Source organism: Lissotriton vulgaris, unplaced genomic scaffold, assembly GCF_964263255.1.
Source record: "Lissotriton vulgaris unplaced genomic scaffold, aLisVul1.2 SCAFFOLD_523, whole genome shotgun sequence".
Taxonomy (NCBI): Eukaryota; Metazoa; Chordata; class Amphibia; order Caudata; family Salamandridae; genus Lissotriton; species Lissotriton vulgaris.
Genome location: NW_028244325.1, coordinates 34,035 through 178,213, shown reverse-complemented (window position 1 = coordinate 178,213; position 144,179 = coordinate 34,035).

Here is a 144,179-nt window from a genome sequence, read left to right as displayed (position 1 = left end):
CATACCTTTACAACGCATTCATTACAACGCAAATGCCTGTACAACGCATGCCATTACAACGCATGCTATTACAATGCGTACAATAACACCGCATGCCATTACAATGCATTGTAAGGTAAGTAGTGACTGTCGTGGATGAGCTGCAGAGGAGGTCAGACAGGGGTCAGGTAGCAGCACTGATCTTGCTCGACCTTTCTGCCGCCTTTGATACGGTCAACCGTGAGACCCTGCTGAGAAGGCAGAGCGAGGTCGGGGTGAAAGGCTGTGCCTTACAATGGTTTCGATCCTTTTTGCAGGATAGACAGCAGGCGGTGTACCTTCCCCTTTCCAATCTGCCTTCTCCAACGTGTTGCATGGGGTACCTCAGGGCTCGGCAATTAGCCCTATTTTATTCAATATGTATCTAAAACCTTTGATTGCTGTCATCAAGGCATATGCTATTGACATCATAAATTATGCCGATAACATGCAGCTTATCCTCTCCTTTGAGGGAGAGGATTCGATATCAGTGGAGGCGTTTCACAACTGTCTGCAGGACACGGCCCTCTGGCTGCAGGATAACTCTTTACAATTTAAAGCAGGAAAGACAGAGGTGATCTTTGTGCTGCAAACAAGATCTTACATCTTCCCTGCAACTTCTGGCCTCCGGGATCTTCACCTGCAGTGCGGCCGGCAACAACTGTCCATAACCTTCACCGACCCCATTGTGAAGAGATCACTAGTGGACTGTAATCTAGCAAGGTCCCGCATGAATATTCAGCATGGATTATGAAAAGTTTACAGATCTTTGGACTAATAGACACTGTTAAGTTGATATGTAAGTCATGAACGTGACAAAATAGGGGTAATCCCGAACTCCAAAGTTAAGGTCCTGCCATGTCTCTGCTAGAGTTTAGTTCATTTGGAATTTCATGTTTGTCTTTGCTACTAATATCGTGGTCGATGAGGGCAGTGGGGAGTGGAACCGATCCCAATCAACATTCCTTGTTCAAGACTCTTCCAAGTATCAATCTTAAGTAGACATCCTCTGCTGGGTTGTCTGATACTGAGTTGAGAAAGCCGGCTTGATCTGCATCTGGTGCATAAATAGGGGAAACATCCATTACAAAGTAGTCATTACAATGGTGGTGACATTCTTTTGACTAGTTTATATGGAATATATGACGTTACCGCACAAACAATTACAACGCATACCTTTACAACGCATTCATTACAACGCAAATGCCTGTACAAGGCATGCCATTACAACGCATGCTATTTCAAAGCGTACAATAACACTGCATGCCATTACAATGCATTGTAAGGTAAGTAATGAAGATGTTTTAGTTTTAGGGTGGGTATGGGTTTTGGGGTACATGGAAATAGTATTTTTACCCCTACATTATCCAACACTTTTCCTACTGTTACACTCACTGGAATGGGAATTGTCATTTTTACCCCTACACTTTCCAACACTTAACCTACTGTTGCCGTAAAAGGAATAGACGTTGTAATGATATGCATTGTAATGGTATGCGTTGTAATGGTAGTTTAAAAAAAGGCGTTGTAATAGCATGCATTGTAAAATTATGCAATGTAATAGTAGTTGCTATGTAAAAACTGCATTACAAAAGCATGCGTTGTAATTGTTTGCATTGTAACGTCATATATTCCATAAATACTAGCCAAAAGAATATCACTTCCATCCAACCGTCCTTATAAAAAGACATATCTTCCATCCTTCTCGGTCCGACTATACTTTTCATAGGATGAAGGGCCCCGCAGCTTTCACCTATAATAGGGCTCCCTCGCTAAGAAGGATACTTTTGCAGAATACCTATCCTCTCTAGCATTTTTCAGTCAAGCACCCCCTCTCCCATGTCAGGTGGGTTTCTTGTTGTAGGGCTTTTTGTACTCTCTTTCACTGAAATAGTTAAGTTTTTTTATGTCGCTGGTTCACACTATTCAAACCAACAGTGTTCAATGTCAGGGCCATATATCTATCTATTAGCATAATAGCTTCAAATAGACTATTTGGACAGATGAAAGTACCAGCCTCTCTCCTTTCTTCCATACAATCGCCATCTAAGAACCAAAACAAGGCATCAATTGCAGCAAGAGTCTCCCCGCAGAATAGAAAAAGGAACTTTCCCCTATTCAACACAAAAATGTAACTAATCATCAACAACTAGCAGAGGATAACAATATCCAACGGGAGTCCCCGCTTGTCTTTCACTTCTCAATCATGGCTTCAGTTGTTTGAGTGAGGTACTTATAATGCCAGTTACATCAGCATTACATTTTTAACTTGCCATGTTCATCACATGAGTCTATGGTGCTAGCTCAGAGTAGTTCCTTTGTCACACTAGGGGTGACCATGTATAGTTCAGTGTCTGTTCTCAGGTGGCTACGCATAATTGATTTGAAGCTCACTGGATCTAAGTCTGGGTCAATTTGCTCCCCTGTTATCGCTGGCCACAAGGCACACTATACTTAGTGATAACTTAGGGTGGGTCGCGCTCGCGGAGTTGCACTCCACGGAATTGCACGGGGTTACTGGAAAACTGTGAAATTCTGCAGAGTTCCGCGCCCTAGCAGAGTAACTGCACCCACTGCATGTATACTATAAATAAGACCCCCTATCCTTACCTGGGGATATCCATGGTGCCGCAAGTGTCTCCTAGCTGCTTCCTCATCCTGGCTCCTGCTCTCACACTCCGCTGATAGAAGAATGCCGCAGAACAACTGACTGAGGCCTGGGCCCACGCTGCTCCGCACTCGTAATGCGGGAGACTCAGCCAGTTTAGTGCAGCAGTGAAACCTAACTCGGAAAGAACTGCAGTGTGCATTTCGTACGACATGCGCACTGCAGTTCAAGTCCAAGGCTCGCTGAACAACCAACACCAGTCTCCACTATCTAATGTGCTGATCAGCACCTGACTGCAATTACACCCCAGTTCACACCTCAGTGAGAGCATCCCCACTCCTCAACCTTTAGTCCAAGCCAGGCGGCATATTTACAATGCCCCTGCGGCACTTTTACGCTGCTGGTGCGTTACTTTTGTGATGATCCGGAGGAGCATTTTGCCAGCTCATATTTACAAGGCCACATAAACCAACACTGTATGAGTGTTCAAGGCCTCGTAAATATGAAGTGAGGAAATGCCTTACTATGCGTGGAAGGGCAGCCCATGGGTGGTGCTGTGGGTGTTCCCCTACTTTTAGAGGCAACCGAAGAACATTCAGTAAACCATTGACACAGAACCCATGTTTTATTGGGGTTCCTGCAGAACTGAGAAACCCTCATTGTTCCCCTAGGATTTCAAAGGCATGGGCACACTCAAACGCATACTTTGAATCAGTAAAAAGGGTTCCAGTTTTGTGGTTAGCTCATACACAAGCACTCAGTAGGAGTGTCAGGATAATCATTACTGCTACTTGAGCCTTGAGTCTACCTGCTGTAAACATTGACCTGGTCTGTCAGTGTGATCAACACGGGGTTGAGTTTGATGTGCAGTAATGAGGATCAATCATGCAGCTATCCATAGAGGTTTGGTGGAAACAGTACAGCTGTCTAAACCCAAGTTACCATTCCAAAATGGTGGGAGAGGCTGAATGCAACAATATCTTTAGGTCTCGTAGCGATACAGCGCGTCAGCGCTGTACTCGCAGAGATCTTTTGTCACGGACTGTGCTTCCCAGGAGACAGCTTCGGCCACGCGCATTGCCTCTTCAAGGAGGCGATTTCCGCTGGCCACGTGCTCGCGAACGCGCTCAGCTGCTGTCTCCTGGGAAGCAGCAACACCACACTCGCATGCGCAGAAACAGCGACAGACACACACACGAGCGCTCATGCACGCACGCACCCACACATACAGAGAACCCACCCCCGCCGTCGCATACACACACACACACACACGAGCACCGAGCATCCCCTAACCACCCCTCCGCCGTCGCACACACAGACACACACGGACACACACACACGCACACATACAGGCATCCCCCCCTTCCCCGCTCACCGGTCAACGGCCCTCCGGACTTGTGCAGCCTCCGACCGCGGGGCTCTCCCTCGGTGCTTCTCCAGGCACTCCGTGGGCGCGGGCTTCACAAAACGGAAGTCCCGCCCCACGATAGGTTTCGTTTTGTCAGTCCCGCCCCACGATAGGTTTCGTTTTGTCCTTTTGTTTGTAGAATCGTAGGGTTGTGACTGAATGAACACTCCAGTGTTTTGGTTGTATAGCCACATCTATCCTAGTTGAATTTTCAAAGTTTCTTTCCTGCTTGTTTTTTTAATGGCGCCGTCTTCTCCGCAGTACAGCCACAGTGCCCCGCTTCTGCTGTTCTGCTGGACAGGGGTGAAGGCTTTTTTTCTCTTGAGTTTGTAAAGCGTAATAAAGTTATCTGTTTATTTATTGTTCGAACAGCCAACAAATTGCAGTAAGTATTATACTTGTGTTTTATGTTTGGTAACTCGACAGGAGTCGCAAAATGACGGACAACATGCACACGTGTGTGTTGGTACACTGTGCCCCCTGGTGTGGTGAGGTGACGCGCTCCCCCTGCACACTTCAAAGTGTCGCAGGACGTGTGATCGTCCACCGAGCTGCTGATGGATGGGTGTTTATGGCGGGCCAGTAAGTCTGCTCGGCCGCTCTGCATGGCTGGGCCCATTTCCTGCCAGTGTCATTACGTGCGACCACATCTATCCAGTTGATGCACTCAGGTGCTCATAAATAAGAAGTCTGACACCGCTGTACTTATTTTACATTGCAACACGGAGGCGGGAGGGGGGCCAGGATGGGGATCAACTCTCAAATTTCAAAGTGACAAACCCTTCGCTTGCCTTCTGGAGTAATATTTTGGAAATACTGGAATGAACTTTATAAATGTATAACTTAAGAGTTATTGTATCAACGATGCACCCTAAAGTTGATTTTCACCGCCCTTGTCGTTTTCCACAAATACTGCTCTCGTAGCCCTGCGCAGCCTGTTTTCAAGATTATTTTCAGACTCAGGCCCATCACTCTTGCTGGCCACTATTAAAAGTGTGCATGGTTTACATTTTGTAATCTGAAGGCGGTTCATTGTTTGAGTTGTCAGGACCGTAACATCAGCACGTGATAGGCTGGAGGTGGTACACAGCCATGGGATGGAGAGTGGAGGTCTGGGCCTAGACCAGAGGTCAACATGTGCATGAGATTGTAGGTAACAGGAAGAGCAAAAGGTGAATGAAGGCCGATATGGGCAAAGAAAAATGGACTCCAGACTGTGGATGAGACCACAAGCAAACTAGGAATGAGACTGACAGAGAGGATATTCATTGTTAGTGTTGGATTGTGAGGAACATTTGGGTTCAAGTAGCACTCGATTAAGTTGGTGAGTGATATGTGAATGGGCGTGAGAGATGAGGGAGGACATTATGGAATAGATTTGTGACTTGAGAGAGAAATACAAAAAATGAACATGAGTGGTCAGATGTCCAAGATTGTGTTTCGGAACCAGACTAGCCTGTGTGCCATTTTCCCAGTTGGCCTGCTTTGTAATTGTGACTGGATTTATATAGCGCCTATATAGGCGTTTAAGCGGTTTAGGGAAAGTAGCACGCTACTTCTGAACCCAGGAATATTAGTTATTGCAATTAGTTATGTGCTCTCAATAAAGAATTGCGTGAATTTACTTGTTACTTTGTGATATTTTAATACCAGGGAGGTGTGATCGTTAGTGGGGGCTGTGTGGTTTCAGGTGAATGGTTAGTGAGATGGAAAGGCTAGCGAAGTTTAGGTAATATTATATTACAGGGATAGGGTTTTAAAGAGGAGTATCCGCCAGTTGCAGAATTACATTAAGAAGGATTAAGGCTGGTATGACAAATGGAAGGTATGCATAAGATGTAAAGTAAAAAGAGGATCACTGACACTGACTCTCACTCACACTGCCTCTCACTCACACTGATTCTCTCACTATCACTGACAGACTCTCCCACTCTCGCACTCACTGTCACTAACACTCTCACTGACTGACTCTCCCACTCACTAACTCACTCACTGTCCAGACTCACTGACCGACTCACCCACTCTCTCTCACTCACTGACTCACTCACTGACTGACTCGCCCACTCATTCTCACTCACTGACTCACTCACTCTCAACACATATTGCAGTACAAATGCAATAGGTGTCACATTTGCGAAAGTTATAAGTATTGGCATTGTCATACACAATGCCAATAACTCAAACTTAAATGCTGCGAGACCTATTGCATTGTAAATGCTTGTTTTTTTTATGATCTAGACATGGAAAGGTACTCAGGTTTACACATTGACAACAGCATGAGGTTCTCCAGTAGTGAGGGCATGCAAACACAGCTATACCCCTACCTCAAAAGCAAAATAAGGGGAACAATTAGAAGTGTGCATTATAAACCAATACGTAGGCCTTCCTCACTTGCATTGCAACCTAAAGGTTGTAGCAGGGACAGATGCCAATGCACTATTCAAAGAAAGAATGATGTGCTTCGGTCGACCAAGGCAGAGGCTGCGGGGCATCTTTTTTTAATCACAAAATCTTTCAATGGTTTATTATGCTAGTCACAGCTATACCGGTACCTCAAAAGCAAGATTCAAAGTATGCGCTTGGGTGTGCCCATGCCTTTGAAATCCTGGGGGAACAATGAGGGTTTCTCAGTTCTGCAGGAACCCCAATAAAACATGGGTTCTGTGTCAATGGTTTACTGAATGTTCTTCGGTTGCCTCTGAAAGTAGGGGAACACCCACAGCACCACCCATGGGCTGCCCTTCCACGCATAGTAAGGCATTTCCTCACTTCATATTTACGAGGCCTTGAACACTCATACAGTGTTGGTTTATGTGGCCTTGTAAATATGAGCTGGCAAACTGCTGCTCCGGATCATCACAAAAGTAACGCACCAGCAGCGTAAAAGTGCCGCAGGGGCATTGTAAATATGCCGCCTGGCTTGGACTAAGGGTTGAGGAGTGGGGATGCTCTCACTGAGGTGTGAACTGGGGTGTAATTGCAGTCAGGTGCTGATAGTGGAGACTGGTGTTGGCTGTTCAGCGAGCCTTGGACTTGAACTGCAGTGCGCATGTCGTACGAAATGCACACTGCAGTTCTTTCTGAGTTAGGTTTCACTGCTGCACTAAACTGGCTGAGTCTCCCGCATTACGAGTGCGGAGCAGCGTGGGCCCAGGCCTCAGTCAGTTGTTCTGCGGCATTCTTCTATCAGCGGAGTGTGAGAGCAGGAGCCAGGATGAGGAAGCAGCTAGGAGACACTTGCGGCCACCATGGATAACCCCAGGTAAGGATAGGGGGTCTTATTTATAGTATACATGCAGTGGGTGCAGTTACTCTGCTAGGGCGCGGAACTCTGCAGAATTTCACAGTTTTCCAGTAACCCCGTGCAATTCCGTGGAGTGCAACTCCGCGAGCGCGACCCACCCTAAGTTATCACTAAGCATAGCCTTAGAGCCACTGCCTACAGTAACTCGCCATCCCCAAGAGAGTTTATACATGTAAGACAGTAGGATGTTTAGGCAGTTTACAGACAACCTCAATGCCTCTATGCAATGAAAATGGCATAACCGGAAAATCAAACACTGGGTAAGCAAAATGCAATTTCTCTGGAAGTTTGATGCCCTCATATGTCTGAATAATTGTGTAGTGTCACTCAACAAAACATCAATATATTGCACCAGTGCGGCTCCACCAGTGAAGACCAAAGTGTCTGAATCTGTCCTAACTGATACAAATGCAAATGCAAATAGATACAGGGTGACTATAGACACTTCAGAAAGTCAAGTCCTGGTTCTTTGGGACCAAAAATGAAGACAAAGAGACTTGAAGGATGAAAAAAAATGTGGGACACAGATCAAAAGCAGATAACCAGGTGATGTTAGGTGGGATAAATGATAAAATCGAGGGTAGCGGTGTTGGACATAACAGTTAAATGTGGTAATACATCAGTATGAAATGCATGCAAGTCTTGCAGAAATCAATATGTATCTTTACCAACCTTTTTGATAGGCAGCATAGGGGTTTTACAGATGCTCACAGAGTATACCAAATCCTTTTGCCCTAACATGTCACCAATAATGGGAACTATTTTTTCTTCCGCCTCAGGATGCAATGGGTTTTGTGGTGTGCAAGGACGTTTGCTTATTGGATACAACCCACTTACTTGCTGTGCCCACAAGAAATGTCAACAGTTTTTACCTGAGCAAGCTTTTCTTTAATTAATATCTTAATTGTCAATATGCAGATGCAGCAACATCAGAGAACGTCCCTCTGACCTCTTGTGGGAAAGGGTAGCATGAGCAAGAACAGGAGGTCATAGCTACATCAAGGCAGACAAAAGAATGTACTATTCTCTACAGTGTCATGGGCAATATGTACTGATCGGCCCTTTGGCTGCTGACCCATTGCGTGGACGATGTCTCCGGCTGAAACTATGAGAGAAAGTAAGGAATTACCAGGAAAAATGGGTGAAGAGTCAATGATGTTCTCAATAATTGCTCATTGCTGCGGGTAGCATCAGGGGACACCTGGTATTTCTCCCCATGGTTACCGGTATCCGCTATGTTGAAAACCATGGCACTTATAAAGAGGTCCTCCGTGAAAGAGGCTCTCAAACAGAAGAAAAGTGCTTTCAACGTTTGTGTACGCTGTGAACATCTATTTGTTTACAAACATTTGTCAACTCTCTACCAGTCGATATTTAATTTATACGAGAAGTAGAATTCGTCGGGGGCACATGGGAGTTGTAGTTTTCTTCACTTTGTCAGTCTCTGGCCGTAGCTCCTGCTATAGGAAGAGAAAGTACAATTACAGCTGTTTTCCTAGAAGTTCGATTTTCCGTCCATTACATAATCCTGCAGCCAACTTCAGTAGTGACGTATTCCTTTTCTCTCCAGTTGGCCAAAACCTATCCATTTCCCATGGGCTGTGGGGGGATCAAGACAAACATCTTAGCAAACTTCCTCCGCGAGAGGGATTATTGGCAAAGCTGACTGCATTTGTTCAGCAACATGAGTTTAATGAAAAGCAAAAATACAGATTTTGAAATCCAGTGTTTGCCAGCTGTGCAGACGAGCTTGTGTTGTCTTCCAGGTCTGTGACTTTGCTTTCCAAAACCGGGGTACGGTGGGTGTTCACAAGGCAAGTAGTTATCCAGCAGGGCTCGAGTCGGTGGTACATGTGGGTGGACGGCGTCCCCCCACTCTTTTCACAGGGTGGACGCCGTCCACCTGTCAAGAAACTGGGCCCCACATAAATAAGCTGAACGTGTCCCGCTGTAATTTTCAGACACCGGGACACGTTGAGCATGTGACGTCATGGGGTCATTTGCATATTGTCAGTCCCCCCAGGACTTGTTTCCTGTTATCCAGGGACATCAGTCACCAAAACACCAGTAGTTGCAGAAGTCATTATGCTCTCTTTCACCCCAGTGACATCAGTGGATTCACCCTTCGTCCCAACAGCATTTTACCTGCTGCTGAGAGGGTAGTAGCAGGAAAAGAAAGGGAAACCACTGATAATATTGTAATACTGATCCTTACAGACAAGAGTACCACAGGCTGTTCTATGGTTACCAAAGTCCAATCTATGGATAATAGCCTACTACTGGATACCTGTAATTAATGTCTGTACAGTTACCAAGCTATTACGCCCACATTAATTGGGAAAATATAGTTTTGTGATCTGCATGGTACACGTCCTTTGCAGCAGACACATTAACCCTCTGCTCTACCTTAGATGAATCAAAACCAGCACTAGACTAAACTCCTATCTCTCTCCAGCAGGTACATTAATCACCAAAGTTATCTAGACACTTTTATTACTGCGTGAAAACTACTGGATATCCAAGGAACTCGGCAGCGGGTGCTCTTTAAAGTGCTTCCAAACTGGCCCCCACCTTGTAGCCTCCAGTCCCACTTTGAACTCAGGTGAATCCACACTGCAGGTTCAGTGCTGTCTCAAAAGAAGCAGCCTACCTTCCAAATGAGTAGGACATCTGAGTTTGTTTTTTGTGTAGGCAACTTTCTATTAATCAAGTCCCTTCCCCACTAACTCACGCTCCTGTGTTGAGTTATCACTTTTAGTAGGAATTAACACCACTGGGATAGACCCAAAATAATCGCATATATTTTTTTTTTTTTTGTTGCTTAAATGAGTTTCTCTTTTAAGTGATAGCGCTTATGTGTGGCCCTGAGTACCTTTATAGCACCCACACAATCCTCTGTTTATGTTTATTGCTAAAACCTTACAGATCGTAAAGATTTTAAAAAAGACTAGTCTTAATTCCAAATTATGATTTGAGAAAAACAAGGACCCCCTGGACACTGGTGTCAATGAACTCCTAGGGCAGGGATAATTCCAAATGATAACAATGCAGATGAAATTATAATAGATATGCATTATGGGATAACTAAATTATAATGACTCTGGGGCGTGACCTCCAACACTTGGGGTCGCCCTGTAGCCCCCTTACGAATGGGCTGGGGTGTCTGCACCTAAACCTATGTTTGTGAACGACTCCCGGACGCTCTGCCGCTCGGGTTTCTGAAGCGTTTCCAAGGCGAGATAAAAAGTACTTTAAAATAGCCCTGGCGGCCTTGTCAGATGTAAGTGGGCCCTCGAAAGGCCGGCGCATATCTCCCTTCCCACGGAGCTCGGCGGCTGAGGTTTGCAGCCTCAGAAAATGACAGGAGCTGAAACCTTGCCTTTACTGCGCCAGGCACCTTCACACTTCCGCGTCTGATCTCAAAATCAGGATGAAGCTGACGGACGTGAGGTCATGGCCACGCCCGGGGCCGTCCACAATGGCCCCCTCTCTCCGTGACACGCAGACGGTGCATTCCCTGCGCATTCCTGCGGCCCACACCACGCTGCGGAACAATGGAGGGCCTTTTTCATTGCCCCTGCCTCGTCTCTGTGAACAGAACTCTGTTGACAACCGAGCCTCTTCTCACTGCCCAGGAATTCCAAAAATGGCGCCTTCTGAGGACAAGGCTGTGGCTTTTGGTGGACTTTTTAAAGGCACTTGTTTTTAGAACTGCGGTTAGATGCTTTTATTTGTTGCAAGGGAAAGGGTGAACACGAATGCCGACCACAGACCGTTTTATATCCGCGTTGTGCTTTGCTAAAGCGCACATCAGTAGTGAAGGGACCTGCATAACGATGGTGACCAGATGGATCCATGACACCAGGATTGAAGCGCTCCAGTCCTGGATTTTCATTTAACAAAGAGGAGCATGTTGGGCGCTGTAGTCTTGTTTCCTTTCTGTTGATGCTAACCTGAAAACCATTTGAACAAGCATTCGCTAAGGTCCCACCTTATTGACCGTTGGCTTTGCCAATGCTTTTTTCCAATGTGGTGCAGCACCTGCTAAAACAAATTAAGAAGATACAATTACACAACGAATGCAGAACACTACTCATCATGATGCTCCTGGCACGTCATTCCATAGAAGCACGCATCCGTGCTGACGCATGAACCCGCCTATTGAAATACTAGGGCGCCACTGTATTTTTAAATTTTTTTATTTACCAATCCAAAACAGCTGATGCCACCCAGAACAGTAAATAAACAACGTAGTAAAACTATTTTAGATTTGTGGACCACATAAAGGAAGCAACGGAGGAGGGGGTGTGGCCGAAATAAATAATATTTAAAAAAAAACTCTGTGGCATGTGGAGGAAGCAGCAAAGAGTGCGTGGGTTGTGGCTGACTTTTAAAGGTTTAAGCATCATATGATGGGGAGAGTAAGTGGAGAGGAGGGCGTGACAAGGAGCATGAATGAGAGAGTGACTATGTGGTAGAATAGCAGCGATAAACACATACACTCTCATTGATTGCTGAAAGAAAAAATAGTTTCCTAAATATATGAGCACTTAAAGGATACAAGTCGTCCATTCAAAAGATGGTAAAGAGGATGTGATCCAGACGAGGGGTACGCACAGGAAGAGGAAGGAAAGCCACTGAATAAGAGCAAGTAAAGGAGAGTGACAAGAAAGCCAACCAATAGTAGGCAGTGGGATGGCTCTAAGCATTTAGTGGCGGCTCCTCCTGTGAGGCGGAGGAGCATCACCCCACTACTTTTAGCAGCGGAAATGAAGGAAAAATAAAATGATAATAACAGGGACGGGACTTTTTGATGGAACGTGTCAGTTTCCTGTTGACCAATTTCTCTGCAACTTTGGCTACGAAGGGGAGGAGCGAGATGGGCCGGTAGTTCCAGAGGTAAGTGGGGGTTCGCTGTGGGCTTCTTGAGCTGGAGCATGACTTCTGCACGCTTCCAGTCGTCTGGAAAGGTGCCAGATTTGAAGGTGGTGGTGATGGTGCGTTGCAGTTCAGGTGCGATGGCGGCCGCAGCTCTGTGGTAGGTCTGAGGAGGGCAGGGGTCATGGGGGCCGCTGAGTGGATGCCATTCATGGTGGAGGCAGTGTCTTCGGTCGTGATGGGTGTCTAGTTGGAGATGGTTGGTTGGCTGGTGTCCTTGGGGAGTGGCTAAGGTGTCTGTAGGATGGTCGATGAAGTAGTCATTGATGGTTTTGAACTTGAGGTGGAAGTAAGTTCGTAGCTTGTCGCCGAGATCTTGGGACAGGGTAATTTCTGTGGCTTCGCTGTACGGGTTGATGAATTCCTGAATTACGGTGAAGAGTTCCTTGGAGTTGGTGGAGTTGGCGAGAATTTTGTTGTAGCTGAAGTTCCTTTTGGAGGCTCTGATTTGGTTGTGGTAGCCTTCATGGCGACCTTGTAGGCGGAGTAGTTTCCGGTTTTCTAGGTGGTTTTACAGCTCTTCTTCAGGTGTCTGCAGGTGCGCCTGGCATCTTGGAGGGCGGTGGTGAACCAGGCGGCTATCCTGGGGTGCTGTTTGTCAGGGTTGCGTAGCGGGATGAGCTCGTCTGCGCAGTGTGATACCTGCTGTGCAGCTAACAATCATTTGCTGAGTACAATGCTTTTTTGTAGATAATCTGCACGCTGCACAAACCCACGGAGCATTTTGCACACGGAGCCTTACCAAGAAAGACAGCGCTTGTGTCAGGAGACCGAGCAGGCAACCAGAGACCATCACCCACGCCGAGTTACCGCCACCAGTCGCGCCGCCGCCTTGGGACTACGTTTCCCATCGGGCTCAGCGGCGGCGCGTTCCCCGACGCTGCAGAAGCGACGGGAGGGGCTTTAGAAAAGCATCAGCCCTCGGTGGAGCGGGCGGGAGACGCTGCACAAACCCACGGAGCATTTTGCACACGGAGCCTTACCAAGAAAGACAGCGCTTGTGTCAGGAGACCGAGCAGGCAACCAGAGACCATCACCCACGCCGAGTTACCGCCACCAGTCGCGCCGCCGCCTTGGGACTACGTTTCCCATCGGGCTCAGCGGCGGCGCGTTCCCCGACGCTGCAGAAGCGACGGGAGGGGCTTTAGAAAAGCATCAGCCCTCGGTGGAGCGGGCGGGAGACGCTGCACAAACCCACGGAGCATTTTGCACACGGAGCCTTACCAAGAAAGACAGCGCTTGTGTCAGGAGACCGAGCAGGCAACCAGAGACCATCACCCACGCCGAGTTACCGCCACCAGTCGCGCCGCCGCCTTGGGACTACGTTTCCCATCGGGCTCAGCGGCGGCGCGTTCCCCGACGCTGCAGAAGCGACGGGAGGGGCTTTAGAAAAGCATCAGCCCTCGGTGGAGCGGGCGGGAGACGCTGCACAAACCCACGGAGCATTTTGCACACGGAGCCTTACCAAGAAAGACAGCGCTTGTGTCAGGAGACCGAGCAGGCAACCAGAGACCATCACCCACGCCGAGTTACCGCCACCAGTCGCGCCGCCGCCTTGGGACTACGTTTCCCATCGGGCTCAGCGGCGGCGCGTTCCCCGACGCTGCAGAAGCGACGGGAGGGGCTTTAGAAAAGCATCAGCCCTCGGTGGAGCGGGCGGGAGACGCTGCACAAACCCACGGAGCATTTTGCACACGGAGCCTTACCAAGAAAGACAGCGCTTGTGTCAGGAGACCGAGCAGGCAACCAGAGACCATCACCCACGCCGAGTTACCGCCACCAGTCGCGCCGCCGCCTTGGGACTACGTTTCCCATCGGGCTCAGCGGCGGCGCGTTCCCCGACGCTGCAGAAGCGACGGGAGGGGCTTTAGAAAAGCATCAGCCCTCAGCGTCGCGGGACGCGAGCGGGACGCCCGGGGCTAAGCCCGGGCAAAGGGCGGGCCCTCTGAGGCCCTCCGAGGCGCGACAAGGCCAGGCTAGGCCACCCCTCTGAAGACGACCACGCGGAATCGAGGCACGGCTGTTTGATTACTTCACTTGGGAGCGAAAACGGTCACCAATGTAGGGGTAAGTCAGCTATCTCCAGTTGGCCATCCTCTACTTCATTGCTTTCTAAGACCAGCAAGCCTCTAGACCACAGTTTGACTATTACATTCATAAATTTAAAACATGGTCAAAAGACAGGTCCCACAACCGGGAGAGGCCGTGAATACTCTCGACTCATATTTAGTCCAAGTGGTAACCAGCATAAACAGCAAGAGAAGACAATCTCTGGGCCTAAGCCAATCACCAGTGCTGCCTACAGATAGCCCGCCCACCAGTACAAACATGTCCGATTCTTTGATAGGTAACAACCAGTCAATTGCTGTAGACTCTGGATCTAACTTTATGATAAATCAAATCGAAGCCATCGAAAACTCGACTCTTGCCAAGGCTGGTGCTGACTTGATAGACCTAGCTGACGATGCCTCTACCGAGACAAGCATTCAAACAGATGTCATAGATGAGGCCCCTCAGCCCCAGTCCCCCCCCAATCGTGCCGTCAGAGCATGCAGGAAAGTAGCAGCTAAGAGAGGGGGGAAACATCAGGGGAGGAATAAGCCAGCCACCCCACCCCCTAGAAGGAGGGGTAACCCTATAGACTATGAAGTTGACCTCGAGTCCAGGCGCATATCTGATGACGATCTATTTAATAGGATCGAGGAAATGATAGATATCAAGATCAAAACTATCATAAAGCCCTTGATCGGGAAGGTGGACAAACTAACTGCCGAAGTTAAGAAACTGGGAGGGGTCCACGGTACTTTGGCTAAGGAACTAGAGAACCTTTCAACCCTCGTCGCAGACCTAATATCCACGGACGAGGATGTTCCCGCCATGGACAGAAGTACGCAGCCTACTCAACCAGACCTGCCACACCCACCTCCATCCTTAACATCAATAGCTTCGAACCAGAGTGTGGCATCCGGGGGTCCTCATGTCACCATCAATGACGCAACGGCGGTACCTAATCAAGAGGTTAGACCGGTCCAGTTTTTAGCGGAAGCGTTACCACTAGTCCTGGTACTGGCCAATGTTCCAGCTTTGTCACAAGACAAAACAGAGTCCGATCAAGATCTCAAGGATAAAGCCCTACATTGGCTCTCAAACAACATCTACATGGCGCAGGAAGGGTTGGACAAACTGGCAGGCGTCATAGTTTCGACCAGGAGGGTACCTTGGATTGGCAATAAGCCAAAAAAGTTTCAGGGAGACTGCGTTATCATAAATTTTTCCAACGCAGATGTTCTTCCTGAAATCCTGATTAATCTTTTCCCGCCTCAACGGCGCAATGGATCCATAGTCCCGTTAACACTCAGATTTTTCAACAACGAGATCCAATCCTCTACCTTAGCCAATGTTAACAGGCCAGCTAAGCACAGGAGCAACAGCAGCTGGGGAGGGGTAAAGGGCCATGGACTCACTAGCGACCGGTTTCCCCCTGCACCGCAGCAATTGCCAGGAAGAATCATCTATCCCTATGAGAGGTTTATCCCCCCGGCTCACCCACACGGGTTTGGACCTAACGGGTGGTTGAACAGCGAACCAGGTTACGAACTTAGTGCTCGAGGCATTAGGCCATCACGATGGCTGAGAATGGAGCCGGCCATGGGCCACCCATTCACCCCACACCATCAGTGGAATCAAGCTCACGCCGCCCAGATTCACCCAGCCACTCCTTCTGCCTGGGGCTTTACTACAGGAAATAGGTTTGGCCCTTTATCTGACCTTAACACCTGTGATTGACTTACATCAAGATTCAATCCACTCAATCTTGGACCATCCAATTTAAACTCACACAAAGAGGGTCAAAATATCAATGTCCCACAAAGCTCTTATAGGCCTAATGCAGTCACAGATTCATATATACCTACCACCCGTGGTCAGCAAATACTCGCCCTCGGGTCAGACGCTGCCCCAGATACGGGTACTATCAGCGAGTCAAGACAGGTTCTTCGCCAAGCGAACTCTAATGGTGCCACTTTAGCTCAAGTCTTTGAGGAAGGCAACGCTGAGAGTGACAGTGAACCCATGACTATCAGGGAGTCATGTAGGATTGTAAGTTGGAACGTAGCGGGCCTGAGTACCAAACGCAAGGACCCAGTATGGCGCAGATTCATCTCCAAGCACCATATCGTTGCACTGCAAGAAACTTGGGATACTGCCAGTAATTTCTGGTGGGATGGATACACTAGCTTTGCAACTCCAGCAGTGCCTAGTAACATGGGTAGAGCCAAAGGCGGCCTGGTGCTCTTATTCTCCGTGGATTTAAAAGGAAGTTATAGACAGATCAGGTCCGAATCTGACAACATACTGATTGTCGAAAGGTATATTAATAAATCTAGTAGGACCTTATATGTCAACTTCTATAACTCAAGTAATAGTGCATATAATGGTCGAAACATTGCTAACTTAGATAGCATTTTAAATTCAGTCTCACAGAATATCTCCTTTGTATTTGATTTAGTTTTACTAGGTGATTTTAACATTCATTTATGTAATTTAACTTGTAAGGGAATAGCAATATGTGATGACGAGGATGCTGCCTTGGATGCCCCCCACTTCGAACACACCATAGAGGGTCAGGAGCTTGAAGACCTACTGGCTAATTATAACCTTTACGAGCCTAATTTCGGCGCCAGAACGCCCACTTTCAACGGCAGTCAGAATGGTTCCGTTATAGACTACATTTTTGTTTCCCTTGGTATTCTACCCCTCATTATAGCATATAGGACGGTGGAAACTCATTTCAGTGACCACAATCCAGTGCTCCTCGAAGTGGCGTGGGGCAGTAAAATGGGCATTGCTCCATCTTCCGTAAACCTAGCCTCCTCTTTGAGGCCTATAGACCAAGATAGAAGAATAAAATGGACAAAGGTAATCCCGGAAGACTTCTATAAAAAATGTTTCCCCAAAATCAAAAAGCAGACCGAACTATGTCAGAACCCCGATACCCAAGGGAATTTATTGGTCTCTGCTTTTGAGGAAATCTGTGTACAGGTCTCGAGAGATCTTAAAGCTAAACCTCTTCCAGTAACCCAAGTTCATAAGCGTTGGTTCGACGCTGCATGTTCGAAGGCACATAGAGACCTCCTGGCGGCTCTTAAAATTGCCCCAAGACCAAAAGAGGAGATTGTGAGGCTGAGAAAAATCTACAAGTCAGCAGTAAAGAGCCGTAAAGACGCCATTAAGCGCGAAACATGGGAGGAACTCCTCGCAGCCTCGGTGCTTAAGGACAGCAGAAGATTCTGGGCAATTATCAAGCATCCTCTCTTTATGGAAGATGACAACTTACCGATGGACTGCGTGATCACTGAAGAAAAATGGCTATCCTTCTTCAAAAACGTGTATGGGGACAATGCAGCCGTTGAGGACAATAATAGACATTTACCTTCTTATGGGATGGTTAACCCTATTGTTTTTAATCCCCAAGAAGTAGAAAATGCACTTATGGACACAACCAAACATAAGGCCCCGGGCCCGGACGGAGTCCCGGCCGACTTCTTTATGTTCTCTCCCAAAATGTGGTCAAGAGTGTTATCTAATGTGTTTAATGCAGTTAACTCCAGCACAGCACCCGCCTCATGGGCCAGTTCCATTATTGTCCCCATTTATAAAAACAAAGGCCAGAGGGACGATCCAGCTTTTTATAGGCCCATATCTTTGTTGGACTCTACTGTAAAGATTCTGGGGAAAGTTCTTCTAGTGAGATTGAGGGAGAACGTTGAGGGTTGTGGCGGGCTGTGTGACTTACAATATGGCTTTAGAGAGTGCAAAGGCACGATTGAGCAATGCATTAATTTGTATTTGCTCATCTCTAAGTATACAATGGCTAAGGAGGGCTCAGTTTTTCTGGCCTTTATGGATCTTTCGTCGGCCTTCGACCTCGTCAACAGGTCCAAATTATGGCCAATCCTGTTAGATATGGGAATTGACGAAGCCCTAGTCATGTACATGGCCTCGCTACACCAGGAGCTGTTCGCCGCTGTTAGAGTGTCCAACAACGGTAGGTGTACTTCCTCATTTAAATCCCTCAAAGGAGTACGCCAAGGCTGTATTCTGGCCCCTACGCTTTTCACCATTTACATTAACGGCCTTGGGGCACATTTGAGAGGTAGGGGCACAGATGTTCCACGTGCAGGAGACACCCATATTCCGGCACTCCTGTACGCGGACGATGCCGTGCTGATAGCCCGCACGGGTGTTGGCCTGCAGATTCTCCTTGACGCCTTTGGCTCCTTTATGGAAAATCTGGACCTAAAGGTTAACGCCTCTAAATCCCATACCATGGTTATGGGAACAGAGGGCGCAAAGAGAAGACACAAATCATTTTTTTGCAGGGGGACCGCCGTGTCCGAGGTAACCACATTTCCATATCTGGGAGTGCTGTTCGATCAAAAATGCACTTGGGGTCCACAGATCAAAGCAAAGAGGTTGGCAGTAACTAGATCTTCCTCCGCTATAGTGGGTTTTGCCGGGAAATTGGGTGCCAGACCCATGGAAGCGCTGTTGAAGTTATATAAAAGTAAGCCTGTTGCCATCGCATCTTATGGATCCCCTCTGTGGGGTTATGTAAATCTTGACCCCATTCAGAGAGCAGAAAACAGATTTATACGATCTCTTCTCTCTGTCCCCCAATCAACCCCTACCTATTCTATCCATAAGGAGGTTGGTTTGCCATATGTATCGGACCTATTGAGCGCCGCACCCCTGATTTTGTGGCTGAAAATATGGCTAAACGCCGATTTACCTCTGAACCATAAAATTCTGAGGGATGTCCTATCCTTGGACAACCAGAGTAAAATTCCCTGGGTGGCCTATCTACGTAAATCATTTTCAGATCTGGGTCGCCCAGAACTTTATTGTTCCCCGGAGAAAATCACGACCAGCGATATAGCTCAAACTAAAAAAGCCGTTTTAGAAAAGAAGGAAGCAAGCCGTGAGGCAGTCGAGCTTCAGAAGCCTGCAGTTAGGGCTCATTACCTACTGCTGAGCGATTTTCAATTGGCCCCATACCTACGTTTTGTAACTATTCCCTATCACAGGTTTTTATTAACCAAGCTAAGGTTTAACCTCATTCACTTTCACCTAGGTTCTTTTAAGGGATGGCAGAAGCCAGAACTAGCCGCCCCTTGCAGCTGCGACAACTTCTCTGTGCAGGACACCATGCATTTCATTATGTTCTGTAGTTTATATCATGAGCAGAGAAAGAAGCACTTACTTCCATTGCTAAAAAACGCTGGGTTCACACAGGTGAGACCCGCGTTGCTCTATCTACAGCTTATGGCTAATCCTTGTATTGCATTTGGTCTTGCAAATTTTTTGGTCGCGGCAGCTAGGGCGAAAGTTGCTGGTCAATCTTCGCCCTAAAAGTTTATTAATTGTATGAAATTACAGTATAGGCATGGCTTTTACATATATATATACCTTTTTATCTAAGTGTAAATAGTATTTTAAACGTGTATTGATATAATGTATACTTTTTAACGTGTTGTTCTAATGTTTCTTTTTTCTCTTTGTATGACTTTAATAAGTCGAATAAAGATATTCTGACTGACTGACTGACTACTAAGCTTATGGCTTTTCTTTGGTTTCTTGAGTCACTTGGTATAATATGTTCAGAGCGACTACATATACTATGCCCACTCCAGTCTGTGCAACAGTAAGGAAAGTACTTCACTAGAACCCCATTAAATTAAAAGATCTTCTATAACACTAGTAATTTAGAAGGAATATAAAACTCTTAATGTGAACATTTATAATTAACCCCCACATTTATAACGATATCTATCTATCTATCCATCTACCTATCTATCTATCTATCTATCTATCTATCTATCTATCTATCTATCTATCTATCTATCTATCCCTATATATATATTAAACATTTTTTTAAATTTTTTATTATTGCATCATCACAGTGTAATTTCTTTATAGTCACTTTGGTAGACAATATTATATCAATACATATATAGTATCACACCCTTACGCGTCCTCATCCAAGTCATTCTTATCTTCTGGGGGGGGCACAGATGTCTCCTCTGTGCGTGTTCCACTTTCCCCACACCCTAGCCCACTTACAGGGGCATTTCCTATTTACAAACATGGCTTTCTCCGCCACCATGGCCATATTCGTGTCTCTATACCACTGTATTATCGTTGGCACTAGTCCCGCTCCCCACTTCTGTGCTATGTTTCGTTTGACTATTGTCATGCCAGTCGTGGCCCATAGGCGTTCTGCGTGGGTGAGGTCTGTCGGGCCCCATATATTAAGAAGGCAGCACTGGGGCGCAAGTGAAACCTGTCGCCCGGTGACTTATACGATTGTGCCTACTATTTTCTCCCAGTAAGACATTAGTTTAGGGCAGTCCCACAAGGTGTGATAGAAGGTGCCTATGTCTCCGCAGAGGCGCAGGCAGCTTGGGTCAGTAGCTGTCCCCATCGTGTGAACTGAACCAGACACAGTCTAGAAGAGATAGCCACCTCTTTAGGCGAGGCAAGCGCCTCACGCCAGTCAGGGTCGTCCATATCTCCAACTTTGGACTGCAAAAGTTCCCTGAGTCTGAGGAGTCGGTCCAGTCAGTTGTTAATCATTTTTTTATATGTCGGTGAAGTCGCTTTTTTATGCAGATAATCGGTAAGTAGTTGGTCCTCTAGTGGGGAGGCTTCCGGAAGCGTTGTGGCTGCAGGAAGGGCTGTTGCAATTGCATGTTTGATTTGGAGATACCGGAATCTTTCACCTGAACCATAGAGTACTGCTCTTGCAAGTGAGTGTAGTTGACTACTTTTCCAGTCTGCCAGAGATCCCCCCAGCTGGGATATATCAAGTAGATCCCATCTGTGGAACCCTTTACTATTGTCTAGTGTTCCAAGTTTGCGTGCGTCCCACAAGGGTGTGTGTTTTGTGAGTTTTTCAGTCCAGCCCAGGTGTCTGTTCACTGTGTGCCAGACACGGACGGTGTGCACCGCTGGGCCAATAAGGTGACGGGCTTTCTGAGTGTTGTAAAGTGCTTTATTGAAACCGCCCTTTCCCAAAGTCATTCTGTCAAGGTGATAAGCTGGAACTGAGTCTGGCACGTGAAGCCACTGATTAATGACCGTAAGCTGCGAAGCCCAATAGTAGGCCTTGATATACGGGAGGGCTATCCCGCCGTCATACCAACTTCTCACCATTTTTGTTGCTGCAACTCTCGCTGGCTTTCTGTCGCAGAGGAGAGCTGCCACCTGTGAGTTTACCTCTCTGAAATATGAGTCTGGGACTGGATAAGGGGTGTTGTGTAGGGCATACAGAAATCTGGGCAAGGCCATCATTTTTAAGAGAGCCACTCTACCTAAAAGGGAGAGTGGTAGTGTCTTTCAATGCCGAATATGGGGTTTAAGTCATTGCAGAAGGGGTTGTAAATTAAGTGTTAGGAATGTGTCACAGTCAGAGTTATATATATTCCAAGATACTTGAAACTGTCCGTGACTATTTGGATCGCACAGCCTCTTGGGAGACGTTAGGGCGGACCATGTAATATGTAAAACACAGACATCCTAGTTGATGGCATTTCGGGAGACGGAGCCTTACACAGCGCATATATTAAGTAGCGCATGCAGCAATCTAGTAGGTGAGGTAATATATAATAACACATCGTTCACATATAAAGAAATACGATCTTCCCATTCCTCCCTCCATCTTAACCCACGAACCACTGGGTCCCATCGTATCCACGCGACCAGCGGTACAAGTACTAGCGCAAACAATAGGGGTGACAATGGGCAGCCCTGCCTCGTACCTTTGCCCAGGGTTAATTCTCTCAATATGTGACCATTAGCAACTACATGTGCCACCGGCTCAGTATAGAGAAGAACTACTATCCGTACCCCAGGTGGTGAAGGACCGCTGATAGGAAGGCCCACTCCACCGAGTCAAAAGCCATTTGCGCGTCCAAGGAAAGCACCGCAGTCAGTGTCTTCCTTGATAGTGTGTTTACGACCTAATACGCCCTGGCGGCGTCTAAGATTCAGGGCGTTTTTCTGCCGGGCATAAAGCCAGATTGATCCGAGTGTACCAATGTGCAGAGATGTGGAGCCAGTCTGAGACGCCAGCTTTTTGGCTAATATTTTCCCTTCGGCATTAATTAAGGAGATTGGGCGATATGCCGTACATTCTCTGCCGGTTTTCCAGGCTTATGGATGGCCACAATAGTGGGCAGCCTTTGATCTCTAGGGAGTGTCCCTATATCGCGACTGGTTTCGAATCTTTTCAGCAAATATGGGGTGATCTTTCCCGCCGTGTGTTTATATAGTTCTATTGTGATCCCGTTGGGACCCGTGGCCTTGCCTGATTGTATATTTGGAAATGGCCCTTTTAAGTTCATCTACTGTGATATCTGCTTCTAGATTGTTGGCGTCCTGTTGGCGTCCTGCAAGGCATCTGGATATCATGAAGGAATGCAAGCGCGTCTTGTACTGTGGTGTTATTTGTGGAGGTGTAGACTTGCTCCTAGTGTTGTGCCAGTGTATCGACTATGTGTTGTAGGTCCGTTGTGAGTGTACCGTTGTTAGTTCTAATCTGTGCTATCCATCTACGCACCCGCCAGGCCAGAAGTTTACCTGCTTTTTCTCCGGACTCATAGACCTGATGCTGGACCGCCTGCAAATGAAACTGGGCGGTAGCCCAAAAATGTTCTATGTAGTCTTGTGTTTTAATGCATAGGGCATGCGTAGTCTCGTCAGTGGGGGCGGCTGCATGTTGGGATACCAGGTGGTGCACTTCCTGCTCCAAGGTCTCTATGTCTTTCCTTTTTTCCCGTTTGTGCCCCTCAATAATGGAGATCGCTAGGCCTCTTAGTATTGGTTTGTAAGCTTCCCACAGCGCCAGAGAAGAGGAAACTGATGCTTAATTCGCCCCCATCCTCCTAAGATCATTCATGTCCGTTAATAATAATAATAATAATAGAACATTTGTAAAGCGCATGGCTGCACAACTGTGTATCCCCGCCCTGACTGCCAACAAAACTCACAGAGGAAAAGGAACGGAAAAAGATCAGAAAGAATTATTAGGGGAAGAGGTGGGTTTTTAGTTTGGCTCTAAAAAGAGTCTCCGAAGGTTCCATTCTTAAATGAACGGGGAGGGCATTCCAGTGTTTTACTGCAAGGTAGCGAAAAGAGCGGCCGCCTATTTTCGCTCTGTGGACACGGGGAAGTTTGAATTGTGTCATTCCCGAGGATCTAAGGTCTCTGGTCGGGCGATGGATAGTCAGAAGATTTCTTAGATAGGTGGGTCCTTTGTTATGGGCAATCTTGTGGGTGTAGCAGAGGCTTTTAAATCTGATTCTTTCCCTAACAGGGAGCCAATGCAGTTTGGACAAGGCCGCTTTGGAAGATGTTCTTCTGGGAAGACCCAGTACCATGCGAGCGGCAGCATTTTGAATGCATTGAAGCTGGTGCAGATGTTTTTGGTTCAAACCTAATAGGAGAACATTTCCGTAGTCCAAATGGGGTGTTATGAGCGCATGTACGATGGTTTTTCTCGCTTTAGTAGGGATGAGATCGATGATTTTTCGTAGCATTCTTAGCGTTCCGATGCATTTGCCTATTATTTTGTTGACTTGGGATTTTCCTGAAAGATCTGAGTCGATCATAATCCCTAGATTTTTGACCTTTTCTACAGGGCGAGGGAAATCGCCCAGTGTTGTAGGCCACCAAGCCTGGGACCATATTGAGGTTTTATTCCCTACCACCAACACCTCTGTTTTATCTCCATTCAGACGGAGGCAGTTGTTATCCATCCACATGGCGACAGCAGCCATGCATTCAGAGAAATTGGAGGCAGATTTCTCGCTGTCTGGAGTGAGCTTAAACATAAGCTGGGTGTCGTCAGCGTAGCTAACAATGCCCACCCCAATGTTCTCTACGACTTGGGCCAGGGGCTCCATATAGATATTGAACAATGTGGGGCTCAAACTAGAGCCCTGAGGAACCCCATAGCTCACGTCGCGAGAGGATGATTTAAAGGGTGGGCAATGTATCTGGAAAGATCTTTTGGTGAGAAAAGACTTGAACCACGCCAGTGCATGGTCTTTCACTCCAATGTCAGAGAGTCAGGACAGCAGCGTGGCATGTAGTACAGTATCAAAAGCTGCGCTTAAGTCTAGCATGACCAACGCTGCTGTCTCACCTTCGTCCACCATCTTGCGGATGCATTCCGTGGAATATAAAACCGCTGATTCAGTGGAATAATTAGGTCTAAAACCTGATTGTGTGGGGTGAAGTACGTTTTCTGTTTCTAAAAAAGCCATTAGTTGTTTGTTGACTATTTTTTCTATAATCTTGGCACATTGTGGCAAGAGGGAGATAGGCCTAAGGTTTTGAAATTGGGTGACCGGAATGTTGGTTTTTTTTTTTAGAGGAATGACTTGTGCTCTTTTCCAAGCCTCAGGAACATAGCATTCTTTAAAAGAGAGGATTATCATCTGTCTTATTTGATCCATAAGAGCATATTCCATGATGTCTTTGCTTTTTCCAAGAGGACACACATCATTAGGGGAACCTGAATGGATACTATTAATAATGCTGGTCAGGTTTTCTTTGTCGGGTATGGTAAATTGGGTGAAGATGGTTTTTTGAATGGGGAACGTTTCCTTTCCTGATGTAGAGGGTTTGGGAAAAGTAGCGTGAATTTTCTCAACTTTTTTGACAAAGAAATCAGCTATTTGTTCGCATAAGTCGTTTGAATATGTGTCCTGGGTATCCAAACTTGAAGTATCTGTAAGCTCCTTATAGATCCGGAATAGTTTTTTCGTAGGATTGATAGCTTCTTCAATTCTGATCTGATAGAAGGAACTTTTTTCCTCTCTTATCATTTTCTGGTATGATTTTAGTTCCAGTTTATAGGTTTCCTTAAGTTCAGTAGAATAGTTTTTTCTCCACTTTCGTTCTATCGCTTTGCAGCGAGCCTTAGCAATTTTTAGTGTTTCTGAGTACCAAGGTTCAGATTTTGTTCTCCTGACTGGGGGCTTGGAGGTCCACGGGGCGATTTTGTCTAATGCCCTACTCAACCATAGTTCATAATTATTCCAGGTGTTTTGTAAGGACTGTTCTGTGGGTGGAGGGTGTTTCTTCAATTCGCAGATCAAGCGTTCGGGGGTGTAATTTTTCCAATTACGACGCTTAGTGTACAGAGGTTTGTTAACAACATTCTTAGTCTTATTAGTAGGTATGTTGAAAGTAATTATGTGGTGGTCAGACCAGATTATTGGGACCGGGGGATGCATTTCGATTCCTTCCCAGGTGGCAAAAACAGGGTCAAGAAGGTGACCATGTTGATGTGTGGGGAAGGTTGAGAGCAAAGTTATTCCCAGCGCATGTAGAGCTGTCTTGAGTAATTGGGCTTCTTTAGCATTAATGTCTTCGAAGTGAAGATTAAGGTCACCTAAAATCATAAAGTTGTTATGTTTTATCGCTAGTTGAGTGGCTGTTTCTATGAGCTGGTTGCAGAAAGGGGTTGCATTGCCAGGGGGGGGCGATAAATAAGGAGACCAGTGATGGTCATTGACGGAGTCAATTTTATAGAAAATGTTCCGCTTTCACTATTGATGATGACTTTATTAGTGAGGGTGCATTCCAATTCCTCTTTGAAAATCAGTGCAAGTCCACCACCACGTTGTTTGGGTCTGTCGATTCTTAGTAGGCTGTAATTCAAAGGTACTGTCTCTAATATATCGGGGGAAGAGGATTCCTCTAACCATGTTTCAGTAAGAAACAGCACATCGAAGTCTCGTCTCTGCAGTAGTTCTCGTAATTCCAATTTATGTTTTACCATGGATCTACAATTTAATAACATCATTTTTAAATTGGGTGTGGGGGAATTGCAGTTCGGAACAGTGGCAAATGGGTGATTACATATAGTACATTGTAGCGGGAGCATGTTAGGGTCAACGGAGTGCCTACAGGATTTAATAGGGGTCTTACCCAGTTCTAATAGGGTTGCGCTTGAATAGTGGATTCTCTGTTGATCCTCCGCCATGTAGGTTACCAGAACTATGTCATTGGGTCCAGGATGTCCTGCCCCGTGCCCCGGTCGATCGCGGACGGGTGCAGACGGGCAGGACTCTGGCTTGACTCCGGCGCGCGATCGGCGCGCCCGCAATGCGCGTCCGCTGCGCGGAGCCATAGACGTATGCTTTTATGCGCTCGGTAGCGTGACGTGCAGCGCGAGCCCTCAGTAAGATGGCCGCTGCCTGACTCTCGAACTTGCTTAGTCCTGCCTGATACCGGTCATAGAATCGACCGCGCCCCCAGGGCAGGCAAGTATAATGTCTCTCGGTGGATTTAAGTAAAAATTGTTTTAGTATATAATCTATGCAGGAGAGGCTGTTATGCGCTCCAGAGTGAAATGTATATTGCCTCATCATCGGGTTTTGAAGCCTCCATATATCGAGTAAGCCATGTGCCTCCAGAATATCAGTTAGTGGGACACTGGTACGTTGTTGCAGTCGGCTAGGTGTGCGGTCTAGTACGTAATTCGCAGTCATATTAAAGTCCCCTCTTATTAGCAGATCTTCGTCTGGTAGGGTGAGGAGGAATTTGCTCAGATCTTGGAAAGCGGGGCAGTGCAGAGCCGGAGGGATGTTAACAGATAATACATTGAACATTCAATCCCCCCATTGAATCAATAAGGCCGTGAATTGTCCTTGGTCATCCTTAGAGGTACGGTGTACAATAAGGGGAAATTGCTTTATCACTAAAATCCCTACGCCCCGGGAACCCGTGGTGAATGGACCATTAATTGGAACCCCCACCAGTCAAGGGCCTTACTTGTGGAGCCCATCAGATGTGTTTCCTGGAGTTATACAACCGCCGGGGAGTTGCACTTTATATACTGGAGTACTAGCCCTCGCTTGATCTTGTCACCTAGACCATTAACATTCCAGGAGATGAGTGATAGTGTTGGTGTTTTGGTGTGTGGCGTCATTGGATCAGATGAAGACATTGGGTATATAAATCCACGTGATATATCGGACAGCCAAGGACATTGTGAACCTATTACTACAGTGACTGTACATTAACATCTGCAAATCAATAACTATCAAAACGTCAACAAACAAAACTTTCTCGTGATACGTATCAACATTCCTTGCAACTAGAACATGCATCCCGCCTCCCCGGCTCATTCTGAATATCTTTATACACAGCTTATTAGACTTTACGTCTACATTGGGGTAATTGTGGGATTATTTCCTGTAGATTCAAATAAAAATCCCTAACCACCCACCCCCATACCTCTATACAATTCAACCCCCCTCCCTGAATCCCTGCCTAGTATTATAAAACTTCCCACCACCCCAAAAGCAGAGTGCTTACAAACCCTAGAATCAAACCCATTAAACGTATGGTTGCGCGATGTTAGCGCCCAGTAGTCTCTTCCTCCTGGGCCCACAGCAACACTAAGTTATATTGAGGGACATTGATAGTTCTGAAAGTTCTACTGTCCAGTGACATGCCACCATTGCTACTTTGAGTAGGCATAGAGCCCGTTGATTACTTTAAGCTTGGTTGTGAAGAACATCATGTACTTAAAGCCCTTGTCTCGGAGAGCTTGTTTAATGCCTTCCTAGGAACGTCGTTCTCGTTGCACCTACACTGTGAAGTCAGGAAAAAAACGGATTGTTGCATTGTCATACTGAAGGTCTACAGTGACTCTAGCTGCTGGTAAGATCGTGTCTCGGTCACAAAAGTTCAGGATGCGTGCTATAATGGTGCGAGGTGGTGCTCCAGGCTTTGGTTGTGAGATCGGGGCTCTGTGTGCTCTTTCAATAGAGAATAATGGGGAGAGTCTCTTGGGCTTTAGATGATGCATAATAAGTTATTTGAGGAAGAGGTCCATATTGGGCCCCTCCGCCCATTCCGGCACCCCTTCCGCCCGTATGTTGTTGCGGCGGGCTCTTCCTTCCTGATTATCCAAGTGGAGTCCCTTTTCTTTATGGTGATGGATTCATTGTTTGATCTTTTCTTCCAATTTACGTTTCGTAGTCTGCAGCTCTACGATATTACCCTCCGTATCGATTTTAGTCTCCAGGTTGGTGCCGACTGCTTGTATCGCTGCTATGATTGCTCCAAGAGATGGTTCCTCTGCGGGTGCGGTTTCTTCATTTGTTCCCGAAAGCTGTTGAGGAACCTCATATTTGTCCATCTTGTTGAGTTGGACGGATGTTGCAGTGCCTTTAGGTTTGTCATGGTGTCGTGTAGGCCTCCACCCAAGCACTTTGAGGCCAACAGGGAGAGTCTCAATATTTTGGACCCTTGGCTAGTGGTACCTCGGGAGTTATTGTGGTCAGGGGGTTTCGCTTTATTTCAATGCACTGTGCACATTGACGATGGCTGTAGGTGAGGCCTTGTATCAGTTCAAACTCTCCCAAAGCACCGTTTGGCACCCACTGGGTCGCGCTTGAATCAGTTCCCCTCCCACTGCAGCTTCGTGTTCTGACTCTAAATGCAATTGATGCTCTTGCGTAGTATGGCAGTAGTGGCACAAAGTAACAGTCGCTATGCATAAAGGATTGACTAGAGGCCGGATTTTGTTGCCTCTGGTCTATAAGGTCTTCCCTTGCGGACTTGCCCCGCGTTTGTTCTTGGCATATTGGATCTACTTGCAGTAGCAGGGCCCGGGCAGCGCTGGAGAGGAGGGGGAGAAGGAGAGAGGACGCACATGTGAGATTTTCCTTTAAGAGCGTTTTTACCTGCATTAAACTCAGCATCCAGATCTCTCCTGTTAATTTCACTGGTGCCAGTACTCAGATGACCATTCCCCAGTGTCCATCGATATATGTCACCCGCTGCATAGCCACTCTGCGGCTATGGCGTCCCCTGAAATGTCTCTAACCTTCAGACGCCACAGGCAGATCTCAGCAGTTAGGAAGTGTGGCTCACTGGTTAGAGGCGGCAGACCCGAGAGCAGAGGACGGCCCGGGACCAGGGTTCGATTCCCGGCGCGGCAGGTTTCTGGACCAGGGTCAGCGGACTCGATAATTCTCTCGCCTCGGTGCCCACTCTGATCAGCGATCACACTCGGCAACTCTGGGCATTAGCTTGCCTCATCTTCACTAACGGCCCCACCAGACCGCCGGGGATGCCTGGTCTCACCCTGGAGATACCCATTAAGGGACCATCTCTCAGGGAAGCCAGGAAGGGTTTCGCAGCGGTCGAAGCGCCTTGGGACCCTACGGGTAAGTAGTGCGCTATATAAAGGCCTAGACATACATACATACATACTTCTATCTTTTGCTCACACAGTCCTCCTGGGTCTCACCTCGAGGGAGGGTCTCGGTCGCTGCAGCCGGGCGGCGCTCTCAGAGGGGCTGTCAGTTCACGTCACAGCTGTCATATGGGGAGGCCCTCAGCCGAGGCTCTCTCGTAGATGCAGTCCCGGCCTTTGGTGCTCGCCGCAGGCCTTCAGATTACGGGACTCCGCCCACCTCCGCCAGGGCCAGCCCACCGCACTCGGCTTCAGTACCGCTTTGTTATCTCGGCTGTCGCGGTCAGCGGGAGCCTGAACTATGATTCCTCACCGACTCCTCGGTTTCTGGGGCTGTATGCTTTGTGTTACTGTCCTCAAGATGCCGGGTTGTTGGCGGATTTAAAAGGTTACGCCGCAGGCCCAGATGAAGCTACGCCGCCATTGTTAAATAATTATTACTTTATTAACGTCCCACTCTATACCCCTACATATCTAGCAACAGCCTCGGATTGGTAACGAGGGCACTCGGGCAATGCCCGAGGGGCCGGTGTCTGAGTTCCTGATGTGGGCTGCTTTTTTGAGCAGTCTGGGGATGATTTGGGCAGTCTCCCTATTTTCGGAATATAGCCAGCGGCCTAGTGGGTAGCTGAGTGGCCTTTCTGCAGGCAGATGGGCGCTCATTATCACCCCCCCCACCAACACCGTCCCCCACCCCAGGTTTAGCAACAGGAAGAGGTGTCACACTCCCTATGTCTCGCTGGCCGGCCCATTATTGTGTGCACATACTGAGCGGGGCAGGGGGCCTCAGTAGAAGTGGCCTCACTTGTTTTCAGGTGTGTTTCACTAATGTAAACGAATGCGTGCATTTTTTTAAGCCCCCCACTCCTTCTTTTTAATGCAATTACGCTGAAGCAGTGATTTGAGGAAAGGCATTATGTAAATGGGGGCCGATTTTTTTGTGTGTGCCCGGGCCGATTTTCAATCCCAATCCGACCCTGTCTAGCAACCCGCAACTAAATTATGACTAAACGAAATCAATACTACGTAGTGTACATCATTATTTATCAATTCAATAATTAATAATAAATAAATCATTGATAATTTATTTTACACTTAATTAACTTCCCACCCTATATCCCTAAAAACACAACAGCCCACACCTAACATATAACGTTATTAAACAATGTACATAGTTAATAATCAATGGAATAATAAATAACACAACTAATTGTTAATTCATTTTCATCTAATTGACTTCCCACACCTAACATGGAACTAACAAATAAAGTTATTAAACAATGTACATAGTTAATAATGGAATAATAAATAACACAGTTAATTGTTAATTACTTTTCATCTAATGGACTTCCCACCCTATACTCCTACAAACCAAGCAGCCTCTACCTTTAATAAATAAAGTTAGTACTTAATTTGCATAATTAATAATCAATTAAATAATACATTAATAATTAATTATTAAATAATGATTACCTAATTAACTGCCCACCCTATACTTCTACAAACCGGACAACCTGCTGCAGCACTATAATGTACTTTTAGCAATTAAATTAAAGATTATAAATCATTTATAATTACAACCTATATTTTAAAAGTTATATAAACAATAATGATACATCAAATTAGTATATGAACTAAAAGACATTAAGATACTTAAAAAACAATATTTTTACAACTATATGATTAAAAACTTTATTAACAACAACACTATTCTTAACAACGATATTACTTAAAATTGAGATTCTTGAACACAATATTTCTGTATCACAATATTTTTTGTCTCAAAACATTTTTTCCCCAACATTTCTGGATCCCGATATTTACAACTTGATATTTTGTCCACATACCCTTCTACTGAGAGCACCTAACCTCAGTTCAATGAAGAGTGTATGGAGAGGTACTCCATACATGTATCATGTTACTTGCCTGAGTTAACGGAGACATCTAGCCAGCAACGCCGACCCTCAGTACCTCATATCAATGATACTGTGTCCCTCCACAGGCATTTATTTTTTGCGGGCTCAGCGCTGTTATGTGGGGTGCACATCACTGCTCTCAGGGCATCCCTCAGGTGTCAGTCCCAGTTATCTTGCGTATCGAGTCCACTACAGCGCTCCGTCTTCAGGTGCTTCCTCTCAGAGCTGCTCTTTTGTCCCAGAGCACTCTGCCAGCATCCGTCCTGGGGCTCTCAGGGGCCTTATTCACATCTGCTCTACCGTGATTGTTCAGCCTGAGGTTCTCCATCCCCATGGCGGGTCCACGGGCTGTCGGCCTATATCTAAATCAGGCCCTTAGTTCCAATTTGAATATTCAAGCTTTCCAAAAGGCTCTAAAAATATAACCTATTGAAACTCCACCTGAAGATCGAAGAGTAATGTTCTCCTTTCGTTCTTGTGTTGTTTTTGCTAGTTCCTTGTGTTCTTGTACTTGGCTAGGTCAGTGCTATATGAGAGGAATTTTGGACAAACTGTTAAATAAGGAGGCAAATGTTTAATGCGAACCGCAAGCGCCTAGACACCTATGGGTAGTAGTGCGCTATATAAACTGGCATAACATAACAAGTATCTGTACAAAACAATGACACTCAGTGGGCTATGTGTCTTAAAATGTTTCTTGCCGCTCTAAAAAGCCTCGCATGTATCGTGCAAACTCTTATACACTGAAATTCATAATTGCAGTTAAAGTTTGCTAGGTCCTTGCACCGAGAAAGTGTACTTTTGTTGAGTCTGGCTGATTATGATGCAGTGAAAGTGTGCACAGCTGGGTGTAGAAGTAGAGCTCGCCCTGCCATGCCACAGTAGACTATAATATCGGAAACCATAAAGCCATAGGCCCACATGCATCATCCCGGGATTTTGCGAGTTCTAAAGTGCGAAAAATAGCGATTCGCATTTGAGAATTCGCAAAACGGGATGCATGATTATTTTCGGTAAATGTATGCGATTCTGTAAAAATCACAATTTTTACCGAATCGCATAAATTACCGAAATACAATTTGCGAATTCGCTATTCCCATTGGTTCCTATGGGCCAAAAGGCCCATAGGAAGCAATGGGAAGGCATTAGCAAATTGCGATTTTCACTTAGAAAATCGCAATTTGTTAATGCATTTCATGGGTGCAGGGGGGGGGGGTCCAAAGGACCACCCCATGCACCCCTGAAATGTATTTTTCGCATCATGTTTCACACACACATGTCCTAAGGACATGTGTGTCCGTAACATGAATGTTGAAAAAAATGCATTTTCAGCGTTTTAAACACTTTTTGCAAATTTACAGAGTGGTTCAAACACTCGGTAAATTTGACCCCCTAATTGCGATTTCGCAATTTTAAAAGTAATCATGCATTGCTTTAAGGAAATCGCAAATTTGCGATTTCTTAAAAGCAATCGCAATTTTAGAAATCGCAAAAATGTTGCGATTTCTAAAATTGCATGATGCATCCAAAAAAGCATTTTTGGAATCGCAAACGGCCGATTTTAAGGAATCGCACTGTTTGCGACTCCAAAAATGCTTGATGCATGTGGGCCTAAGTATCCAATTTCTCAGGAACCTTCCACAGAGGTGTGATTCTGTCCATTATGCATTGCCAGCTACTAAGGCAGAAGCAGTTGAAATATAAGATTCACCCTCTGCCAAATGGCACATTTGAATGTACGATATTGTGACCTGTGTCAATATACAACGATAGCGTAATGCTGAGCACTGAGCTTCTTTTGGGAGCTAGCTTGGAAATGTATATAGTCAGCAGTCATAGCTTCCCTTCAGCCTCTGAGATCCCTGTGATCACAATAACAACTTATCACTGCCCAAGGTCCTGCATCTTTGAGGGTCATATTTGTGTGTATGGAATGTGATTGCTATAGGTGAGGTGCTAGAACTCACCACCTGCTTTTAAGACCCTAGTATGGTTACATTATATGAGGAGGGTGGCAGGTAAAGGAGAAGAGAGGAGAGTGTGGAGACAGGAGTGATCCAGTAATGTTAATGTTAATGTTATGGACATTTATATAGCACACGGCTGCCCCAGCCAAGGGGCGTCCCGGCGCTGCGAGCAGACAAAATGCAGAGAGAGAGTAGCACAGATAGATGACAGATTATTGGAAAAGATGGGTTTTGACAGCCTTCCTAAAGGCTAAGAGGTCTTGGATCCCCCGTATGGCTTCGGGCAAACTGTTCCATAGCTTGGCAGCCAGGAAACTGAAGGATCGGCCGCCGACTCTGGCCAGTCTAGTGCAAGGAATGGTCGCAAGGTGTTGTCCCTCTGAGCGGAGCGATCTGTGGTAAATAAAATTACCTGGTACTTAATTTCTATGCGGTAAAGTTCAATAAAATAGCTCAATCAAAATAAGAGACACAGAGTCCGTGGCATCTGAGTTTTAAGGGGTTTTATTCCATAAAATGGAATTGGTTCGAACCAGGTAGCATGAAGGGGATCATGGACATGTACAATGATTTATTAACAGTACACAGTATATATAGTCAACGTATTACAGTGGTGATGGGTGCAGAAGGCGTAACAGCTGAAAGAAACAAGATAAGAAACATGTGCGTAACAATACGTAATCAGAAGGCGTGCACAAGGGTGTACACGGAGGTGGGTGCCAGAAAACGTCACATAGAAGAAAAAACATTTCAACATTTCATTCATAGAAGTGACGCAAGTGGGTGGATCCCTAGAAGAATCCTGCAGTGTCAGCAGAAATATATGGCAGAGATGCGCGCGCAGCAGCATGACGTGTGGCTGACGTGGGACTGGAGGGTGAAGGGGACTTGACATTTAGCGCTAGGATTAGAGACAGAAGTCTGGTGGGTCAGATCGACTTGTTCCTAAATCATATCTGGTATCTTGTGTTTGGAGAACTGTATTATCTAGAAGGAAAGGTCTCTCGGGCAGAGGCTATTCTATACTGACTGCTAATGCGTGCATATGTGACTACGTGTAATGCGAGGGGCCATGGGCCTACCATGGTAACAGGAGCTATGAATTATTTACATGGAGACAGAAAGGCCGGGCCCTTTACTCTGCAGCTGGGGGGATGTTTACCTAAACTACTAGACAAGCATGTATTTTCGAGGAGCGGAGCAGATAACTTGAAGGCTGAATACAGTTTTGGCAGGCAGTCAGGCAGAGCCGGGCACCACTTGCCGCGCAGGAAGTAAGTCAAAGTTCAGGGATGCAGATGCAGGTCCAGGCTGCAGTTTTCAGAGGCAGAAATCAGGAAAAGGCTCGATGGCAGGCCTTCGCCAGAGCCATGAAAACATGAAAGTGCACCATGTAAAGACGGTGGCACGGCATACTTAGGAACTGAATTATTGATCCATTCATGGCGGATCTGAAAGGGGACATGTTAACGTTGGACGCAAATGTATTTGCGTCTTCATAGCGGGTTGTGGAGGGAACTTACATGCACTTGAAGCACATACATGTAGCCGTTGGGGTACGTAGTAGGGGACACAATTGAGCATAAAAATTCATATTACCTCATTCCCTCCTTGTCCCCTACGGACCCTTCATGATATATCAATCTTCATTAATCCATCTATTTGTTCATATAACATCATTTGCTCTTCCTTTTTCTGACGGGAATTTGAACTTGAACTTGAATGGGGAATACATGATGTGGCGCACAAGCCGCATATCGCCGGCCCACATTGTAGACATATGCAACAACTGAATACTATGAGAAGGGCTATTGCTATGAAGGATAGGACTTTCCATCCCCAGGCTGATAACGTGCTCCAGAACCAACCGGACCAAGTCCAGGTGCCTGGATTCTGGAGTATCTGACTTGCAATCTGGTGAAGACGGGTAATGGCTTTATATACTGAAGGTGCGTTTTGTGGAATTAAAATACAGCAACTCGATCCGATGACTCTACAAGCTCCGCCCCTATCGGCCAAGATAACGTCAAGAACAAGACGATTTTGAAGAACAACAAGTCTCATAGCAGACTGTTCCTCTGTTAAGTTGCCTAGGGCGGAAGTAGTTTCATTCACTACTGCTTCAAGGGTTCTGGTCAATCTACGTATCAGTTTACTATTCGATACAGTGCCTAGATAGGGGAAGAAACCTTTATTGAAGTCTGTGTATTGCTCCCATGCCGTTTCAGTATAGTCGACAATCGGGAGTTCTCTCTTGTGTTTAGTATGTACTAGGTGGGAGTTCCTATGATAGTCAGGAGGAGCTAGGAAAACAGGTGGTAGAAGGAATGCAATGTAACAAGTGCCATCCCAATCTAGAGGTAAACGTATGTATGCTGTATGGCCACAAACAAAGTAAGAATGACGGGAAGCTTTGAATGTAGACTTGCCTTTATCACTGAATTCGACTACAGTAGTACCTTCGCTGTGACCTAGGTGCACTGAACCATTCTTTCTGACACATAGTTCACCCTTAACTGGTAATACTGACATAGAGGGTAAGTCTGGCTTGGTTTCGGACTCGACATTCAGAATCATGAGGTTAAGTGTAAAATTACCTAATCCATATACTTCGTTTTCTAGATCTGTCCCTGTCCTTTTGGGAAGACCCTCCTTGTCAGGGAAACATACTTTGTGCAGAACAGTGTTCAGATTTCCCCATACCCAATTGCCTTGGTAAACTATGGAATCAGAATCTAAGGAATTTATTAAACTAAACCATGCACCACAGGAACCATTGTGTGTGAACGGGTACGGAAAGAGGGGCAGAACTCCCTTGTATTTCTGATAGGGGGGGAGTCGGCCACATATCCAACAATTGGTAGCATTGCTGGTCTGATGGGAATGGTGTAACATACTGATGAATGTATTGTTGCGCAGCGCAAGTCTGTATGACAATTCATGCGGGGGCAATTCACTGAAAGTGTGCTCGACAGTGACATTTGAAGAAGAATGTACACGCTTGAAAATAGGATAGTACATGTTTAACAGTATACTTGCAGCAATAATCATGAGGCTCAGAAAAAACATAATCAATAATGTCACTATACAGTGACTGCGGAGAGTTTTACAATATTCATGTTTCTTGAGCTGTTTCTGTCTATCTCTCTCTCTATTGGGGTCTAACGGGTACATGTCAGAATCAGGTTTAACCGATTCACCTAGGGGAGGACTTAAACAATTAAACTGTCTGACTTGCTAGACCTTAGTTTTGATTTATACTCTTGTTGAGGAGTTTTCTCTATCAGGGGAAGTTTAGAGTCACTGAAATCTGGGCAGTCCTTAGAGGGGGAGGGCTGAGAGTCTGTAACTGGAAGCAGTCCATGGAATAACTTGACGTGGCTGGAGTGGAGCCACCCTTTGCGGCCCTCGACCTTGATAGCAGTCCTCGTAGTTAGCAGGACAAGTTTTGGCTCCTGCCAGCGGGGCTCCAGCGGACTCCTCCGATCAAAGTTCCTGACGAGAACAAGGTCCCCCGGAATGATCCCATGTGGCTTTACATCGGTGTTGTCGGGAAAGGCTGCAGCAACCTGTGAACGACATGATTGTAGTGCAGACATCAAGGAAGCAAGGTAATCTGTCAGCATATTACTATCAACATCTGTGATTTTTCTAGGCAGAGGCGTCCCCCACATATTCGGTGGCCTGCCAAAGACCACCTCATACGGGGATAGCCCTGTTCTCGAGTGCGCTACCATCCTCATATAGAAGAGGGCAACGGGTAAGGCTACTATCCAGTCTACGCCCTTTTCTTTACAAATCTTGGCGAGGCGAATTTTCAGAGTCTGATTATGACGTTCCACGAGACCTGCTGCCTCGGGATGTCGGACACAGTGAAACTTCCATTGATAGCCGAGCAGGAGTGATACCTGTTTCATTAACACGGACGAGAATCGCTGACCGTTATCTGAGGACATGACACGGGGCAAACCGTACCGTGGGAAAAATTCACGTACCAGCTGCTTGGCAGTGGTCGGAGCAGTGTAATCTGGGACTGGATATGCTTCTGTCCAACGGGAAAGTGCACAGACAACTACGAGGACATATTTGAATCCTCGACAACGTTCCATCTGGATATAATCCATCTGGAGGACTTCAAAAGGGTGATCGGGAACATGAAATCCACCTTGCTCTACAGGAATGCCTTTACCTGGGTTGAACTGACAACAGATCATGCAAGTACGCACTTTCTGTTTTGCTGCTGCTCGTAAATGTTTATTGAACCAAAGGTTTTGAATACTGTCTAACATGGCTTTTTCTCCTAAATGTGCAGGACTATGTGCTGTGGTAATAATAACTTGAACCATAGAGTCGGGGAGAAACCATGTGGCTTTTCCCTTCGTCATCCATCCCTGTTCTGTCTGGATCCCTCCTAGTTCAGTCCATTTCTTGATTTCGTCTGGTGTAGCATGTGTCTGTATGTCAATTACGTCTAAGGCGGGATCCCTGACTGTCATGCAATGAGTTGGTGTCGGGACTATTGTCTTTGTCAAGTCAGTTGTGTGAGTCTGTGCTGTAAGCTTGGCTGTTCGGTCTGCCAGGTCATTACCCTGGGAAATGGTGTCAGTAACTTTAATATGTGCTTTACACTTCATGATGGCTATGGCTGTAGGCAGATGTATTGCTTCTAACAGAGCTTGAATGAGAGGACCGTGCTGGATCTTGGCACCATGTGAAGTTAAAAAACCTCTTTCTTGCCAGAGGACTCCAAAGTCATGTACAACTCCGAATGCATAACGGGAATCCGTGTATATGTTAACTTTCTTATTTTTGGCTTGAATACAGGCTTGGGTCAGAGCGATGAGCTCTGCTGCTTGAGCTGACAGGGTGTCAATACGATGTGTTTCTATGACATCAGTTTCTGTTGTTACTGCATACGCAGCCACTAACTCTCCTGTACTTGTTCTCATACATGAACCATCCACATAAAGTGTCAGGTCTGAATCTGGTAATGCGGTGCCTGTCAAGTCTTGTCTGGGTTTCGTCGTAATGGTAACAACTTCAACACAATCATGTGCCAAAGGGTCTGTCATATTTAATGGCAAAAGTGTAGCTGGATTCAATGTATTACAGCGTCTGATTTCTATATGTGGCTGAAACAATGTCAGTTCATAACCTGTCAGTCGTGCTATAGTCAAGTGCTGAGTCTGTGTTCGGTTTAAAAGAACTTCCACGGAATGTGGAACTTGTACTGTCAATTGGTGTCCTAACACTAGAGAATCACTTTGTCTGATTGCTAGAGCTGTTGCTGCTACTGATTTCAAGCACGCAGGCAAAGCCTGGGCTACTGGATCTAATGTACTAGAAAAATAGGCACACGGTTTGTGTGAACCTGCTTGGTCTTGAGTGAGGACCGACAATGCAGTACCTTCACGTTCTGTGACAAAAAGTGTAAAAGGTTTGCTGTAACATGGTGTCGCTAAAACAGGTGCTTGACATAAGGCTTTCTTCAAGTCGTCAAAAGCTTGTGTATGTTCCTGAGTCCAAGGGAGGACAGTCGATGACGCTGCCTCCTGTGTTGTCAACTGTATAAGTGGCTTGGCTAGAAATGCATACTGAGGGATCCATTGTCTGCAGTAAGAAGTGAGGCCTATAAAGGCCCGTACCTCCTTTTGTGTTCTGGGCTGTGACATATTTACAATTAACTGGATACGGTCGGGTGTTAGCTGTCTCCCCCATTTGGACAGCAAGTGCCCAAGGTATACCACTTGCTGAACACAGAATTGTAACTTCGAAGGGGACACCTTGTGTCCCATATCAGCCAGGAAATGTAAGACTGTCAGTGATGCATGTTCACATTCGTGTTCACTTCGAGCGGTGATCAATAGATCATCGACGTACTGGAGTAGGGCAGTGTTGTCAGGCATGTGAATACTGTCAAGTTGTCTTTTCAATGCTTGGCTATAGATGCTGGGGCTTTCTGTGAATCCTTGAGGTGCGCGTGCAAATTTGAAGCTTCGACCATTTAAACAGAATCCGAACAGATATTGGCTATCCGGATCAATGGGGACGCTAAAAAAGGCGTTCTTGAGATCAATTACAGTAAAGAACGTGGCTTCTGGATCAATAGCTGTCAATAATGAGGAGATATCTGGAACCACAGGATACTGTGGCACAATACATCTATTCAATTCGCGCAAATCGATCACTAATCGATAAACTGGTGGTGCACTTGGATCAGTGCGTTTAAGAATCGGAATGATAGGGGAATTACAGATATTGGAGTCGGTCTCTACAACCACTCCTTGGGCAATGAGCTCGTCAATGATTTTCAGTAAAGCCACTACAGCATCTGGGGGTAACTTGTATTGTCGGATTCGGGGTAAAACAACTCCTTGCTTGAGTGTAACTCGATATGGTGTAATGTGCATACAACCTACATCTGTGGGGCCTTGTGCCCATAACTGTGCAGGAACATTCTGTAACCTGGGATCAATATCCCTCAACACATAGTGACCTTTAAAGTCACGTAAAAATAGTCGTACTCCCTCCGGAGAACAACATATGACTGCTCCTAGAGCCTTCAGTGTCTTGATACCTAACAAGTTTTCTGGACATGATTTCGTAAGCAATAAGTCTGTAGTTCGTGATAACGGACCAACTGCTAGAGGAACAGGTTTCGATACTTCATTAATAATAGGTTTTCCTGAAAAACCAAGGGAAACATTCTGTGAGCCTGAGAGGGGTGCCCCTGGAACCTCGTCATGACTGATAGTCGTGCGACTTGCCCCTGTGTCAATTAAAAACTTTCTATCTTTCCCTAATACCTGACTATGTACATAAGGACTATAAACAAATTTACGGGGGGTCAAGGGGAAATAATTTAAAGACCTGTCTACTCACGCCCCTTCCATCTAAGTGCACAAATACAGGAAAGAAGACCAGGTCTATGGTGGTGTGTTATGATGTGCGGTAAAGAAGGTCACATGGATGCATGTATCACAATAATTGAGTCGCACTGGGCTGTTACATTTCCCTTCAGACCACCCTCGTGGCGGATTATCATCATGTGGGAATTAGCATTCGCTCCAAATGCCGCCCAACCGACAACTGACGGTGCGGAAAAGGAAAGCGACGCATTAAGCCACAGTGTTGCTCAATGGGTAATGCTGAATGGGTGCAGTGCTATAATGATAGTGCTAACTAAGATTAACTACCCAAACTCAAGATAAATTAATAAAGACAAGAGTGGGTGCCAAGATTAAAAACACGCCTCGCAGTCAAAAAGTAAAACTACATTGCGGCGCTGTGCAGAGTGGTCAACTAGTTTCAGCTACATGGAAAACTATTCCAGCTTTCGTCAGGACCTAATGAATACTAAGCTACTGCAACAAATTTATACTAAATATGTGAAATTACAATCAAATGTTTGCATCAAAATAACATGAAGTGTACTTGGAGGGATCAGTATCTGCCAGGAACTTGGAGCCCCAATGTCCACTGGAGACAGGAAGGTAGTCTTCTGCCTATTAACAAAATACAGAAAGTACACACCGTACATTAAAGTGTACATATAAAACCACATAGCCTCACAGACACCACACAAACACAACACACATGCGGAGACAATTTGCGTTCCACATATCAATGAACATACTAGCTCAATGAACATACTAGCTCAATCACACGGAGGCATTTCCTCCTAGTGATACTCACCCAGCTTTGTGTGGGTGACGACCTCACCTCGCCCGGCAACCGCTCGGGAAGAAGAGGCCCCGCTCTGATGTGTAGGAAAAAGAAGGCACAGTAAACGCACAGAGCTTCTGTACCTCGCCACATTGTGCTACACATCTACCCCAAAGAACGTGTGGTAGACACCAAACTGCCCCTCCATATATATACCTCAGAAACACGGCACATACCCGTAGCTCAGAAATGACAGTTAGCTCTGGTCAAGTAGTAAATATGGCCACTTGCAGGCCTCTTGGTCACTTAGTGCAGCAGTCTATAAAGCACAGCATAATTGTAAACATGTGCCAGAAAATCAAAGGGATACCATGTCATATTAAACAGAATGGACCCTAATCTATTATTTATATTGCAAGAGCTAAGAGATTAGACACCTTAATATCCTTTACTTACATTGGGATTCAGATGTACATATCAGGCTCAAAGCGGCGCTGTAATGCAGTAATAAAGTACAATAAACAGCGCGTCCGCTGGCTTACCTATCCGTCGGTGCCCCATGTTAAATTCGAGCGGAAGGGAAGGTACCGGCGCGGTCATCCACCTGATTTATATATCCGGGTGGTTAAGCTCTGCCGCCTATCACGGTGTTAGGGACTTGGATACTATTGCACGCCCCTCCTTCACAAACGTTGCGCACTAGGAAGCTGTCATGCCGAAGATTACCGTCGCGGCAAAAACACGATGCTAATCCTTAGCGCATGCGTGCATGCAACCTACTTCATGCAGCAGTGTCTGAGTCATACGCATGCTCTATAGCGTCTAATGTAAAAATGGGCAACCAAGGCAGGAGCTGTCATTGATACCAAAAGGCGGAGGCTGATAATGGAAAAGTCACATGTTTTATGTGAAATCATGACGGCCCTAGTCAGAACTCCCCCGATGGACCTTATTCACAGGTCCATCGGGGGAGTTCTGACTAGGGCCGTCATGATTTCACATAAAACATGTGACTTTTCCATTATCAGCCTCCGCCTTTTGGTATCAATGACAGCTCCTGCCTTGGTTGCCCATTTTTACATTAGACGCTATAGAGCATGCGTATGACTCAGACACTGCTGCATGAAGTAGGTTGCATGCACGCATGCGCTAAGGATTAGCATCGTGTTTTTGCCGCGACGGTAATCTTCGGCATGACAGCTTCCTAGTGCGCAACGTTTGTGAAGGAGGGGCGTGCAATAGTATCCAAGTCCCTAACACCGTGATAGGCGGCAGAGCTTAACCACCCGGATATATAAATCAGGTGGATGACCGCGCCGGTACCTTCCCTTCCGCTCGAATTTAACATGGGGCACCGACGGATAGGTAAGCCAGCGGACGCGCTGTTTATTGTACTTTATTACTGCATTACAGCGCCGCTTTGAGCCTGATATGTACATCTGAATCCCAATGTAAGTAAAGGATATTAAGGTGTCTAATCTCTTAGCTCTTGCAATATAAATAATAGATTAGGGTCCATTCTGTTTAATATGACATGGTATCCCTTTGATTTTCTGGCACATGTTTACAATTATGCTGTGCTTTATAGACTGCTGCACTAAGTGACCAAGAGGCCTGCAAGTGGCCATATTTACTACTTGACCAGAGCTAACTGTCCTTTCTGAGCTACGGGTATGTGCCGTGTTTCTGAGGTATATATATGGAGGGGCAGTTTGGTGTCTACCACACGTTCTTTGGGGTAGATGTGTAGCACAATGTGGCGAGGTACAGAAGCTCTGTGCGTTTACTGTGCCTTCTTTTTCCTACACATCAGAGCGGGGCCTCTTCTTCCCGAGCGGTTGCCGGGCGAGGTGAGGTCGTCACCCACACAAAGCTGGGTGAGTATCACTAGGAGGAAATGCCTCCGTGTGATTGAGCTAGTATGTTCATTGAGCTAGTATGTTCATTGATATGTGGAACGCAAATTGTCTCCGCATGTGTGTTGTGTTTGTGTGGTGTCTGTGAGGCTATGTGGTTTTATATGTACACTTTAATGTACGGTGTGTACTTTCTGTATTTTGTTAATAGGCAGAAGACTACCTTCCTGTCTCCAGTGGACATTGGGGCTCCAAGTTCCTGGCAGATACTGATCCCTCCAAGTACACTTCATGTTATTTTGATGCAAACATTTGATTGTAATTTCACATATTTAGTATAAATTTGTTGCAGTAGCTTAGTATTCATTAGGTCCTGACGAAAGCTGGAATAGTTTTCCATGTAGCTGAAACTAGTTGACCACTCTGCACAGCGCCGCAATGTAGTTTTACTTTTTGACTGCGAGGCGTGTTTTTAATCTTGGCACCCACTCTTGTCTTTATTAATTTATCTTGAGTTTGGGTAGTTAATCTTAGTTAGCACTATCATTATAGCACTGCACCCATTCAGCATTACCCATTGAGCAACACTGTGGCTTAATGCGTCGCTTTCCTTTTCCGCACCGTCAGTTGTCGGTTGGGCGGCATTTGGAGCGAATGCTAATTCCCACATGATGATAATCCGCCACGAGGGTGGTCTGAAGGGAAATGTAACAGCCCAGTGCGACTCAATTATTGTGATACATGCATCCATGTGACCTTCTTTACCGCACATCATAACACACCACCATAGACCTGGTCTTCTTTCCTGTATTTGTGCACTTACATGGAAGGGGCGTGAGTAGACAGGTCTTTAAATTATTTCCCCTTGACCCCCCGTAAATTTGTTTATAGTATTTAGAGCAGCTGTTTGGCTGCGGGTCTATCTGTTCTGGTTGTAAACTCAGATTTTTGTTTACACGAATTGCTCTCGCCAATCAAATTGTGTTTGACTCATTCTGTCCTCAATATTCTGCCTTAGTCTTGCGGACAATAAAATGTATGCAGCAGAATAGGAGACGTCTCACTACGTGGCCCTGTCTCCTACTTAGCACTATTTTAAGAAGGCTCGAGCTCCTTCATTTGGTACAATGGAGACGTAACAATCATTGACATATTCCTATTGGGACTCTGGTTGTATTGCCCATAGTAATGTGTTGAGGTGGTTCTGTTAGCTCCACCTTACACGGCGGGCGTTACTTGGGATTAGCTTAATTGCGGTCATCTATTCGACTATCTCTTACAATTGAATGCAGACATGTTCTCTCTGTGTGCGTTATTTTTATACGTACATACTGGGCACTTCCCATATGTATACCAGCATATTTCTTTTCCTCCTCCTTATTCACAGGTCCATCGGGGGAGTTCTGACTAGGGCCGTGATGATTTCACATAAAACATGTGACTTTTCCATTATCAGCCTCCGCCTTTTGGTATCAATGACAGCTCCTGCCTTGGTTGCCCATTTTTACATTAGACGCTATAGAGCATGCGTATGACTCAGACACTGCTGCATGAAGTAGGTTGCATGCACGCATGCGCTAAGGATTAGCATTGTGTTTTTGCCGCGACGGTAATCTTTGGCATGACAGCTTCCTAGTGCGCAACGTTTGTGAAGGAGGGGCGTGCAATAGTATCCAAGTCCCTAACACCGTGATAGGCGGCAGAGCTTAACCATCCGGATATATAAATCAGGTGGATGACCGCGCCGGTACCTTCCCTTCCGCTCGAATTTAACATGGGGCACCGACGGATAGGTAAGCCAGCGGACGCGCTGTTTATTGTACTTTATTACTGCATTACAGCGCCGCTTTGAGCCTGATATGTACATCTGAATCCCAATGTAAGTAAAGGATATTAAGGTGTCTAATCTCTTAGCTCTTGCAATATAAATAATAGATTAGGGTCCATTCTGTTTAATATGACATGGTATCCCTTTGATTTTCTGGCACATGTTTACAATTATGCTGTGCTTTATAGACTGCTGCACTAAGTGACCAAGAGGCCTGCAAGTGGCCATATTTACTACTTGACCAGAGCTAACTGTCATTTCTGAGCTACTGGTATGTGCCGTGTTTCTGAGGTATATATATGGAGGGGCAGTTTGGTGTCTACCACACGTTCTTTGGGGTAGATGTGTAGCACAATGTGGCGAGGTACAGAAGCTCTGTGCGTTTACTGTGCCTTCTTTTTCCTACACATCAGAGCGGGGCCTCTTCTTCCCGAGCCGTTGCCGGGCGAGGTGAGGTCGTCACCCACACAAAGCTGGGTGAGTATCACTAGGAGGAAATGCCTCCGTGTGATTGAGCTAGTATGTTCATTGAGCTAGTATGTTCATTGATAGGTGGAACGCAAATTGTCTCCGCATGTGTGTTGTGTTTGTGTGGTGTCTGTGAGGCTATGTGGTTTTATATGTACACTTTAATGTACGGTGTGTACTTTCTGTATTTTGTTAATAGGCAGAAGACTACCTTCCTGTCTCCAGTGGACATTGGGGCTCCAAGTTCCTGGCAGATACTGATCCCTCCAAGTACACTTCATGTTATTTTGATGCAAACATTTGATTGTAATTTCACATATTTAGTATAAATTTGTTGCAGTAGCTTAGTATTCATTAGGTCCTGACGAAAGCTGGAATAGTTTTCCATGTAGCTGAAACTAGTTGACCACTCTGCACAGCGCCGCAATGTAGTTTTACTTTTTGACTGCGAGGCGTGTTTTTAATCTTGGCACCCACTCTTGTCTTTATTAATTTATCTTGAGTTTGGGTAGTTAATCTTAGTTAGCACTATCATTATAGCACTGCACCCATTCAGCATTACCCATTGAGCAACACTGTGGCTTAATGCGTCGCTTTCCTTTTCCGCACCGTCAGTTGTCGGTTGGGCGGCATTTGGAGCGAATGCTAATTCCCACATGATGATAATCCGCCACGAGGGTGGTCTGAAGGGAAATGTAACAGCCCAGTGCGACTCAATTATTGTGATACATGCATCCATGTGACCTTCTTTACCGCACATCATAACACACCACCATAGACCTGGTCTTCTTTCCTGTATTTATGTACATAAGGACCCTCTTGATCTACAGGAATCTCAATGAGAGGCAAGCCTACTTCCCTCTCTAGGCTGTTTCATGTGTATCGCTGATACTCTGGATAATCAGTTTGTGCATATTGGTACATCTGCTGAGTTGCATGTTGTGTTGCGGCAATTGGCTGTGGCTGGGGTACCGCTACGGTCTGTACTGTCTGTTGTGGAGCATGCATAGGCTGTACATTCTGTGGTACGTGTTGCTGGACCTGGTCCTGTCTAGGAGGACGCGGTCTCTCTTTAGTTTTGCCTGTGGCTATATTGTATTTCAAAACAGTGCATTCATTTATATAATGGCCTGGCTGTTTGCAGTAGTTGCATGTCCCTTTAACGGGAACTGCTGAATTATTGGACTGTGTCATGCCCTTTTTCTGACTGTCAGCTGGAACTGACTGAGCAACTAACATTTTCATTTTCGTGTCTTTCATACGTCTTTGTTCGTGATCATGTTCTTCCCTAATTCTGTTCTGGTGGTACTGTAACATTTGTAACACTTGGGAAGGCGTATTTGCTTGCCATGTGCTCTCGACTTTCAATACACGGTTCTTAACTTGAGGCAGGGAATTCTCAACTAGTTTTGTTACAAAAAGATGTGGGTATGACTCGCTACTTGGTTTTAGGCCACTATTAATAATAAAACATTTCTCAAATCTGGAATAAAAATCACTAGTGTCTTCATCGGGTTTCTGTTTGCAGGCTGAGATTGCATCCCAGTCTTCCTTTTTAGTTGACAATAAACGTGGCAAAACCTGTACTAACAATCCTGGTAATGCTTTTGTTTTGTCCCCAAGCCCTAGACCTGTGGTTCGAGTCGTTTCTTCATTCTCTAATGCAGCCCAATCAATCTTTTGCTCTCCCACCTCCCAATCTTTTTCTTTGAGTTTCTGGTAAATACCGGCAGGCAGTAATACTTTCAATATTTTCATAATGTCGGGATAGGTATAGTCTCCCATAAGTAACATGTCTTTTATTTCACGGTGAAAACCTGCTGGATCTTTATCATGACTAGGTACTATTTTCTTCATTTCCAATAATTCCATTTTAGATAACGGTGTGTATACGAATACACGTCTAAGGGTGTCATCGGCATTCTGGACTGGATGTACTTCTCGTAAGGGATTCTGTCTATCGAAGTAAAACATTTCCTTTCTGGGGGTGGGGCTGAAACAAACTGTGGATTCAAGAAAGCACTATATCTGTGTCGTTGTTCAAGAATTACTTTAATTAATTCGGTACCTAGACCTCTCCATTTATTCATGAGTAGTTCTATTAGTACATCAGCTAAGGGACCTGGATCAGAACGTTGGCTTTTATACAACAAAAGAAGATGTTGTATCATGTACATACCAGCTAGTCGCTGTTCGTCTGGGGACAGATTCAAAAAGGTTTGCGCTACTGTGTCATCATTATACATACTAGAATTGTCAGCCCATTGTACTGCTGATCTGGCTAATTCTTGTTCATCCATAGAATTGAGTACATGGTACCCCATTCGATGTTGAAGTACTTTATCGGTAGCCTGGAATAGATGTTCAGGCGTTTTCGGATTCGACATAGCAGAATGGAAAATTCGCTTGCCTTCTGGACGTATCCCTTTATTAAAAGGTCTACCCTTACCTACATAGGCTAGCATGTCTCGACTTGCTAGTTGCGAAGTCTCTATTGTTTTCTCTGTTTCATCCTCTTCCTGGGAGGAGGCTAGATCGTCTGATTCGAGAGGCTCATCGGTTTCTCGACGAGCATGTATATCTATGATTTCTTTACGGATCTTTCTAACCATAGTATGTATACTTTTCTCTCTATCATGTTTACCCTCAGCCATGTTCTGACTCCATCTGTTCAATCTATCCATCTCACTTTGTGGAAATCCTGCCTGATCTTGTTCTCTTATCAAACAATTAACCAAAAATCGCATAATTAAACCTTTGTTCTCAACTTTCTGACGTGACATGGCGTCACCAACACTCTCGGGTCCTTCTCCTGTTCTAATAAAGTGATACATTTTGTCTAGATGTTCTGGCATTTCTGGTAACATTATCAGATAATCTGTAACTCGTCTTAAGCGTAAGGACGCTAACAACATGGGTCCTGATGTACCAGGCACATTGTCATACCTACAATCTGTAAGCTGTTGTCTAAGCTGTTCTGCTGTGGCACCCTTAGGTGTCCGTGCCATTGCGAAATCTCTCATTGTCACTCGATGTAACTGCGGCGGGGTTCGAAAACCTCCTGATGCGCCTCCTGAGCCGGAGGCTTGACCATAACCTGTCGGTAACTGGGTTGGGACCTGAACTATGCCAGTCCCAAAAGGATTAAGCGGATTAATAGGGGGTGCAGGAAGCTGTGTAGGATTCGGGACAGGAGCCGGGGCAGGAGGAATCTGCTGTTGCGGACCCGGGGGCTGCTGATTATGGGGTACAGGTACAGGTACATGTGGGACGGGTACACGAGCAAGTGCATTAGTATAAGCTGGAGCTACATCATCCAAATAGGAAGAAAGGAAAATCTCTGCAGCGGTCTTGTGACGTAATTTAGTCGGAACCAATGGTGAGGGCAGATCTTTCGGTACTTCCGGGGTCGCCTTAGGCAGGCCCTCGGCCCGAACTGGATACATGCCATTATTAAGCGTACTTCGTTGTCGGTCTACTTGTTCTGCTCGAACTCGTATTCCTTCCTCGACTAGATCGTTTTCTCGAGTCTTTTCTGAGTCTTCTCTATGTTTCTCTGCTTTTCTGAATTCTTTTTCTGTGCGTCTATGTGATTCTTTGCGCCATAATTCTATGGCATCTTTCTGTGACTGTCTGGCTTTCTTTTTCCATAACGCTTCCTCTACTCTCATGATGCACTCGGCATCCCATGTTCCTGAAACAGGCCATCTATATTTCTCGTCTAAGTGCTTGGTGTAATCGACCCACAAGTCTAAGTACAGTATGGCATCTAAGCCATGCTTGTGGTACATAAAGTGCCCTGGAGTGTCCCTAGGTGGAACAGGCACTGCTTCTTCTAGAATCCCTTTTCTAGTTCCTATCTGTCGTAACTTACTAAACAGCGGCATTTTCGGACTTAATACTCGACACTTTATACTTACTCGAACTTGAACACAGTGATTACAATATACACAGTAATGCGGATCAAACAATCACTCATACCACGACATTAAAACACATTTAAACATTTCGAACAGAAAACCACATATTAACTAGTAACATTTACTTGATGTACTGCTAAACAGCACAGATACACTGCTAAACAGTGCAGACCGGGTCTGTGTACCCAAACTCGTCTTGACCGGGGCAAACTAATGCACCCGTCTAGATGCGTCCCCAGCAACGGTACTCACCGGGAAGCACGGAATCGGAAGGCCTCGGAAAACTCGACACTGGACTGGACCCTGGACTGGACTCGGCTCGCGACGTAGATACTTTGGTACTTCGGAACTGGTGGGCCTCAAGACACCTCGGACCTTGCACTCTCGGCTGGACTCGGGTCGGGATCCTCCGCACTCCTCACCGCCTCGTCTGGGTTTCGATCGCAGTCTCAGTCACCTCCGTTGGCCTGAGGGAGATACAGGAAATCCTGCGGATGCGCATGAGTGTCCGTCCGGCTGTGGCAGGGGACTAGGCCTGCAACGAACCGCCGGCGCGTAAGGTGGGGGAGGGTCCCATCTGGGGTGCCAATTTATGTGGTAAATAAAATTACCTGGTACTTAATTTCTATGCGGTAAAGTTCAATAAAATAGCTCAATCAAAATAAGAGACACAGAGTCCGTGGCATCTGAGTTTTAAGGGGTTTTATTCCATAAAATGGAATTGGTACGAACCAGGTAGCATGAAGGGGATCATGGACATGTACAATGATTTATTAACAGTACACAGTATATATAGTCAACGTATTACAGTGGTGATGGGTGCAGAAGGCGTAACAGCTGAAAGAAACAAGATAAGAAACATGTGCGTAACAATACGTAATCAGAAGGCGTGCACAAGGGTGTACACGGAGATGGGTGCCAGAAAACGTCACATAGAAGAAAAAACATTTCAACATTTCATTCATAGAAGTGACGCAAGTGGGTGGATACCTAGAAGAATCCTGCAGTGTCAGCAGAAATATATGGCAGAGATGCGCGCGCAGCAGCATGAAGTGTGGCTAACGTGGGACTGGAGGGTGAAGGGGACTTGACATTTAGCGCTAGGATTAGAGACAGAAGTCTGGTGGGTCAGATCGACTTGTTCCTAAATCATATCTGGTATCTTGTGTTTGGAGAACTGTATTATCTAGAAGGAAAGGTCTCTCGGGCAGAGGCTATTCTATACTGACTGCTAATGCGTGCATATGTGACTACGTGTAATGCGAGGGGCCATGGGCCTACCATGGTAACAGGAGCTATGAATTATTTACATGGAGACAGAAAGGCCGGGCCCTTTACTCTGCAGCTGGGGGGATGTTTACCTAAACTACTGGACAAGAATGTATTTTCGAGGAGCGGAGCAGATAACTTGAAGGCTGAATACAGTTTTGGCAGGCAGTCAGGCAGAGCCGGGCACCACTTGCCGCGCAGGAAGTAAGTCAAAGTTCAGGGATGCAGATGCAGGTCCAGGCTGCAGTTTTCAGAGGCAGAAATCAGGAAAAGGCTCGATGGCAGGCCTTCGCCAGAGCCATGAAAACATGAAAGTGCACCATGTAAAGACGGTGGCACGGCATACTTAGGAACTGAATTATTGATCCATTCATGGCGGATCTGAAAGGGGACATGTTAACGTTGGACGCAAATGTATTTGCGTCTTCATAGCGGGTTGTGGAGGGAACTTACATGCACTTGAAGCACATACATGTAGCCGTTGGGGTACGTAGTAGGGGACACAATTGAGCATAAAAATTCATATTACCTCAGATCTTCTAGGGGTGTACTCAGACAGGAGGGGGCTCAGCAAGGGGGGAGAGGCGGTTTTAAGGATTTTAAAGGCTAAACATAGAGCCTTGAACTGGATCCTTTTGCCCACCGGGAGCCAGTGCAGTTTTTTTAAGGCTCCAGAAACGGAAGAATGGCGAGGGAGGCCAACCAGAGCCCTGGCTGCCGCATTCTGGACTCTCTGCAATCTGGTGGTTTCAGCCAGGTTCGCTCCCAATAGGAGAGAGCTGGCAAAGTCCAGTCTAGAAAGGATCGTCGCCTGAACAATGAGCTGGCGGGTGCGGCAGTCAAAGAACTTCAGAATGGGCCTGATGTTACGTAAAATGCCAAAGCACGTGGCGGCCACTTTCTTGGTGTGGATGGTAAACTTTAAAGCCGAGTCGACCCATACTCCCAGATTTTTGACGCAGTCTTTTGGCTTGGGGGGTGGACCTAAGATGTCAGGCCACCAGTTGTCTCCCCAGGATGCGGTGTTTTTCCCCAGGAGCAGAATCTCAGTTTTTCCGGCGTTTAATTGGAGAAAATTCGCCGTCATCCAGTTGGTGATGTCAGTGAGTGTCTGTTTAAAGTGATGGGCTTCCAGACCACTGTTGTTATTCAGAGCCACCAACAACTGGGTATCGTCTGCATAGGATACCAGTGCCATTCCATTCCTTCTAGCCACCTCAGCTAAGGGGCGAACATAGACATTGAACAGGGTAGGGCTAAGGGACGAGCCCTGCGGCACTCCCTGACCAATGCTATGCTCCTTCGAGATGTAAGGAGGGGTGGAGACTCTAAAGGACCTGTTAGATAGGAAGTCTCTGAACCATCCCAAGGCTGCCTCTGTAACTCCAATTTCCTCCAATCTCGTCAAGAGGACCTCGTGTGACACCGTATCGAAGGCAGCACTGAGGTCCAACAGGACCAGTGCTGCTGTACCGCCGGTGTCAAGAATGGAACGGAGGTCTTCCGAGACACTGAGCAATGCTGTCTCGGTACTGTGACCAGCTCTAAACCCGTGTTGGGAGTCATCCAGAATGTTGTTGGTAAGGAGGAAATTGGACAGGATATTGTTGACGTGTGCCTCGACGACTTTGGCGGGCCAGGGGAGCAAGGAGATAGGCCTGAAGTTCTCCGGAAGTGAGGGGTCTAAGGTAGGTTTTTTTAAAATGGGGGACACCCAGGCCTGCTTCCATTTGGAAGGAACACTGGCGGTGGAGAGTGACAGATTGATAATGTCACGGATGTGTTCTGTGATGAGTTCGTGGGCTTCACAGAAAGTGTCCGGTTTTAAGGGGTCTGCCGGAGATCCGGATTTAATCTTTCTGCAGATTTTTAAGAAACTCTCTCGGTCAAGTGTAGGAAGGGAGGTGAGAGAAGGCCTGGTAGGATCAAAAGTGACCGGTGACAGTGGGCATCTGGGGAAGGTGTCATATATCTTCTTGATTTTATCTGTGAAGAAATTAGCCATGTGATTGCAGAGGTCGGGCGAGGTGGTAGTAGTGTTAACGGATTTTTTTGCAGTGAGGTCTTTCAGAATTTTAAATACAGATTTTGAAGTATTGGAGCTATTGTTGATTTCGCTGGCATAGTATGCCGCTCTTGTTCTGCAGACCTTACGGTGATAGGTTTTTTGGAGCAGGACATAATCTTGTTTAAGGTTGGCGTCATAGTTTTTCCTCCAGCACCTCTCTGCCTTTTTACATTCCTTTTTCAAGGGATATGTTGATAAGACTGGGAGGATGAAGAACGTAGAAAGAACCGATGAAGATACCGTAACATTCAGGATCAGATGGATGGAAGAGGAGCTAAAGATGGCAATGAAGGCGGAAGAGAGACAGGATGCAAGGATAGAAGCGTTGCATGAGAAACAGGATACATTAAAAATTGTTGCCGTAAGTACCAGGAGTATGAGGTAGTGTCAAGGAATGCTACCGGATGCATGAAAACCTGAATTAAGTTGCATGATGGAAAAGGTAATTTAAGAATAGAAAGGTAGTTTGTACCAGAAGATAAATGCATGTTGGACATTTACACTTCTTAATGGCACGGAGTTTCATGCAAAGAGCTTTAGCATGCTTACTCCATCTAAATATGTCATTTTTTGACTTCATGAATATCTGTGAGTTGTTTGCAGAGAAACAATTGTTTAGATTCCCAGCTAATAAAATGCACAAATATTCTAGTTATTCTGTAGTCCATTCAAAATTACCTTAGATCGAAATCGGACATGAGAGTGGTGGAAGAGAGAATAATTTCTTAAGAATTCAGTTAGTCAAATGTTCACCCTAAGATGGTACTGAGATCGAATATTAGTCAGTTGAGTCAAGCACTGCAATCTTAGTACATATCACTTAGGTGGGGCCATGTGTTGTGGATGCTAAAGAGATCTTTCTATTAGGCACCATCAAAGACTACTTTGAGCAACAAGATTCAGAAATGGCGAGGCAAGATGGCCGCTGTAGCTCTGTAGAGGACAGTCGCTAGTTCCTCTCTCTCCCTCCCTAGATGGAATTGGGTCGGTGAATACGGTGAATACGGTGGACACAGAGATACGGGGATGTGGCTGATGGTTGGCGTGTTATCCCGCTTCACAGCAGGCTTTCGTTGGACAATAATCTCTGCTAACAGAGGGGCAGCTGTTCTTGGTTATTGGAGGAAAGTAACACGCAAGATGTCCCAGAGAAGCAGAACAGACAAGGACAAGGTTAACTTATCGGCGCCGATCAAACCCCAGGTAGTAAAGGAGGGCGCGATTCCAAAGCACTGCAATCTTAGTACATATCACTTAGGTGGGGCCATGTGTTGTGGATGCTAAAGAGATCTTTCTATTAGGCACCATCAAAGACTACTTTGAGCAACAAGATTCAGAAATGGGTCATTAGGTTTACTACATTTAACTTGTTTAATTGCTGTTTTTGACTTTAGATATATCATTACATTACTACCTACGTAGATTACTATACCGAACCCTACTGTGTCTTTGTGCACTTGCTTGGAAATTACCTGGGAGGTCTTTCTGCCCATTTATTGGTTGGTAGTTTAGTAGTCCTGTTTGTCAGTGAGACCGGCCTTTAATTAGGGCATTCTACATGAGTCCAACAACTCCACTTCAAGGTACTTCATTTGCCTACAGTGACTTATTTGTTGTATGAGAGGCTTGGTGTTATGTCTTGCTTATGTATTCATGCATCTCACCCGTTACCTTGGGTCCAGTGTGAGTGCTTTGCGTTGAATGTTGGTGGGTGATGATGGATGGAATGCTTGGGTGCCTGTGTGGTGAGGTGTGATAGTTGGAGTATGGGCTGAGCAGCAGGCAGGCTGCCTATGGTGGGGCTGCTGTACATGGATCTATCAAGCTGCAACTAATCTTAATAATAAATCAACTAACACTACACTCGGATGTTAGACTTTGAATTCAACACTAGGTTTTTGTGTAGCATAAAGAATTGAAGCTTTGTTGGTTTCCAATGCTGGTGGGAACTTAAAAGGATAAAAAACAATTGCCTCAAATACACCAAAAATGTGCGGACCATTATCAAAAATTTAGATGAGAGATTTTTGATTGATTACTAAGCCAAAATGGTGTCTGCATGGATGAAAATAAGAGTGCCTACACGTGAAGTTCATTATTTGAATAGCGTTCTATGATTGAGGTTGAACCTTTATTGTCATTAGCTATGAAACTTTCTTCCCCATCTGTAAGACTTTGTGATAGGCTTGCACCAAGCCCCTGGAGCTTGGACGGGAGTATGTGGACACTCTATGGGTCTTGAGTGGTCACAGTACAATGTCATTGGTTGGGACACCGTCAGTGTTGTGAAGAGCATTTTATTTATATTGTCCCAATTCCCATCCAGTAGCAGTTTGAAAGATTGAGTCAAAAATACACTTCCAAAAAAAGTGACCACCGAAGGTAAGTGTGTGCAACATGTTGCAACGTTCTAAAATGTTGGCTGGTGTGAGGGTTGACTTCACTATTCACTATTCACCTTCCTTTAGATCGGCGTTCAAGCCCTCTGCCCAGAACAGATGTCCAAAATATCAAAGGGGGACTCAGAAGTTCCCATTTAACCAATCCTCTGTATTTCAAACACAGCAACACATTTTCTAGGTGGTTGTTGTGTGCCTGGTTTTTGCCTGTTTATACAATATCTTAGTCTGATTACGCATTGGAAGCTTCCGTTGATAACACATTGGAGGGTAGCAATCACCTGGAGTACGTCTGAGACTTTAAAGATGGCACAATGTTGATGCCTGTACCTAAAGTAGAAACACTATTGACCTATATGACGTCTTAGTTCAGTTCTAACTGGTGAAAGCCAGAATTCGGATTCAGGCGGAAGGAGAAACTAGAACTTGTGGAATCTGATTCCATATTGGAAATGTCTATTTCCACAAAAAAATCAGTATCCTGGTAATAACTATGGAGGACACCCATGGAGCATGGCCTTCAATTTTGCAATCTGTCAGTCTTTTGAGTCTTACAGCCTATGCCCCATTTTGTGAGGGTTAGAGAGTCAATTCACAGCAAAGGAAGCACTTGGGCATTCAGTTGTACTGATCTACCTGCTAGCATCACTTGGGCAAATATGTAACTTTTAAAGTGAGAGTAGCATAGCGCTCGATGTGAAAAGCGACTGCCATTGTCCTGTGTGGCCCCGCTGCAAATGCAAGAAGCCGCCGCCAATGCCCGCATTAGTTAGTAAACAATAGTGCTCACCAACTTAAAACGGAGACTGTGTAACAAGCCAAGTTAAAGGGCCAGTTGCCATGGGAGGGTACAAATGAAGACAAGGCGGTACTAAGGAGGGACTAACAAGCCTATTTACGAATCCGTAGCCAGATTTTACAAAGGTCAATGACACAAGCCAATGACAAATATGGACAGAGCTTTCAGCGCATACTCCATTACAGCATGCCTCGCAGAGCGAGCAGTGCATGCACACTGCCGTAGGCTCAACCTAAAAATGATGACAATATACTTCATTCCTACTAAGGAACAATCTTAGCATACTTTAAACCTACTAAACTTAGAAAGGCACCTTGCTAACTGACAATGCAAACATACAGCAGACGTAATCTAACTAAAAAGAGGCATCTGGACAGCCAATTCAATAACAGGGTATGTTGGGAAGAAGATTCTTGTGAGCAGCGCACGCAAACCGCTTTCCTTTTAGCAAGACTGAGAGGAAAGATGGAGTGTGGCTTTGAATAGTGGTCTTTTTACCATGTATCTTTTCTCCACCCCCCACTGGTTTCATCTGAACAGTTAACTTGATTTCCTACCTCTAGCAACCCTATGCTCCATGAAATTGGTCTCGCACAAGGTACTGTACTGTTCTAGTGTTTTCAAGGGATAACGTCAGCACCTTGAGGTCAGGCACGAGCTTCTGTGTCAAAAAAGGTATGAGCCATCGCTCGGGGAGGGTCCATTCTGTGTCACCCGTGTGAGGTGTGTTTGCATTGCCCACTGCCCAGACAGGTGTAAACTAACAGTACCTCTATTAGCACACTGGTGATGAGAAGCGGCCTTTGACATGCTCACGCCCGCCTAGTCCATCACCACTGAATCCCTGGAGGCCCTGCCTACCCAGTTTCCGACTCCTTGGTTTCGATGGGCAGCTCTCTCAAGCTCCCGTACCCACTACAACTCTTCCCCACCTACTGTGGTAGTCGTCTTTTGGCTTGAAAGTGGAGGTGCTACACAGCCTCAGTCACTGCCGAAACGGTGGCCGTTCTCTTGGCTGCAGCAAGCCTGCCTATCCATCAGCTACTGGGCCCAAGGGGCATACTAAGGTGGCACTATTGCATCACCGTAGACAACGGTGATGCAATAGTCTTTAAGAACCTGCCTAACACAGGTGATGAGGACAACTACGATGCAGCCGCTGCGGTGCTCAATGCACTTTGACGCGAGCGTATGGAAGAGGCCCCCTTGGCGAATACCAGTATGTCCTCCCCTCAGAGACGAAAATAAAAATTAAGATGGTAGATCTCCTGAGCAAATTATGTTCCAGAAGACACCCCACAAAAGTGTCCTCCAGCGCATGTCTGTGACTAATGTGACACGAGTCGCATCCCACCGGGCACTGTCCTGCGCAAAGAAAGGTATGCAGTAAGTATGGGAAGCATAACCATTTTGCGTGGATCTCCCGCAGCAGTACCAAACGATAGCAGGGAACACGCATATGCCAACCCAAGCCTCTATCCGAGGAGTCCGTGCCAGCACTACTGATATGCCCTGAAGCAGGGTTGCCCCAAAAATGTGGCCCACCTTTGCATTTTGCCTGTTCGCAAAACACTTCTTCAGTAAAATTTTATTTAAAAAGGGGGGGGGAGGGGTAAGAAAAATGCACAGATTAGTTTACACTGGTGAAACGCACACCTGGAAACAAGTGAGGCCACTTCTGCTCAGGCCCCCTGGCCTCCTCCCCCGCCCCCTCAGTATGCATATATTAATGGACCGACCCAGCGAGACAAAGGTAGTGACACCTCTGCTGTTGATAAGAAGGAAGCAATGGACGTCCATCTACCTCCAGAAAAGCCACTCAGGCATCCCACTGGGCCGCTGGCGGCATTGAACCGCCCAAATCGGCCCCCGGCTGCTCAAAAAAGCAGCCCACGGCTGGAATACGGATACCGGCCCTTGGCCTTTGCCCGAGTGCCGGCATTACCAATCCGACCCTGCCCTGAAACAGCTCAATCATCAATGTCTCCTATGAACTATTAATAGCAGCGAGCAAGATGTTTTCATCCACTCATACACAAGTCACAAATCATGAGTGTAATACTCAGCACGACCCGAAGTGCAAACTGCTCGTCAATTGTCAAGTCATCACAGCCGTCATTGATACAGGCGCGTCAGTGTAATGGCATGACCTCTTACAGTGATCTGACGGAAAAGCCACTATCAGGTGACATCAATGACAGGATTTTCACCTATGAGTGCACTACCCCGTTTCCATAGTAGGTACTTTTATCCCGATGATCAGCCATTAGGTCTCTGAAATACTAGCCAAGTTCTATGTCATTATTAATGGAGGAGGCACAGTTGCCGAACTGCAGTAATTCTGCGGCTGGTAGTGTTTTCAGAGCAAATACTGAATGATCAACTGGATCACTTTCGGCAGGAGTTCAAGCATATATCCTCTGTGCTGGGCCGTCTGAAAGACTAAGTTGTCGCATTGCACATTGTTTACTCAATCAAGCCATTTGAACTGCAACACAGACGGTCTCATTTCATTTTTGTCCACATGTTATGTTATGTTATGTTATGTTAGTAAGTCTTGTATACTGCAAGGCAGCTGCCTTGGCAATGGGGCTTCCCAGTGCTGTACCCAAGAGCAGAGACTGAACTGCCTACAGTGGAAGAGGAAAGTGGAAGGCTAGTTGGCAAAGAGCCAGGTATTGAGTGATTTCCTAAAAAAGCAGATGGCTATGGGTCTTTCTGAGGGAAAGAGGCAGATTGTTCCCTAGGGTGGGAGCCAATGTACGAAAACATCAGCCTCCGGCCCTTATGCTCTTGATACGGGGACAATAGCCAGATTGAGGTCGGCTAACCAGAGAGGATGCGGACACAGATAGTGTGCAATGCAGTTCTTGAGGATGGGGGTACCATTAGAGTATAGGGTCTTGTGGGCGATACACAGTGTTTTAAAGTGGATACGCTTGTCCACAGTGAGCCAATGCAGCTACTTGAGGAGCTCGGAAGTGGAGCAGGATTTTGGGAGGGAGAACAGAAGTCTGGCAGCAGTGTTGTAGGCTAGCTGCAGTCTTTTTTAACAGCTTTGTTTGCTCCTAAATACAAGGCATTACAATAATAGAGACAGGACAAAAACAAAACTTGCACATTGCCTGGTATTAGGATCAAAAAAGCCAAAGAAAGGTTTAAGGCTTCTTAGTAGACCAAAGGAGGTGCCCGTCACATATTTATCTTGGGCTACGAAGGTGAGAGCATCATCCATCCAGAACCCTAGGTTTTTGATGCCCGAATATGGCTTGGGAAATGGGCCAAGGAAAGTAGGCCAACAATGGTCACCCCAAGAGTGGGAGTTTTTGCCTAGAAGAAGAATTTCTGTCTTGTTAGTATTTAATCTCAGCCAATTGAGGTTCATGCACTTGGCATCAGCAAGAATTCCTTCTTTAAAGTTGGCCATTACTTGCGTGCATTCTTAGAAAGTGTAAACATGATATGGGTATCATCTGAGTATCTTACCAGCACTAGTCTGAATGATTTAACAACCAGTGAGTGCGGATGCATGTACATATTGTGCATGAACAACTCACAGGGCTCAAACAACTTGGAGTCATTGAAAAGGTGACTGCCCCCCCCCATGGTTTTTCCTGATGGTAATTGTCTCTCAACCAAAGCAGCCAGGAGCAGTGAGAGTCCAGGTAGATATGAGACTTTCCAACCAGGCAACCGGCAGAAACGCCACATCACAGCCACCATGAATGATATCATAGTCGACATCACATGAGTAAAATGGTTTCCAAAAGTCACCTCAATTCAGGGTAACATTAACTGACCCTCGGCACCCAAAGTAGGTATGTTATGTTATGTTATGTTATTGGGGGACTTCTATAGCGCTCAACTACTCCGAGGAGTGTCCCGGCGCTTATGATCCTCACAGGCACAGAATGGGGGGCGAAAAAAGGCACTTACTGAACAAAAAGAAGATGTTTGAGATTTTTCCTAAAGGCCAGCAGATTACCGTTAGTTCTGAGCGACAGAGGTAGAGCCTTCCACAGCTGCGGTGCGAGGCGTCTAAAAGAGCGTCCACCGCACCGAGCACGCCGAATCGCAGGAACAACGGCCAGGACCTGAGTGGAAGATCTAAGTGATCTGGAGTGTAGATAGAGCATTATCCGTTTCCAGAGATACCTGGCGCCCACGCAGTGCAATGCTTTAAAAGCCATCGTTAGCATCTTGAACACAATACGCTTCCTGATTGAGAGCCAGTGAAGAGTGTTGAGCAGATCACTGGCACTGGCTCTCCTGTGGAGGCCGAAAATGGCACGTGCTGCAGAGTTCTGGATGACTTGCAGGCGTGCCAGGAGGAACTCGGGAAGGCCCAGATACAAAACATTAGAGTAGTCGAGGCGTGAGCCTATCAGGGCCTGAACCGTTACTCTTCTATGGTCCAGTGACAGTAGGGGCAGAAATTTCCTAATCATCTTTAGGATGGCAAAACATTTGCCAGCCAAGCCCAGAACCTGGGGATTGAGAGAGAGGCTGTTGTCGATCTGTATTCGTAATTTTTTTGCGACCACAAAGTCGCTGGCGGGGGGGAAACATGGCTGCAGTCCACCAGTCTTTCCACCTGGGGTCCGAGAGGCATCCGAAGAAGAGCTCTTCCGACTTGTCGGAGTTGCACTTGAGGCTGTGCTGTCCAAACCACGTTGAAAACAGCCTCAAGGCAACCCCTGATGTTCACACCATCACAGTCGGAGTCTCTGTCGCACGTGAACAGGAGCTGGGTATCTTCAGCGTACGACACGATCTAAGCCCCGTGGGCCTCTGCCAGTGCCGCCAAAAGGGGTCATATAGATGTTAAAGAGAGTTGGGCTCAGAATACAGCCCTGAGGAACTCCCACCTCCAGTGGCGGCAATGTGGCAGAGAAAGGAGGAGCCCAGATCGTTTGTTGGCGATTAGCTAGAAAGGACTTGAACCAACTACACACCGACCCCCTTAGGCTGATCTCCCAGAGTCTAAAAAGGAGACGGTCATGGGGAACGGTGTCGAAGGCCGCCGAGAGATCAAGCATTACCAACATGGCTTTACCTCCACAGTCCAGTGTTTCCTTTATGGCCTCAGTGACTTCAAGCAAAGCTGTTTCAGTGCTCAAGTTAGAATGTAACACGGACTGCGACTGCTGAAGAATGTCGTGTGTCTCAAGAAAGTTAGCGAGAGTGAGATGGGCTTGCTTCTCCACGGCTTTCGCAAGTGCTGGAAGGAGGGAAATAGGTCTGTAATTTGCATGGATTTTAGGGTCTAGGTTGTTTTTTTTTAGGAGGGGCAAAATCAGGGCCTGTTTCCACGGCTGAGGGACCACCCCTGTGCTAAGGGAGAGGTTAAGCAGCAGATTAATTAAGGGATTAAGCACAGGAGCCACCTGGGCGAGGAATTTAGCGGGGCAGGGGTCTAACGGGGAGCCAGATTTTAGTTTAGAAAGAAGGTCCAGGGAGGCCTGAAGGGTAAGCGGTGGAAAGTCCCAAAGAGCGAGACCTTCAGGGTTCGAGAGCAAAAGGGGCAAAGGCACTTCCTGTGCTCCGGCCACACCGGCTGCCGTGAAAGAGGCCTGGATGGTCTTTATTTTATTGGCGAAAAAGTTGGCAAACTCGGTGATCCAGAGCTCAGAGTGCAAGGTCCTGGGGGTACACCAGGAAGGGGAGATGAAATCCTTTACTACCCTAAAGATTTCTTTGCAGGAGTTGGAGGCTGCTTCGATTCTTTTTGCCAGATAAGACATTTTACCTGCGGTAATGGCGTGATGGTATTCTCTAATGAACTCTCTATAGGCTTCCTTAGAACTAGAGTCATAGTGCTTGCGCCATGCTCTTTTGGCTTTTTTGCATTGCCGTCGCTTCTCAGCAAGCGTAGAGGAAAACCAGGGGGCGGATGCTTTCGCGGAATTGGTCCAAAGGACCCAGGGAGTAGCCAATTCATCTAATCGTTGTGTAAGCCAGATCTGCAGGTGCTCAAGATCCGTCTCCAGCAACCCTGTCAGCTGGAGATGTTGGGTGAGCCAACATGGCAGGCGAAACCTGATGGAACGCTCTGACATCTTGGGCTTGGCGGACATGCCCGTTGGAGGAGCCCTTCTCGACGTGAGTGATCTGAAATTCCGCTAAATAGTGGTCAGACCAAAGAACCGGTACAAGGGAGGACAAATTAATAGGGATCGTGGAAAATACTTGGTCTAAAATGTGACCCTTACTATGCATAGGGGCCAAGAGATAAGGCGTGAGCCCTAACGAAGAGGTGATGTCATTCAGCTTAATGCTGTCTGGGGCATCCACAGTGTCCATATGAATATTAAAATCTCCTAAGAGGAGACAATGTTTTGATCTAAGACAGAGCGTGGATATTACAGAGTGGAGCTCTTCGTAAAAGGAGCCCAGCGGGTCCGGAGGCCTGTAGACCAAGAGCCCTATGCATGATTGGTGTGGCGACAGGGAGAGCGAGAATCCCAGGGTCTCGTAACCCTGAATGTTATCCGTGGGTATGACTGAACAGGCCATACACCTGTCAACCACCATGGCGACTCCGCCCCTCCTGCCAATGGCTCTGTCTTTCCTGAAGATCACGTGGCTGGGGGGGATTGCAGTAGCGATATCTGGTCTCGAGCCCTCTCCCAGCCAGGTTTCAGTCAGAAAAAGACATGAGGGTTTTATGTCTATAAGTAGATTATAAACATCCAGCGCATGCTTCCCCAAGGACCTAGTGTTAAGTAGTAGGCACTTACTCATGTTGGAAATGGGATTAGGAGGAGAAATAACGCCCATACCAGGTAGCCAGCTGCAACCAGGGCAGCGCCTGTTACCCTTGGGAGGTTTTGGAAAGACCGTGAGACAGTTGTTACTGCGGTCCCTGAGGGCATGAAGCTCCTCCTGCGTGTATTTGATCATCCTTGCCCGCTAGCCCAGCCCGACCCACACCCGTTCGCCTCCGGGACGCTGACGGGCGCAGACGGGCTTTCCTTTGGCGCCCCTTAGGTGCGTAGGAGGCGCGTCCGCTGCTCGCGTCCACTGCGTGGAGGGAGGGAACTCAGTTATAAGGCTCCGCCGGCGAGATGCAGCACAACTAGTCTGCCGACCCACGAGCCTGCCTACTCCCAAGATGGCCACTGAGAAGTGCACGGCCTACAGGTCCCAGACCACCCTTTAGCACCTCATCGGCTGAATGGGTGAGGGACAGTGTAAGCAGAGCAGCGCGACGTAGGGAGAGTGATGTATGAGAACTAAGATAGTGGAATAAGGATCAAGAAGTCACCCGGCTATCCTTCTCAGGTAACCCAGAATAGCAGCAAGGTGCAATGTGCAAAGAATAAAAACACAGTAAAAGCACAGTAAAACGCTAGTAATCAGCAGAAAGAATGCACGCTAGTAGTCAGCAGCAGATAGAATGCACGCAAGTAGTCAGCAGGTCAAATACAGTGGATGAAATACATCAATTTTTAAAATAAGCTCGTGGATAAAATGCATACATTTTTACGCTCATAATCAGCGCAAATACATCCGCTCGCCCGCACCCGGCTTCCGCCTCAGGTGTCATGGGAGGAATGAGGATCATGTCACAACTTTCTCTAAACAACTCGACCTGCACCACCACATCAGGCTAAATTTCGGCATATCGTCTGCCGGGGTAGTAGTTCAAAACACAATACAAGAGACTCTGTCTGGCCCAAAGGAGTAATTAACATCAGTGATGATATCCTCATCTACTTCTTGTCCAAAGATGAGCACTACGCACACATCTGAGCAGCTATACAGAGAATAGCCGTGAGTGGCCTAACTTTAAACACAGTTAAGTGCTCCTACTTTTAGCAAAACATTTGATTCTTTGGCAATGTATTCATTGGTCGGAATCAATGTTGACCACAAAAAGTCTGACAACCTCAAGAACGCCCATACTTCAACCTCAGTCTCCAAACTGCAGAGCTTTCTAGGCATGGCAAATTATGTTGTGAGGTTTAGCCCCAATCTTGCCACTCCCACGGCAGCATTGATAGTGCAAACAAAAGCTCACACGAAGTGGGATTGGGGAATAGTTCAACAACAAGCATTCCAGAAAATCAAGGACTTGCTGCTGTATAACGTAACTATGATGTATTCCAACCGGCCTTGGAAACAGAACTCCTTGTCGACGCCAGCCTGGTAGGGTAGTGGATCGTTCTGGTACAGTGACAACGGGTGGAGGACATTTTAGTACAGGGACAATGGTCAGAACAATGGGAGCCCATTGCTTTTTGAAGCCGAGCTCTCTCTAAATTTGAGACCCGCTATGCCCGAATTTCACACAAGGCTCTCACCATCAAGTTTCGCTGCACTCTTTTCCACTTCTACCTCATGAGTCTCCGCTTTCGAGTTTTCACACACCCTAAACCACTGGTCAGCATTTTTCAAGGCACCTCAAGCCACCCGCCACCTCGATGGAGAAGTTGGTTGTCCAGCTCCAACAAAATCAATTTGGTATCCAGCACAGGCTTGGCACAGACAACGTTGAAATGGTCTACAGGCAAAGACCAACAGACTGAAGAATAGAATACATACTTTGAGTATCATACTGGATAAACTCTGGAATGTTTGAACCAAACTCATGCCAGTAAGTGAGGTACTAGTTCTGAGAGGGCACAGGATTGTAGTTAGCAGCATGCTGCAAGACATAGTCATACTATTAGCCACCATAGACAACAAGGAGTCGCAAAAACAAATCATGCATTTGTAAAAATATGTGGTTCCCTGGGATTTATGTCATAGTAGAGGAGCACGTATCCTACTGCGTACCAAACACAGCCTTACAAATCCACTCCAGTGATCAAGAGGATCCCAGCTTGGCTCTGTGGATGCACATGAGCATGGACATTGGGAGCTTGAATTGGCCCTAGTCCTTGTCGACTCCAACTCCAAATTCCCAGTTGAGGGACTTGTCCAAAGCACATCATTAGAACATGTGAAACCAATACTAGAATAAATGTTTGCAATTTTCGGTTTGCCAGTGACAGTGACAACCGACAATGGGTCACCTTTTCAAAGACACTCCTTCCGAACTTATCTTGAGAGCCTCACCATCAGACATAAGCACATTACTCCTAAGTGACCTCAAGCCAATGGAGAGATTCAAACATTTATGAAAACTCTGACAAAATGGCTCCAAATTGGAATAGACCAACAAGATGACCCTGAATGGGCTCCACACAACTTTCTCAGGGCATATCGAGCAACCCCCTAATTGTGTGACACAATATCCCCCAGTGTCACTGATGTTCTACAGAGTAACTAGAGATGCATTATCCACAGCTTCCAAATGGTAGCTGCCCGCAGTTCCAGGCCAAAGACAGTCTAGGAACAACAACAACATCAGGGACCATAGCAGAGGCGATCATGTATTCCTCAGAGACCGAAACCTGGGGTAGAAATACCCAACTCCCTATGAGCATGGGATATAGATTGGGGCCAACCAAAGAGACACCATGAACACCACCACTAGAGGAACAGAGACATTCACAAGAAACATCTCATGGTCTGAAAAGGCCCCATGCCCAGTGGGTAGCTGCTCTAGAAATGACCACTAGCGTCAGTCACAAAACCTCCTGGGAAGCCGCTGAGCTGACTAGTCCTTACTTTTCTGAAGGAATCTCTGAGTATATTTCCCCATCCTATAGCAAGACAATCCCCTATACTTCCTGCCGGTCCTGCGATCTTCCTCCTCTCATCACAGAAGGCCAGGGCAGCATCACCAAAGACATTGTCTAAGGCTTAACCCACAGCCATCCATCCATCTCAAGACTTTTTAAGAGATGATCCAGCTATCACGGAACACTGCATACCTGATGAGCACTTAGTGGGTCAGAACAGGTAAGGTTGGGAGGGTTGTACTGTTCTAGTGTTTCAAGGGACCACATCAGCAGCGCCAGCTGTTCCACACGCCCAATCTCCAGTCAATTAAAGGGACGTACCATCACTCGTGGCAAGGTCCACACTGTAACCATGTACAGTGTATTTGCAGTGCCCAGCACCAGCATAGCCGGTAACTCACAGGGCCTCTACTGGCTGACACCAGTAGTGGTACAGCTACTTCCATATTGCATATGTCTCTAGTTGTGAAACATCTGTCACTGCACCCCAATTAACTAATAGTTTGGTGAGTATCAATAAAACTTTCTGAATTCTGGTAAAATTTATGATTTGCAGAATTGTTTCGACTACTAGGGAATCAGGATTCCCCGAGGTGCCTTGCTCCCTTCACTGCATTGTGCTCCCTTTGAGCTGCCATTTATGAACCATTCGTATTTGCAAAATAATCTACAAAAATGCTATAGCTGAAATATTTTCTTTCTGTGCCATAAACCACATTCAAGAGAGGGTTCTAGTGTTAGTTTGGGTGCCCATCACATACTTCTGTTGCCGCTGCAACAGCAGCTGCCACCCGGCAACGCATCATTACTCCGCAAATCTATTTTGCAGCCAGCAGAAAGTTTGACCATAGAGTCCTTCACTCAGGCTGCAAAATATGTTACCTTGTGGCAGTCTTCTTTTGTAGCTCATATAAGAATGGTGGCCAATAGTACTGCAAGCTGAAATGTGGAATAGCCGCCACTCGCTTCCCACTGGGCTGTTCACTAATCTTTTATAGCCAAACAGTTCTGACAGCCATGTCCCCCTCCACCCATGATATCTACTGCTTCAGATCTACCACTTTCACTCCATTTGCATCATTTGAATGGATGAAATCTACCACACTCTGCAGTGCCTCTAACAATGTTGCTATGGGTTAGATTTGCTTGACTTTCTTCATTTGCAGTGAGTCTGGCCATACTTTTGTACCAGACTTTAGACAATCCAAAGAAATCTTTGTCCACTGGCATTAAAACATGGAGCTTTGGACATTCATTTCATTTCATAAAGCTTTATTCGGATCATTTAAAAAACATGTCCATAAAAGCACAAATAATACAGACATTTCATTCAATTTCATGGAGAAAACATAGAATAAAATATGAAATTAAAAATGACAATTATAAACTAAGTATGTACAATACAGACATCAAAGAATACCACATATTACAAAAAGCATCCAGAGGGGGATGGAATAAATATTTAAAAATATACAAGTATTTTAAAAGCACATACTTTTCCTAGCGCTAATCGCTTTTAGCAAAAAGGATGCAGTAAAAAAGCAAATGTCCGGATGGTTCAAGTTAAAAATCAATTTCATAGCCTCCGTTAGGTTTCTCACACCAAATCTGATGAATAATGGCTTCAGATAGAATTTACGTAGCTCAATATACAAATCACATGTTAGCAGAAAGTGCTTAGTGCATTGTACAGTTCTATTGTCACATTTACAGGGACCAATAGGGCGCATTTTAATATTAGGACACGCAACCAGATAATGTACTGTACCCATCCTCATTCTGGTTAGTACAAACTGGTGCGAGGTTCTTGTCACCTGGGATAAATATGGACTAAAACCAGTAAATTCATTCAAGCTTTTGTATAATTCACAAGTAGTTAACTTGGAATCCTCTAAGAAATGCTTTTCGTTACAGTGATTTAAAAAGGTTTTTTTCACTTCAGATTTGGGGATTTCCGAAAGACTCTGAGGGTCCGTTAATACATTGATCCCAAATAATTTTTGTGTCCAATCAATGATATATTTGATCCACGGGATTTTAAGGTGTTGGTCCAATTGAAGGCAGTCCGTAATGATTGCTCTATTCAATGAAGTACCATCACTGCGCCAAATAGAGCGCCACAGTAGTATGGGTCTTAACATGATCAGATCACTTAACGCTTGGATCCCTGTTTCATTGTGAACCAAGGAATTGGAAGTAGACTTGGGTAAACATAAGAGCCTTTTCAGGAAGAGGTTCTCCTCTACCTGCAGGCTCTTTACATATGACACGCCCCAAACTCCTGCCCCGTAAAGGGCAGCAGAAAGACACTTTGCTTGGTAAATATTTAACATGTCTTTAATGCGTCTATTCCCCAATTTCCTGGCAAACAGGAAGACCCCATTGGCACTCCTAATCATCTTAGTTCTGACCACCTTATGTTCAGTGTCCCAACTCCCGTTTTTGGAGAAGGTTATTCCCAAATAACAAAAGTTATCGACCTTTTTCACTTGTTCCCCATCGATAACGTAGTGGGTTTTACATCTTTTTTTGACTTTGTCAGAACAACATTCCATTACATAAGTCTTAGCCTTATTAATGACCAATTTCCTGTTCTTAATAAAGGAAACAAAACAATCCATTAGACGTTGGAGACCCAGGGGAGTCCTAGACAGTAACACTGCGTCATCCGCATAGAGTAATACTGGTATGTTAAAGTTATTGACTCTAGGGGCGTCTGCAGCCACTGCCTGCAGGGCAGATTCAACCTCGTTGATAAAAAGGGTAAAAAGCAGGGGTGCTAAAACGCACCCCTGTCTGATGCCCCTTCCTATCCCAAACTTAGTGGTACATTCCCCGTTGGGTCCATAGCGGACGCTAGTACGAAGTTTTTCATACAATCGGGCTAAGAAATAAATAATACCTTCAGGAGCACCCATTTCCAGCAATTTGGCCCATAATATTGCGTGGTCTACCAAATCAAAGGCACTACTAAGGTCAGCAAAACAAAGGTAAAGCGACCCTTTTTTTGCCTGGGTATATTTTCCCACTAATAGCTCTAAATTCAGACACTGTTCTATGGTACCACGGCCTTTCCTAAAGCCAAACTGACAGTTACTTAATATCTCGTTTGATTCAGCCCACTCTTCAAGTCTTACAAGGAGGACCCTACTCATGATTTTAACTGAAGAATCCAATAAGGATATAGGCCTATAATTTTTAGCATCCCCCCGATCTCCTTTCTTGAAAATGGGGATAATAATTGACTCTTCCCAAGTGGACGGTATATTACAACAAATAGCTGCATTGAATATTTTGGTAAGCAGTGGGCCCCAAATATCTGGCGCAGTCTTGTATACATCTATGGGGACACCATCTGGTCCCTGGGCCTTACCTCCTTTACTGGCTCTTATACTAGCCATAGTCTCACTGATGGTAATATCTAAGGCTAGGATAGGCCATCTACCGCCATTGGTATCTGATAAATTACTAGAGTCAAAGATTTTGGAAAAATGGCCGATCCATGAATCCATGCTCACGTTAGCAGTGAGTTCGGGGACCTTGTCATCTTTTAGGAATGGGCTGTTAACCGTGGACCAGAACAAGGTACAATTATTCGTGTCCGCTGCTTGGGCTAGATTATCCCAGGCTTCTTGCTGTAATTCAGCTTTTCTACGTTTAAGGGTCGTATTAAATCCCTGTCTGAGTTGGACCACCAAAGCTTTGTCCCGTGGTTTAGCTGCAAGGGCCTCTTTAAGTTCCTTCCGGGCATTTGAACAGGCATGATCAAACCAACCCCTAGGGCCCTTTACTTTAGACCCGGCCGCTTTAGTAAATTTTTTGTTGATGAAGGAATTAATACTATTAAAGTGATCTATACTGTCAGACGAGGTGCCTTCCTTTTCTAAAATTGCCGTGATATCCATCAGACAACTAGAAATAATGGAATCTGATGTTACAACAGCTTTTTCTCCTTTCCACCTCAGTCTATAACCATTCTGTCTATGAGCTTCAATATTATTAATAATCCCTTGTTCACAATCATGATTATTATACCAGAAGGTTAATTCAGTGCACAAACAGTTATGGTCACTCAACATAATATCTATCACCTTGGGCAACGAACAAAGCGGGGCAATGGTTGATGACATGCAGATAAAATCAATAACGGTATTAGCGCCCCTTCCTTTAAAAGTCGGTATGATTCCACCCATGTCATTTTTAGCATTGTCCATGACTTCCTGGTCATAATGGGTCATAAAATTATTCAAAGTTTCCCCATAGGTGTGATGGGGAAAATGGACTTCAGCCTCCCCCTGTCGGTTATACACACCACAGACCTTCTGGGTAGATAATGGGCACGCAGATACGTTAAAATCCCCCACAAAAATATATTCAAAAACACAATTAAAATTCCTCACGAAATTGTTCACTGCTGTATCTAATTCATTAATTGCTGTATGTCTAGTGTTATCAAAAACATTGTTGTAGAAATTTATCAGTAAAATGTTTCTGCCAGATTCTTGTGTAAGCCATAAGATTTGCGAATGCGCCCCCACATTAACAAATTTTTTCACAAGAATGGGTAGTTTAACAGAAATTAACACCAACAAACCGCCCTTAGCTCTACCGTGAATTGAGGGCGATGCTGGGAGTTCATAGGACACATATCCCTCAATGCCTTTGAAATTTTTACTCCATGTTTCCTGGAAACACAGGATATCAAACAAATACACAAAATCATTCCAGCCTAGGGCATCCTCCTTGGCCGTAATTCCTGCAATATTCCAGCTAGCAATGTTACAGGTAATCTTTTCTTTTTCTTTGCTAGCATTAGACGGTTCAACACTAGATAAGGGCATGTTATTTTCTATATTAAAAAGCTCTATGATAGGTGTAAGAATTGGGGTGTCTCCCCCAGTCAAAGTACAGTTCAAACATACAGTACCCGTTTCTTCAATTAACAAAGCGTCTTCTTCATTTCCAGTACTAGACCCCGGAACCCTAGGAGCCCTTGGGGGTTCAACCTCAAGTCAATCATTCTGGTCTAGGTGACTCAGGGACAGAAACCTATTTTGAGTAGGGACCTGGTAGACCATTCCGTTGTCAAACGGGGCGGTGTTACCAAATGATACAAATGGGTTGGGGGTATGAATTAAGGGAACATTCCCCCCAAACATAGGGTTCCCCATATGCAACGGTGAGTTAAAAGGGCCATTTTGTGGACCAAAGAGGAAGTTAGGCATCATTGGTCTATTCATCCTAGGTGGATAGGTAGAGTTACTCGGGGCCCTCTCCTTGCAATTTAACTGTGGTTGCCCACCAAGGTGGTTATAGAAATAGCCCAGTGGTCTAGCAATTACTTCAGTCTCCGATTGTGTAATTGCTGCTGCTCTAAGCAACACTGTTGCCACATGTTGTGGGTGTTTAAAGTTTATTATCACACAATCCCCACCGCCAGTTTTTTTGGTGTTACCTATCCAATTGACTCTCCTGATGGAGATAATTTGGTCAGAATAGCCAACTGGGTAGCCACAATGACGGTTAAGCCAAGAAATAGTTTTATTTCTCAGAGAGTCAGGTGTCTCATACTCATTTGGGGGTTGAGTGAGAATGGGGACGTTGGTTAAAACCACCACATAGGGTACACAGTCGGGTGGTAGATCGACTGGACGTCTACAAGTCCTAATGGGCACCCCGTTGGATCCTCCTATCATGTCAGTTGGAATTGGCACCGCAGGTGCAGATACTTGCGTGTGTACTTGCATGGGGGCTGATGGTTTGATACCCGGCAAAGTACTTGTGCCCCCATTATTTGATTGATTTGCGGATCTTCCCACCTCCTGAGTAGATACGGGGGGGTTCTGTGGGTTTAATTGTTCTTTTGAGGAATGTTTCCTGGTATTAGGGGGGGTGGCACTAGTAGAGGCATGAGACTGCTCCTTATCCCTACTGGGAGCAGTAACGGGACGGGTTGATTTTGTAATGGCCGCTAGCGACTTTTCCAAATTGTCTGCATGCTTACCCACCAAACCCCTTAACCTAGCTACTTCCTCCTGGAGATCTCCTATCTTATTAAGCAATGGCTCTACCACCATACTAAGTTTACTGAGAATAGTATTCGTTAGGGAGTCAATTTGGTCAGGCCTCAAAAAAGCATATTTATCTTGGTTCGGGGTTACTGCATCGTCTGTATGTTCCGGTTGCGTCATATCTTTTTTCCTTCTAGAGATATGACTACCTCGCTTGGGTATTGGTTTTCTACAGGCTCGCATAAATTTGGAAGCCCTCCCAGATTGCAGAGGTGTCCCCCCAACATTATCACCTTGGTCATCTTCCCCCATAATTGACTTGTCTAAGACCTTAGACGCTTCGGTATTTATACTGGTGACGCTACCATCTAGTTCGACAGGGGAAACATTCACATTAGCAATATTATCAATGTTTACATGATTATTTACATCGACGGGCAGAGTCAATAGAGGGTCAGCAACAGTACTTTTCCCTAATGACTTCCTCCTGTCGCTGTTGATTTTAGACACCACTTTCAGAAGGTAATTATCCGGCAATGTACTTTGGACAGACATTTTCTGGTATAACTTTGACTGTGTCCGGTAAATTAAAATAGAGGGGAAACAAGTGGCTTTTCCACTGATTGTCCTTCAATGGTACTCACAGTTCGAGCCAAGGGGGGTGGCCCTGCCCGGCCTCTTCTGGCCCCTGACGGCCACAGACGGCCCGCCCTTGTCCCGGGCTTCTCCCGGTCGCTCCCGCGCGCGACTCGCGGGGCGGGAGGGGGTGTCAGCCTTTAAACAGGCGCCTCCGGGCGCTCTCTGGGCGTCAGCGTCGTGCTCCCGCCCCAGGGGCTGCTGGGGATTGTAGTGCGCGGTTGGCGCTTTCACCCGGTGGTCCTTGGCGCGTTCCGCAGCGCCGCCGTTCCCCTCACGGCTCCGGTCTCCCAGGTGAGTCTTTTGGTCTTTGGTGTTCCCCCACTGGGCTCCCGGGGGGTCAGCCTTTAAACAGGCGCCTCCGGGCGCTCTCTGGGCGTCAGCGTCGTGCTCCCGCCCCAGGGGCTGCTGGGGATTGTAGTGCGCGGTTGGCGCTTTCACCCGGTGGTCCTTGGCGCGTTCCGCAGCGCCGCCGTTCCCCTCACGGCTCCGGTCTCCCAGGTGAGTCTTTTGGTCTTTGGTGTTCCCCCACTGGGCTCCCGGGGGGTCAGCCTTTAAACAGGCGCCTCCGGGCGCTCTCTGGGCGTCAGCGTCGTGCTCCCGCCCCAGGGGCTGCTGGGGATTGTAGTGCGCGGTTGGCGCTTTCACCCGGTGGTCCTTGGCGCGTTCCGCAGCGCCGCCGTTCCCCTCACGGCTCCGGTCTCCCAGGTGAGTCTTTTGGTCTTTGGTGTTCCCCCACTGGGCTCCCGGGGGGTCAGCCTTTAAACAGGCGCCTCCGGGCGCTCTCTGGGCGTCAGCGTCGTGCTCCCGCCCCAGGGGCTGCTGGGGATTGTAGTGCGCGGTTGGCGCTTTCACCCGGTGGTCCTTGGCGCGTTCCGCAGCGCCGCCGTTCCCCTCACGGCTCCGGTCTCCCAGGTGAGTCTTTTGGTCTTTGGTGTTCCCCCACTGGGCTCCCGGGGGGTCAGCCTTTAAACAGGCGCCTCCGGGCGCTCTCTGGGCGTCAGCGTCGTGCTCCCGCCCCAGGGGCTGCTGGGGATTGTAGTGCGCGGTTGGCGCTTTCACCCGGTGGTCCTTGGCGCGTTCCGCAGCGCCGCCGTTCCCCTCACGGCTCCGGTCTCCCAGGTGAGTCTTTTGGTCTTTGGTGTTCCCCCACTGGGCTCCCGGGGGGTCAGCCTTTAAACAGGCGCCTCCGGGCGCTCTCTGGGCGTCAGCGTCGTGCTCCCGCCCCAGGGGCTGCTGGGGATTGTAGTGCGCGGTTGGCGCTTTCACCCGGTGGTCCTTGGCGCGTTCCGCAGCGCCGCCGTTCCCCTCACGGCTCCGGTCTCCCAGGTGAGTCTTTTGGTCTTTGGTGTTCCCCCACTGGGCTCCCGGGGGGTCAGCCTTTAAACAGGCGCCTCCGGGCGCTCTCTGGGCGTCAGCGTCGTGCTCCCGCCCCAGGGGCTGCTGGGGATTGTAGTGCGCGGTTGGCGCTTTCACCCGGTGGTCCTTGGCGCGTTCCGCAGCGCCGCCGTTCCCCTCACGGCTCCGGTCTCCCAGGTGAGTCTTTTGGTCTTTGGTGTTCCCCCACTGGGCTCCCGGGGGGTCAGCCTTTAAACAGGCGCCTCCGGGCGCTCTCTGGGCGTCAGCGTCGTGCTCCCGCCCCAGGGGCTGCTGGGGATTGTAGTGCGCGGTTGGCGCTTTCACCCGGTGGTCCTTGGCGCGTTCCGCAGCGCCGCCGTTCCCCTCACGGCTCCGGTCTCCCAGGTGAGTCTTTTGGTCTTTGGTGTTCCCCCACTGGGCTCCCGGGGGGTCAGCCTTTAAACAGGCGCCTCCGGGCGCTCTCTGGGCGTCAGCGTCGTGCTCCCGCCCCAGGGGCTGCTGGGGATTGTAGTGCGCGGTTGGCGCTTTCACCCGGTGGTCCTTGGCGCGTTCCGCAGCGCCGCCGTTCCCCTCACGGCTCCGGTCTCCCAGGTGAGTCTTTTGGTCTTTGGTGTTGGACATTCATAAACTTTAAAACTCATCTGTTGTAACATTTGAAATATATTTTGTGGTATATTTAATACGCGTACATAAACTGATGACTTTTGGCGTAATAGTCTGCAACATGTCTTTTTGCATCAACGCCTTTTAAGTCTATTTTTGTTGTTCTTCTATATTTTTTAAAATATGTTATTATTAATTATTGATTTAGATCAGCGGCTCTTATCCTGAGGTCAACAATACCTACTCAGGAGGTCCGTGACTGTTTAGAAATCTAAATATTATTTTCAGAATAATGAAATGTATATCCATGAAAAAGCAAAATTAAAAATTGAACAATTGTAAACGTTCTATTAATGTGAAGAAATCCGAGGCTACAAATAAAGTTGAAATACTTATCTTAATTTGTGTGAGAAGCAATATTATATCATATTAAATCTATAATGAACAAATTATGGTCCTAATACAAACTCCAGTATGCACCAACAAAAGGAGAGCATGCATTAGGAGGAAACAAATAGAGTGATAGGCTACGGTCTAGCAGATTGCTTCCTCTTTTAGAAATAAAAAAACATTTGGAAAAGCGCAAAACTTCACAATAAGATGATAATATTGACCTTTAAATAGTTAATGTTTGTAAATTTGATGAAATATTTCATATTTGTATATTTCTTAGATGCACGCTTGTTTCTGTATTTTTGTTTTAGGTTTAAATTGTAGAACTTGCTTAGTGGGGGTTCTCTGATACCACTAGTTATTTTCTTGGGACCACAATAGTCAAAATATTAAGAACCGCTGTTGTAGATGTTTGGCATGTTGCCAGCATACCTCTAGTACCGCTGTTCCTGACTATTATACAATATAGGTGAACAAAAAATATAGACACTTGCGGCAAACAAAGCATGCGCTAGGCTGCATGGGGGAAACAGGCAGAGTGGTTAGAGTATGCACCAGGAAACATAAACACAAAGTTGCCGATGATGAGTTGGGCGGATAAGTGTGATACCATCCCGCTCCATTCTGAGAGGACCCTGTGCGCTATACCACCACTTCTGTTTCCACCTAGACATTGGGGTTCTCCTTCTGTACTTTGCTAAGGTGAGACCTTTATTGAAGAGCAGGTGACACAATGAGGAGGCACTCTTTTGTGGCAATAGTAGCATGCAATCTGAGATCATTAATTGCACCAGTTTAGCCAAAAGAACCAGTATTAGCTGTTTTTACCCAGGGAATTCCTTCAGAAAAAATGAATTGCTTGCTCATACATACGCACTAAGAAGGTGACTGTCACATTCCTGTTGCTGTGGTATAGCTGCTTCTTAGATATCAGATTTCTTACTTCTCCTATATTCTCTAATCCTCCAACATGTGCATTTTTACTACCGCTTGTCCAAGAATAACACATTTTAAAAGACATGAGTCCTTTTTAGGTCTCGACTACGGCATTGCATTAGCAATGAATGTTTGTCGAGATTATAGTAAGGCTTTCAAAAGGCTACCCAAACTGCGGATCGGGTACAGTTCATGTGAGCGGGAGCGTGCACTTTGCCAGCCACATCGCACACCACTACAAAGGAATCTGCTCCCCTGCCCCCTCCCCCCATCAGACTTCAAAGGAATCCGCTCCCTCGCCCCCCTCCCCCCGCCACGCATTGCAGATAGCTTGTTATTTCTATCCTCTTCAGTACTCGTCTTGCAGTTCTCTCTGCCCATCTCCACACCTTGTCTCCCCTCCGATTCCACTCACTTTGTCTGCATCTGCTGTTCCGTCACGTTACTTCTTTTTCCTTCCAACTTAGAGACGTTTTTAAACAAGCAGAATGGAACGCATTATGATCAGTATCACACCGGAAAGGAAGGCGTTAGTTTAAGCAGCGCCCATTTTATGTGCCTTTGCAATCTCTGGCTTTAGTGCTTTAAAAGGAAAGGTACTGTCCGTTCCTTGCTTTGTACCCTGCATGAGCAGCGCCCTTCACATAAAAAGTGTCTCTCAATGTAATGCTCTTTCTCAGCCTACTGTCCAATGAGAGAGAGCACATTTTCCAGAACACTACGCGCGTAATTATTGCAGTTGAGGTTTTTTTCACCTGTCTAGCACCGAGGCTCTCATTAAAAGTGTCGTAGAATTATTCCCTCCATTCAATTTTTTGCAGTATTCTGTAGCGCCAACTCGACCAACGGTATTAATTTGAGCACTAATTACATTACAAGTGGTCACATTTTTTAAGGCAAAGGGAGAATGAATGATTTGCCTAGATTCACAGGATGTTGAGGCGACGCCGAGACTCGAACCGGGACCTGGACAGCTCTGGCCGTAACGCCACATCCTCTCCCCAGAACTACCACGTGAGGAGAACCCTGGTGCAACCTCTTAATTTGAATGTTTTTTTTTAACATTGATGCCTTCCGCCCAAAAATGTTTCATTTGCCCGTCCCGCTTCTTTTCATTTTTTTAAACATTTCTTACTTTGCCCGTTGCAGTTTGTTCTCATTTACACGACTCCAGTGTTTGCCTTCCTCCCGTCGCAATTTGTTTTGATAGCGCCGCCGGTGCCGCCCTCTCTAACTTTGGAGCAGAAGTAATGGTGCATGTGCTTGCTTCTAGGAGGCAGACCTATGGCTGTCCTACTGCCGCTCCTCTGCTGTAGTCTGTAGCACTCTTGTCAGGGAAGGGCCCACCACATCACCACCCACTCTTCATTGCAAACACCAGCTGCTCAGTCACGGGTCTTCCTGCTTCTCCCATTAGGCGGCTGCACCCTCCAGGTGACAACAGCAGCTTGCCACCGGCGGTGATGAGTTCCCGATTTCTTCACATAGGGTGAGTGCATGTGATCCAGCGCTCTGACTGAAAAACTGTCTCATAATCGCTACCTAACACCTCAATACTTACCATTAAACATCAAACACATATTCAGGCCCATATCACCAATGAGACAATTTCTGAGCAACTGAATCAGGTGATTTGATTAGTAAACTATTCACATAATATTTACATAATTATATACAACTGCTGTTCATTTATCTTTACCATGTTTCAAACATGTTATTGCCTATAAATCAAATCACTTAAGGCGATAGGATCAACTGATGGAAACTAGACCATGAATAAACAAGACCAGCTTGTCTTTTCAGATCTAATTTTTATTATCTTTATTTTCATAAGGAAAAAGCATTTAAGTTTTAGAATCTTTATTTTATTCTCAAATAAGAAAGCAGAATTTATTAAAGAGTGAAATCAAGACTGACATATTAAAGCATGTTCAGAAACATGAATTATTAGCAAAATAACAGTTTCGCATTCCCTAAATCTATTTCCCTGACTATTTCTCTCTTCACCTGAAAAGGAAAAATCATTTGTCTGCTGTCCTTACATGCGCCAAAGGTCCTTCAGCATGTCTCGATACTCAGGAATCGGAAAGTAAGAGTTTTTTCCTTGCTCATTGTGTCAGACTTCATACCTTTCTTTCTAGCTAAACTTTCTACATTTTACATGGAAATCCATGCTTTTCATTGGCTGTCCTGTGTTAGTCCACGATAATTTTGTTAGGTCATGTCCGACTCTTGACCAAATCCAGGCTTTACATAAGCCCTATTGTCTTTCAATTCAGCTTCCTCAAGAATGTAACTTTCCTCGAGTTTTGTACATTTGACTTCCTAACCTTGGCTGGCATATCAAGTTCCTGTCCTTGGGTTATCTTTCCATGAGCTCATTCAACACGACCAAAAAGCTGTTTTTTAATTCACTATGACAATGCAGCAGAAATCTTCTCAGCTGCGCGTGTGTGAAAGTTCACTCTGGACAAGCTGTTGCGTCTGCAGCTCTGTCAGCCATATTTTCTGAACCATCTTTTAGGCCTCACTTCGGAAACTATTATTAAACAAACACAAGACATCAATTAATTAAAGAATTGAGACCCATTCTGTTACTCTCCCCCTTTACTAATTAAATCTCTTAATTATGTTACCTAGCAGAAGCACCGATAGACAGCATCATAATTACTTCTCCTTTTCGTACAGCAGGAACTCCATGGGCTTTTATTCACAAAAGACATAACATAAGCACACATAATAAGCACATGCCATTAGTTAAACAGCCGCATTTAATACTGACAAAGACAATAGACAAGGTTAGTTTATTATTTTTTTCTTCTTTGCGTTTGCAACATAAAGCACATTAGTTTTATCCCGTATGTACTGATGATTGCATTTTTAAACTAAGTTGATTAATAATTTCACCACAAGTTTATTAATTGGATTACAGTTACGAGGGATTTATTTCGCAAGTTTGAACAAAATTTTGTTCTTAACCTTGCTCCATTACATGCAATACTGCTCCTGCTGCTTTCACCTTGCACCTGTCACAGTTTATCATTTGGCCGGGTACAGTTTTTTTTAAATTTGCCCCTCCCGCCCGCTGCTTTTCATGACCCTTTTTTGTTTTATTAACTTGTTGCCTTCCCTCCGCTGTCATACTCCTAGCTGTTCTGCAAATGGCGTGCTGTATTTCTAACACACACAGTTTAGTAACCAAAGCACTGCCAAGTAACAACAATTCTGCTTCTCACAAGACTTACAAAGATTCAATTGCTCAGCGCCCAAGCACGTAGTTTAGCGATGTTGCAATAGCGTGCTGTAGGCTTATGTCTGTTTGTGTAACATTAACTTTACTGAATCACAAGACGTGAGCAATTAAACTATGTACTTACAGAGATCAATTTCTTTTTTGCTGGCAGTTCTATTTAGCGTGAAGTCGAACTAAAGGTATCAGGTACGTTGAGCACCTGTTGCAGTACAGACGGCCATATTAATGTTTTAGGCACCGGTAGATTAAGGGGTTTGCACAGAATCACATGATGTTGAACGTCACTGCCCAGACTCGAACTGAAGCATTCATTGTGTATAAGGCCTGTTCTTTTAGTAAAGTAGTGCTTGCCTCACTGGGATGTACATCAGTACAACGCGATCTTTTAGATCGCGGTACTTTACAACGCTGCGTTGGTGTGCGCGGATTGAGGAATATTATAATTTTATATTCCAACACCAGTCCACGTAACAGTAGGGAAGGTGTTGGAATATAAAATTACAATATTCCTTATCCAACAGCGCATCCAGCGCAAGTCGTAGTAACGACTTGCGTTGTAATGGCATCGTTGTAAAGGTACTGCGGTGTAAACACCGCGTTGTAAACGATGTTCCCCCCTCACTGACTTTGACATGACAGTCATGCTCCATTCCTTCTTGTATCCCTTCATCCACACACTCTGGTTTTTTCAAATAAATTGCCCTGTCCAATTCCTCATTCTCCCTGGATGAAGGCTTCTTTCTTGTTTGTATTTTTTTCCTGAGTTTTGGTGCTTTTTTGTCATGTGAGCACAACCACGCGCATTTTGTGCGCGCGCGCCGCACTCCGCCTCTGCTGCCACTTCAGCTCACTAGGCTGCACACCCCATCACCCCTCGCTCGCCAATGTCCCTCCCACCCTTCCTTTGATCTGGCCACGAGTTCTCTCAGGCTAATGGACCTCGCCCTCCCCATCCCCCAGCACAGAGCACGCATCGCTTGTCTGTTCTTATCGCGTCTTCCTTCTTTGTTCTTTCTCCTTCCTTATTTTCCTATCGTCCCTTTGCATTTCCCTTTTGTTTGTTTCCCATTCTCCTTTAGCTCTAATTTCTTGTCTATTCCTTCTTTCATCTTTACCGATTTTGCGGACAGTTTTTGGCAGATTCTGGCCGGGTGCAAAACTCATGGTAAATTACCATCAGTTACCGAAGCGATATGCTTTGCTATGGTGTAAAAAAAGAGATGCATAGGCAGCCTCCAATTCATGATCATTTTGGGGTCTTTCGTTGTTACCCGGACTTTAGATTAAAGGCTTTCCAGTTGTTCTTGTTTTCCATGTGCCGCGACAAGATGCCAACCTATAAGGCAGATTCACAAAAATCTTAACAAAATATAGAGTTTGTTCTTTTAAACCATGGTCGATCATTCTACTGATGTGTTCTGTGTTTTTTTTGTATTTTTTACCTGAGTTTTGTTGCTTTTTCGCTAGCATGTCATCATATATTTGACTACACGCTTCACAGTGACCCAAGTACTCTGAACTCACACCGCAATTATCAATTTGTTGCTAGCAGACTCTTTTACAAATACATTTGTCCTGCTTTTATACGTTTAGTTTGTTTCACAGTTGTTTTATTTTTGACATGCCTGATCCCCCAGTTTCAGAATCTCAACCACAACAGGAGCTGCTACAGGGAGTACCAGACTAACAGTGGTGCTAATCTACTCCTATCACTGGTTATTTCAGCAGGCTTACAGATATTAAATAAGATAGATAGATATTGGACTACAGCCAGACTGCACAGCTCTCCAGCCCCATTTCTTAAGTGCACCTAGGAGGCCTGCTTAATATTCAAGTCCATATCCCTGTGCATGTTGAATCACGCAGTCTTGCTTTTCTAATTTCTGACCTAGTTTGGTTATGTTTCATCGTGCACTAGAGTAGCAGAATGAAAATCTGGACAGGACCATAACCTGGTACTAAGGACTACATTTGCACTTAGTACTTGGAAACTTGCTGACTCTGTTGAGGATCTGAAACTACAACAGATCAGTCGATTGTCTAAAATACCAACAATAATCAGGCACATAGGTCTAACCTCCTACTAGGCAGCCATTTTGTTTTTGCTGGAAGGTAAAGTATGGCCACTGTACAATGCAAAATTCTATTATCACAATGTAAATACATTGTTGGGAAGGATATAACATTTAAATAAGACAAAGTTGTTCAAACGCAACCAGATTTTCCTTTGAAATTTAGAGTTGCCTTCTAAAATGCCAGTATTACGGGGTGTTGTCAGCTTGTTATCCAATCCTCTACATTCTGGCACTTGTAGTCTCATGTTTTTAACAATAAAAGCAATAGTGGTGCTATGGACAAGAGTGGCGTGATGACTTAGGGCCTGTTTACAATCCTGCAAGTAAGAGTTTTTTACAACTCGGTTGTGAAGGTAGTAGTCTTTGGTCTAGAAATGACTTATGGTAGATATCCTATGCTGGTTTTCCTCTGAGGACTTGCTGACAAATGTATGAAGTTTGAGGGTATTTTTTATGAGGCCACAAGATTTTTTACATCTGCCAGACGTCTCTCTCAAACCTTACAAACACTGGACAGGCTTCCAAGTGGAAATGTGGATAGATTGTTAATCATTAGCTGACTCAAGTTGGACTTAAGGATCTTCTAGAGAAGATGATAGACTGCAGATCCAGAAACCAGGGGTGCCATGTCAATGGAAAATTCGAATTAAGAGTAGAAGATCACAGTTTATCCTGGTAGTAGGCATAAAATGGGTCACCGACCTCTCCTGCAGAGGGAAATCATGGAACTGTACATATGATATTCACAAACACCCTCTCATATTGTCTTGTTGGTAGGTGCCCCTGCTTGCTTTAACTGTTTCAGTGCCACCATTCTGTACACTGCCACCACCACCATGACCACCACCACATCCACCACCACCACGTCCACCACCACCACGTCCACCACCACCACATCCACCACAACCACGTCCACCACCTTGTCACCATGAGGCCACCTCACTCTATCTATCTATCTATCTATCTATCTATCTATCTATCTATCTATCTATCTATCTATCTATCTATCTATCTATCTATCTCCCTCACTCTATATATCTATTGCCCTCAATCTATCTATCTATTGCACTCTCTCTATCTATCTGTCGGACTCACTCTATCTATAGCCCTCACTCTATCTATCTATCTATCTATCTATCTATCTATCTATCTATCTATCTATCTATCTATCTATCTATCTATCTATCTATCTATCTATCTATCTATCTGTCTATCTATCTCCCTCACTCTACCTATCTGGCCATCTATCGCCCTCACTCTATCTGTCTATCTCTCGCACTCACTCTATCGCCATCACTCTATCTATCTATCTATTGATCACCCTCACTTTGTCTGTCTGTCGCCCTCACTCTATCGCCTTCACTCTATCTAACACCCTCCCTCTATCTATCTATCACCCTCCCTATATCTTTCGATCGCCCTCACTCTATCTATCTAGCGCACTCACTCTATCTATCTATCACATCACCACAGCATCACTCAGCACCACCACAGCATCACTCAGGGACAACACAACATCACTATGTGCTACCACAGCGTCACTGAACACCACAGCATCACTCATCGCCACTACAACATCACTCAGCGCCACCACAGCATCAATCTGTGCAACCATGTAAGAACAATAGGTTCAAATGTGTTCTCTCAATGTTTCAAGCTTTATTACAAATGTCACAAAAAGATGTTAATATTTCACTTTGGTTCTTGTATTTTCGTCACAATAAAATACACTGAACATAATCTTCACAAAAGTTATTTACAAAAGTATAAGCTATTGCCATTATAAATTACAATAGCTTTTATTTAAGTATTAATTATTTAAAAAAAAATACAAGCCATTGTTATTTGTAACATCAATGCATCTAAGTCACGTAAATACAACACATATTGCATAACAAATGCATTAGGTGTTACATTTGCGAAAGTTAAAACTATTGGCATTGTAAATGACAAAGCTATTAATTTCGCTATTTTCAAAACGAACACATAAATAAAAAATGTGTCATTTACAATACCAATCGCACAAACTTTCCTAATGCGAGACCTATTGCATTGCAAATGCTTGTTTAGGTCGTAGCCTACCAGACAGCACAGCTGTCTTGTTTGCTAAGGACATCTTGGGGACATTCAGAAAGATTACCTGGAAAATTCACTAAGGCCATTTACGAGTCTAACTGTCGTACGCGTAAATGCCCTTTTTAAATACCGAAAGTCGTAGAGGTTAAACTTTTGTCTCAATTTACCTTTGTGAACAGTGCGCAATGTCTGTGCAAATGTAATGGTCCATGGCGCTCACTCGAGACACTCCGGGAACGCTATCTTTTCTGAGATATACTGAGTCAATGATGATGCACACAAAGTCTTTGCATATATCTCTTAGTACACAAGATTTGTGATTTTATTGTCTGGATACCGTGCTAGGCAATTTCTTTGATGTCCTGTTTGAGACTACTTATATGCCCTGTTGAAGTCTGCTGTTAAAATTTAAAGTAAAAGACGAAACACTTGTTGGCAAGGAATTTAAAAGACAAGCAGCAATGTTGATGATTGTTTAGTTGCTCAAATAAAGGACAGGTGATACCTCGACCAATATGTCATCAGTGATTCATTGAGTGCTCGAAAATTTCCTGTACTTTATGACACTCTACTCTGCACTACTGTACTCTATGCTAATACACTCAACTACACTCTACTCTACATGACTGCACTATTCAACACCCTACGCCACTGCACTCTTCCACTCAACTGTACTCTGCATCACAACGCTCAATGCCACTGCACTCTATTCCACTCTACTCTGCACCACTTTACTCAGCACCACTGCACTCTATGCGGCACCACTCTAGTCTACAGCACTGCATTCTTTGACGCTGCAATGCATGCTACTGAATTCTACCCCACTGCACTTTATGCCACTATGCCTTGCAAAGCTCTATGCCAATCCACTCTGCACCACTGCATTCTGTGCCACTGCACTCTACGTCTCTGCACAACTTACCTCAACAGTACTGGACTCTATGCCACTCTACATCACTCTACTCTGCCACTCTACACCACTGCGCTCTATGCCACGGCACTCCACGACACTATACTCAACTCTACACCACTCTACTCTGCAGTATTCTTTGCCACTAAACTTTATGCCACTCTACTGTATGCCACTGAACTCTATGCCACTATACTCTATGTCACTCTACTCTGCACTCTATGTCACTGCACTCTACTATGCAACACTTTTATGTGCACCTCAGCATTCTACGATGCTGCACTGTATGCCTCTAAATTCTATGCTGCTGTACTCTATGCCACTGCCCTCTACGCAACTATACTCTACAATACTCCACACCAATGCACTCTACTACAGTTCATTCTACTCTACACCACTCCACGGTACACCACTCCACTTCACAGCACTCCACTCTATGCCATTCCAATATACAACACTCTATGCCACTCTACTCTACTCTTCACTATTCCACTCTACTCCACTAACATTTAGTCATGTTGAACAGCAGCCACGCTGGTGTACAATATGCCTAAAGCATATTGGAAAATCCAATCGCTCTTGCATTGGTGAGACTGATTGGCTTTCAGAGTTTGGCAGATGCAGGACTGTGTATTGACAGATGTCTGTTTGCCATATTTAGAGAGTATAGAGGGACAATGCATTCTAAATTGGGTTGATCGGCCATATATATGTCATATCATTTGTAAAGCGCACTACTTACCCGTGAGGGGCTCAAGGAGCTACGGAGAGGGGGGGTGCTGCTACTGCTCGAATAGCTAGGTCTTGAGGAATCTTCTGAAGGTGAGCAGGTCTTGTGTCTGTCGCATGTGGGAAGGGAGGGTGTTCCAGGTCTTGGCAGCGAGGAAGGAGTAGGATTGCCACCTGAGGTAGTTCATTGGATGCGGGGGACGGCAGTGAGGGCGAGGTTGGCGGCGCAGAGCTGGCGGGTAGGGCTGTAGAAGGTGAGTCTGATGTTCAGGTAGGCTGGTCCGTTGTTGTGGAGTGCTATGTGTGCGTGGGTGAGGAGCTTGAAGGTGATTCTCTTGTTGAGAGGGAACCAGTGTTGGTCTCTCAGTGGGGGGGGGAATGTCGCTACAATGAGGGATGTTGAGGATCAGACGGGCAGAGGCATTTTGGATGTGTTGCAGACGTCGTAGGTGTTTGGCTGGGATTCCTGCGCATAGAGCGTTGCCGTAATCCAGCCTGCTGCTGACGAGGGCTTGGGTCACTGTTCTTCTGGTATCGGTCAGGATCCACTTGTAGTTCCTGCGGAGCATGGCGAGGGCGTAGTAGCAGGAGGAGGATATGACATTGACCTGCTTCTACATGGAGAGGGAGGAGTCGAGGATGAATCCTAGGTTACGTGCGTGGTCCGTAGGTGTCGGTGCTGTTCCCAGTGAGGTCGGCCACCAAGAGTTTTCCCAGGCAGAGGGGGTGGGGCAGAGGATTAGGACCTCCGTTTTGTCCGAGTTCAGCTTCAGACGGTTGCTCTTCATCCAGTCGGCGATGGCCTTCATTCCTTCGTGGAGGTTGGTTTTGGCGGTGTGCGGATCCTTGGTGAGGGAAAGGATGAGCTGGGTGTCGTCGGCATAGGAGATGATGTTCAGGTCGTACTGGCGGGCCACTTGTGCGAGGGGGACCATGTAGACGTTGAACAGGGTTGGGCTGAGGGATGAGTCCTGGGGTATGCCACAGATGATGTCAGTGGCTTCGGATCGATGGGGTGGGAGGTGGACTCTCTGGGTTCTGCCAGAGAGGAAGGACGTGGTCCAGTCTAGGGTCTTCTACTGTATTCCGGCTGCTTGGAGGCGTGTCTTTAGTGTGTGGTGGCAGACCGTGTCAAAGGCGGCTGACAAGTCCAGGAGGATGAGGGCTGATGTTTTGCTGTTGTCTAGATGTTGCCTGACGTCGTCTGTGGCGGCGATGAGGGCTGTCTCTGTGCTGTGGTTTCATCTGAATCTGGACTGGGACGGATCTAAGATGTTGTTGTCCTTGAGGTGGCTGGTCAGTTGCATGTTGGCGATTTTCTCAATGACATTCACTGGGTAAGGGAGCAGGGAGATGAGCCGGAAGTTCTTGAGGTCCTTGGGGTACGCCTTGGGGTTCTTAAGGAAGGCGTTGATTTTGGCATGCTCCCAGCTTTCCAGGAATGTCGCTGTCTTGTAGAAGGGGTGCAATGGTTGCGTCTGCTTTGCTGAATACGTGGTATGGGCAGGGGTCTGACGGTGATCCTGAGTCTTTGGAGTTCATGACCTTGCGCATCTTGTTGTCGTTGACGTGGGACCAGGAGGTCAGGCGGTTGGTGCAGTTGGTGTTGGCATGGGGGTGGGGTCTGCCGTAGTCTTGGCGGTCGTGGTTTGGAAGCTATATAGGTGGGCGAGCCACTTAAAGCTCAAGTCAGGCTCCAGCCAAATTCCTAACTCTGGCTCAGCTCGAGGTCCTCTTCAAACCACTAGTTGAAAACAAGTGTCGCTTTTATGGTAGCCGATGTGGCTTGGCTGCTACAACTACTGACTATGCATAATGGGGAACCAGGGTCGAATACTTGACTACACTCAGCATCCTGTTAATCTCAGCAAACCTACCTCAGCTGAAATAAAAATTGAAATGTAGTATGCGTAGGTTATGAAGCACTCTTATGTCCTTGGGCAATCTTCACACTTTATGAAACTGCCCAAAATAAAATGTTGATACCACCTGTTACGCACATTCACAACCACTAAGAATAAAAGCCGGATCTTGAACTTTTGAACACAGAAAGAGATACCTATTTGTGGCTGAATTGAACAGCGTGAAGCTGCAAAATGTGGGCTCAATCCCAGCTTCACTTACTGACCAAATTGTGTGATTAGAGGCAAACAGTTTATATCACTGTGCCTCCTTTTTGTTCTTTATCACATGAGAGGATCTTTAAATATGTGCGTTCGGGATGTGTACTTTACAAAATAGCTGTTGTGTTTCATTTAACATCTCATTATTTTGCTGCATCTATAATAAGGATCTAAGTCACATATAGGATGCTCAGGACTTCTGACTTGCCTCTTAGTACAGTAATAGGGTTCTCAACAAGGCGAGAACAAGAATGTTTATTGATTTATGTATAAGAACTCTCACCTTTAATAAATACTTCGCAAAGAATTTGATGTACTATGGTAAAACACTTGCGCGTGTAAAAGAAATACACTTTCTTGAATTTTGAAGACACCACCTATTATACATAAGTGTAATATTTGTTGTATAATTTACACACCAACTTTTTTCAGAGCTCGGATACACTGCTTTTTGGGAGATGTCCTGTGTCATCCAAGCTCTAAATTAGGCCCTTTATAGTGAAACAGGTGGGCTTCACTAAGCATCTCGGTGCATCCTTTTTAGAAGATGTAGCACTGTGACTAGAGGCAGGCTGGGTCGGTACCCCTTCCTCCTGTGCTAAAGTACTCTTCTGCTTGATTAGAAAAATACTTCCACAGCTCGCTCCCAGCTCTCACAGGAGTCACTCTGTTTCTGAGCAGACATCTGTATTGCCCAGAGTAGCTGGTCTGTTTCCAAGTGTTGGCAAGAGGGACAGATGCGTACTTTAGTTACCTATGGGAGTACGACGTATTCAGTGAAGGATGACAGGCTATAGCTGTTGCGTACTTCATCATCTGACATCATCAGTGTTAGTCCTGGCACCATAAGCGTGGGTCTCCCTTCCATTTTTACTGTTGCCTCATGTATTTTTGCTGGTGTTAGATGCTTGGTGCACTGTGCCACTGCTATCTAGTGCCACAGTGCAAGTGCTCCCTATTGTAAATGGTTGTGTTAATCAGTGGTTCCATGTTTGGCTATTTGGTTTACTTATCAGTACCTAGTCTAGTGCACTGAGTGTGCCCAGGGTGTGTAAATCAAAATGCTGCTGGTGGGCCTGCTATAAGAATAAGGGGCCAGCAAGGGAGCCTGCAGCACTGGTTGTGCCACCCACAGAAGCAGCCTTGTAAGATGTGTCTAAGGTCTGCCATTGCAGAGCCTGCGTGCAGTCTGGTACTGTCATGCTGAGTGGCCAAGTGCAACCCCTTGCCAGTCCAAAAACCTTCCCTTTTCTTCACATCAGTCACCCCTATGGTAGGCCCAAGGTCAGGGTGCATTGTAAGTATAAGGTAGGCCAAGCCTTGATGTGTGTGGCATGTCCTAATAGTGAATTACAGCCATCTTCTTTTTTCACTATTGCAAGGCTACCTGTTCTCCATAGGCCAAAATGGGTTGCTAGAGTCATTACATTTTATAATCCTAACTGTCTCAGAGAATATGGTAGAAATTCGAGTTTAGTATGCTCTGAACTCAGATTAATAAAATACACCTTTTAGTGAAGTTGTTTGTAATATTCTGTGTTTGCAAATACCACTTTTAGAAAGTAGGTATTTGCTTGTCTAACCATTCACACCTGCCTCTGCTAGGTTGTGTATTCCTATGTCTGGCTTTCTGAGTGACAGGGCTGGGATATTCCAGGAGACAGCTGAGTCACCCGGTGGTAAATAGAGAGATCTGCATCAAGATGGGAGGGAGGAGTTGCACCTGAACCTTGAATGGGGCTGTGCCTGCTTTCCACAATGCTGGCTCCACCCCCTTGGGAGCGGCTGATGTCTCTGCCCTGCACACTGAAAGAAGAGAAGGAGTACTGTAAACAAAGTGCTCAAGGACTGCACTTGTCTTCCACAATGCTGTCTCCACCTACTGTGGGGCGTCTGATGTTTCTGCCCTGCACTGTGAAAGGAGAGGAGAAGTGTGGTAAACAGAGTGCTTCAGAACTGGTTAAAGGCCCCTCTCCCCTCAGAGAACAAAGGATTTTGGGGTATAAATATTGGGACCCTGATCCAATGAAATTAGATAACTTTTGGACTACAAGAAGAAACCTTTACTGAGGAGAGGAACCTGAAGACACTGAGGAGAGACTATTCCCAAGCTGAAGTGCTGCTTGGGGGATTGGCCTGCAGTGGTTGCCTTACTGCCAAAAGAAGGAGAAAGGAACTTTGTGTACTTTGCTTTCAACTTGTGAACAATTTCCAAGGGCTTGGAATAGAGCTTGCCTCCTGCTGTAGTCTCAGGGATAACAGACTTTGCCCCCCAGCTCCCCAGAGTTCTTTTAGAAGGGCCTGCTGCTGCTTTGGGCCTTTTGAGGAACTGCGTGTGGCAAGGAGCTGGAAGCGCGACTCAACGAGAAGTAGCATGTCACCGTCGCTGTGCCTGCCATCGCAACTCTGTAGGAGGGTGTCGCCGCTGGAACTGTGTCACTGCACCGCATCGGAGAAAAGCGTGCCGCAACGAAGAGGAAGCGTGTCGCCGTCGATGCTGCAGCCGACGCAACTCCAAAGGAGGGTGTCGCCGCTGTAGTTGTCGCACCTCACCGCATCAGGAGAAGAACCTCGCAACGAGGTCGGAGCGCGTCGCCATCGCTGTTCCTGCGGTCGTAACTCTGAGGGAGGGTGTTACCGCTGAAACTGTTGCACTTCATCGCAACGACCAAGAGCACCTTGCATCCTCGAGAAGCGCACCGCCGTCGGAGCTGTTGCGGTCGCATCTTGGATGTCGCCGCTGTAGTTGTCGCTACGAGCGGAAGCTTCATGCATCATGGGAGAAGAGCGTCACCGCTGGAGGTGTTGTCATAGCATCGTAAGGGTGTCGCCGCTGCAGCCCACGCAACAAACCGAGCACTTCACACATCCCCGAGTAGCGTGCCGCATCTCGAAGTTCTTCAGGTCTTTATTTCTTTGTATCTGAACTTTGCCGCATTACCCATCGCTGGGACATTGCTTGTCATGGAAGTGCAACGCAACCTAAGGTACCTTGATGCAGAGTGTTGCACCTAAGAACTGAACTGAACTAAGCTTAATTCTACTATCTTACAGTAATCATAGTGTGTATTTTTGTCGTTTATGGTCTTGTGCTAACTCTAATTGAAGTCTACTTATTTTTTATATAAAACCTGTGTGGTGTCCATTTGTAGTGTTGTCACTGAGTTACTGTATGTGGTCACAACTGCTTAACTCAACGCCTCTGTAGTAAAGCCCTTCTGCTTGTGCCAAGCTACCAAGGGGGTGAGCAGGGGTAATTTTAGGAGTGTAATCCCCTTATCCTGACTAGAGGAGAGGGTCCCTATTTGTCACACGTACCTATCTGTGCCAATTAGAGACCCCCAAATCTAACATTCATCCTTCAAGTGTGCCCTCCGTCTGTGAAACAATCAGAGCGTAGTTTTCGTACTTATTCAGCAAAACGGAAGGCACTACCTAGAAATAATCAAGGCCACGGGGATTATGTGATTGTGCTGCGATTTTTGCATAGTTATAGCTTTGCCGCATTTCATCATTTGCCGCATAATCTGCAGATCTTAACAAACAAAAAAGGGTTTCTAGCTTAAACAGTTCAAAAGTTACTTAAAATGCTATGGAACGATTTGCCAATTACTTGAAGGCTCTTTGCAAAGCTGGACTACACACCTTTCTGTTGCTTATATACTATGGGGCAGATTTATGAGGCCCTTGCGCCACGTTTACGCCGCTGTTGCGTCACGCAAGGCGGCGTAAACGTGACGCATCCCTATGAACGATTTACAACGTGACGCATCTAGGCAGATGCGTCACGTTGTAAAGCCCTGCGCCGCTTGTGGGCGTTCCGGCGCAGGGTGGGCGTTCCGGGGCAGGTGCGCCTCGCAAAAGTGGCTGAGTGAAAAGTCACTTTTAAGCCAATGCTGCGTCAAAAGCCTGCGCCTTCTTGAAGCAGGCGTAGGTCTTCACGCAGCATTGTTAAAATGGGGCACCCCCGAGCCTTGCTGGAGCTGCGTCGCGCTTGCGACGCAACTCCAGCAATGCGCCACATTTCCGGCACAGATGCGTCACGCATCTGTGCCGTTTTTGCACCATGGCTGGCGGAGCTGTGGCGCACTGTGGCGCATGTTAACTGGCGCATCCCTGGGGATGCGCCAGTTAACATAAATCTGCCCCTTAATTTGGATGTTAAAATGGTACTGATGAGGTGTAACCAATGCCCAGAGAGCCTTACCATGCTAAAAGCTGATTAAATAAAGAAGTAATACTATTACAAAATGTACCGCTTTATTCCGCATAATTTGCCGCCTCTTGCCACATAATTTACTCAACCCACATAATTTGGCACTCTCCTGCTGCATAATTCCAGTGGCCCTTCCTGTGATCTCTGCAGAACAGGCGAAAGGTACAGGCCAGCCTGCTCTGTTCTCTTGCGTTCTTAGTCACTGCTAAGCGTTTACTTTGAAGTCACAGCTAGATTGAAATTTAAAGTTTAGAAACTTTTCTCTTGTGCCTTAAGAAATCTAACTGTTGACAGCTCCCTGTACCTTCGCCCTGCAGAATTACAAATAAAGATGTAACTAGACCTATGTACAATTCCACTCAACCAGTAAACTTTTCAGACAAACATGAGGCTTTTAAACAAAGGCCACATATTAATTTTCCAGAAATTTATGACCAGATGTCAGCGTTGGTGAATTAGCTTGATAAGCAATCAAGGACTCCATTTTGAGGAATGGAAGGAAGGAAGAAAGAATTGACAGTCTGACTCTGAACCTAGAGCCGAGGTCGAGTGTCTTGAAATAGAGTTGGCCCGGACCTCAGTCGTTTGTCCCAGGATTTCCGAGACACCAACTTTCAGCCGTGGATTGACAGGCCTGGCAGGCACGTAGATGAAATGCGATTTCACGCCAAGAAATAACATCGAGTTAGGAGTCTGAGCTGGGCGAGCACTTTTGTGTTTGTAGCGGGACACGGCCCTCCGCTGCTCCGCATTCTCCAGGTCGGCTGCGTGCTGACACTACATAGATGGATGGCCGCCAGGGGTGGCGTGCACGGGCACTATTGTCTTATTTGTTTTTGGCAGAGTTTTATGCTGAATGCAAATGCAACTGTTTTATTGACTTACATTCCACACTTGCAAGCACATTTTTAATTGAAATAATGAAATAATGCATCCTATATCCGTTTAGGCTTCCAGCCGCCCACCCACATGCAGCTATAATGGGATTTGGGGCATTTCACATTAAGCATGAGTTTCTGGCAGACACACAGAGGACTCTTGGCGGTCCTGATGCGGAGCCCTCCAGCCAATTTCCACTTTATTTTTGGTATGGTCCACAAGAGGTGAAAGCCCCTGCCTGTGGCTCCCTTTCACATGCCTTCAACCTTTTCTAAGCCTCCATTGCTTGGTGTATATAATTGTGCAAACTACTTGAACTGCCTAAAAAAGCAAAATTTACTTGCTAATCACCCAGACATTTTTATTCATCACAAACTATTTTTAATGTCTTGGTTTGGCGATAAATTGGTTCCAAACCAAGGGTATCCTTATGATGCTGGTGGGTCAGAACGCTGACCGCTATTGCGGCGGTCAGGAGACCACTGACAAGCATGCTAGCGGAGCGACTGACGTATTACGATGGCACCGCCGGGTTGGTGGTCGGAAAGTCGGCAGTACGACGGCATGGGGCCACCGTGGAAAAGGGCCGCAGCACATGCATGTGCCGTGCAGCACCACCTGCACATTCATGAATCGTGTGCCATGCACCATGTCCTGCAAGGCATGCAGTGCACGTAGGTCAATTGGGGGGACTACATGTGTCCCCAGGGACACCTTCCCTAGGCCTACGGAGGCCGGGGGCCCTGTTTGGGGCCTCCCGATCTCTTTCCGACAGCCTTTTCATAGGGATGTCCCTGCCATGAAAAGGCTGTCAGAAAGGGATATTGTAATCCTGACGGTTGTGCCTGACTCAGCAGCGCCACCATTCTAGTACGCTGCTCTGACCGCTGCCCCGTCTGGATCTCTGATTCAAATAGAGGCGCCGCTCTAGCGTCTGACAGCTGTGTGTCCGACTGCCAGCATCGTGATGCCGCGGTTGGATCGAAAGGCTGTCGATGGGCGGACCTTAAAGGTACGTTAAATATGTCAACTGGTAGAACCTATTTTCACAGTAACATTTTAGTAGCACAGCACATACACTGTTATGCAAAATAGCAGTGTACGGTGCACAGAGTCCCAGCTTCAGCTAAAAATAGGCTCCAGAAATAATTGAAAAAGCTGGGTACCTTGCAGAAATTATATATTATCCACAATTGTTATATTTGTGTTGATCTATCGGGTTACCAGCAACAGGTACTCAAATACCAAATACTCACCTGGGCCCATAAACACACATTCACACTACCTAGTAATAAACCGCTGGCGTCAATTGTTTGTACTTTTTATCATTCTAGATTAGTCTCGCCTTATTCTTAACTAATCTTTCACTGATCAAAAAGTTCTTTCCTCTGGTCAATGGACCAAATTAGTTGAACTATTTGATGGTGAAATGACATTAATAAAATCTACTTACATTTGATGAAATAAGGACAGAGTCTGGAAATATTTTGAATCTTTATCTAAATTAATTTCATGTGAACCACTTACAAAGTATAATACAGCCACCGTTGCTCATAGGAAGGAAGGTTCAGTTAATCAATCAGTCAAACTATTTCTTTTCTCTACAATGACGTTGCTCAGAAAGGAGGGGATAGAAACAAAAGCACAACTGCATCGATACGGAAAATATATTTACCAAGAATTATGTGAAACCCAGCCCCCTGGCCAAGGAGCTGGGAAGGGTCCCCTGTGAAAGATCAGGCGACAAAGGCTTCAGGACGGGTATCAGGACAGGATAGATGACCTCTCTACCACTGACGCTCGTGTAGCACCCCTCACTGACACTATCTTCCTCCTTGAGATTTCTTCTGCGATCTTCTTCTAATAAATTAATTTAAAATAAAGTGATTCTGCATTGGATTCTTCTTCAGCTTCTCTTGTCACTCTGACAGCATCCCGAGCTCTGCAGCATTCAGCAACAACGTCTGCTCTAACTAACTAAGAACTACCTCAATTATACCCTACAATATTCATGTACCTCCCAAAAATGTTTCAATATCATGAAACTCCTAACTCTGTTTGGACCAGCAAGAGGGGATGATCATCACACCATGCTTAATTTCTCATTTATGCTTTCAATCCATTGTTAAACATCCCACCCCTTAATTTCTTATTCATATTTCTTTATTTCTCACCCGTATTCACATCATATCAGAAACAAAGGTTTAACGTTTTTCTGTTCCCACTCGTCTTGGAGGTACTCAAGCTTGTTCTCAGGGTTTGTATCCTTTTCTACCTTTAACTGCATTCCAAAGTCACCCCACTTCTTTCAGCTTGTTCCTATCATGCATGCGTAGCAATCTGGTGGCAAACAGACCTTAGACTCATCTGGAGGGCCCAAGATATGCACTAATAAAAAAGTCAAAAGACATATGTCAATTCACTGTATACCACCTATCTCTACTCTAATCCCATTCATTTTTTTAAGCTTTCCCCGCATTAGCGTTAGTAAACTAGCATGTTTTAGTTTCAACAAAGCAGATACTGAGCATGTGAGCTTTCCAGTAGCCATGATAATAACCTTTGCACAGGAAATTTCCTCCTAGCGACAGCTCGTCAGACTGCGTAGTTGCAGCTGACGCATGTGCAGTACAGTTTTACCCCTTAGCGGCCATTTTAGAATTTCACTTGAGTTACTTATTAGTAATACATATAGGCAAGCTTCTTTTTCTTGTATATATAATGTTGTGCGTATTAACTTATACAATAAACGATTAATACAATATTAGAAGTTAAATAAGAGGATTATCTCCGAGCAAGTCTCTTTCCTACGAGTCCTTGCTCCATCAGTGTCATGTTAAACAATGCTGCAAACTTCATATCTGAGCAACTACATTCAGTACTACTGTGGCAGAACTTGAAACTCTGTTGCCTTTTGAGTTCTCTATGTTCTTTTATGTGCTCACTTGTTCTATGATATACATTTACCTGGTGTTCTGAGATTATTCTCCTTGCTCCAGCCTGGGTGTACATGTATGTATTGTGCACACAACTACCTGTGCTTCCCCATCCTAGGAAGTTGTGTCCAAAATAAAGTGATTAGTAAACTGGTTCACCCTGACTCTGTAAGCATGGTTGTGTCCTTGAATGAAATTGTATTAAGAGTGGCATCTGTCTTTTTGGACTTCCTGGTTCAGTTATGAACTAATGGTACGAATCATGGTAGATAATCCCAAAGACTCAAATGTGGTTATTTTTAGAATGACTTTCAGTAGTCTAGCAGTGTTTAAGAGAGAACAAGGAATAACCAGTACGAGTCAGAGAAAGGTGTGTACCAGTTACCCAACTAACATTAACAAAGCTATACTCAAACTAATGGTTTGTATAAGATGATTTAGAAAAGTCTAGCTAGCTTGTCTAGGTCCCACCTGGCACACGGCCCATCTTCACCCACAAACTTTAGGAAGCATGGGGGCTGGCACTGTTGGATGCATCATGCAATTTCTGATACATACACGTTATTATTAGAAAATGGTTCCAAGGGTAGAAAGGTGATATTATCTGATCAAATTAAGCCGGAATATTTGGAAAATACTTGTTATGATGGGAAATCTACCTTCTCTGAATTTTGTGTATCCTTTCTCTTGGTGACTAAACATCTTTCCAGTTTTATGGAGAGCAACGCATGCTTGGACGTGGCCCAGTTTGGTTTCAGACCTGCCCATGGGACGGAGTCTGCATTGGTGACAGTGCTAGATGACCTGCGGACGCGTGCCAACCAAGGTCGAGCCGCTTTTCTAGTATTACTCGACATGTCGGCCGCGTTCAACACGGTCAGCCACACGATCCTGATTAGGAGACTGGAGGAAATAGGGGTATCGGGACTGGCTCTGGACTGGCTGGTGTCCTATCTCGACAACCGACACCAAATGGTTTGAGGTTCCGTGACAATTGTAAGTGGTGTTTTCGACTCGCACGAATATGGTCGAGTCGGGTATCTATGAACCGCAAATGACGAGTTTAGTAAGTGTGCGCAGTTTCGCTGTGCTAGCTTAAACCGTTCGTTTGTTATGTGGGTTTTTCATCTGTACCCACGGGTTCCATCTTAGATACGGCATCCATTTTGTCTCTTGCCCTCAAGTAGCCAGCGAACGGACGATGTCCGCTTCGCGACCCTGGGACTCCCAAGATATTTGCGGAAGACACATGTTCTTTGTGAGTGTCTTTATTACGAGGGGGTTGCTACTGTAAGGCAGATGGCGCCGCTCGAGGCTCATCTTGCCGCACGGACTTATTGTCTCAGCCGTGCATCTCATTAGGCACGTCCCTTTGATGCCTGTATCTCGTGTTTCCCGATACCTCCCCTTTTACACCCTTTCCGATCTCCCCACTGTCTCCGTCTTCCTCTGCACCTGTCTTTGTTCCTATTTCGATCTGTTTTACTGCTGATTGGAATTCACTAATAGTGGGAAGATGGTTTTTACAGTTGGGAACCGCCAAATGTTTCCGCACTTATGTTCCGGACCTCATGTGTTTCAAAGTGACCAAAGCGACCCCTCTGGGGGATAATGATGGGAACCGGGTTGTAAACTTTTGTGTCAATGTTATCCTATGGGTAAAAACTGTATAAAAGGAGCGATCCACAGAACCAATTTGAAGCAGTCTCCCCAAGTTGCACGTGGTGTACTTGTCGTGATCTCTGTGTTCCCTGCAGCAAATAAAACCTTGAATCTTTGACGTCGAAGGAAGTGTCCCGTGTCTCTGTCATTCGTACGCCGGAGCAGGTTACCCACGAAGGTTTCAGGTGTTGTGCCCTGGCACCGCTGGGTCTTGAAGAACCCAGTCCTTCAGTTGGCGCCCAACGTTGGGCTGCATCAGTGGTACCGGTCCAAGCCTGACGATCGTGAGGAACTTCGTGTGAAATCTCCGAGGGAAGGTGCACTCCGCTTCATCGATCCTGTTGTCGAAATAAGTGGCCCGAAGACTTTTCCCGCGAAGATTCCCGCCTCCGGACGGCTGCGACGGACTGCTGCCCTGACTGTAGACCTGTTTTGGCGCCTGGCGTAGACCTTGGTATAGCGAGACGATTGACGGGCCTTCCTGGTGACGCCATCGATTTTTGAGTTAAGTATTTGTGGGTCGCTCCCATAGTTCTTGGTTGTTGACACTTTAGCGAGTGTTCTTGTTGTTAGCGCTGTGTGAGTGTTTTTGTCGGTGACACTTTGCTAGCGTACTTTGTTGTGTTGTTTGACGACTGCAGCCGCAAAAAACCGAGGGTTTTGTTCTTTGCTGGGACTTGGTAAATCCCGTAACCCTTGAAGTTTGTGAAACTCGGCTAGTGTGCAAGATGCCTGGTCGTAGTACTTTGTTTAGTTGTTTCAGACCTTGTGGTACGGATTCCCGATTGGAGGACTCGTGTCCGATACCTCCGGTTGGAACTCCCACGTATGAGCTCTATAGTAAGCATGGGCTAGGCCCAATTACCTTTAACGATTACTGGATTAAATACACAAAAAAGGACGGCGACCTTCGTTGGCCACCTCACGGTAGCCTCGAAGCTCCGATCTTAGATAACCTAGAGATTAAACTGTTCGAACGAAAGTCAAGGCCGGCCATGTTTGATGCCTTCCGGTTGTGGCGCAAAGAAGCCCGACAGAAAGAAATCAGACAGACTAAACGTACTCAGCGAGATAATGTTGCTACCATAGTGAAGAAAGCAGAGCAATTTCAGCGAGATAAGGAGGTTAAGGATAAGGAAGTGTTTGACCGATTACAGCGTATGACTGTAGATAAATGTTACCCCGCTTTGCCTACGGAGTCGGAAAAGAAGGAAGAGCCAGTTGAGGATCCCTTAATGTCTTATCTTATGAAGTCGCCACCTCCGTACGTACAGGGTACCGCAGCTCCTGTGGTCCCTGCCGTACCTATTCTTCCGCCTATTCCTCCTTTGCCTGTTCCTCAACCTGCACCCGTTCTTCTGACTGTTCCTGCTCCTTTGTCTGTTTCTATACCTACTGCTCCTCCGCTTCCACATACTCCTGCTCCCGCTACTGCTACTGCTCCTGTTTTGTTAACTCCTGTTGTTGCTACTGTTTCTACTCCTTCTCTTGTTAGCCCTGTGTCTTATACTTCTCCCTCTACTCGTAGTCGCAATTCTCCTCTTGCGGCTAGTTTCTTTCATTCGCTCGGACCTGTTCATGGGTCCGCTGGTTCTGATGGTCCTCAAAGACGTAGTCAGCTCCCTGGAAACAGAGAACGCGTTGCGCTATATAATATGGCGATGGGTTGGATGGTAAATCCTGTTAGATGTCCACCCCGTGTTGTTCTCGAAACATTTTGTCAATTCAATATACCAACCCAGAGATATGTGTTTAACGAAATGTGTAAGTACCTTTATGATCAAATAGCGGTTGATGCACCTGACGAGGTGCTCACCGCTCTGTCTGATCTCCAGCTTCAGTTCGCAAATGGACTGATAGTGGATACTAACGTTCGACGTGCTGTTGAACGATTGCTATCTCTTCGTCCCGCTCCAATCCCTCATGCATTGTTTGTTGAGGATATTGAAAAACAACCAGACGAGTCTGGCCAATATCCTATGCGTGAAGTTCCGCCGGTCTGGATACCAGCTAATCCTAATGCTCAACCTCCGACATTGGCACACTTCCAGAAAGTATGGATACATCTCCCATGGAAACGCTCGGAAGTGTTACAGGTGAAGCAATCTTTGCCTGATCCACGCAAGAATCCTACAGGGTATTACAAAGAATTATCACAGCTTGTAGATGCTACGGTAATGAATCTTGCCGATATCGACATGTTGTTCGGCAATGTCGTGCCGCAACCGGTATGGGCAAAGATTCGACAGGAAAATCATCCGGCTGAATTAGGTGGTGCTTGGGCTGCCATTGTAGCGGCAGACGCCGGACAAGTAGCTGCTACTAAACCCGACCAGTTGATTCTTGACCTTCCTCAAAGGATTATTACGCTAATGAAAACTCTTATGCCAGCTATGAAGGTGAACTGGGACAAATTGTCAGCTTGTAAGCAAAAGAAAGATGAGTGTTTCCGACTTCTTTACGAGGTTTGAGGAGGCATTCATCGACCATAGTGGTCAGGATATGGGCACTGAGGGTGGTCAGAGATTGTTTGTGGACAAATTTGTTTCGAATTTATTGCCCGATTTGAGCAATAAATTGAGGAATTCGGAAAGTGCATGGGCCGTTTCTACTTCGGCTCAGATATTGGCTACGGCACAATATTATGAGAATAGGGAGAAAGAAGAGAATGACCGTGTTGATAAAAAGACGAAAGAGCTCAAAACTAAAGTGTTGTTGCAACAAGCGTATCCTCCGCGGTCAAATCAGAATAATTCACAACAGAATAGGTCACAGCCACAATCGAACAGATCCCAAACCCGTAATGATTCCTCCTCCCAAAGATCCTCGTTAGGGTACAATCAATGTGCTTATTGTAGACAGGAGGGACACATTAAATTCAATTGCCCTGTTCTAAATGAACGTAATAGTGGTAACTCATCTAGAGGAGGTCGTGGTGGTTCGCAGCAGGCATCACGTGGTAGAGGTCGTGGTTCTCAGACTGATCGCCCAGATAACTCATCTAATTCTAATAATTGTTTCGATCAACGTGGATCATCGCAAGGACGATCTGCGCAGTACAATGTAGACGATTATTACGTCGATCAGGGAACTGACGACAGTAATTACTAGGACAGCCATAGACAAGGAGAGGGAGTGGTATCAGTTCCGGTTGATCAGAGAGGGCCTTACGTCGCAGTTGCTACATCGGGCGTCGTTGAGCCTTTTCTGTTGGACACTGGTGCAGCGAAAAGTTCTATCATGCATTCGAAACTCCCTGGCGCACCTTTGTCTGGCTTAACAAATGTTTCCGTTGGATTCTCTGGCGCCCCCGTTAGCAATCCAGTTTCGCGCCCTTTGCCCCTTAAAATTGGGCCACGAGAGCTAGAAGCTCCGTTGATTTTGACTACGGGTTGTGGTGAAAATCTTTTGGGTCTGGATTTGCTTAAACGTTTGTACGCAACTTTGTATTGTTCTCCTGCGGGTGTAAAGCTTACGTTAGGAGAGAGGGTTGTCTCTCCTATGTACTTGTCCCTCAATAAGCTCCCACCGGAATTGAGTTCTCTTCCTGGTCTTTGTGGGCAACTGGTCCAAATGACGTGGGCCTACTTGATATCTCCCCTTATGTCGTACAGCTGAAATCTAATGTGCGATTGCCACGTATTCCCCAATATCGTATCTCCCTTGATGGTGAACGAGCACTGTTAGCGATCATCTATGATTTGATCGAGAAAGATGTTATTGAAGAGACTCGGGGAAACGTGTGCAACAGCCCTGTGCTGCCCATTCTTAAACGTACAGATCCTTCAAAGCCGCCTGTTTATCGTTTTGTTATCGATTTACGGGAGGTGAATAAAATTGTGGTTCCTCAATTTCCTGTTGTGCCTGACATCACGGCGCTACTGACTCTGATTCCAGCTTCTGCTTCATGGTTTTCGGTGATTGACTTGAAAAATGCGTTTTTCAGCATCCCGATTGCCGAAGAGAGCAGGGACCTTTTCGGTTTCTCTCTCGGTGGACGCAGCTTCCGGTTCAAACGCGCTCCTCAGGGCTACTGTGAAAGTCCATCTATTTACAGCCAAGCCTTGAAGGGTCAATTGGATGCATTTAGGTTGCCGGTCGGTGCGGCCTTAATCCAATACGTCGACGACTTATTGGTGGCTGCCGATACTCAGGACATTTGCAAAATTGCTACGGTGTCGTTGCTGCAACATCTCTGTGAGCTAAATCACAAGGTGTCACCTTCTAAACTCCAATATTGTTGTCAAGAAGTTACCTATCTAGGTCACTTATTGTCAAAGGAGGGAAGGAGATTGACCCCAGAGAGAATTGCAGCGATTGCGCGAATGGCTGTGCCAAAAACCCAAAGAGATGTGCGTGCCTTTCTAGGTATCACGTCGTACTGCAGGCAATGGATTCCTAATTTTTCATTGCTAGCGAAACCATTGGTGGCTCTTACGTGCAAGGATGTTTCAACTCCTTTACCATGGATGAAAGAATGTCAGAAAAGTTTTTCTGAACTGCGTGATTCATTGTGTTCGGCTCCTGTGTTAGGTACTCCTGACTACAGTAAGCCGTTTACATTATATGTTCACGAAAGGGAAGGTTGTGCTTTGAGTGTCTTAACGCAACCTTTCGGTGGTAAGCAACGTCCATGTGCATATTTTTCCTCGACCTTGGACCCAGTAGCTAGAGCATTGCCGAGTTGTTTACGAGCAACAGCGGCAGCTGCGGTCTCCATCCGACAGTCAGCAGGATTGGTCATGGATAATATGCTTACGGTGATGGTTCCGCATGCAGTCGATACTCTTTTGAATCGAACGAAAACTCAGCACTTGACGAGTGCGAGGTTGTCTGGGTACGAATTGACGCTCTTGGCAAGCCACATTCAGATAAAATGTTGTAACGTTCTGAACCCGGCAACTTTGTTACCAATTAGCACAGAGTCAGATGAAGTAGCAGAACATGACTGCTACTTGAGGACTGAAGAGGAAACGAAAGGTCGAGTGGACCTTAAAAACACCCCATTGGAGGATCCGGATGGTACTTTGTATGTGGATGGGTCATGTTTTAAATTGCCGAATGGCGATGTGACTACTGCTTATGCTGTTGTAACATTGAATACTGTTGTTGAGACTGCAAGGTTGAATCAGAATTCTGCCCAAGCTGCAGAGCTGATTGCTCTTACTAGAGCATGTGTGTTAGCAAAAGGGAAACGTGTGAATGTGTTTACTGATAGTCAATATGCGTTCGGTGTTGCACATAGTTTTGGACGATTGTGGAGAGAGAGAGGTTTCTTGACGTCGCACGGTACGAAGATACAGCATGGCCAGCTTGTGAATGATCTTTTGGATGCGTTGACCTTGCCTACGCAAGTTGCGATTGTTAAGTGTAGTGCGCATCGTAAGGTGACGGATGATGTTGGTCGTGGTAACGCGTTTGCTGATGATATTGCTAAGGAGACTGCCCGGAACCTTAGCACTCGAATGTATGTGACGAGTTCGGTTAGGTGGCCTACAGAATCGAGTATGTGTGAAGACACTATCGAGAGTGTGAAAGCAATTCAGAATGAGGCCACCGAGACTGAAAAGACGAAGTGGAAAGAAAGTACGGGAAGGTTGGATGCGAATGGTTGTTGGATTGATTTGTCGGATCAGAAAAGATGGATGTTGCCGGATGCGTATGTGCTGGCCGTTGTGACAATGGCGCATGGGTTAGCACATATTAGCGCGAAAGGTATTTGCAAGTTGCTATCTCCTGTGTGGAAGAATGATGGTATTACGAAATGTGCTGAACGTCTGGTGAAGAATTGTATGGTGTGTATGATGTACAATCCTGGCAAGGGAACCCCAACTCCTCCTGGCAGTTTTGCTCCTCCTTCGTATCCCTTTGAGGTGATTCAATTGGACTTCATCCATATGGAGAGATGCAACAACCTGAAATACGTTTTAGTTGTGGTTTGCGCATTCTCCCGATGAATCGAGGCCTATCCCCTCAAAGACAATACTGCTTTGTCTACTGCGAAAATCCTACTGAAGGAATATTTTCCTCGGTATGGAATGCCTAGAGTCGTGTGGTCAGATAACGGAAGTGAGTTTGTGGGTAGTGTGATGAAGAGTGTGTGTAAGGGCCTTGGAATTAATCAGAAATTCCAAAGCGCCAATCATCCCCAGTCAGCTGGATTGGTTGAAGGGTACAACGGCACCCTTAAACTAAAGTTAGCAAAGATTCAGGCTACGACTGGCCTTTCGTGGCCTGACGCTTTGCCCTTAGCATTACTGTCAACTAGGGCGACTGTACACTCCCGAGTAGGGCTTAGTCCCTATGAAATAGTGTTCGGCCGTCCTGCGAATGTGTGGGGGGTTCCTAGGCCAGGAATGTTTTCTGATCTTGAGTACCCAATGTTGATCGATTATCTACATGACTTGACTGCTAAACTGAGGTTAATTCACCAACAGGTATACGACGCACTGCCGACGCAGACGGAGGGTCCAGGCCACCAGCTCCAGCCCGGAGACTGGGTGGTGACAAGGAACTTTTCACGCAAAAATAATCTGGACCCGAGGTTCACCGGACCCTACCAAGTACTCCTGGCCACGAGGACTGCCGTTCGTCTTGAGGGACGTAAGAATTGGGTGCATGCCACGCACACCAAAAGAGTCCCCATCCCTTTGCCAGCAGACCCGTGGGTAAGGAGAGGCATTGCGTCATCTGAAACAGAAACATTGTCGGCGTTTGTGCCTTTTAGCGACGCACAGCTTGTTGAAGAACCCTCAGCGCAGCAGAAAGACATTGTTGAACAATTAGCATCAAAAGACTCAAGACCAGACCACTCAACCGATCAGCAGGACGCTGTCTCTTCAACGGATCCTTTGTTTGACGAGCAGACACGTCCTGGGAAAACTCGATACTTTTTGCGATCTCGCACTAAGGACAAATAAAAAGATCTTGCCTTGTTGTATTGACAACTGCATTACCCCGTTTTCCGTGATCAGTTTTGAACCCTCATGTTACTGTAATTATTTTGTATATATATTGAGCTTCATTCCTTGTATTTTTGCCTTTACAGCTGAGAGACTTTGTTTTTGCATATACATATTGTGCATTGAAGGCCGTAGGGCCGCGCGCGTACTTCCTTCTGGTCAGTAGGTCTTGACGCTAGGTTAAAGGCCGTCGGTTCCTGGGAACTCCTAGGGATTGACTATTGCTGCACAGAACGAAGTGCGTCAAGAAACGTTGCGGACGGTCGTAGGGAATGACATTCTCGAAGCTGAATGATTTGGAGGGAGCTCAAGTCCACAGATTTAAGCTGCAGCAACTCAGTCGTACCAAATGTTTTATATTCCAACTGTTTGTATTGTTCTTGACTGCTTCTGCATTATTGGCGGGTGGGGTGTATTACACGATGTCTTACTTCTTACCTGCTTCACCTATTCCTACTCCTAACCCTAATCTTACCTCTACGGTTTCTCCCCATTCCTTTCACATGTTACCGGAACACGAACAGGCTAGACGTGTAGAATTCCGCAACAATTCCTTTATTCAGCTCCTCAATCAGCATCAGTTAGTGGTTAACACTACTAATTGTTGGGTGTGTGGGTTGATGCCACATACTACGGATAAGGGAATTCCATATCTGGTGTTACGTATAGTTCCCAAGGGTCAGCTCGAGCATTTCAAACAATGTTTCGAAGCGCACTGGGTTTCCACCCCATTCGAGAACCACGTTCCCCCTACTCTGGTCCTACTTCGTATCAAAAACCTTTGTCGATAGCAATAGAGGATTTAGATAGTGACATCTATGATCCTTCGCTTATCCCTGAAGAAGAGATACAAGCCTATAGGGTCCTAAGTAGAGGTGAATATAGTGCGTTCACTAGCGAAAAGCAGCTTAAAAGCTCGCCTCCGATATGGGTCGTACCCCACACTGGTAATTTTTGTCTTATGGGTCGTGGCCGAAGATCGCAAGCCCGACTTGGAGCAAGTGCTTGCACTGAGAATTACATTCTGCCGATGTTCTCGTCCCCTGTGTTTCTGGCTGCCAAGGGTACATACTTTATCTGTTATGATCGTGCATACACATGGTTGCCCGCTGACTTCATGGGCTCATGTTTCATTGCAAATTTGTTGCCTCCGACGTTCACTGTAGATGCCGATTATCACAAGACTAGAGTTGTACGAGGCGTAATTAGCGAAGAGGATACTGCCGGTCAAGAGGCAGGAGACTTTTTCAAGGGTTTCCTCCCGTTTTGGGGACCTATGGTCAATAGTAGGAACCTGAGACAGTTGACTCGAGTGGTAGAATCGACAGCTAATATTACTGCCAGTGCCCTTGGTAATATCACCACTGAACTTCAGGCGGAGAGACTTATGACGTTACAAAACCGTATGGTTTTAGATGTCATCTTAGCAGATCGAGGTGGGGTATGTAAGGTGATCCATTCGAGCTGCTGCATTTTCATTCCAGATAATGCTCCTACTGTCTATCAAGCCATCTCGAGGTTGCATAAGATCTCCGAATCCATACACGTGGATGTAGGGGATTGGACGCTACTTGGATGGTTTTGGGGCCTGATGTCGACTTGGGGTTGGAAGATTCTGATGATCATCGGAGTCGTTGTAGTGTTCCTGTTCACGTGTTGCCTTTGTGTGCAGTGTGGTCCTGCCTTATGTGGCCTCTGTGCTACAACGTGTATGAGACAACCATCTGTTACCAAGGGGACTCGGTTGGACAGAGCTATGCTACAGCAACATCTCGATGGTCTGATGAATATCGAATATGATTCCGACTAGTGCTTGCCTACATGAGGGCAAAAGGAGCGTCTGAGGTTCTGTGACAATTGTAAGTGGTGTTTTCGACTCGCACGAATATGGTCGAGTCAGGTATCTATGAACCGCAAATGACGAGTTTAGTAAGTGTGCGCAGTTTCGCTGTGCTAGCTTAAACCGTTCGTTTGTTATGTGGGTTTTTCATCTGTACCCACGGGTTCCATCTTAGATACGGCATCCATTTTGTCTCTTGCCCTCAAGTAGCCAGCGAACGGACGATGTCCGCTTCGCGACCCTGGGACTCCCAAGATATTTGCGGAAGACACATGTTCTTTGTGAGTGTCTTTATTACGAGGGGGTTGCTACTGTAAGGCAGATGGCGCCGCTCGAGGCTCATCTTGCCGCACGGACTTATTGTCTCAGCCGTGCATCTCATTAGGCACGTCCCTTTGATGCCTGTATCTCGTGTTTCCCGATACCTCCCCTTTTACACCCTTTCCGATCTCCCCACTGTCTCCGTCTTCCTCTGCACCTGTCTTTGTTCCTATTTCGATCTGTTTTACTGCTGATTGGAATTCACTAATAGTGGGAAGATGGTTTTTACAGTTGGGAACCGCCAAATGTTTCCGCACTTATGTTCCGGACCTCATGTGTTTCAAAGTGACCAAAGCGACCCCTCTGGGGGATAATGATGGGAACCGGGTTGTAAACTTTTGTGTTCAATGTTATCCTATGGGTAAAAACTGTATAAAAGGAGCGATCCACAGAACCAATTTGAAGCAGTCTCCCCAAGTTGCACGTGGTGTACTTGTCGTGATCTCTGTGTTCCCTGCAGCAAATAAAACCTTGAATCTTTGACGTCGAAGGAAGTGTCCCGTGTCTCTGTCATTCGTACGCCGGAGCAGGTTACCCACGAAGGTTTCAGGTGTTGTGCCCTGGCACCGCTGGGTCTTAAAGAACCCAGTCCTTCAGGTTGCCCTGCTGCCCTTTAAATCTAACACCAGAAAGGTGGGGCAGGGAGTACCCCAGGGATCGGCCATCAGCCCGATCCTGTTCAATCTTTACCTCCGTCCCCTGATTCAGTTGATAAAATCTTACGGCATAGCAGTCACCAACTATGCTAATGACACCCAACTTGTCTTCGCATTTGAGGGCAAGGAGGCAGTGTCGCAAGAGACTTTCTACCAGTGCATGTCCACGACGGCGGAATGGTTGAGTCGTAATTCTTTGCAATTCAACGGTTCCAAAACGGAGGTGTTGCATTGTTCCATGGACCATTCCCCTAGGCCTCTGCCATCGAATTTCTGGCCTCCAACTTTCCAGGACACCAGTATGCCGGCCCAATCAGTCAGAAACTTGGGGGTGATGTTTGACTCCAGTCTGCAGCTAGATGTGTCGGTAAATAAAACAGTGGCCACCTGTATGGCACTTCTGCGAATGTTGCGGAAAATATTACCGATGCTCCCGGTACAATCTAGGCCAGAAGTAGTGAGAAGTATCATCCTAAGTAGGCTTGACTACTGTAACTCACTACTACTAGGGGCACCAAAGACCCTGGTGGCAAAATTGCAACGAGAGCAAAATCTCGCCGCCAAGCTGGCTCTCTCTCGTAGTCGTTTTGACTCTTCAACAAAAGCACTTAGGGAGCTCCATTGGCTTCCAATCGTTCAGAGGATTGAGTTTACAGCCCTCTTCTTGGTACATAAGGCCCTTCATGGACAGGGTCCCTCTTCCTTGCAAAACCTGTTTTCCTGGTATGTACCTTCTAGATCTCTCCGCTCGGCCTCAGCATGTATGGTGACAGTTCCCAAGATTCTGAGGATTCGGTTGGGAGGCCGATCCTTTAGATTCACAGCGGCAAAATTGTGGAACTCTATACCACTTGGCTTACGCCGCACTGATGATTTCATTTCTTTTAAGAAGGCTTTGAAAACGTTCCTGTTTCCCAAAACCTGTTAAAGCCCCTTCTGCAAGCCATGCAACTGTCTAAACACTGTATGTATCATCTAAGTCTAAGCGCCAGGATACCCGAAGGGTGACAGTCATTGCGCTATATAAAAGCGCCAATACATACATACATAAATACATGATGCATTTGTAAACCCCTTAGGCCTAGTCGATTGGTCATCATTTGGGTTAGATTACAATCTATATTAGCAGATGGAATGTGAGTTCTATCTTCAATTATTTTTTAGAATTTGTATTATAAATAATGCTCTACTATGTACTTTAAACCAATAAAATTCGGTATACTTTAATTTTTACTTTGAATTTTGTCTGTGGCTTGTACATTATGGATTTTAGCTGAACTTCTGTGGCAAACATTGAATATAACAGCAGGGCCCTAACTACGAGCGGCTTGTTAAATTCAATACTGTGTGTAAACCCCTGTTTACACACAGGACAGAATTACGAGTTTGATGTTATTTGCTGTCGGGCTTCGCCTTTCTTACTAGGAATTTTCAGCAATACTTTATTTGTGGTTGCAAAATCAACGTTTGCTATCTTGTAATGGTAAATAAAAACACAAAATGGTAGGCGCATCATTCCATATGTGCAAACATTCATGGTGATCGGTACGCACAATATAAGTCATGTCATCATGGTGAGCCAATGTAGTGTAATGACCCATGTACCATGAATGATTGAGGATATGCTAAATGAATCATTATGTGTATACTTATGCCTATGTGGCTGAGCAAAATCCAGAACTTGCAGCCTTTCAGAAGTTGGATGAAAAATCCCTAATTTCAACTGCGTAAACAAGGCATTGTAAATAACTACAGTCCTGCCACCCCAAAGCTCTTTCCACTTCCTAGAAGTCCCATGGGTGGGATGTCATTGAGAAGGAAGTTGTGTGTTGGAAGTTGCACCTTCCAGCAATAACCGATGATGCTGAGGGTGGCAGCAGGTGGGCTTTGTTGTTTCTAGTGAGTGTAGGGTGTTCTCATCAATGTTGACTGGGAAAGAGTATGGGGGTTGAGGGTACGATGTAGGAAAGCCAGGCTGACCTAGAGCTTTGTACACTGGTTTGGGGGACTCAGAAGATCCGCAGGTGGACAACTGCTGTGCCAGTGTTAGTCTCCCCACTGCTCTGAGATACCCCTTGAGGAAGCAGTGCCCATTTCTCGCTACCACAAGTGGTGACTCATTTCGTTTGGTTTTAAATATTGAGTTAACACTCTGCGCAGCCTTCAGAGCCTAAAAAACCAAAGCTGGTATACAGTGCTTAATTTGAACCTGTAGTTTCGGTGCTCGGCACTTAATTGTCAACACTTGCACTTATTATAGTCTGCTGAATGGTGGCGCTTTTCATCTAATTCAGCGATGATCTTAACAAAAGTTGTTTATTAACGGAATAAACATTAAAAATGACAGATGCCGCCAAGCCATTCTTATAGCTTTGAAGGCCTGGGATAATCTGAATTATCACACTTGAGAACCCATTGCGAGAAAAGGTACCCTACTGCCGGAATCAGCCAACACAAAAGCTGGAGGCTGTGCAGGAGTATAAGTACTTGGGAGTCATTATTGACAACAAAGGGAATTTTATCGCCCTTAGAGAGGCCATAAACGGAAGGGGACAGCGTCTAAGACATCTATAAGATATGATGTCCGGCACAAGCTCTCCCCTCTGATTCAGGTTATTCAGGCAAAACTTATACCGCCTATCACCTATGCAAGCGCGGCTATGAGAGGGAGAGATGCAGATACACTGGACGGTACTGTATCTAGAGCATTACAAATGATCTTTGGGCTACCGAGATATACATCTCCAGTACAACTGAGACTTGAATAAGGGATTCAAAGGCAAGAGCTGGCCTGTAAAGGAGCATATATCAAAAGCTGGCACAAGATTAAAAAGAGGGATCCAGGGGTCCTAAATGCCCAGCTATGGAAAGAACTGAGATCATTCTCCTTGCTCCAGCCTGGGTGTACAATGTATGTATTGTGCACACAACTACCTGTGCTTCCTCATCCTAAGAAGTTGTGTCCAAAATACATGGATTAGCAAACTGGTTCACCCTGACTCTGCAAGCCAAGAAGACTTGCCTGGCCAGACGCTACCTGGAAGATTCATTAGAGCAACTACTTCTACGAGGTCTCTGAGATACATCTGGGACAAGCGAGAGCTTTAAAAATCTAGTCAATAAAACAATTAAAAGAGTCTCCCTGATGGAGGACAAAGCCACCCTTTCAGGGAGAGCATACGGCTGGTTCACTATACAGGGCTGCATTAAGGCAATGCCTCAAACGCACCCTGGCATCAGCTTTTCCAAAGTCACCAAAGAGAAGCCCTGAAGTTCTGCCTAGGTATACCACCATCTGCACTCCATCTACCGCCGTGGCTAAGCCCCCTGACGCCAACAACTGGTAGATGTTGTGGGGAAGGAAAGGTAGACTTCCCGCACCTGCTAGGTATAGGCAGGGAGCTACTTAGGGAACATCGGCGAGATTATTCAGACCATAACATATGATAATACAGTGGACGGACTAAGCAACCTCAAGGAAGATCAGACGTGGAAGGTGCTTTAACCAAAAGAGTGGAAAACGAGCCCATCCACCAACAATCTGAATTAAAACGCGGTTAACTCCAAGACTGACTTCCAATTACACAGGCGGGACCCTTGGGCCCAACTACTGCTATTTTTGCACATATAATATACCGTCGTTTTCTATTGACTGGGATTTGGGGCCACAACATCTTAGGGACTCCACATTTCTTAATGTTGTTCAATTCTTTTTAACATTTTTTTCACGTGAACTTTTGCTATTAAAACCTTGCAGGTACCGGCTCACTATTAATTAAAACATTTTTAACTCGTATTAGAAATTGCTAACATTTTATCTTCCTCTATTTTTATGTAAATTGTTGCAACGGTTTTTACTAATCACGCAAATAAACCATGTATTACTTACTCACACTTTAGGAGAAGTATGATGGTTTGTATCTGTGTCAGTGCTGTCATTGGCAGGGGCAAAGGGTGGTGCAAGCTGCATTTTCCTCCTAGCACTTATGTTTTTTAGAAATGAAGTTCTGGGCATACCCAAGGTTCCAATGTGGTCTTGTGGTGGTCCTTGTGGTGGTGGTGGAGGTGGTGCAGATGCACCTGCAGCTGCTACTAGTAAAGCCATTTCTCACAGAATTAATGCAGGTCTTCTTCACTCAAACAATAAAGTGAAAATGAGGAAAAAAGGTGGGGTCTTTCATCATTTGGAAAACAAAACGGTTGTGAACCAATTAAAAGTGTTGATTTCAGGTCTCATGACCTGGGCTTTCTCATTATTTGGAAACTAAAAGTGTTCTGAACTAATCAAAAGTGTTATTTTCAGGTCACATGACCCGACGCGCTTACGCTACGTGCCCCAGTGCATGCCCCGGGGCGCGCCCGGCGGCGCTTACGTTGCGCAATCGTATGCGCTCGGGTGCTTCACGTGGCTACGCGATACGTCACGATGTTGTTTTCGTTCACGGGAATAGTGCTAACAGGACGCTCACCGTTATGCGCCCCGGGGCGCGCCGAAGCACTGCGCTTACCGGTGAGCGCATCGGTACGCGCTCCGGGGCAAAAAAAATATATATATATATTACATAATTATACAATATAAAATTTGTTATAAAAAATATAACATTTCATACCTATAGAGATTTGCTATTAAAAAACCTTTGAAATTCACTGAAAGAACCAGAGGTTTCACACCAGTTATAGTTAGGAATTAGCATTTAAAAAACCTATTAAATTCACTGAAAAAACCATAGGTTTCACACCAGTTATAGTTAGCTGGAAATTTTACTGACATAAAACCATTGAAATTCCCACGTTATAGTTAGTTGGACTCACTATAACTTGCGCACCTGCAATGCACTGCTGATGACGTCACATATTACTTCACTCATGACATGGTCAGTGACATCACTCATGACATCACTCATGACACCATCCAGTGAATGTGTGTCTTTCTGAAAAATAAATATGTTTTATATATGTATTTGTAAAGGTCGATGGAAGAATAAATGGTTAAATAAGTGTGTAAATGGATGTTTTAAAAAAAATGGATTGGTTAACTGCCTTATTAAGTGTATCTTAGTGAATACATATATTAGCGAGTAACTTTTAAATATTAAAATATATGTATCAGTGTTTCACTTTGTGTATAAGTGGCTGCATGGGTTGGTGACTGACTCACTGTTTGTATGTGTTTTGAAGACAGCATATGTGCAGGACTGTATCGGTGGATGAGTGTGTATATGTGTGTGTTAGTGAGTGAATGACTGTCTCACTAGTGTCTTTATCAGTAACAAGATATGTTTTAATCTAGTATATGTGAGTATTGATGTATATAAGTGAGCATATGTGATAGTGAGAGATTGTAAGAGTTCCTGTTTAAATAAGTATGTGTTTCTATAAGTGATTGTTTAAGAGAGTAAGTATGTGTAAGTTTCTTTAGAAGTAAGGTGGTAGTGTGTGTATAGTTGTATATGCAAATAAATGGATGTTCAATAGTTTATTTGCATGTGTGAGTAACTTTTGGATGACTGTCGGTGTGTAACAGGATGTATAGGTGTATCACTACATATGATGAGTGAGTATATGTATGAGTGACTATATAGAACTGTTGGTGAATGAGTGGATGTGTATATATTAACGGTGGAATTACTGAATTGGTTTTTGTAACTGGTATGGGTATCTCCATTTTTTTGAAAATGTTAGTTTCTATTTTTAAATATATGTTTCAAGGGTTACATTACACTGAAAGGATGTCTATCACTTTCTTACAAGGATGGTGTCATGAGTGATGTCATGAGTGATGTCACTGACCATGTCATGAGTGATGTAATATGTGACGTCATCAGCAGTGCATTGCAGGCGCGCAAGTTATAGTGAGTCCAACTAACTATAACGTGGGAATTTCAATGGTTTTATGTGAGTAAAATATCCACCTAACTATAACTGGTGTGAAACCTATGGTTTTTTCAGTGAATATATATATATATATATATATATATATATATATTACCTACTGGCGGTCGCCAGTAGGTATATATAGTTAGGATTTTTTCTCTATGGGATTTTTGAAAATTCTATGTCTAATAACTTTGGCGTTTGTGGACGGAATTGGCTGAAATTTTCAGGAAAATGGAACATTTTGTTTCTGAGCAGCCCCTGACAATTTGGGGGGGTTTCATCAAGGGGGGGCCGAGAAAAAAGGGGGTCCCAATACGTGTTTTTCCCATGTTAATTTCCATAGGGCGGTTGGCCTCACTTTTAGCTCGAACGGCTGAATGGATTTGCACGAAACTTGGCAAAATTGTAGGGACTGTTATCCCGATGTGCCTTTGCTAGGTCTCAATATATGTGCTCCAGTGGATTTTGAGTAATTTAGGTTCAAAAAAAGATATATATCTGGGCGGAGCCTAACCACACATCTGATCTGATTGGCTGTCAGCACTTCATCCAAGAAGTGTTGGCAGCCATCTTGGGACCAATATACATGATAGCACCTCATTAAAAAGCATTGCAGTTAATAGAGGGTTTTAGGACTTTAGTTACATTATAAATCATTTGTTGATGGTACCATACTCGTTTTAGGAATTGTGGTGGGTTCTAAGGTGATTTTACCATGTGAAAAACCTTCTGCTGTGATATCATGAATATTGTTTGAAAGAAAACTAATATCTCATGATTTTCCCACAGTGGTTTGGAAGGGGATCTATAAGCTAAACTGAAAGCATATTTTCTGTAAATTCACATTATCTTTCTCAGTCATGTGAAAATGAAGTCTGACATTCTCAGTAAAACATGTACATCCAACAAGGACAGAGACTGTCAGTTGATTCCTTTGTGTTCTACTGCAGCCTCCTAGAGTGTTCTAAAGAACAACTAGAGCGCTAACAGTCCTACTTATTACAAAGGTATGGCACACCTTGAAGCCATCTTGATTGGAATAAAGTGGTAACTCTTAAAACATTTAATTTAAAAAGAAACAACATGAGGGGGTATATTTTGCCATAGAAAGTATGATTAGTGCTGCAGAATGAAAAATTAGGGCACATTTTGAGTGACTTCTCAAATCCTTTTCTATTTCATTAAGACATTCTGACATGCAGTCTCCCAAAATGGCCACCAGAGACAAAAGAGCCCAAATGTAGCCCAAATATCACCCAGATGTAGCCCAAGTATAGCCCAATGACAGAATGTCCCAGAGTGTTCTAAAGAACAACTAGAGCGCTAACAGTCCTACTTATTACAAAGGTATAGCACACCAGGAGCCATCGTGATGGGAATAAAGTGGTAACTCTTAAAACATTTAATTTAAAAAGGAACAAAATGAGGGGGTATATTATGCAATAGAAGGTATTATTAGTGCTGCAGAAAGAAAAATTAGGGCACATTTTGAGTGACTTCTCAAACCCTCTTCAATTTCATTAAAAAATTCTGACATACAGTCTCCCAAGATGGCCACCAGAGACAAAAGAGCCTAAATGTAGCCCAAATATTACCCAGATGTACCCCAAGTATATAACAACCATAGAGTAGACCAAGTCTAAAAGGTGGTGTGTATGACTGAGCAGGTGAACATACAACCAACGAAACGCATGCAGGTGGTGCCCAATACTGTTGACTACCCGAGGTTTTGAATAAAACCCATCAGACCGCCCATTTGGCGGAAATTCATCATCTAGGGTTGGTACATATTCAAACCTCTACCTGGCCATTTTAGTGCCAGGGTAGCATTGAACCTCTGTGTACAATGTTCCTCACTATAATGATGTTGGTAAAGTGCAGTGCTCAAATAATAATGGTGAGTAAAATTGACTACTGTGCCTTGAGAGGATTTCAGAGTGAAGGTCAGAGTGTCAAAACTTAAAAACACGCCCTGTAGTTGAAGAAAGATACTACTCTGTGGCGCTGAGCAAGGTGGTCAACATGTTTCTGCCTTCTGGGGAACTACCCCGGCTTTCTTCAGGACATTTTCATGTAAACTTGCTACTGCAACAAACATTAATATGTAATTGTGAGGAAAAATGAAAAAACAGTGCTTATAAAAAGTCACATAGCTACCAGGAACTTTACATTTCCAACGTTCACTGGAAGATGGGAGACAGGACTTCTTCCTATCGTGAGACAAAAGTTCACACACTTAAACAGGATAAGGTCATCTCCATGCACCTGTATGATTACATATACACCACTCAGATTAACACACAAGCATGAACAAATTATATTCCGATTAACTAGAACAAATTATATCCTGCTTTGCTAAGACAAATAAGCATATTAGCTACATCACTCAGAGGCATTTCCCCTAGTGATACTCACCCAGCTTTGTGTGGGTGACGACCCCACCTCGCCCGGCAACCGCTCGGGAGAATGAGGCCCCGCTCTATAGTGTAGACAAAGGGCACAGTAAGTGAACAACATCTTCTGTGTCCAGCCAAATAGCGCTACACAACAACCCAACAAACATGCGACAAAACCCCAATAACAGCCCACTGAGTTGCTAGCTCAGAGTTAAGTCATGAGGTCACAAGGGACCACAGGCACCAAAGGGTTAGCTTCATAATACGCCAATAGGCATTACTCAACCACTCTGGGTAATCGCATTGTCAGTCACAAAAGAGGCTTTAATAAAGTGACCCCAGGTATGAGGTGTAAATGTGCACAATAGATTTAGACCATAATTCTATACACCATGTCATTATTACAATGGGTAAGTGCTGTGGAACTCTACTGATTAAAACCCCAATAGTATATCTCAAGTGACTCACATTGGAGTATGGGGGCATCTTTTACTGGGAAAACAAGTAGTGACTATCAAGTATGAGCTCTATCTATACAGCAACCTACTCCTTACCTGTCCGTCGGTACCCCTGTTGTTAGACGAGCGGAAGTGGAGGTGTGTCTCCTACCGCCCGCCTTCTTTTTGTAGGGGAACTGAGTGTTTGTTAATTAGTCACATGGTGACTAATCGAGCGCTCACACCGGCGCGCCCGTCATGGCCAATTTGAGTGGTTCCCGGAGTTTAACGGAGAGCGCCTCTTCGCCGTATGGGGAAAAAAACACTGCCTCCCTCGGCGAGCACGAGTGCGCATGCGCAAAGCCGAAGTCACTACTCGGCCGAGTCTGCGCACTGCACGCGGGGCGAACTGTAATTAAAACAGAAGATCAGCGCGAGAAACCCGCCAGCATTTCTCAAAGGATTAACGCTGGGCAGAAATTGTCTGAACCGGAATGCATTGTTGCAAAATGACCTAAGTGACAGACCAAAAGGTATTAAAGGGCTATGGGTGCCACAATGAATTAATTGAAAAACCGATCGGGAAAAAAACATTTTGTATACACAGAACAACCCATAAGAGGTGTTTAGATGGGACTGGTTGGAGATTACAATGGCTGTAAATATTTTTACAATGTGATGGAAAGTTGTCTGAAGACTAGGGAAGGATGGACTGGACTGTGTAGGTTATCAAAGCATGTAAGTTGGGTGAGCTACATATGTATGCGAGGGTGCGCATACATCAGAACAATGACCCGCAGCCATACAAGCTGCACTAGAAACTCAAAAACAAACAGTGTGGAGGGTCAAGGGGATAGTTTACCGACCTGTCTACTCACTCCCCAGAGTACGAATATATAACAACCATAGAGTAGACCAAGTCTAAAAGGTGGTGTGTATGACTGAGCAGGTGAACATACAACCAACGAAACGCATGCAGGTGGTGCCCAATACTGTTGACTACCCGAGGTTTTGAATAAAACCCATCAGACCGCCCATTTGGCGGAAATTCATCATCTAGGGTTGGTACATATTCAAACCTCTACCTGGCCATTTTAGTGCCAGGGTAGCATTGAACCTCTGTGTACAATGTTCCTCACTATAATGATGTTGGTAAAGTGCAGTGCTCAAATAATAATGGTGAGTAAAATTGACTACTGTGCCTTGAGAGGATTTCAGAGTGAAGGTCAGAGTGTCAAAACTTAAAAACACGCCCTGTAGTTGAAGAAAGATACTACTCTGTGGCGCTGAGCAAGGTGGTCAACATGTTTCTGCCTTCTGGGGAACTACCCCGGCTTTCTTCAGGACCTTTTCATGTAAACTTGCTACTGCAACAAACATTAATATGTAATTGTGAGGAAAAATGAAAAAACAGTGCTTATAAAAAGTCACATAGCTACCAGGAACTTTACATTTCCAACGTTCACTGGAAGATGGGAGACAGGACTTCTTCCTATCGTGAGACAAAAGTTCACACACTTAAACAGGATAAGGTCATCTCCATGCACCTGTATGATTACATATACACCACTCAGATTAACACACAAGCATGAACAAATTATATTCCGATTAACTAGAACAAATTATATCCTGCTTTGCTAAGACAAATAAGCATATTAGCTACATCACTCAGAGGCATTTCCCCTAGTGATACTCACCCAGCTTTGTGTGGGTGACGACCCCACCTCGCCCGGCAACCGCTCGGGAGAATGAGGCCCCGCTCTATAGTGTAGACAAAGGGCACAGTAAGTGAACAACATCTTCTGTGTCCAGCCAAATAGCGCTACACAACAACCCAACAAACATGCGACAAAACCCCAATAACAGCCCACTGAGTTGCTAGCTCAGAGTTAAGTCATGAGGTCACAAGGGACCACAGGCACCAAAGGGTTAGCTTCATAATACGCCAATAGGCATTACTCAACCACTCTGGGTAATCGCATTGTCAGTCACAAAAGAGGCTTTAATAAAGTGACCCCAGGTATGAGGTGTAAATGTGCACAATAGATTTAGACCATAATTCTATACACCATGTCATTATTACAATGGGTAAGTGCTGTGGAACTCTACTGATTAAAACCCCAATAGTATATCTCAAGTGACTCACATTGGAGTATGGGGGCATCTTTTACTGGGAAAACAAGTAGTGACTATCAAGTATGAGCTCTATCTATACAGCAACCTACTCCTTACCTGTCCGTCGGTACCCCTGTTGTTAGACGAGCGGAAGTGGAGGTGTGTCTCCTACCGCCCGCCTTCTTTTGTAGGGGAACTGAGTGTTTGTTAATTAGTCACATGGTGACTAATCGAGCGCTCACACCGGCGCGCCCGTCATGGCCAATTTGAGTGGTTCCCGGAGTTTAACGGAGAGCGCCTCTTCGCCGTATGGGGAAAAAAACACTGCCTCCCTCGGCGAGCACGAGTGCGCATGCGCAAAGCCGAAGTCACTACTCGGCCGAGTCTGCGCACTGCACGCGGGGCGAACTGTAATTAAAACAGAAGATCAGCGCGAGAAACCCGCCAGCATTTCTCAAAGGATTAACGCTGGGCAGAAATTGCTGCGGGTCATTGTTCTGATGTATGCGCACCCTCGCATACATATGTAGCTCACCCAACTTACATGCTTTGATACCCTACACAGTCCAGTCCATCCTTCCCTAGTCTTCAGACAACTTTCCATCACATTGTAAAAATATTTACAGCCATTGTAATCTCCAACCAGTCCCATCTAAACACCTCTTATGGGTTGTTCTGTGTATACAAAATGTTTTTTTCCCGATCGGTTTTTCAATTAATTCATTGTGGCACCCATAGCCCTTTAATACCTTTTGGTCTGTCACTTAGGTCATTTTGCAACAATGCATTCCGGTTCAGACAATTTCTGCCCAGCGTTAATCCTTTGAGAAATGCTGGCGGGTTTCTCGCGCTGATCTTCTGTTTTAATTACAGTTCGCCCCGCGTGCAGTGCGCAGACTCGGCCGAGTAGTGACTTCGGCTTTGCGCATGCGCACTCGTGCTCGCCGAGGGAGGCAGTGTTTTTTTCCCCATACGGCGAAGAGGCGCTCTCCGTTAAACTCCGGGAACCACTCAAATTGGCCATGACGGGCGCGCCGGTGTGAGCGCTCGATTAGTCACCATGTGACTAATTAACAAACACTCAGTTCCCCTACAAAAAGAAGGCGGGCGGTAGGAGACACACCTCCACTTCCGCTCGTCTAACAACAGGGGTACCGACGGACAGGTAAGGAGTAGGTTGCTGTATAGATAGAGCTCATGCTTGATAGTCACTACTTGTTTTCCCAGTAAAAGATGCCCCCATACTCCAATGTGAGTCACTTGAGATATACTATTGGGGTTTTAATCAGTAGAGTTCCACAGCACTTACCCATTGTAATAATGACATGGTGTATATAATTATGGTCTAAATCTATTGTGCACATTTACACCTCATACCTGGGGTCACTTTATTAAAGCCTCTTTTGTGACTGACAATGCGATTACCCAGAGTGGTTGAGTAATGCCTATTGGCGTATTATGAAGCTAACCCTTTGGTGCCTGTGGTCCCTTGTGACCTCATGACTTAACTCTGAGCTAGCAACTCAGTGGGCTGTTATTGGGGTTTTGTCGCATGTTTGTTGGGTTGTTGTGTAGCGCTATTTGGCTGGACACAGAAGATGTTGTTCACTTACTGTGCCCTTTGTCTACACTATAGAGCGGGGCCTCATTCTCCCGAGCGGTTGCCGGGCGAGGTGGGGTCGTCACCCACACAAAGCTGGGTGAGTATCACTAGGGGAAATGCCTCTGAGTGATGTAGCTAATATGCTTATTTGTCTTAGCAAAGCAGGATATAATTTGTTCTAGTTAATCGGAATATAATTTGTTCATGCTTGTGTGTTAATCTGAGTGGTGTATATGTAATCATACAGGTGCATGGAGATGACCTTATCCTGTTTAAGTGTGTGAACTTTTGTCTCACGATAGGAAGAAGTCCTGTCTCCCATCTTCCAGTGAACGTTGGAAATGTAAAGTTCCTGGTAGCTATGTGACTTTTTATAAGCACTGTTTTTTCATTTTTCCTCACAATTACATATTAATGTTTGTTGCAGTAGCAAGTTTACATGAAAAGGTCCTGAAGAAAGCCGGGGTAGTTCCCCAGAAGGCAGAAACATGTTGACCACCTTGCTCAGCGCCACAGAGTAGTATCTTTCTTCAACTACAGGGCGTGTTTTTAAGTTTTGACACTCTGACCTTCACTCTGAAATCCTCTCAAGGCACAGTAGTCAATTTTACTCACCATTATTATTTGAGCACTGCACTTTACCAACATCATTATAGTGAGGAACATTGTACACAGAGGTTCAATGCTACCCTGGCACTAAAATGGCCAGGTAGAGGTTTGAATATGTACCAACCCTAGATGATGAATTTCCGCCAAATGGGCGGTCTGATGGGTTTTATTCAAAACCTCGGGTAGTCAACAGTATTGGGCACCACCTGCATGCGTTTCGTTGGTTGTATGTTCACCTGCTCAGTCATACACACCACCTTTTAGACTTGGTCTACTCTATGGTTGTTATATATTCGTACTCTGGGGAGTGAGTAGACAGGTCGGTAAACTATCCCCTTGACCCTCCACACTGTTTGTTTTTGAGTACCCCAAGTATAGCCCAATGACAGAATGTCCCAGAGTGTTCTAAAGAACAACTAGAGCGCTAACAGTCTTACCTATGACAAAAGTATGGCACACCAGAAGCCATCTTGATTGGAATGAAGTGGTAAGTCTGAAAACACTCAATTTAAAAAGGAACAACATGAGGGGGTTAATTTTGCCATAGAAAGTATGATTAGTGCTTCAGAAAGAAAAATTAGGGATCATTTTGAGTGTCTTCTCAAATCCTCTTCTATTTCATTAAAAAAATTCTGACATGCAGACTGAAACATGCACTTTGAATACCAGCAGCAGACGTCCCTGGTGAGCAGTAGCTTTACTACAGTGATCTAATGTGCAACTAGAGTGCTAACATTCAGAATTTATGGCAAATGTGTGACACATCTGAATGCCTTCTTGATGGAACCAAAGTAAACAAGCATTGAAAATGCAATAGATCTCGCCCTCGTTTAAGTTAAAGCCATTCTGTTTGTAATGAGGTGGCTTTTTAGCTTTGCTTTTATTAGTGTTTTTTCAACTTTCATGTAAATAACATGCATCTGTATGCATATAAGTATATGTATGCATGCATTTATGTTTGTATTTATATAGATATACAGATGATATATGTTTATATATGTATGTATATATATATATATTCACTGAAAAAACCATAGGCTATAGACCATATATAGTTAGGAATTAGCATTTACAAAACCTTGAAAATTCACTGAAAAAACCATAGGTTATAGACCACATATAGTTAGGAATTAGCATTTACAAAAGCTTGAAAATTCACTGAAAAAACCATAGGTTATAGACCATATATACTTAGGAATTCGCATTTACAAAACCTTATTTTACTCACACAAAACCATTGAAATTCCTTATATAGTTAGTTGCACTAACTATATATCGCGCACCCGCAATCCACTGCTGATGATGTCACATATTACATCATTCATGACATGGTCAGTGACATCACTGATGACATCACTGGTGACATCTCAAATGACATCACTGATGACATCACTGATGACAACATCCAGTGACTGTATGTTTCTGTAAAGTTAAAATATGTCTTACATATTGAAGAATGAGTGGATGTATAAGTGTCTGGATGAAGGATTTAGTAGGTGCATGACTGACTGTATGAGTGAGTGATTAAATGTGTCTCACTGAGTGCATGGGTTAGTGACTAAACTGTCTTAATTTGTGCATCATTATGTCTGTTGTTCTGTAAACTGTTGCATGTGTTGATAAGTAGCTATATGAGTAACTATATGGGTTATTGATTGGTTGCCCAAGTATTTGTATGGGAGACTGAGTGTGTGTGTGGGTGGCTGGGAGGTGTATGACTCTGTGCATAGATGTGTGAGCAGTTGATTCACTAGATGTATGGTTTCAAAAGTGCATGTGGAAACAGCTGTATGGGCGGTTGACTGTGTGCATGAGCGTATTGGTGAGTGAATGGATATCTCAGTGCTACATGTCAAAGTAAGTACATATGTAAAACACAGTACATGTGAGAGTTGACATATATAAATAACTGTGCATAAGAGCCAGTGAATGTGTGAGTGGCTGTATGGATCATTGTGAACTTGTATCAGGGATTGTATAAGAGAGTAAATATGGGTTAGTATATGTTTGAATAAGTAAAGTTTGCATATGGAAATGGAGGTGTGATTGATTCTTTGCATGACTGACTAGGTGTGTGAGTAACTCAATGGTTGAGTGACAGTCTGTGAGTGTCTGTTTACACTGATTGTATCTAAGGTTATATTAGAGTCTGAAGAGGTTCATCGTATTATCACATGAATTATATCATCAGTGATGTGATCAGTAATGTCAAATGAGATGTCATCAGTGATGTCATTTGAGATGTCATCAGTGATGTCATTTGAGATGTCATCAGTGATGTCATCAGTGATGTCACTGACCATGTCATGAATGATGTAATATGTGACATCATCAGCAGTGGATTGCGGGTGCGCGATATATAGTTAGTGCAACTAACTATATATAGAATTTCAATGGTTTTGTGTGAGTAAAATAAGGTTTTGTAAATGCGAATTCCTAACTATATATGGTCTATAACCTATGGTTTTTTCAGTGAATATATATGTATATATATATATATATATATATATATATATATATATTGCACAAACTCTTCCTCCATAACAAAAGAAGCAGGAGCCTCGAGGGGTCAGGTAAGGCGGGTTTATTCAGCATTAAGGGCAACTTGGTGGCGGCAAATGCATTTCGGCAAAAACGCCTTTCTCAATACCCTGCACCAAAGTCCTTCATGTGTCTAATGTCCGCTGCCTCTTAAATACATCTTGGCGTGGACCGCTCCTCCCCCTGCTGATTGTCGAGCCCACCTGCAGCAGTCCATTAACATACAAGGACTACAGCTCCCAGCAAGCCATATGTTCAGAGCAAGTCGGGCTGGTGAAGTGGGGAAGATGTGGAGTGTAGTCTCCACCGCGGCCACATGCAGGCGGAGACCAGGCTTATATTGTCCCAATGCCGAGCAATCCGTCCTCCTGTCCCCTCATGCCACCACAGCCCCACGCACAGACTTCCATTCACAGGGATCAAAAGTGCACTGCACAATGTCCAAACGAGGCAAAATGCTTCACTGCTAACAGTCCCTTGTGCGCGAAGCGGGAGCTGGGCTATCCTTACCAGGAAATTGAAGGCTCCGTGGAGCGTGCGCCAGCAATTGCCCAGTGCCTCGGTTGTGGCGGAGCTCCAGAACTGTGCCGCCGGCAGGCCCAGGATACTATTGCACAAACTCTTCCTCCATAACAAAAGAAGCAGGAGCCTCGAGGGGTCAGGTAAGGCGGGTTTATTCAGCATTAAGGGCAACTTGGTGGCGGCAAATGCATTTTGGCAAAAACGCCTTTCTCAATACCCTGCACCAAAGTCCTTCATGTGTCTAATGTCCGCTGCCTCTTAAATACATCTTGGCGTGGACCGCTCCTCCCCCTGCTGATTGTCAAGCCCACCTGCAGCAGTCCATTAACATCCAAGGACTACAGCTCCCAGCAAGCCATATGTTCAGAGCAAGTCGGGCTGGTGAAGTGGGGAAGATGTGGAGTGTAGTCTCCACCGCGGCCACAGGGCAGACGGAGGCCAGGCTTATATTGTCCCAATGCCGAGCAATCCGTCCTCCTGTCCCCTCATGCCACCACAGCCCCACGCACAGACTTCCATTCACAGGGATCAAAAGTGCACTGCACAATGTCCAAACGAGGCAAAATGCCTCACTGCTAACAGTCCCTTGTGCGCGAAGCGGGAGCTGGGCTATCCTTACCAGGAAATTGAAGGCTCCGTGGAGCGTGCGCCAGCAATTGCCCAGTTCCTCGGTTGTGGCGGAGCTCCAGAACTGTGCCGCCGGCAGGCCCAGGATACTATTGCACAAACTCTTCCTCCATAACAAAAGAAGCAGGAGCCTCGAGGGGTCAGGTAAGGCGGGTTTATTCAGCATTAAGGGCAACTTGGTGGCGGCAAATGCATTTCGGCAAAAACCCCTTTCTCAATACCCTGCACCAAAGTCCTTCATGTGTCTAATGTCCGCTGCCTCTTAAATACATCTTGGCATGCCTACACGCAACCGACCTCACCAGGGAGGTCCTACTGCGGCAATTAATTAAGGAGACATGTGGAACTGTGGGATACTGCGGAAGCTGTTGCAGTTTTCTTTTCCAGCCTGTGATCAAGGGCTATGCTAGCCCGAAACGCGTCAGGCAGACAACAATTGCTGAATACAACTGCCGCCTCTACGTGTCAAATAAAGCAAGTATCAATTCCTGATTGTGTGCGGCCTCGTTCCTTGGGGACAACACTTCTGCGTGCATATATAACGGCCGTCCCGCCGTGAGGCTACGCACCACCACTGAACTGTGCGCACTGCAGGGGCTCAAGACGCTTCAGGGCCCCACTGCAGTTATCAGGAGCAGAGAGGAGAACGACAGCGGCTATTCGGGGGGCTCACTAGGGAGCCTCAACTTCTGTCAATGATGGACTGAAACTCTGCACACCCACTGGAGGGCGCAAACGAAATGTTTTTTCGTAAAGACTTCACGTAGGACTACTAGTCCCAGCATGCCTACACGCAACCGACCTCACCAGGGAGGTCCTACTGCGGCAATTAATTAAGGAGACATGTGGAACTGTGGGATACTGCGGAAGCTGTTGCAGTTTTCTTTTCCAGCCTGTGATCAAGGGCTATGCTAGCCCGAAACGCGTCAGGCAGACAACAATTGCTGAATACAACTGCTGCCTCTACGTGTCAAATAAAGCAAGTATCAACTCCTGATTGTGTGCGGCCTCGTTCCTTGGGGACAACACTTCTGCGTGCATATATATATATATATATATATATATATATATATATATATATATATATAGATGCTCTCTCTCTCACTCATTCTCTTTCTCTTACTCTTTCTCTCTCACTCTCTCTCTCACTCGCACTCTCTCACTCTCTCTATCACTCTCTCTCACTCACTCTCTCTCACACTCTCTCTATCTCTCTCACTCACTCTCTCGCTCGCTCTCTTTCTCTCTCTCTCACTCTCTCTCTCACTCTCACTCTCTCTCCCCTTTCTCTCTCTCACTCACTCTCTCTCTCACTGACTTTCTCTCTCTCTCTCTTTCTCTCACTCTCTATCTTTCACTCTCAGGGCCTCATTTGTGAGAAATGACACATCGCTGCGTGAAAGCAGCGAAGCGTCACTTCTCAGTGCGCACTCCTTGCGACATTCCTGATGCGTCATATTTAATGTATGACGCATCATGTCGCAAGGAGATACAGATACGTCAGTATTTCTGACGTATCTGTAAGCCCAAAAGTGGCGCATTGCTGGACTGTGTCACAAAAGTGACGCAACTCCAGCAATGTGTCCTTTCACATGGGGCAAGCCCCATGTGAAAGGGCCTGCGTCATTCTTGCGCCTGCTGTGAAGCAGGCGCAAGAGTTTGACGCAACGGCGTCCTAAAAGTGACGCCGTGAAATCTCATAGATTTCACTGCGTCACTTCTACGACCCTTCCTTGCGTCAATACGCCCCCCATGCATACATTATACCTGGCGCAGGTATAATGCGGCGCAGGGGTCTACAAAGTGACGCATCTTCCTAGATGCGTCACTTTGTAAATATGGCCCAACAAGGCGCATTTTTTACGCCACTGGTGCGTCACAAAAAATGACGCACCGGCGGCGTAAAAGTGACGCACAGCCACATAAATGAGGCCCTCAGTTTCTACCTCTCTCTCTCTCTCTCTCTCTCTCTCTCTCTCTCTCTCTCTCTCTCTTTCTCACACTCTCTCTCTCTATCTCTCACTCTCAGTCTCTACCTCTCGTTCTCTCTCTCTCTCTCTCCCCCCCCCCACTCCCCTCACCTTGGTTCCTTTTCTCTGCCCCGTCTGGTCTTCTCAGGGAGGGGCTGACCTGAGCAAGGTCAGAACCACACATCAATGTACCAGCTCGCTAATGCTACCCAGAAGAAAATAAAGAACAATTGGAAGCTGACAATCAAAGGAAGGTGAAAGATCTTGTCCCAGGGCTTCCTGTCGCAGCTGATAGTTTATTCAGATGGTCGCCTGATCTTGTAGGCGGCGAGATAACACATGGCCTTATCATTAACCCTCTCCGCTGCCCTCCTTGTGTCTGACAACTTTATCTACACAATTGCAGATCCTTTGCTGAACGTTGCAGCTGACCTTAAGGCAGAGTTTGTTGCTAAGCCATGGTGTAAAAGAGGCTGATTATAGTTTAGATAAACTGTTCATTGTTAAGTAAAGATTGTCTATATTCAGTAGATTTACATGAGGTCGCCCCGTTGGTTTAATTTCTGTTTAATGTGGGAGTAATCCCTTCTAACAGCGCCCACAGTATGATGGATTGGAAATTAAAAATGTTTTAAACATGAGCTTTTCGTGGTCTTGCAAGTATGGATTCCCACTACAAGTTCTACACCATACTCCTTGTTAATTTCAAGTTTAGCTTCCTTTCAGGATGCATTTTTGCATTCTGTTAATGGCAACAGCAGTTGCCAATACTCCCAGCTGAGGGTGCAACAGCTTGTAACTTCACACCCCATAATAATGTATGGTAGACAAGAATATCAGGTACATGCATCAACCACTTTTGCAAGCGCAAATGGTGCGATTTGCAAAAATCGGCTGTTTGCGCCCGCAAAAAGGGTATTTGCGATGCATGAAGAGTTAAGGCACTCGCAATTTGAAAATTCACAATTAATTGCGAGTTCTCAAATTGCGATTTCATTTAAGGAATCGCATTTTGCCATTCCTCAAATGCAAAGCAAGATCCACTTTGAAGTAGAGATTTCGCTACTAGGGGGCGCAAATTAGAACTTAGAACTTCATGGTAATTTGCAAAAACTTTGAGAAATGCACTAAACTGCATTTTTTAAAGTCGTAGGTTACACACACACATGTCCTTTGGACATGTGTGTGTGCAACATTAGTGCACGGATCAATTGCAGTGGTGAAACCGGGTGTCATTCTGACAGCCTTGCAACCTTGAAATTGCGCATGCAATCTCACATTCATTCCTAGGGGCCTCCAGGCCCATAGGAATGGGCATTTCTTAATTACGAGTCCCAATTAAGAAATGCTTAGGAATCGCCATTAGTATAGCGATTCCTACATGCATAGGCATCAGCGATTCCTTAATTACGATTCCTTAATATTCGCAATTAAGGAAACGCAAAAGTCTACCTTGATGCATGTGCCAGTTAGGTGCTTAATAAAGGGAAAGGGAAATTAACTTATGTTTATGCCTAGCCACATGTTGGAAACAAACAGAGCCACTGGTATTATGCAGCCATGGCCGATTAAATTATGTGGCATGGTTGACAAAATAATGTGGCAAGGAAAGATAGATTTATTGATATTATCTAACACAATCCATGACAGAGTAATTTTGTTATTTCATCACCTTGTTAATCATGGCTTGGGCAAAGTTGCACTTTGTTAGTACCTGTTTGTTACCTAAATTCAGCAATCACCCACTGAAAGGGTGAGAGTATCTTTACTGAGCACTTAAATTGGTGTGGGAGGTATCATTGGGGATAAAGTATGTATGTATGTATATGGTATTTCTATAGCGAAACCTATCCCAAAGGCAGCGGAGCGTTGTAGATAGTCAAAGACAAACATGAAATCATTGTGTACTAGGAGGGGACGCTAGTTTGTGGAAGATTAATGCATTGTGACATGGTGTTCTTTAAAGAGGAGAGTCTTCATCTCAGTATTGAGCAGCGTTGGGCAGTCCTGAAGGATGTAGGGATGTAGGTTCATATTGTGGGTGCACATACGAAAAAGGCCTGCTGTCTTTTTTTCTCTTCTTAGTATGCATTAAAGTCTCATAGTGTATTGGCTGTGGGTGTCCAGAGATGGTGAGCTTTTCTGTAGGATAAGCAATGGTGCTGGCCATGAGGAAATACTACTCCCTGTGGTCAGTAACAGCTGGAAATGATCACTGGCCTTGCCCAGAATGAACCAAGGGGATTTTATTGGACCTAGGACATTGGCAAACGTCATAACCTGTGCACGGTATTTGTCCAGTAGATAGTAAAGGGAGGCATACAGAGTGTTAGGGATCTAGATTGGAGGGGGGTGCCAGATCCTTGGAGAAATGCTGAAGGCTTTCCAGGTGTGAAGGGGGCTTGAATTGGTGCAGCAGAGTGTGAACAGGATGTTTTGAGATCTGATGTTAGACCTTGGATTTGTTACCCTTGACCTTTGGCACCTTCCTTTGGTAGTGTAATATCATGCACCTTTTATCATATTTGTTTATGTTATAGCATGAAGCATTGTAATTTTTGTATTATGCTTGTTTTTTTACAAATATCGCTACGTATGCTTTTGTTTAGTAACAGTTATGTATGGGCCGTTAGGAAAATGAATTGTCATTGTATTGGCAATTCTTATTTTTAGGTCTCGCCTGGCGAAATCAGCGCATGCGCTGCACTTGCCATGGAGAGGACCTTTTGCAATCGATTCAGCCAAAGCTGATTGCAGGTGCGTCCAGGTGGACAAAAATAACTATTCTCGCCATCCGCAAAGCTAAAAAAATGCACGCGCATGTGGATAGCCCAACGCCATCTTTGTTTAGCGTAGAGATGTGCACATGCGTGCGCATTTTTTGTCCCTATGCGTTCATGGCGGCTTGCTTTTCATTTCCCTCCCTCCGGCATGCTTTAGCTTTCACTCCCTCCTCCGAGGCCCGCCCGCCCGTCCAGCCAGAGCTCTGCAGGCACATGGTGTGAAACTGAGAGGCCTGCGTTTATCACGAGCCTTGACTTTCACATGACTTCTTTCGCTTAGTGTCCCTTTCTCCCTTCACCCACGACAGTGACATCAGATGGTCAAACGTTGCACATGTGTTGTGAGCGGATATATAAAATGGGCGTGTCTCAGATGTGATAGGGCACAATCTATGTGTCTTTAGGCAGTCTGAGCCACAAAGTACACGAAAGAAAGAGCACGTAACATACTCCGAAAAAATATCACACTCACCTGTGCAGATTCACCTATGCGCACAATGTCTCTGTGTCACACATTTACACTTATGCGCCATACTTGCACGTATGCGCCTCTGCCAGAAGATGGTGCCAGCATCCGTCATTGCACAGTGCGTACCCCTCGACCGCACGCCTACACTGGTGGGGAGGGCGGTTGAGTACTTACTCAAGGATTCTACACTGCCGTTTTTATGACTCGTGCCAGGTACACTGGCATCACATCTTCGAGGAGTGGGGCTAGGGTAGTTGAGTACTTACTCAAGGATTCTACACTGCCATGTGCATGACTTGTGCCTGGTACACTGGCATCACATCTATGAGGACTCGAGGCCGCCTTTCGTTATCTTCCCCCGGAAGCAGGGGGGGAGTGGTCACAGACGCCGGACGTGTTGCTATTTCTCCCACAGAGTCCTGGGCAGCAAGGGTGAAGCAGCAGGTGAGAGGGTGTGCCATCAGGTTTCTGGTGCAAACGTGCGTTTAAAGATGTTAATTATGTGTTCTTGTGAATTTCACAACCTTTGTACACACTTAACAAAATGGGCTACAAAACGCGTGTCCGCAGCTTCTGTCGCTGGAGAGACGTGGGTGTGTCTGTTGTGTATGTCATCAAGGCTTGTGCCCCACCAGGGTTTACAACACGCTTGGATTCCTGCACTGAGGCCAGCCCCGACACTCGTAAAGATTGTGTTGTGTAATTGTGATATTCTGATGAAGATTAATGTGATCTGGTAAAATAACTCCACCTGTAGGGTGTTTCGGGTCAAACCTTAGAGAGGCTGTTTGTAATGCCCCACATGCGTGTGCTAGATTATGAAAGAAATGTACAACACAGCTTTGCCCCCCACAAGAAGTTGTTTTTACCATTGCTTGTTTTGACGTCTGTAGCTGCAATGGAGGGCCATGGTTCAAGTGTCACACCTCCACCCAACTCATTGCGTGGAGGGTGTCACTACTCAAGGGTTACCTGTGTGTGCAACATTCTATGTAGTGCTGCAACTGCCCGTCATCACAGAGCTTCCTTCCATCACCCACCATCTTGTATGTCACTTCTCTCCTCCGAGCGGTTCACTGAGAGTGGAAGGTCAGTGCTCACTTATATAACAAGCATTGAATATGCAATAGGTCTCGCTTTTGATTAAGTTATAGCCATTTGCTTTGCTAATATAGCAAAGCAATTGCTTTAACTTAATAAAAGGCGAGACCTATTGCATTTTTAATGCTTGTTTTGCCTGTCTTGGCTGCTCACATGCTTAGTATTCATGGTAACACAGTTTTAAAAGGGTATACTCGAGGCATGATCCGTTAGCCTTATGACTTGGAAGAAACAAAGGTGGGTGCTGCGTTCACAGATGTCAGTATAGAAAAAAGGCTATAAGACTAGATACCTTTTTACACAATGGAAGAAAACAAGATATGACTCTGTTAGACTGTGTTTAAGATGTTAGCTATTTTCATTATGTTCTTATGTTTAGGTGTCGCCTAAGACAGCGCATGTGCTGTTTGTTATGTGATATGTTGTAAACTAACATTGGGCTTAGAGCCCGCCCTTTGCCTACCATTGGTTTACTACACTGTCACTCTCATTTGCTTACTTCATATTCATTAGCTCTGTGGGCTTTCCTTCCCCTTCTTGTTTGTCCAGCTCCTGGAGCATGGACGTATTACTCTGTCCTATTCTCACTTTTGTGCTTTCTCTCTACCAGCTGCACATAGCTGTCTTTTGTCTGTGTCATCTTCACCATACCCCCACCTACACTCCAGTGTTCATTTTTTCAACCTGCTTTAAAAAAATAAAAAGTGGCACATCAAAACCTTTTTTTGTTTTTTAGCAATGTAGTACAGCATCGGGGAGGCCTATTGGCTTTGTTTATGCTTATTATCATTTTTATGAAATCAATGATTTATTGTCATTGAAGTGATTGCTTGATATTTTTTACTAATGATAAAGATTTGTAGATACCATAGGCAGCCGCGGTCCGTGGAGGGAGTTGCGGTGGGGCAGTGAGGCGTGCGGGGGAGGTGCAGGGTGGGGGGTGCTAAAACCGGAATATGGATAATTGGAGGTAAGTAAACAATTTACTTACCTCCAATTATCCATATTCCGGTTTTTAGCACCCTGCACCTCCCCCGCAAGCCTCTCTGCCCCACCGCAACTCCCTCCACGGGACGTGGCTGACCATAGGGTAGTGTTCATTGCCTTCAGAGAATCTAGTGGAGACCCTCTTAATAGGACCCTTCTAGGTTCCTGGCAAGTTTGTACATTTTTCAGGCACGCCTGTCCTGCGCAGTCGCTCACAGGTGGGTCAATAAACCCCCTGTCTGGTCTGCAGGCTCACCTATTATATACAAGAGTCTGCAGGCCAAGAGAAATCTACTAAGAGAGCCATATCCTCGTTTCTTATTAAGAAAGCGAGAAATACCTGCATCCAATGGAGTACACTTTTGTTTGGCTTTATCAGGTGAAAGTTCTCTGGTCCTTGAGTCATGAAGAAGGCTCTTAAAAGGGCTCAGATGGGACTCTAGAATGGCTGCTAGAAGTGAGTGCCCACATTATGATGCAATAGGAACAGTGCCTAGAAGAGCGTTTTTATGTATGATTCTACGAGGAAAGCCTTCCATTATTTGCAGGGAGAGTGCCACTGTAAGCCAGGTGATTTTTGCCTACTTCTCAATATGGATTCTGAGGTTGACTGGCATCAATGTAGAATCCAAAAAAGCTGGTCTTGCTGACTAGTTGTGATAAAGCAACTGTGGTTTATTTCTGTGAGCAATTCTTCCATATTTTCTTACTTGGTGTCACTAGCAAAGTGTCAGAACTCTAACAAAGTGAGCTTGAGGTAGGCCTTCAAAATCCAGGTATGGATTGTGCAGAGACATTTGTTCAGACAGGTGATGTTAGTCCTTGATAAGATCAACATGTAGATATGTGTATCATCTGCACATCAGTTGGTTTTGAGGCTCATTTTTTTCGGCTCTCTGCTGATATGTTCCATGTAGAGACTGATGACACCTAGCAATAGTGGTATATTGTGTGTTTCTCCCGAGTTCATGGATAGAAATGTGGGTGGATTCCACGATGTCTGAGGAGTTCAGTAGAAGAAGGTTAGGGAAGCACCACCAACTAACCCTAATGAGATGCAGAGTAGGCTTCCCCGTGCAAAAACACACGAAAAAAACACATCACATCTTTCACAACAAACATCCAGATCCGCGATGCAAGTCAAAACCACGCGATAAGCTGCGGTAGCGGCAGGTATTTAACACCTGCCTCCTGCAGGTGTAAAGCTGGATGACTACCCGCAGTAGGCAACAGAGCCCCGCACACAGCCACACCCGAAGAACAAACAACGCCATAGAGCTACTCATCATGCAGCTTGGTGCCCCAGCAGGGCCACAACATCCACCTCTACCGCCCCCAGGAACCGGCCCACCACAGAGTGAGCACAGAGTAAGATAGCAGACCTACCGAAAACACACCAGTCTCAGAGACCTAATGGCCGAGGAAGTCATTGCCCACTACAGGCTCTAAAGGACAACCATCATCCGCCCACAGGTTGACGGTCCCAACACAGGCGAGAACTCACATCCCTCTGCAGACAAAGCTGCTGGCTGTGCTACGCCTGTTGGCCTCTAGTACCTTCCAATCAACCAACAACTGCCAGAGTCAGAGGGGTCTCACACCCAGCCCTATCAATGTTCCTCACACCTGTCCTGGATGCCATACTCAGCTACATACCCCAGTACACTTCCCCCACACTGCGCAGGTACAGCAGGAGCCCTAGCAAGGCTTCTACGCCATAACTGGATTTCTGGCCGTGTTGGGGGCAATAGACTGCACACACATCCCACTTGTGCGTCCTGCAGATACTGCACACCACTACCGCAACAGAAAGCATGCACATTCCAACAGTGTGCAGGCAATAGTATACCACCAGGCACTCTTCACTAATGTCGCCGCAAACTACCCAGGCAGTGTGCACGATTCCTACAACTTCCGACAGTCCATCATCAACCAGCGCTTCCAGGATGGCACATATGGAACTGGACTGCTCGTTGGTAAGTGCCAAATCAACACACCACACACCTCAAAGCCACCATCACATAACGCACAACTGTGGGAATGCACACGTGACCAAACCACATACAACATGTCAATCAACATGCCCACATACCAGACACAACAACAGTACTCCATGGTGATCCTGGGCTAGCCCTGCACACAATACAGCTATATCATGGCACCTCAGCCACACAAAAGCTGAACATGTGTAGATGTGGATTGCTGCCATGTGCGAAGGATGCAAGTGATTCGTGAATAGGATGGTACAAGTGAGGCGTGGATGTGCAGGACAGACATGGGTATGCAAGGCACAGATATGTCCATGCAGACCACAACTGCTGGTGAATGGAGAGTAGTGAACAGTGGACGCAACCATGTCACCCAACGCCATAGCTCAGATAGCGGAAATGTCGCTCGCTGCATCCCCCTAGTGTACATAAGCATAGTGGGTTGGTCCTGAATACGCCAGGGCTGCGTAGGGGTGTGGACAAAACCCTGTGGCTCAGAGTGTGGTTCTCTCCCAGAGAGGCCAACATCACTGACAGGGCGGCACCTCACAGTGTGCCACGAGGCCGACACCATGAACAGCGGGGCCTGCGACCCTGTGAGCCTTCTGCACCCCAGGATGCTGATACCCAGACCAGGCCTGTCCGCCACAGCGCCCCAAGGCAGCACTGCTACCCTGCCGACACCGTTGTATATGGATCACTGAAATAATATCGACTGACAAAATATCGACTTGCCAAAATATCGTGGACAAAATATCGACAGTCAAAATATCGAGTTTGTATCTACAAACAGGTAAGTACAAAAATATCGAGTACAAAATATTGTTAACAAAAATATAGATGTAAAAAATATCGACTTTATTAAAAACAGTGTTAAATTAAATTAATATTACATTTTAATTACTAAAATATACTTAAAACGACTTAAATTAAATTATAATAATTAAATAATAAATGAAAATAATAAAAATAATTTTTTTAAATCTTATTTGTTGACCCTGAACCCTAAAAATACCCCTTTACCCAAAAACCCAAAACTGACCCTGAACCCTAAAAATACCCCTTTACCCAAAAACCCAAAACTGACCCTGAACCCTAAAAATACCCCTTTACCCAAAAACCCAAAACTGACCCTGAACCCTAAAAATACCCCTTTACCCAAAAACTGAAAACTGACCCTGAACTCTAAAAATGCCCCTTTACCCAAAAACTGAAAACTGACCCTGAACCCTAAAAATACCCCTTTACCCATGAACTGAAAACTGACCCTGAACCCTAAAAATACCCCTTTACCCATTAACTGAAAACTGACCCTGAACCCTAAAAATACCCCTTTACCCATGAACTGAAAACTGACCCTGAACCCTAAAAATACCCCTTTACCCATGAACTGAAAACTGACCCTGAACCCTAAAAATACCCCTTTACCCATGAACTGAAAACTGACCCTGAACCCTAAAAATACCCCTTTACCCATGAACTGAAAACTGACCCTGAACCCTAAAAATTCCCCTTTACCCATGAACTGAAAACTGACCCTGAACCCTAAAAATACCCCTTTACCCATGAACTGAAAACTGACCCTGAACCCTAAAAATGCTCCTTTACCCAAAATGTATCAATATTATTTAATTACCAATTAATTATTAATTAACAATAACAATAAAGTAAATATATTAGAACATTAGGTGTAATTATTTTAATAATTAATATTATTTTTTTCAAAATTAATTACTTAAAAATAACACAAAATTATATATATTAAAAATGTACTCTAATTAATGTAATTAACTAATTACAATTAATTAATTAACAATTATTTACTAATACAAAATATGTTCAAAATTATATTAATTAATTAACTAATTTATATTAATTAATTATCAATTAATTATTAATTAAAAATATTAACAAACATACATTAATTAATTAATTATTATTAAATTACTTCCCACCCTATTCCCCTATAAACCCACAACCCGCTACAGAATTACATTACGCAATTATTATAAAAACAAAATTCATGTAATAAAATATTTTATAACATTAATACACACTATTCACACATATTATTACATAAAAATACACTATAAAATATTATATATTATTAAAAAATCGATATTTTTGCTATCTATATTTTATACAGTCGATATTACTTCACTTACCTGAAAAACGATATTTTTGTAGTCGATATTATGTCCAGTCGATATTTTGTCCAGTCTATATTTAAAACTCGATATTATGTCCAGTCGATATTTTGGAGTCGATATTTTGTCTCTATACCGTTGTATATTAAAGAGGGCCCACCACATGACGGTGCGAGCTCCAAGCCTCAGTCCCACGCACTCTGCAGCCTCCGCACACCATCGCTGGCCCCCATGACGCTAGCCCACAGGTCAGCGTCCCGTGGCAGTGGGCCTGTCTCGGCCGCTGTGCATCCGGGGCAACTAACCCTATGAGACTCAAGTCATCCTTCCTTGTTATTCTGACATTGCGTTTCTGATGACTGTTGAAGTTGTTGCCAGCACCAGCTACCCCCTGAGTATTGGTTTACACTCACCCCACACATAGCCATCACAGGCATCACTGGATTAGTGAGTCTGCCATCACATCCTGCTGAACCAAGTATTGACTCTTTTCTCCCTGCACTGTCACAGGTGATCAAGAATATGCACTCTACCCGTGGAAGATGACACCCCTCCGAGACCCAAACACACCCGTCCAGAGGCAGTACAATGCAGCCCACAGATGCATCAGGGTCATCGTTGAACGCACATTTGGCGTGTTGAAGTCCCGTTTCAGGTGCCTGGACGGCACAGGTGGAACACTTCTATACAGCCCGGACATCGTGTGCAAGGTGATAATTTTATGTTGTGTGTTGCACAACATCTGGGTACGCACCAATGGCCCAAGGATCCATGTTCCAGAAGTTCCGGATGATGATGGGGACGATGGGGCAGGAAACCCACATCCCACAGCAGCTGTGGCAGGAATGGCCCGTAGGAACACTATCATTGACAATTACTTCTCATGAGCATGTGACATTGAGGCCGTCTCTGGCAATCATGAGACAGTACAAAATGTCCAAAAGCACAGCCTGTGTGAATAAAGCATATTTGCAGGTTACAGGTTGTACTTGTACATTGTCATGTCACAGTTTCCTGCTGTGCCAGATGTGATTTACCATGTTGTGCACATTTGCGGCACCAGTTGTGTCCTGTGTTCTGTTGTGGAGGTGTTGCTGTTTGTACCAGGATGTTGTGAATGTTGAGGTGCACTAATGTTTGTATTCTGCACGGTGGGTGATTCGCTCTTGCGGCTCTTTTTGTCTGCCACTGGTCCCTTTGATGCGGTGTGCCTGTCAGTTCTGTGCTTCCACGGTACTGTGATGTTGCAGACTTGGGTAACTTGTGCTCTTTGTCGAGTAGTGACTCTTGGGCATGGTTTGTCCACAGATGTTTTGTTGACGTCAGGGGTTGCTTGTGCAGGTGGTTATGTCTGAGTGTGACCTGCTAATTTCTGGTTGTGGTCCGCACTCAGCCACCTCAGTGTCATGCTGTGTACATTGTCAGGGTGATTTGACTGCAGCCATGCTACTCATCATGTGGTGTCTCTTGCATTGTCAGGGTGGCTGACGTGTAAGTGTGTTTGCTGTGTTTCGCACGTGTGCATGTGTTAGTTGTGTGCTTGTTTATGTGTAGTGTAGGAGCCCCTTTTGGGCACATGGTGTGCGTGGGACTACTTGGTGTTTGTGTGTATACTGAAGTGTTCTCGTGGGTTCATGGATGTGATCCTGAGTCATTGTGGGTATTTTGTGTGCTCTGCTTAATTGTGCATATGTGCCTTTGCATCCATCTCCCACCGTCCACCCACTCCCTGGGCGGTGCGCACCCTGTTGATGGGGTGTCGGGTTATGTTGGACGGTGTCCGGATGCCCGACTCCTGTCACCGTCTCCTGACTGGTGACTGTGCCCATCATCTTCTCTATGTCTTTCAGCTCCTGGTTTTCTGCTGACCCGCTCCTCCAGGGAGTATTGCTGCTTTTGTGTTGGCAGAGAGTTTCTGCTTGGTTTTGCCATTCACATCAGTCCAGGGCCTCTTGTGCTCTTCCATTGTCCTCCTCTGCCATGCAACTTCAGTCACATGGTCCAAGATGGTGTGCCATCTGTGCCTCTTTGTTGCTAATGACATGTTGGAGGTGACGTACATTTGATGGTGGTGTTCTGGCTCATCTTAGGCGATAATCGGGTTTTCCTGGCGACTGTACCCCGTCTTCCTCTTCCTCATCTCATTGGCCTTCCACACGCCCTGTATTCCTGGGTATTCCTACGTGGGGATTGAAGGGTTCTTGTTGTCCTCTGCAGTCGGTCAGGGTGCATCCATGGTACTCCTCAGTTGATGTCGTTTTTTAGTGGCACTTTCCGTATGCTGGTCTTGTGCGTTTTACCGCATTACGCGTCTGTATTGCTGGTTTCTCGCTGGTTGTCACTGTTTTCTTATCACGTTTGGGCACATCGCGTCTTTTTACGAGTTGGGATTTGTGTTTTTATCTCTGTCGCGGTGGTTGTATTGCGGACATTGGCCGAGTTTTCGGCGGTTGTCACATGGTACCGCTGTGTTGTGAATTCCACGTTGACAGTGGGTTATTTTCCCGCAATAGGCTGCGTTGTTTAAAGTTGCGTTAGCATTTTTTGGTAAAGTTTAGAACACGTTCTTGTGAATATACCTCATAGAGAGTGTGGCAGAGTCGAGGTTCAGTAGAACAAGCTTGGCTACATTGTTATAGCCCTCACCTATTCCTACAGCATTGTATGCAGTCCACAGAGTAGGTATTTCTTTTAAATCACATCCTGCGAAAAGAAAGGGAAAGAAAGCCTAGCCCTATTAATGCTGCATAACAGGTTTTGCTTTGAGCTGTTGAGAACCAGCCCACTTGTTAATTGTAGCCTGATTAGGTGCCAGAAGGCCATTCACACCGGCCAGCACACTAAGCATGTAATCAGGAAAAATACAGCCACTCCTTGGCCAAGAGATGACCCCCGCCTCTCACACATACTTTTCTTTCCAGTTTGCATACTTCTTTTAGTAAAATGTCAAGAAAGGCTTATATGTGATCAAGAGAAGCCTGGCTGCTGTCTTTAAGAGACAGTGAGAGAGGAGATATGTTGCATCATGTCTCCAATCTCTCAATAACATGTTCCATTTCATTTTAGTTTTTGAGTGCTAGGCTAGCCTGTATCATTATAAAGTCAATAGGAGCAGTCCAGTTCCATACGCTCTGACGTAGTAGGTTCTCTTTAACATTCAAGCTTTTCTGCTGTGGTAAGCTTGTATATAGGGCTTCAATATCTAAGCCAATAATACCTACACTGTTAGCGTCAAATCGTATTCCATTCAGGGTGTTTGGTATCCTATAGTTACAAGGGCAACTTGATAACCAGAGGTCTTAGAAAGACTGAGACTGTTAAGGGTTCCAGAATTGAACCAATCCCTGAAACTATAGTGCGCTCCCTTGGGTGTTGGCGTGGGTCCCTTAGTTTGGAAATCTTTGGCAATGTGTTTGTGGTCTCTCACTTAATAGTAATTCCACTTTTCCACTCCCCAAAGTATAGTGCACTGAGCTAACTATAACTTGCATCCCCGCTATGCACTGCTGATGACCTCACATATCACATCACTCATGACATATTAAATGACATCATTGATGACATCACTGCTGATATATGAAATTATATAATTATTGACATCACTGATGCCATCAACCAGTCATTGTGGCTGGGTCCTATAGGGTTTGTGGACTTAAAGTAATTCTACAAGCTACATTATTGGCAAATTTTTCATCACTGATCATGTGATAAGCGATATAACCTTTGATTACATTTACTATTATTGCAGGGGGGGCACAAACATCTTCCACTGCAGCCCCGTGGACAGTCACCTCCCCGGGGCTAAACATAAAATTATTGCGGGGGCTGCGCGGCCCTCTGCAGCCCCGGACTGCCACCTTCCCAGGGCTATTCATTCAAATTATGGGGGGAGGAACGAGGCCCACTTCCCAGGGTTTAGTACTACAATGGAGGGGAGGCACGCAGCTTCCCTTGTAAAGCCATGGATGCCCCTAGGGCAGCCACCCACGCTCCTCCTACCTCCCGAGGTGCCCACCATCAGGAGATAGCTATTTGCTTTTCCTTGGTGGGAGCTGAGAGTTCCCACCAAGCAAAAGCAAATATAACTCCACTATCTGCAAGCGAGAGATGTTGACTGGCAAGAAGGCCTCTCATCCCAGCAGGAGGTAGCGGTACCAATGAGGATGAGGCTCGTTCAACTTAAAATACTCCATAGGACGTATTTCTCGGGGGATCCTGTTCAGGATTGGGAAAAGGTCAGACGCTGAGTGTCTAAGACATTGCGCCCAGGAGGGAACTGACTTTCACACACTTTGGGAGTGCATCACAATCCCGCCTTACTAGGAGGGAATTATAGCTAAACTGATGGAGAATAGTGGGAAAGACATTCCCAGCTCCGCAAAACTTTGCCTGCTTAACACATGGGAGGCCACAGATTTAACACAAACTGAGCAATCCTGGGTCTCTTTAGTGAAGGAAGATCAGGATTCATGTAGTTTCAAGTATATATTTATTTCAAGTAGATGGTACAAGGTGGTGCGGCCATAGGTAGTAATTAAGGATAATAAATAAGAACCCCACCAGGAGCAGGCTCCCTTCAGCTCAGCCCCAACCTTCCAACTGAACTCCTCAAAGCCAGGGAAACCAACATTCTAATACATCATCAATAAATGCAAACAATCCACAAGGTGACAACAGTGGATGAGCAAGGAAGGGAAGAGGCAAATACTACACACTCCTTGGGGCTGGCCCTGGCCAAAAGAAACATTACCCAAAAGTGGAGCATGGCGAATAGTCTATCACTGAGGGGTTGGGAAAGAGATGGACAGATACATGATTGCAGAGAAAGAGGTGTTCAAGAATAGACGCTGCCCGAAGAAATGGAACCTTAAATGGGCAAAGTGGAATGTTGCCTGGGGTGATCTTTGTATCTCCTCTTCTGAGGTACTGCGAGGAGGGAGGATGGGTATTGACCTAATTCAGCTGTGATGCGTGATAAAGATACACTGTACAAGACTGGGCAGGACTCTATACATCTCTGATTACAATGCTAGCTGCTTATATACTTGAGACCTATTGTTCAACCTACTATATGACTGATGTTTGTTTCAATAAAAAGTGTTTAAAAAACAAGAGGAAATATAATGGTGGGAAACTCGCAGAAATCGGCATAATAGAGGCCAGAAACAAGCAGAAAAAGGCAGAATAGAGGTCAGAAATTAGTATAAATAGGTGCTATTTATGAGGTTGGTTTTAGATGTTGGTTTTTTACTCAGTTCTGTACTTAGTTTTAGCCTGGCTTTACTTGGTTTTACTAGGTTTTACTTGGTTTTAATTGGTTTTAGACTAGATATTTTACTGTATCTTAAACCTGTTCATATCCACGTACTGTAGGCACTCTGTACTTTCCATGTTGAACTAGTCTTATGACAGGTCTTTTTCCAGACATCTAAATCATGCACTTTAATATAGCACCAGCTTTGTATTTTTGCACTATAGGTACTGAACGTAGACTTAGAAAATAGGAACATTGATTCCATGTTTTTGTACTTTACCAATTTATGACATATGTTTATAGTGCACTAGCACTTTATTATAAACAGGTATTTAGGCAGGCCACAAGCGCCTATTTTTTCTTTTATGGCAACTATGATGGTTAATAGTTGAGAATATTGATTACTTTTTTTTTCATCTTGCACTTTATCGGATTGTACTTTTTTCTCTCACTTTATGAGCTTGGAAAAAGATATTTATTTCTGTCCGATATATAGACATTTTGGTTATTTACCTGACAGTTTTCACAATCGAAATCAAATTATACAACAGTCAATTTTTACCACTTAGTTTCTATATGTTATCATGCTTATTTACATGCTGATACATTAATAGACTTTGTTTACAACATGTATTTATTCTCTTTGTTTTTAATCCTGATAACTTAATACTATAGGCTTCTGACGGTAAGTCGGTTTTCGTATATACCGCCGTATCTATCCAGTATGTCTTTCAGCTCTATTATGTGAGGGAGTGTCTCAATCAATTTCACCTGGGCAGTATGAAAGTGGTCATGAAGTACTAGGGCATTATGTGAGCAAGGATGTGGTGTCACAGTTGAAACGTGTAATGCTGGGCACTTGCCTTTGTATTTGGAATCAATGCACTTATATTCACAACGCATGCTGTGGTCCGTACCTGATTTTCGCCAGATTGTCGGTTGATACAGGAGTGTGGTTTATATATATATATATATATATATATTCACAGAAAAAACCATAGGTTATAGACCATATATAGTTAGGAATTTGCATTTACAAAACCTTGAAAATTCACTGAAAAAACCATAGGTTATAGACCATATATAGTTAGGGATTAGCATTTAAAAAACCTTATTTTATTTGCACAAAACCATTGAAATTCCATATATAGTTAGTTGCACTAACTATATATCGCGGACCCGCAATCCACTGCTAATGATGTCACATATTACATCATTCATGACATGGTCAGTGACATCACTGATGACATCACTGATGACATCTCAAATGACATCACTGATGACATCACTGATGACATCTCAAATGACATCACTGATGACATCACTGACATCTCATTTGACATTACTGATTACATCACTGATGATATCATTTATGTGATAATACATCTTCAGACTCTAATATAACCTTTGATACACTCAGTGTAAACAGGCACTCACAGACTGTCACACATCCATGGAGTTACTCACACACCTATTCAGTCATGCAAAGAGTCAATCACATCTCCATTTCCTTAACTATACAGTTATACACACCTTACTTATTCAAACATATACTAACACATATTTACTCTCTTATACAATCCTTGATACAACTTCACAATGATTCATACAGCCACTCTCACATTCACTGACTCTTATGTTCAGTTATTTATATATGTCAACTCTCACATGGAGTGTGTTTTACATATGTACTTACTTTGACATGTAGAACTGAGATATCCATTCACTCACCAATATACTCATGCACACAGTCAACTGTCCATACAGCTGTTTCTACATGCACTTTTGAACCCATACACCTAGGGAATCAACCGCTCACACATCTATGCACAGAGTTATACACCTCCCAGCCACCCACACACACACTCAGTCTCCCATACAAATACTTGGGCAACCATTCAATAACCCATATAGTTACTGATATAGCTACTGATTTAAACATGCAGCAGTTTACAGAAGAACATAAATATTGATTGCCAAATTAAGACACTTTAATCACTAACCCATGCACTCAGTTTGACACATTTAATCATTCTCTCATACAGTCAGTCATGCACCTACTAAATCCTTCATCCAGACACTTATACATCCACTCATTCTTCAATATGTAAGACATATTTTAACTTTACAGAAACATACAGTCACTGGGTGTTGTCATCAGTGATGTCATCAGTGATGTCATTTGAGATGTCATCAGTGATGTCATCAGTGATGTCACTGACCATGTCATGAATGATGTAATATGTGACATCATTAGCAGTGGATTGCGGGTCCGCGATATATAGTTAGTGCAACTAACTATATATGGAATTTCAATGGTTTTGTGCAAATAAAATAAGGTTTTTTAAATGCTAATCCCTAACTATATATGGTCTATAACCTATGGTTTTTTCAGTGAATTTTCAAGGTTTTGTAAATGCAAATTCCTAACTATATATGGTCTATAACCTATGGTTTTTTCTGTGAATTTCATTGGTTTTTTAAAAGCTAATATCTATAGCTGTAAAATATATTCTTTATTAAGTGACGTATCACGTAGCCCGTGAGACGCCTCATGATGCATCGCATAACCGTGACGTATCGTCTCTGCAGCGCAAACCAAACCCAAAACGTAAGCGCGCCAGAACACGCTTAAAGATATATATATATTTTTTTAACCTTAATTAGACAAAATCCACACGTGCACATATCACAAACGTTCAAAAAACACAATATGTCGGACTCCCGTTACGCTGCCGGTTAGCTGCCCGGTTAACGTACCAGGAAGCACCTTTACCGCGAAAATCGCAAATTTTTTTTTTTTCACCCCTCAGGGAACTTTAATAGCCCCCTCATCAATCCTAGGGGTTCAGGAGGGGTCTGCCTTACCCCTTTCATTCATTTACACCTTTTTTTTTTCCACCTCTTGTCTCTCGATCCCACAGAGAGACAAGATGGCGGCTACCAGACTGTTTACAATGATAACAGCCAATCAGCTTCTCCTCAGACTCCCGTTACACTGCCGATTAGCTTCCCGGTAGCTGCCCGGTTACCTGCCCAGTTCGCGTACCAAGACGCGTCTCTACGGCGAAAAAATCGGATTTTTTTGTTTGTTTTTTTTTGGCCCCACGTGGCTTTATAATATCCCCCTCATAAATCCTAGGGGGTCAGAAGGGGTCTACCTTGCCCTGTTTCCTTCATTTCCCCCTTTGTTTTGGCCTCCTCTTGTCTCTCGATCCTACCGAGAGACAAGATGGCGGCCGCTCCGGACTGTTTACAATATTGACAGCCAATCAGCTACTCCTCAGACTCCCGTTACACTGCCGGTTAGCTTCCCGGTTAGCTGCCCGGTTAGCTGCCCGGTTCGCGTACCAAGACGCGTCTCTACGGCAAAAAAATCTGTTTTTTTTTTTTTTTTTGGGTTACACTGACGGTTAGCTTCCCGGTTAGCTGCCCGGTTAGCTGCCCGGTTCGCGAACCAAGACGCGTCTCTACGGCGAAAAAATCGGATTTTTTTTTTTTTTTTTTTGGGCCCGGCGTGGCTCTATAATATCCCCCTCATCAATCCTAGGGGGTCAGGAGGGGTCTACCTTGCCCCCTTTCCTTCATTTCCCCCTTTGTTTTGGCCTCCTCTTGTCTCTCGATCCTACCGAGAGACAAGATGGCGGCCGCACCGGACTGTTTAGAATGTTGACAGACACCGGAGAGCCAAACAGCTTCGCTTTGCAAAGTTCCGATACGCGAAAGGTTCGCTAACCGGATAGCTGCCCGGAGCGCTGTTACAGATATATATCTTGATTTAAACGTTAATTTCTCAAAATCCACTGAAGCACATATATTGAGACCTAGCAAAGGCACATCGGGCTAACAGTCCCTACAATTTTGCCAAGTTTCGTGGAAATCCATTCAGCCGTTCGGGCTAAAAGTGAGTCCAACCGCCCTATGGAAATTAACATGGGAAAAACGTGTTTTGGGACCCCCCTTTTTTCTCGGCCCCCCCTTGACGAACCCCCCCCAAATTTTCAGGAGCTGCTCAGAAACAAAATGTGCCATTTTCCTGAAAATTTCAGCCGATTCCGTCCACAAACGCCAAAGTTATTAGACATAGAATTTTCAAAAGTCCCATAGGAAAAAAATCCTAACTATATATACCTACTGGCTATCGCCAGTAGGTAATATATATATATATATATATATATATATATATATATATATATATATATATATATATATATATATCAACTCAAGAACACCTTCAGGACGCCCAATTCTATCTGCAAAAAATTCTCTCCTGGAACCACTGGCAAACTACATTGACTATTTTCTAATTCCTTATGTCGCAAAACTAAGTTTATACATAAAGGATACTAGTGATTTACTGAAAATAATTCAGAAGATTCCGTGGCAGTCAAACTTCCAACTCATCACAATGGATGTAATTGGACTCTACACCAACATAGACAACACTCTGGGTGAAAAAGCCATTTCATACTTTCTGAAAGAAAGAAATATACATTACAGTAAGCACAATATGATGCTAATAGAAATGATCTCACTATGCCTGACCCAAAATTGTTTCATGTTTGGAAATGAATTTTTTCAGCAACGCAACAGTGCTGCGATGGGGTATTCCTTCAGTCCCAGTTACACCTGCCTTGTAACGGGCTGGTGGGAAAGAGAGATGGCATGGAACCCAATGTACAGCAAATTCATGGACAAAATCATCAAATGGACACGGTTCATTGATGATTTATTCATCGTGTGGAATGGAAGTGTAGGAGAATTTGAGGAATACTTTGAGATTCTAAATTCAAGTGTGGATAACTTGAAATTTACTTACAACATCAGTAGTGA